This window comes from Chaetodon auriga, chromosome 14 (assembly GCF_051107435.1).
Source record: "Chaetodon auriga isolate fChaAug3 chromosome 14, fChaAug3.hap1, whole genome shotgun sequence".
NCBI lineage: Eukaryota > Metazoa > Chordata > Actinopteri > Chaetodontiformes > Chaetodontidae > Chaetodon > Chaetodon auriga.
This window is the reverse complement of record NC_135087.1, coordinates 9,308,746-9,452,924: the sequence shown is the minus strand read 5'-3', so window position 1 is coordinate 9,452,924 and position 144,179 is coordinate 9,308,746. Positions and strand designations below refer to the sequence as shown.

Below are 144,179 nucleotides of genomic sequence, written 5' to 3'. Positions count from 1 at the left end.
TGTCAGACAGGCAGGAAAACAGCCCTGGGGGACAGACCTTGCTCCCTCACTTCCAAACACCAGAACGTCGGGAATTATGTGGCTTTGGAAAGGTAGCTGGGCGCACAGGCGGGAAGGCGGGGGGTCTCACCTTTAGGGCCTGGACTCGATGGTCGAAACTGTGTGTGATGTTGATGGCTGATGAGATTTTAGCTAATTTAGGGAGACTCACAAGGGAGGATCACTGGAATGAAGATGTCATGCTTTGCCAGTGCAGTGCATTGTGGGACCCGGCAGCCAGATTCTCAGGCCATGTGTCTGTGATTAAATTTGCACCGTGCAGCCATTTTTCCTCTTGTCCTTTTTACCACTCCAGGAAAGAAAGGAAAATAAGCTCCATCCAATGGCATTCTTGATGAATAGATTAACTTATAGTTAGAATTAGTAATGAATGGCATGTGTGGAATAATTTCGGTTTAAGAAAGACTATTTCTGTCCTTTTCAGACCTGGCTTTTTGGGGAAAAAAAATCCAAAGTTTTAACTAACAACTTTTTTATATTTACTCACAATTAACTATTAGCATAAACTAGTTATTTAGTGAGTTAATAGTTTGTTATTTAATAAAACATCTTAAGACTTCACAGCAACCAGTTTACAGTAATGTGTAAACTGGTTTCTGTGAAACATCTGTAGCATGATCCAGTCAAAAGCAATCAACTGTAGCATCACAAGCTGTAACAAAGTGTGGAAAAAAGAGTTTGAGGAGGCCTTGCAATATATTAAACTTAACTTTTAATTATTATTATTAATTATTTTGTAAATCTTGATGTGTGCATACGGAGATGTCAGTGTTAGGAGTGTTCGTGCAGTTTGGAGTGAGTGGGAAATATCCAATTAAGCTCTTCAGTCATTCACTCTGACCTTATCAGCATAACATTTTCTGAATTTGAAATATGTTGTCTTATTAAATGTAATTTTAAGTGTCAGCATTGGCAATTTTGGACTCTTTTTATGGGTGCTCAAGCACGCTTAAATTTCATCTCAGGACCCCTGAAATAATAACAATAGGTCTAATTATTATTGTTATTGAATATTATATTCTCTGAAATCACTATTAGCCCTCTCTAATTTTAGACTTTGCGAACTTGTCTGAGGGCTGAAATTGAAAATCAGCACCCCCAGTTTCAAACTGAGCTCTTAGATGTAGCTCAGTAGTGGATTTAGGATTTCATGGCACAGAAAGTAGCCTAAGTTGAAATGTCAGGAAATAAAATTGCTGAACATTCTGATCGAGAACACAGGATCAAATCAATATTTCTCTGCAGTTGATTCAATGTGTTGACCAATTTATCAAGATCACTGCAGCTATCAGATAGCACTCAGAGAAACAATCTGTGCAACCTGTGAAGCAACCTGTGATTGCTCACTCTGAAACCTTATATTAAACAATAATAGGTCACCAACGAATAGGGGTTGAGGTTTGCCAAAGTGAAAGGGGTTGAATACTTTTGCAAACATTTTTCAAGTAAATCAAATATGTATCTATAGAAAAATACTAATTATTGTTATTTGATGAAATTAGTGATTTAGCAGTGGCTTTAAGGCACTGTATGCATGTCACATTCTCATTAGGGGCTGAGCCTCCTAAAGGTCAGATCCTAGAATGTGTCAGGTCAGATATGTTCACCATTATTCATACTGCTTCTTTCACTTTTCAGTCTAAACAGGTCATTCATTAGCAAGCTAGTGATGGTTTTGTCAGTTGGTCTCTGGTTGGATATAAGTATTTACTAACTATGTGAAACCCGTTTCTGTGTAGTAAACTTGTGTTGCTTGGCCATGTGTGAATTTACAAAGAGTTATTTCCATCAGAACTGCTCAGAGTACAGTTTGTACCAGATGAATCTTCCCTTCTTCTTGTTTGTCCTTGCTCCCTTTTATATTCACATAAATGTTAGATGGCTAAATTTGCCTGTAAGGAACAAAACTCAGCAATGCCAAGTTCACATCAGCTATCTTTCCCCTGGAATTGCTCCGTCCGTGCTAAGTGTTACAGAGCCTTGTGGGATGGAAAGAATTACAGCCCTATAGTAGAGCCTATAAGCCAATCAGACATTGGGGGGTTGTTACAGGGGTACGGGGAAACAGCCAAGCTCTGACAAGCACCAATCTAGTCCTGCTGGTGAGATGATGAGGCCAAGGAGTAAGATAAAGATTATGTCAAACCTGTGGTAGAATCTCCCCCCACATAAAAAAAAAGAAAAAAATTTGATCCAGGCAAATTTCTTCCTCAGTGGGAGGAAATGGCAACCGACAGATTAGACATCTTCTACTGTAATCTGTATAAAGCTTTGAAATATATGTCAGCTGCAGGCCAGATTTTTTTTCTTTCTTTCTCTCTGTCTCTCTCTGTCATCCCACCACACACACACACACACACACACACACACACACACACACACAAGCACAGGCATGCACACACACACACACACACATACAAATGACCAGAGGAGTTAGCATAACTGCAGATAGCGAGAAGCCTGAAACTAACTGGACTCTTGTCCGGCAAACATCTGTAGCCATAGCACACGTGTGTGCATGCGTGCACGTGTGCGCGCGAGTGTGTGTGTGTGTGTGTGTGTGTTCGCCCTCTCCTCTACATTGGCCGTCATTATAGCAACCTGTCAGGACCCAGTCTAATGGTGTCTCACCTGACAGCCTCACAACCTTGCACCAAACAAGCAGCGTACTGTAGGAACAGGAGGTGGAGGAGGGGGAGAGCAGGGGAAGAATACAAGGATCCCCTGTTGGAAAACAGGAAAGGAGAGGAAAACACAATCAATAGAAAACCCTGTTCTGTTTTTCAATGAAGTGACAAAGTATCAAATTCATTGTCGAGATGCTACTTACAGAGAGAAATGTCGTCAGTAGCTGACATGCCAGTGCAATTGCTGTGTTATACGGTGCATATGCAGCAGCCATGTCTTAAGGAATAGCCATTATGGTAAGCAGGTCATTTTGCTGTCTGAATTTTGGAGCAATTTGCTTTATTCATCCAGCTCTGTGGCTATAACTCTTGGACTCCCTCAAGACTAAAAAGTAGGAACAGAAGATTCTTTGATGAGAGACAAATAGGAATAGTGCTGCACTGTCTGCATAGGGTGCAATTCCCCTGGGTTTCCATTGTCCCTGTACCATACTGTATCTGTCCAGCCTGTACCTTCCCTGCTCCTCTGCTGCTGCTCAGAGACCGATAAGTAGAGGAATGTGCAGGTGTGTTACATTTTTTTTTTTTTTTTGCCTCATCATCTATTTTTCTAGTTTCAGAAAAACGAGCATGTTGAGAAATATGAAATTTGTTTCGCTGGCAGAGCCATCCACAATGGTAATCAGCGTAGTCACATTCGTTGCGTCATGGCTTTATTTTAACAAGGTGTGCTGTGTGTGTGTTAGCAGCAGAAATGGATCTAATTTAGCCTTCCCTCTTTGCCATCATTAGTGGAGGACAGAGGGTTTTTTTTTCCTTTCCTGGAGTGTGTACATGTCTGGTTATGTCTTTGAGTTGACATTCCACGCTGTCTGTATGTCCCTGGGCTGTGATGACCCCATGCTGGGGCTCCAGGGCCCCGCCAGAAGGGCCTGAGGTGCTTCACCAGGGTGACTTATGGCTGCTCTGATGACAGACACATTCATACACACAGGCACACTCATGGACTGTCATGTAGATACACAAAAAACTCACATAAGAGCATCAGGCCCATGTACACAGACACAAACATACATGTGTCCACTGTGTTAAGTCTTTTTTTTTTAACAAGCTGGATGCATGGTGTGAACCACATACAGAAATGCTAACATTAGTTTTTACACTGTGCTATAAACTATTTTGTGTCTTTTTTCCCAAATGGAGAGAGACTTAGGCTTTAAAATGCCATCATCACAACCTGAAACAACAGGAGGGACGTAAAATGGCAAACTCCAGCACTACTCGTGCTAATAAATCACTCTCCACACAATAGCAAGTGCAAACACACACACACTCGAGTGTGTAGATACACCTGGCCACCCCTTTACTCACTCTATTCTTGCTGCTCCATAGCCCCACCCAGTGTAGAACAAGAAGTGCATGACGGTGCTCTCTTGGACATGAGGATTTAATAGGTGACCCTGGGCTGCATGCTGGGTCCCCCGCTGCCTGGGCTCATCCAGCCGTAAAATGAGGCACAGGCAGGACCCGGCTGGTAATGAGAACTGGCATTTTGCTCAGGATAACCTCGGGAAAATCGCTTCTATAAATACCTTCTATAAATAAAAGTGTACCTTGGCCCAAGACTGCGTAAGGGGCTTTCTCTGAAAAGGTCATCTATTGCCCCGACTCCGCCACGACTCACCATGTTCTTGTTTTCCTCCTCTCCCATACCTCCTTGTCTGTATCCTTTGCCGCTCCCTCTCTTTTCTTTCTTCTTCTTATTTTATAAGGTCTTTGTGTTTTAACTGCACAGAACATGGTACGTTATCATTCATGTCATGTGACCCTTGGAGGGCTCATTCGTCCTTCTTGTGTGTATCCTCTGTTCTAACGATTCTGTGTATCCTTGACCTTGGTCAGACGTCAGGACATACATCCTGGAGTGAGAGAAAAGGAGATAGATAAAGGGCGAAGGAGGAAGGCAAAGATTCAGCACATGAAAGAAGAAGTTGAATCGAAAAGTAATGCATAAACTCAGCAAATTTGCAAAAACATGTCAGGAGAGGAACAGGCTTTGGGGTTAGACACACTCGCCCGGTGTTAATTACCCCCCAAAGGCTTGTGTATGAGTGTGTCTCTGTGTGTGTTGACGCTGTGTCTCATTCATCAGAGCCATGTGTAATCTGTCAGATTTAACAGTCGCCACCATATTCTCTCTTACCCACATAAGACTTTAAATTTGTCTCACATTCTTCCAAATATAAAAGGTCAGGATGGATGGATGGATGGATGGATGGATGGGGTCAACAAAACGTTGACTTTAAAAAGAGAGACTGGTGTTTTGACTCATGTTTCCACTGCGAGTCAACGTTGGTCTCTTTAAATAATGACTTATGATCATTATCTTAGTTTAACCACATGTTTATCATTGTAACAACGATGAGAAAAGTCCCTTAACCTTAACAAAGTCATAATCTAATCTTAACTCAGTCGTTTTTGTGCCTAAACCTAATCAAAACCAAACCAGAGCCTTGTCAGATCATCAAACAAACTTACTTTTCAACAATGATTTGGAACACTTATGGCAGCTCATAGGGGAGTCTGTTCAGAAAGACTTCTATGTGTTGTTCTTAAGGTCTTGTTGGCCAAATAATATGTTTTCCGATTCAATTTAAAGTTCATACTGTCACTGTCAAGTAAATTATTTATCTCCAACTTTGGTGATTTTGCATTTTTCAGGAAGGGTTAACTGAGGGAGTAAGTGTTACTCCATGGGTTTAGGAAATGTTCTGATATCTTTAAGCTCAATAAATCAGAGAGAGCCCATTGAAAAATATCTGAGAAAATACCTGAAAAGCGCATTTCCAGAAAGCTGAAAAGCAGCCCTGTTTTTCTTAGCTCACCAAAAGTTGATGTTGATGCAACAGTCTGTTTTAGCGCAGGTGAGACCGAAAATGAAACTGCAGCATGACAGTCACTGCTACTGTTTCATAAATCCGTTCAACGATCTGACATGTTAAATAAAAGTTTGCTTTTTTTTAGTCCTCTCTCTTTCTCTGTGGGAGCTTTCAGGACACAGAAGGAGCCAATGACTCTCTCTGCAGGCCAGGTCACTTCTTAAACTTCGCTTAGCCCTCATTTGACTGCCTGCGGGCAGCTTAAACTGATTAGCCTCGACCCTACTAGGACTGGCTGACCTCCCTGCACATCCAATACCACTTATTGATCAATATTCATATTGATCTGAGCCCCCCATGCCGGATCAAGGGCGAATATTTCTATTGATTTGACCAGATTAGAGAAGACAAAAGGTTGCCAAATCAGTTTAGATGCAACCTGCCAACGGGATATGACAGCGAGCTGCATGGGGATTTCCAGCCAAGATTAGATTTGATGAGTGTTAACTGTGGAATTGATATAGCTGTAGGTCTGTACCGATCGGTAGCTAATCAAGTAACACACTATGTTAATGCAGTCATGTTTGCCCTTTAAATGCATAAGGTTAGACCAATCGATTTACCTGGCTAAACCCAGCGTTAGATCAAACGCAGATGGAGTCGTTCGTAAGTTATGGCTGGATTTTGATGATGTTGAAAAAGGAGGTCGCCAGTGCAGTGAAATACATATTTTGACCCGTTTCAAAAACGTGACCACAGTGATAGATCTTGAGCAGCTGTGGGTGAGGTCATCCACAAAACTTAGGTTTGGCGCTTCACAATCACAGTTAATTTGCTAATGTGTGAAATGCTGCATGGAATGACAACTGAAATGGCTAATTTGTGTAAAATTTGTATTAGTTACTGCAGAAGTGGCGTGTTTCCCTTGTGCTGTTCGACTCTGAGGACACTGTTTGTTCTTCACCACAGGAAGAGACGGCAGAGAATACAAGCTGTTATAACGCTGCAGACAACACACTCACATATGCATCCGCATACTGTGCGTGTGTGTGTTGTGCATGCACACCATATCCTTGTTGAAGCCCTGGGAAAACAGACTTCCACCCCTATTAAATATTGATGCCCTTAGTGGGCTTAAATGTGTGAATAAGTCATGAAACACTGACAACACAACACTCAAAGAAACAGAGAGCATGCGGGCATTTGCAATGTGTGATGTTTGAATGTTACCACAGAGAGTGAGAGTGCAAGGGAGAGAGATACAATGAATAAGAGAGAAGCATTTCATGGCAACATCAGCGGTGGTCTTTCAATGGAAAATCATATTTAAGAAGCGGGACACCAGAAGATGTGGCCATTCCATTTACGGCTTTCAGGTTCATCGACAGTGAATAGACCTCACTTTGTTCCTTTAAAGTGGTTTATGAGTGCTATATGCTAATGGAATAGCTACTTTTGCTAGAATAGAGATGGTTTATCCATACCTTTGTTTTGGCTCGCCTTATGTATGAATTGGCAGCTTCACATTGGACATATAATCCCAAGTGGACCTCTTCTCTTTGAGAGCTAAACGACCGTAATTGAAAGATCGAGGTTCACTGGTTGACATTGGCTCTAACAGCTGAAGAAATGGCTGCCTCTCTTCCGCTGTCCCCGGTGGTCTCATTTTGCGGACATCACTTTTTTGGGTCAGCGAGTTAATCCCAAAAATATGTCCTGCCAGAACCTTGCCATTTATCTGGGTGGGTATTCTGTGTCAAGCTCAGCATGGCTAATTCTCTCTGGGACTCCCCTCTGCTATGGAAGACAGACCTGACTGGCAAACTCACACATTATCGCCACAGTCATCTGATCCGCCTCTCCTCTTCTGCTCCCCTCATTCTTCTACTGGAGAGATCTCCAGAGATCCAGAGTGCCAAAAAACAGCAGGTCAGGCATAAATGACAATGAAGATTTCATGTGTTGCAGGACTACAAATATAGCTTTAATGTAATTAGGGAAACCATTACGCAAACCTTATTGTTGCCTTTGGCCAGACATTTGATCTTCAAGGACTTTTATATGGTATCGCCACTGAAAACGTTCCAGTCTTAATCGCTTGGATTAATCATACAGTCTGCCATAATGTTTTGGCAACTTCTGAGTTGCCCACCACCAGTTCCAATTTAACCTTTTTTCAACTCTCTTTGACATCCAAAACAGAACTTACCATCAAGCTGAAAACCATTTAAGTTGTTCATACAAAGTCTAAACGCACTTACAGACTGCCCTCCCACTGCACCCTAACGCAATGTGTGTTTTTTTCACATCAGGCCTTTCAGGAAGAAGAATCCATCGGCCTGTCAAGTGCCATACAGGGGTTGAATGTGGTCATTTATAAGAAGCCGACTGGAGCACAAAAAAAGCAAGAGAAGCCATTTTGGTCCTGTCAGAGGGTTTTGTGGCTCTAAAAGGCTGTGGTGATGTGCTCTGACACTTGGGGTCTTGTATGGTGCTTTTAAGAGCTCTGCGTGGGCACTCTCTGCATCACACACTGCCGAGCAAGACAAAAACATACCTGTCACCAGCAAACACTACGGCTGCACTTAAAGAGATTCCTAGCTGATTTCATGCCGACAGAGGTCTTGAGGTGACTTTGTGACGTTTTTGTTATACAGTAAAGCTTTTATTTGTTGCTGCAGGACATCGCAGCCGCAGTTCTTCGTGTGCCGAGAAGTTTGTTTTATAGATCCTCTGAAGAAAGAGTAAGTTTGCTGAGTTGAGGAGTCTTGCGGTTGAGCAGTCTTTCGATTAGCACGACCATGATTCCAACAGTACAAAGACAGTATATTTCAGGGCCAAGAAAAGACTGGGAAAGATGTGGAATGTTCCAGAAACACGTGTTTGGAACATTCCACATGTAAACAGGTTCACTGGTGTCATGGTTGGGTATGAAAGGGGCATCCCTTTGTTTTTGTTTATTGTGCCCCAACTTCTTTGTATTCAGGCTTGTAAACGCACTTAAAAAATCATCTATTTCTCATCTTTTTGCACGTAATGTTATTGTTCCTCCAGCGTGAACGCTGATTGGTCAACGGGAAAACAAAGTACACATTATTGCCCCTGAAAAATAAGCACTGCAATATCAAATTTTTAGCGAAGTTCACCTTCTTTCTGCTGAAATGAACTGTCCTTCATTTAAATCCATTGCCTCACAGGAAGGTCACAGTGTGCAAAACAAACAACAGAGAGGACAAAGGAGAGACGATCCTCCATTTTGCCCCCCTCACTTCCTTCCCTCCCTTGCTTTCTCTCTCCCTTCATCCCCTGCTACCTTTATTTGCTGCCCTATTAACAACTGTTACTGCAGCTTTAATTACGCCCCTGTGATCTCCAAGAGTGGCGGGCACGTGTCATCTCCTTCCCAGGGGAGCCTGGGTAATTACCAGCATCCATCCAAGGGCCGTTGCTCCTGTTCCTCAGTCGCCGTGGCGATAATCACACTGCCGCCGCTAACATCTGTTCCTTGGGCGAGAAGTCCAAGTGGCCTAAGCCTGTCACACCATGCCTTCCTGTGTCAGGCTTGACCTCTGACCCCACCCATGGCTTCACAGGGCTAATTTGTTTACTCTCAGAGACAGGAGGGGACAAACCCAAATCCCACCAGAATGCAAAATCTTTGAGGTTTAAATATGCTCATTCTGCACGTGTTAATGCGCTGTGCTGTATGTGCCATTGTTCTGATCAATGCTCTCGTTTCTCTTCCTGTTCAGACATGCAGCCTTTTTGTTTTTTTATTGGAATTGTGCAATTTTGATCAGCATTTTGGTCTTAAATCCTGACTCACCTTCAGATTAATTGTCTTCTCCTAAACACCCACACCTTATGTCAAATACAGAGTGGAAATGTTATGATCACCATCAGTTGCAGGGGTTTTGGTTCATGTGCATTCAAAAACCTTGGCAAAATGTATTCAGATGAAATCACCGCTGAGCTGATTATTTAGTTTATAGCAGATCTTTGAGGTTTCCGTTGCAACATGAAGTCATTCCAAACTGCAGCGATAAAATCAGACACTTTAGAAATGGAACAATATTTGATCCTGCTAACAAAAGAGAGATTTTTAGTGCAGATTATGAGCGATGATGAGCACCGAAAAACCTGTCAGCTTTCTCAAGATAGAAAATATGTTTCACGCTTTTCATGTCATAGCCATCTACACTTAAGTCAGAGTTGTCAGTCTTAAGGTGAAATATTCAATCTCTACCCTGAGCTCTTGTGACCTTTTCTCCTGTTTGCAGCAGACAGCATCAGCACGGTCAATAAGATAAATGCAACCCGTCCAACACTGTGCAGTACTCTCAGTCAGTAACAACACAGTTTCGACTACAGCACATCCAAACCGAGCTACTAAATTCAATCTGAAATTTAACTTACGCTCCGTTGCTCATCCAGGCTTGTGTTAGAGCCCAACAGATAGAGGCTGGACTTATAGAAAATCTCTCTGATGGGACTATTTGCCCAAACCAGAACTGAGATTTTGCAGCAGAGTCGGAACTTGTCCACTTCCATACACGTCTCTTCAAAACTCTGCCTCTCATGTGCAGCAATCTGCGATTCTTGGCCAAGTTTTCATGGGAAAAGAAAGACGCAGTTACAGAGCGGGAGTCAGAATTAGGGAGCAATCAGCATACAAATCCTCAGAGACTATAAAGCCATTTCCCTCTTTCTCACTGATGAGACCCAGCAGCAAGTTTTGCCCTGCTCGCAAACTTTTCCCATAATGAGAGCACTTAGATGTGTCTGACCACACTTACACATAAGAAAAAGAGGGAGGATTGAGCGTAAGTACGGCAGATGAAGGGATAGGTAGCTACTCTAAATAAAGATATATTGCATATTTGCAGCAGATGAGGTGGCAGAATATAAAGAAGCGTGGAGGCTTGAATAATGAAAAGCTTTCTGATCAAAGGGACAGGAAAAGCGATGTATTTAAGCAGGTCAGAATCTTTAAAAGCTGTTTTATTTATGCGCTTTTTAAAAGAAAGTCATAGTCAATATTTGGCAGCTGTGACATTAACGAGCAACGTATTATAAGGGAGGGGGATTCATAAATATGCATAAAGATATTAGTGGGGTGTTAACAGTAAGCACCTGTCTACTTAACCGTGACAGGAACTCTGTGAGTGACTTTACAGAGACCCCCCCTCCTCACAGAGCCACATGTGTCCTTCTTTACTTAGCGTCGCCTCTCCCTGCCAGTGACAGTACCGCTGACAACCCACACTCGGAAAAAAAAGAACATGTTTTCAGAGATGTCAACCAGCGATGGTGAAAGCTCAAGGTTAGAGTTGCTCGTTGGCTGGCACATCCGCCAGCCTGCCTGCCTCCCTGCCTGCCTGTTCTTCTTTTGCACTCTATGAATATTGGCTATCCACATTGTGAAATTAATAATGCATTTTCATATTTTTTCCCATCTCAAGATGTGGGGAGTAGCATAGCATCTGTCAAGGCGGCTTCTACATCCGAACCGTCGAAAGTCAAAGGGTTATGTATCCTCTTTTTTTTATTTTTTTTTCTGTTTTGTCAACGAGAAGTGAGAAGCTGTCAGGGGTATTAACTCTGACAGGGGGTGCTTCTTCGCAGTTGGCATGTGCATAATTATGTTAGAAGTTTTATTAGAGGAGGTTAATCATCATTCTTTGTCCCCTCTGATATGAAATGTGCAGGTTGTTAAGTATCATTTCTCTCAGTCAGATAGAAAGCAGTATAACAGTTCTAATGCAGTATCTTCCGTTACTGCAATAACACAAATTCGCGTATCTCTACATCACTGCGTCAGTAACAAAAAGAAAAATTACAACTAAATTCCTTAAATAAAGTGAAATATCTGCATCTTGCATATTACATTACATCAGAAGATATTTTAAATTCTTCATTAGATACTGTGTAAACTGAGTTTCAGCACATCCCAGTGCTGTTTTTATGCTTATTATGCTTTGCAGCTTATGTGCTGTGTATCAATGTGCCTGAACTGATTCAGATTTGAATCTAAGCTCTTAATTACTTAAAACATCATCATTACACTTCTGTGATCATCATTATATTTACACTGATTGAATTTATATGAAGAGTTAAGAGGCAAAATATCTAATAAGATGAATGAATTTGTACACCAGTCGCTCTGTAGTTAATCCAGTCATTCGTTCCCGTTCCTCAAAGTCACACCAGAGTGGCTCTCTGTCAGTGATGAGAGGCAAACCTCTGCTCCGGGTCACGTATCCCCTGGGCAGCCCCCGAAAAAGTTGTGTAACGGGTTAAATATATATTTACATAAATTAAGGGCATGGGTAAAAATGAGCTAAATGCAGACAGTGGATAAGAGCAAAAATATACTAAAAGTACCAAACCAGATAATATTATTAAAATTGATCAGCCACCACAACCTTTGACCTTTAAATTCTCATCTATCTAAGTAGTGGAACTTCATTGAAATGTAGGTTAGCTGCAAGAGAGTTGATCAAAATGGACCACATAAAGGCAACACAGCCACTGATGAATACCAAAATGTGGATGATGCATTGTCCAAGGCCAAGTCTGACATTCGGGAGAAAATTGGTGACCAGAATAACATTGTCAGTAGCTTTGCTGCTTGTAAAAAGTGCCAAAATGCATTCGCTTTTTATAGCTGCGAGCTAGGCACATTGTGTCTGAGGAAACCTGTCGACAGCTGCAGGAGCACAGGTGCTGCACGGGACACTTTCACAAGAACAGGACTCTCAAAGCGCCAAAACAAGAGGACAAGAAATGGTAAAATATATGTGCTGAGCCATCAGATCATTTGAAACTGTGTGTGGTAAACTGAGCTGTCACAGGGTTTGATTGATGTAAGTGAGTAGCAACATAGCTGGTGATTGATTCTGCCAAATAGGCAACACATAATTATGATTTGAATTCATGTTTCCACATGTGCTAATTGCACAAGCAAAAATAAAGCACTTTAAAGTGAGTGACTGCGTAGTCTGTGTGTTTAATCACAACAGAGGTCATGGGACTTACATCAGCCGGTCAGGGTGGGATGATTGCGGGTAATGGTTCGGTTCCGGTACTGAGCTTTGTGAGTACGGGCTAACAAAACTGGACATGCAGGATGGGAGGTGGTGAAAGCAATGGAGAGATCAAGAAAGAGACAAGGAGAGGTAAAAGTGACGGCCATCTGGGATGACTCAACATCCATGTCGAGGATTGCTGAATGTACCACATGCATCTCTAACTGTCACACGCCGTAGGATGCCAGGCTCAGACAGATGCAGGACAAAAGGTGCTGTTGTTTACCGCTATGCTCCTTCTCTCCTGCCCTCCCTTCATCCTCCCATCCTCTGCTTGCCTCTACGGGAGACGGCCCCCTTCCTGCTTCACTCGAGCAGGCGCTGTGTGGCTGATCTGAATGTGATCGCAGAGGAAAAGAAGGGCGGGAGGGTTTGTGGAGATTGAGGGCCGTGGTGGGTCAGACCCGGACAAGCTGTGCTGAGAGGCTGTGCTCTCTCTGCTCTCTGTTCTCCTTTTTCTCCTGCCACCAGGTGGTGTGTTACCTGCTTCCACCTGCTCACCTGATATGCAGCTCTGGCTCTCCTGGATAGTCAGCACGTGTCATGCAGATTACTTACCAACACAAAGCAAAGAGGCGGACAAGGACAAGGAGGGCGGTAAACAGGCGTCTTTAACTGCTGTCCGCTCATGTCACCGTTGACGTCTGCTCCCTCTGTGCCTTTAAGATAACTTTCAGGACTTAAAATGCAAATACAGATGTAAGCCATATGAGCTACCTTTGATTTGTACAATATTCTGCTGTTTATTTCGTAATTTCATCATTTATTTATTGAAACAGTTGTAAAACCCATTGAGTTGCCTTTTCAAACGATGACTCTTGACCATGTATTCATCAAAACACACATCCTCAGCCTCACTGCCAGTGTGCTACACTTGTTCTTCCCTTCCTCTCACCCATCCGCTGTGTTTGTTCTTTCCTGTGTTTTGTGCTCTTAAAGACAGAGAGAGAGAGAGTCGGGCCTCTCGACGCCACGTGGGACCGCTGAGAGCCAACCTTCTCAGACTTCTGGCTAACCTTCATGTTCGATCAATAGCTCTCCATAGAGGCTCCATCCTTGGAGTTTGTTTGTTGCTGTTCTCCTGCTCACTGTGCTACTTACATCACAGCTAAGATGATGAAATTGATCACACTTGATGCTTTTAACCCCAGTATGAACTGGGGCACTTTAGAAAGGGGAGCAGAGGAGACTGTTTGTAAAAAAAAAATTAAAAAAAGAAGAAGAATAGAATCTTAACTTGGCTGCTAACTGTGGTTTGTGTGTTTTTATCTCAACAAACTACACAAATGCAACCATTTCCCCTGATTCCCCAACTAATCTCTCTTCAGTTGTGTAGCCTCGAGTTCCAATTAACTCTTTATGCATGTAGGAAGGTTTCCCTCCTCACAACCAGCTATTTGATACCCAACAAAAAATACCTTGGGCCTGGAAGATGGATGGACGCTGGCTGCTCCGACAGAGGTCAATTATTTCCCTTCCCATGTCAGCTGAGAAGTAAACACTAGGACACAGGCGGCTATTTCAGCTCAACGTCTGGACCCACGAGCTCTGCTGTGAGGCTCAAGATCCCTATCTCTGAGAAAAGAAAGCGCCCCTGCCCTCCTCCCGCTCTCCTTGCCCACTTCTCTCCCCTCCCCGCCACACACCGCCCCGTCCTCTGTCCCCTTACCTTCATTACGCATTTTTTGTTTATGCTTGGGCGCAACTGTGGCTGCTCCTGATGGTTTGAGGTCAGGCGTGACTGGCCACGGGTTACTCTAAATAAATACACACGGACTAGGCAGGAAGGAGCGGGTAGACTGCGCTTGCCGCCGAATCACCCTTGATTAATCAGCTGGCAGATCCAGGGTGACTTTTTGTGTACGTTCCACACCACCACCACCACCACCACCACCATTCCTTCCCCCAATTGACCGCCCGCTCACACCACCTCTCAAACCCATGGAAGGTGATGAAATCAGGGCGGCACGGACAGGACGAGGCAGGCAGATGGAGCATTACCACGCAGTCCTACCTGCATATCTAACAAACACGCACATATATACGCAGAAAGACATGCGCAAATACGATTACACGCAGCACCTCGCCACAGTTCCTCTGACCAACTACTCAAGCTTGTGGTCTCTTACTAAAGTGACAGAGTCCTGTTTTCAAGACTGCGGTGGAGGCAGAACACATGGCCTGTTGTCACACACTGTGGAGCCAGTGAATAAAAGCAGCGTGTGTTAATGGTGAAAAGTGGAAGGATGTGAACTACATGACATCCAACATTCATCCTGCAAATACAAATTTTGTGTATCAGTTGCATTTCTGTGAAGCTGAATTTGAGCTGGATCATTATATGGTGGTTCCGCCACAGCACGATGGCCGCGCTGCAGACACAGCCAAGGCGAGACCACCAATTGATCTTTGATTTGAAACATCAGTATAAACAAAAGCTTTACACACAGCAGGCTGTAACAGTTGATTCCATCACTCTCCACAGCTCTGTGTCCACCTCTCGCTTCTTCCCCTCCGTTCTACTCACCCCTCTACCACCCCATCAAACGGTGCAAGAGCGCATGGCAACGAGCACCAGCATCTCCCCCAACCCCTACCCTGGCTGCCATCATTAGGGGTGGTGCTGTTCTCTCACCTGTCAGCTCCACTCGACCATGGCTCAGTAGAGCCTCAGCTGGACCATGCAGACCCCTGTCACTAACCCTGACCCTTCCCTCTCTTCCTGGCTCCACATCTCTGCCCCTCACCCCTCTCTACGCCCCCATCCGCCTGCCCTGGCCTTCAGGCTCATGCAGCTGCTGTCCCAGCATCCAGCCCGTTACCCCCTGTGCTCCTGCTTCAGTTCAAGCTTCCAGCCCCGACTCTAGACCTAGCCCCCGGCCTTAGCCCCCTGGCCCCAGTGCCTCTGTTGCCCCCAGCATGGATGGACCTATCCTCGGGCAAGGTGTGGCCCCATGTGGCACGCCTGTCCAGAATACAGGTTATCAGCTCTGATCGCCGCAATAGACTTCTACCCGAACCTGCTGCCCTGAGGGGACGGAGAGACGGAGAAACAGAGGGAAGAAGAGAGACAGTGAGAGTAGTTTGAGCAAAAGAGGGAGCTGATGAGTAGATAGAATAGATAGAAAAAGAGAAAAAGAGAGGAGGTAGGGATGGGGATGGAGTTTTGCCCGGAGGCAGGGATGAGGCAATGAGTACCCCTCAAAAACAAGCTGGCAGTTGGAGACCACCACAAGCACTTCTACAGAAAGAGAACATGGGGGCTTTCAGGTGTGTGTCAAACACTAAGCAGCATGCTCTCTGTTCTCTGGTTCCATCTCCACAGCGACATGCTTTAGCCACCCCACGGACATCCTGTGGAAAACTCAAACCAGACAGCTGAACTGCTGTTTTGATGACTGTTTGATTTTGTAAGCTCCTCTTTTTGTTTTTTTCTTTTTGTTTTTCTTTGTCTTTCAATTTCTGCTCTTTTAATTTAATTTCTTTGATTTTTCAAATCACTTTTCTAATTGATTTTTTTGTTTAGTTTCATTTTTGTTCATCCACTCTAAATGAACTTGATTGGATCTGTTTATGTTTGCCATATCACTCCCAGTCCAACAGATTTCATATCTGTTGCTGGACATCAAGTGTAAAACCAAACCATATGCCACCAATTGCTGCAAATTACCCTGGATCCACATTATCAGCACTAAAAAACCTGTCCGAGTTTGAAGCGTCATTAATTCTCCAGCCGTTTTGTTTTGCAATGGGATTGCCAAGCACTCAATGAGGGTTGGTTTGTTATCGTGGTCGTAGACATTGTAATCAGGCCCCAATAATCACACTTCCAGAAGCGGAATGCGCCTGGGGCCCACGCCAACAGGCCTTAATGTGGGGCGCCGCGGGCCGCTAGCCTGCAGACACACAGGGCTGGCAGATGGAGGCTGCCATTAAACACGGACAATCAGAGAACACAATCACTGAGCAATATGTTGTGCACAGAGAGGAAGAAAGAAGAAAATGAACAGTCTTACTGTAGATTTAGTGTCATTACAGGAATCTGTGTGATCCTTGGCCGTATTTGATGGCGTATATAAGATCCAACACATGCAGGTTAATAATCAATAATAAGAGTTTAATCAAATATGTTTCAGGAAATGTTTGAAAAGATGACAGTGATCATGACCAGGGGCGTCTAGATGGGGCACAATTAGAGCCGTGGGCATGGGCTCCTTCCCCAGGAAAAGAAAAAGAAAATAATGACACGATTTCCTGTAATTTGAAATATATATTCAAAAACTTAAGGGGGATTATCTCAAAACTTCACTGAATCAGTTTTTGGGACTCAGTAATCTCCCACGAAATATTCGGGTAAATGCTATATATTTATTTTGGGATCTTCATGTCAATTACTTTGCTGTTTTGGTTACTGATACTGATGCTTCTACACTGGCTTCTACACTGCAGCCACTTTTCTTTAAAAAGACCTAACCTTGTCTGCTCCACCCAAAAGTATTAAAAATTCACACAAAAAGGCTATCCACAATGCAAATTAATTTAGAGGACATGGATAATAAAGCCACAGAGGAAAGGAGCCTGCCAACATTCAGCAGCAATAGCTTGTCGAATTATTCAATAATTTAGTGTTTTGCTAACTATAACCTGTGATAGTGGTGGTTGAAACAGCTCATTGCCATTCACACAGCGCTCCTCCTATCAATCGATGAATAGGATGCCATGCTATCACAAGTCGTGACTAACTAGCGAGCCTAAACATCTGGATTGAGGCACGGCTACTTTTCATTTTCACATGTTTGAAAAAGGGACTTATGCTCTACTAACCGCTTCAGCAACATACCGTTGTAGCTGTATTTTGCTTCTCCTCCAGCACTGATGCGCAGCAGAGTGAGTGCTCTGTGCATAGATTACCTGATTTCATCCTGCAACTTTCGGAAGAAACCAATACAATAAAGAAAGGGGGTTTGTGCCTTTCTGAGGTATGATTTATCACTCTATTAGATATATACTTGACTGCTAATATGAAGTGATCACAAATAAAAAGAACAGTTATAAAATAATGCATGAAATAAAGTAGAAATATAAGAAATCTGGATATCAAAAGTCTGGTGGGGCATGTGCCCACACCCAGCTTCAATGAGCATGATGTGTCTGAGCATGAGTCTGGCCTCCTTGTGCAGCGAATCAGATTCAAGCGTTCAGGGTTTGGCAGTAAGATCTTCACCACAGACTTTACCACAGACTTAACTGAGGATCACAGGCCCTACAAGTTAGTGGTGTTTAAGTAAGATAATGATTTTGCATGCTGCAGGTTGGCATAATGCACGTCGTGAGGTCCTTTTGTGAGTTCAACATCACAGAGCAGAGCAACATTTCATTAAGCAGTAATATATCACGTTGCTGTGAACCAAGATAAAAATGAAGACATGGTTTAAATTTTGCTATAATTTAGCTTCATCCTCTAAAGGAGTCCCGGTCTGAACTGGGATCTGAAATGTTTTAAATACAGTCATGATGTTATCTACCAAAAGACAAACATACTGTAGACTTTATCTTGAATCTGCTCGAGTGGAATGAGTTTAACCACAAAAAGCGGACCTGCATATCATCTAAATGTCACTGTAATTCTGTATGTGACACCAGTATTGTTGAGTTTCAGTGACAGATACAGCTGTGTGTTATATGCAGAGCAACAGGAGGCACAGATGGGGTGGCCCCTTCACTGCATTTATGGTGACAATTAGTACATATAATAATTGAAGAGATTTGTCTGATAAAATGTCTCCACACAATTTCTTTCTCTTTTTGAGTCTCCTTTCATTTTCTCTCCCTCTTTTTTTTCCCCTTCACCTCAGTCTCTCTCTATCATGCAGTATTATATCCTTTCTTTGTGTTACAGGACTCCAGGTTCCTGGAGTCTCGGAACATGACTACAAGTGTTTCCTGTTTCACTTCCTGAGTGGAGATGTGTTGCTCTAAATCTAAGACACTCTGTACTGAGCAAACTCTGTCATCATGGCATGTATCTCATTGTGACTCATTTACAACATCGTCCCATGTTAATGTCAGAAACACATCGGTGAACAAACAAAGAAGACATGTCCGTCACAGCACAGGACCAAGGACCCTGAGAGGATGTAATGAGGCCACCGGTTAAAGTGACACTTAAATGAACCTGACATTGTGCGTGTGACAGAGTCCTCTACTGGATCAGACCATCAGCACTTTCTAATCAGACTTTCAATTTCAAAAATAGCACCTGTGCAAACCGTAAATCTTTCTCTGGAGAGCTACGAGGCTTTTGTGTTTCCCTTTCTCTAATTGTCCTGTGTCTCTGCATCGTAAATCTCTCAGGGAAGAGCCATTAGCAAAAATGGCTGGTCGGGACTCTGCCACAGGGACATGGCTGGTCTATTCACACTGGCAGGATGTCCAGATATTGACTCAAGACCCAAGTGTATGCAGTTGCAGTCCATTCACCGGGGTCAGATGACAGCACGTCTGGCTTGGCAGCTCTGCTTTTCATGTCAGCAACTAGCCAGCTGGTATTTGGGATTTCTGTGGTTAGAATGGTTTCCTTCCCAACTCTCAGAAGAATTGAATTTTCGCATAAAACGCTCCCTGAATGCTATTGTGTTTGGTGCTGTATCCTAACTGCTGCAAATAGTTTACAATGTGATCTGTTTCCTGAGCTCATTTGCTTGATGCAGTGTTTCTCAACACGAGTAGGTATAACACATGACTGACTTAGTACATTGGAGACAAAAACAATGGCATCAAACAAAGTCTGACCAGATCAGTGCTGTGGAACACGGCAACCCAAGTCTCTAATGACTCGCAGGTCTTTAATATATTTTTTTGTACAATGTAAGCAGTGCTGTGAGCTGTGTGTTTCATGTGTTTATAGCTTAACCCAGGGTGACGGCCAGCTCTGGGAAAACAACATGGAAAAGACTACTCACAATCAAATATCCTGTCTTAAGTGTTTTGGGGGAGTTTGTGTAAATAGTACCCAGTCAGTGCAGCAGTAGAATGATTTCCTGTTACAAGCGCAGTGGTTTGCTGATGAACATCAAGAGGGACACAGCAGGAATTGGCATCACGTAACACAGACACGGAAGCGACATGGAAGAAATGGTCGGGCATTTTCGCACGCGCCACATGTGATAAATATGCATGATTTCCATGTGGCGGCAATTATCTTTTCTGTGGTGCTTTTCAGCATTTGTCATTTTCTGAAGAGGAACAGATCATCTTTTTTTTTTTTTTTTGAAAGAAATGTCCTTTTCCAAATTTTCCCATGCCTTTAAATAGATATAAGTAATTTCATACCATCTCTGAAGTGGACAGTAATATTATCTTTAATATGGTAATCATTGCAGAAAAACCGTCTTTGTGCCTTGACTTTAAGACTGTTGAACAAGTGTGGGAAATTTATGACTAATCTATATAAGCGTACCTTATTATTACTATAAATCATCTAAGAGCCGAGGAACAGAGGTATAAATGACCTTAACCATTTCATTAAATCTAATTAAATTGAATTGACATTAAAAGTCATCATTTCTGCTCTTTTTTCATAAGTGCAGATTAGATATGAGCCATGCTGGATCTCCTCAGTGTTAAACACATACTGCGTACAGTATTACAGAGTTAATGGGACAGATAATTGACAGTGAACCATAGGAGGTTAATAATAGATGCTTAATTGACTCCTATCAATTTGTTACACTGAACATCACTGTCTAAAGATGGCATTCATACAGGGAGCAGGCGTATTCCCAGCAATGACCATATTTCTTTTTTATGATCCGCACTTTTGGGATACACAAAGACAATGAAGTGCTGCACGAACCAGTGCAGTGCAAGACAGAACGAGTCAAAACAGATAAAACTGACAAAGAAATACGTGCGCATTATCCGAAGTACATAGCGGCATAGTATCTGCAAAGTGTACAAAAAGTGTGTATACTTATTATTATACATGTGGCCATGCACAATTTAGAAAATTTGCCTTTAATCCATGTAATTTATGTGATGTGTTTCTTTTTACCCGTCTCACATGACCCTTCAACTATCATACAACATTGTACTATACAGTATATTATGTACACTCTAGTTTAGCAGCTCACACCAGAGACACTCACTATAGTATCCTGTTCTAAACCTGCATGTGCAAAGTGTAGAATACAAGTCTTTTTCTTAGTCATTTTATACATGTTGTTTGGCCCCAAAGAGTACAAAAAGCCTTTGTCTTGTATATTACTTTTATTTAATTTGGACTGGCAACAGTTCATGCAGTGAAGACACAGTAATCTATTGTATACTCTACTGTATTATCTGTTCTGTCACTGTAAACGTACTCTGGACTGCCTGACTTGGTCAAGAGAGAGTGTTTCCCACTGGAATATAAATTTGTCCATCAACACTGAGGAAGCAAGAGTTTATTTTTTCTGACGCCACTAGACAGAATATGGCAGCCCCGACTCCTCAGTGTGCACGGTGAATATGACGGGTCAGCTACTGTCCCAGGCCCTCTACGCCTCTCCAGACTTTTCTGGAAGACCTCCGCTGTTTATACATATCTGTTTCACCTTTTTCCTCCCAAACAATTAGAGTGCAGGCCGAGAGGAAACCCGTCCTGTGAGAGCTCGACGCACATTCCAGCAACATTTACCCTGTGTGTGTCCACTGACATGTACATGGAGAGGGTAAATGTGCCTTTTATGTTCACATTAATTCACTTAATAATTGGTAGTGAATGCTGAAAAGAAGACAGAGTAAGTTCTGATGTCATCATTCCACCTGACACACAGAGAAAATTCCCCTTTGTTGCACAATGAAGTTGAAACAATTAAATAGTAAATACTCTGGTCCTCTCCCCTCTTTCTACCTCTTTAACTCATGGTAATTTTATGCACCGGAGGCTCATCGACTCATGATTTGAATGAATGTAAATAGTTTGCGTTGGAACACAGGGTTGGCAGTGTGCCATGCATCACTCGGAGGACTTAAACAGTTTGAGAGCAGACTGATAGATGAACCTCGCCGGAGATATGTGGCTGGATGGAGAAGGGAAAGTGTTGGAAGGTTGAGAATATTAATCATAGCAATTATTGAAAGTGTTTTTCGCTGACATCATCGTGCAGACCCATATATCAGCCAGGAGCAGCATGCTTATGACTTAGTGACACGGGCTGAGTGGAGGACATTGAGCAGTAAAAATTAGCAAGTTATACCGAGTGAAAAATGAAGCCATCAGAGAGCCATAAGCAGCCAGCATTTGTTATTCCAAAAAAAAATCCATTCTAGGAAGAAGGCTTTGTGGGTGTTACATGTATTGTTTGTATCGTGGTTGTCTTTCTTAAATACATTCCTTTACAGAGTTACGTCCATTGTGTTGGTACACTGTGCAACCACGGCTGCTCTGGAAATAAGTCTGCTAGAAGAAGGAACAACAGCTGAATGGTATTTCATATCCGCAGGAAGCAAAAGCACAGACATAAATTGATCACGTCAAAGATTCACACGCAGGTCATCTAAAAATGCTGGAGGTTTGTTCTGCAGCAGGAAGCAGCAGATACCAGGCTCTTGAATCAGTGCTCTCAAGGCCGGAAGAGACTTCCTTAAGTAGAAATGAGCAGCAGTGGAGCATTCACAGTCCCCCGTGGAACAAGCTTAACACTCCAATTCACAGAGAGAAGTGTACCCTAATTCAGATGCTTTCTGTAAAATACATAATGTCACAACTGGTTCTTATTTCTCTTCTTTATGCTGTCTCTTCTTTCTCTCGTCTTATTTTTGTCTTTTTTTTCTTCCTTTTGATAACTGGCCGGTAATCTTAAAGAGAAGTCGCATCAGTGTCCTTCATTGTGTCTTCATCTTCAGGTGTTAAGAACTTAAGAAAGAACATGACATTGAAATGAAAGACCGTGTGTGCGCACTTTTAAAAAAAAAAATGGGGTTTGAGCCCTGACCTACATCAAAGAAGGCATTAACACATATGTCACACTTTTATCTGTCTTCGTTCAGCTGTGTGACTGCAGTGAAAGAATCACATACTTCTTTTTGCGTGACACTTATTTATACACTGCGCTGCTCTTTCGTCATGCTCTGTGTAAGCCTGTGCGTCGCTCCTTCCCTCCCTAAATTAAAGATGTTGTAAACACACCGCAGCCTCTCCCTCTTTGGAAACTCTCGGGAACATCAGAGGGGTCCCTGGGTCTCTTACGTCTCTCCTGCATCAGCTCCTCTGGGCAACCGCCCAATTGGCTGGGAGTCTGCTGCCCTGACCCTGAACCTTGAATACGAGGGGTTAGCCAAGGGCCAGCAGAGAGGCTGAGGGTGGGTGTGGTGGCGGAGGTCAGGATGGGGGAGTTGGGGGGGTGGGACAGCTATTAAACACAACAGAGGAAGGGCCATCAGGATGTGTCTTTTATAGCTGGCTGGTACTTGAAGGCATCAAACCCCACTCCCACAGATGAGAGGCAGGCAGTCCAGCCAGCAGATGAATCCTGTAAGGGTGGAAATGATGGGGTCAGGGTTTTTACAAGGTCAGGACGAGGTTAGTGGAGGGTCAGGGACTCAGTAATCCCTCCTTTTCAGGACATCGTATGTCTGTTAACTCCTTCACACCAATACCCTCACACAGTAGTTCTTAACGTTTTAAGGACTTGATGCCTTAAAACAAAGATTTTGGTAAGTATTTATATTTGTTTTGGGTTTTTTTGCCAAGAGTTAGAAAAAAATGATCAATACCACTCTCATGTCTGTACAGTAAATATGTAGGATATGCTGGAACCAGCTAGCGGCTGGTTAGCTTAGCTTAGCACAAAGACTGGAAACAGGAGAAGCAGATAGCCTTAATCTGTCCAAATGGAAAAAAAAAAATCCATTGTGTAAAAATGACAATTCACCATTTATGGATGGTTATGTGCCAGACCATTTCTTGGCTGCAGGAGCAGTTGCCAGAAAGCCAGCGGAGACTCCAGGAAGTTCCTGATCCCAGCCAAGAAATAGTCCACCACATGACAGCCACTGTGAAATGGAGAATAGTTGTTTTTGCATGTATTAAAAAGGCAAGACATAACTATAAGTGTCACCTTATTTACTTGCAGTTCACATTCCAAAGCACAACATACAATTTTACAATGATTTCTTTCTAGGTAATCTATCATAGTGAAACTTGTAACTGTGTCACATTTAAGCAGTGTCAATAAGGGACCATTTTGAAAAGCTTTCTTTGGTGCATTTCATGTGCGATACTCCGCTGCCAAGTATTTACTGGATTCATGAGCTGTGTAGCCAGAAAATGAAACCCAGAAGACAAAAAATAAGCAAACATGGATGTTTTGAAAAGAAATTTGGTCGTTTATTACTAAAAGCATTGCTGTTTGGCAGTCAGTGTTGTCACACCATCTGGGAATATCTTCAAAACGGGCCATGTTGTACGATGACGCTATCTGACATTGTTGGTTTATACAACAGGGAAATGAATGGATCTCAACGGCTGATGACAAGTCAGGAAAACCATTTCAAACCGGATGGCGTGTTTTGGATTACTTGTGTCATCTCTGCAGCATTTTTAGTTAATGGACTAAAAGATAATGTTTATCTACATCCTTAGATATTCATACTCACACAGCTAAAAATCTGAATCCATGCATCACTATCATCATCATCACCACCCTCCAGATGACCCCATCCCACTCGCACCCTCCACCACCCTTTGACCCTCCAGCCCTCCAACCTCTCCTTCCTAACACCGTCTCCTTCCTTGTTTCATTTTCATTACAACCCTCCTGCAGGGACTTGAACTTGTTGCCCCGCCTGAACTGGGGTGACAGCTCACTAAATCACTGCCTTTTAGTGGTGCTGCCCCCTTTTTTATACACTTTAATCACCAGACTCCAGTAACCAGGAATATTGGGCCCAGTGTATGGAATTCGCCTCATAAAAGAAAAGGCAGAGGCCACTGATGTGCTTCTCATGGCAGAATCGCTGCTAGAATCCATCTTGTTCTTGCTGAGACAGTGGTGGGGGATTGATGGAGGCGGGGGCTCTCTGTTACGGGTGACAATCAATTGCTCAGGATCAACAGGTTTTAGGCTGTAAACTTGAGGTCATCTCCTATCTAGCCGACAGTTTCTCATCTGGCGGTGCCGGTGTTAATGCTGGTGGGAGGCCTTGGATTTTGTTTGTTATTTATGGTTAGTCACAGGTTTAGAAATGGTTCTGAATGATCGGGGGCTATCTTTCACACAGGGCCCGTCACAGCTCTAAAATGGTTAACCCCCTGTGCACATGCTGTGGTAGCGTAGAAAAACAGAAGGAATGCAAGCTGCTAACAGGGAAAAGGTTTGTTTTAAGAAACTTTTTTGCATATAGATTTTGTATATGGGAATGTTTTTCTTTTACGTTTTTTTTTTAACATACAAATAAATCCCTTTTGAATAAGATAACGTCACAAATCCAATGCTGAATGCTTCTTCATCCTCTGCTTGTCATCAGCATACACAGTGCCTGCCTTGATCGATCCCTTTTCTCAGTGCTTATCCCTCCTCTGTCCTCCTCCTCCTCCTCTCCCTCTATTTCATCTCCAACCCAGCATTAATCCTTATCCTCCCTAAGGAAGCCCACTTCGTGCAGCAGCGGGGGTATTTAGAGCCAGTGTTGACATTGGACAGCACGTTAGACAAATATCTCCAACTCAAAAACCACAAGACAAATGGCAGGCCCGAGCTCGCTGTGTTCTGGCAGGGAGTTTGCTGGTCTGGCTTAGCTGCGGCCAGCCATTCAGCACAGGTGACGTCTTACTGCAGGAAAAAAACTGACCGCTAAGGAGGGTAGGTGGACGGATGAAAGAAAATGTGGAGGCAGGGTAAAAAAAAGAGGGGGAGATGGCTAGAAAATGAAAAGAAAGAAGGTTAAAAAGAAAGGAAACAAAACCATAAGCAAAACCAGAATGTTTTAGGATGCTCTATCAAGAAAAAAAAAGGAGTTAAATATAGTGCATTAATACCTTTTCTGTGGCACAAAGGTTGTGGTGATGATGATCTTTGATCTTCCGATGGGAGGAAAAACAACATTACTGAATCATTTGTCTCCAGAGACTACTCTCTGCTGAGGGTTTTGGCAAACCAGCAACTCCCACAGACAGCCAGGTGGTGGCTTTGATTATGGGTGCACGTTACATCATTCCAAGGTAGAAACAAACACATATACCCACACGCAGACAGCACTGACACGCAGACAGGGCTGTGACGAGCTATCTACACACACTCAACACATTACTGCACACAGCAACGCAGACACCACACACACACACACTCTTCAGAGATATGGGGCCCGTTTTTGACAACCGCCAAGTTGACTTGGCATTGGTCAGACTGGAGTGATCCAAGAAAAGCAAAGCGGACCCACGAGAGGGCTGGGGCTTTTGTGTTTGTGGAGTGTCACACTTCATCACGAGGGAAACCCATAACAGGCCCAGGAAGACCTTTGAAGCTATGGGAGGGGTGTGTGGGAATCGCCTCTGTGGCTACCTCTGATGTCAACTCCAATATTCTGATTGCAGGCAATTTCCTGGATTAGGATTGTGTTTGTCGTCTGAGAGGGAAACTGTCCGAGGATTGTATATCAGAGAGCAGATGAGCTAATTACAGCATCCCACCAGACAATAATTTTCGCCAGCGTTGGCCATTGTCATACTTAGTCAGCTCAGTTACATTATTTATTTACTGAGCAGGAGCCAAAATGGCTCCTTTTAATGTCCTCTGATGAGCAAAGATGTATGGAAAGAAAAAATAATAAGCATCTCTACAGCTTGTCTTATCTAGAAAATATTATTTTAACATAAAAGCATGTTAATACATATATCATTCTGAGGATTTTATTTAAGAAATGCATTTGCAAGACGTACTACTAGGGCTTATAATAATGGTTTGACCATAGAGACAGGTATATATGAGGTTTCTATTCAAGTATATAGTTTTTATTATAGGGTCTGCTTGGCTAAATGTCCAGTGGTTTGGATTACTGAGAGGAGAGTGTCTCTGTAAACCATTAGAGTACAGATCCTGTATGTAGAAGAGCAGGGCCAGGTGATAGCAGTGCGTGCAGTTTGCTTTGGCTGCCTCATAATTAGTGGAATGGTGGCGTACTTTAATGGACCACATCCTTTTGGCTGGAGCTTCACAGGGCTCAACCACTGAAACCATAATTTGATTCTAGGATGCTAGAAACAGGGCAAGACAATTTCAAATCAAGGAGAAATATTCAGGAAATGACATTTGTTCTGAAGGATGTTTGGCTGGTTTGCGCCTTGGAAAGTTTCTTTTCCTGCAGTGTTGAATAGGTCAGAGAGTGATATTTTTTACTCGTTTTAGAAATTCCTCATTCTTTGAGACCCTTTCTTACAATAGTTATGTTGTGTATTTTGTGTCTTCAGATTAAAGATCAGAGGTTTTCCAGTACAGTCAGTTTAGTATGATACATAATGCAACATTATGATATGATTTAATTTAAAAAACATTCAACGCTTTGAAGCCATCAAATGTGCAAAAGTCGTGTTTTCAAGGTTCGTCACTGCTTAGCTTTTAGTCGTGCTCGCAGCTCTATGGATAACAATGTGTGACACAATCTTGGTCAGTCAGTTGGTTCACACTTTGGTTCATGCAGAAAAATCTCAGCAGATGTATTGCCAGGAAATCTTGTAAAGACATTCCTGGTCCCCAGAGGATGAATGATCCCATGACTTTTCCTCCAGTTCCACCAGCAGGTTGATGTCTCTTACTTTTCGTGAACAACTATTGGATGGATACTGTTGAAATCTCAAGTGCACATTCTTGTCCCTCTCATGATGACTTTGGTAATAGCCCAACTTTCCATGTAGTGTCAAAATGAAGTAAAGAAATCAATTTGTCCACTATTTCAGTTTATGACCGAATGCCTGTAAAACCACTGACATTCCCATCAGCCTCAGCAGTATAGTTTGTGTTTACTGCCAATAAGCAATTTGCTAAACTAAGATGGTGCACATTGAAAGCATTATACCTGCATGTATACTTGTCATTGTCAGCATGTTAGCATGCTGATATTGGCTTTTAGCTCAAAGCTCTGCTGTAGCCTGAGTACAGTCTGACAGAGTCATCGGCATGGCTGTTAGTTTGTAGTAAGAAGAAGGAAATGTCCAAATATTAAGATCAAATTTCTGACCTTGGTTGGCCTTTCCCCGAGTTTGCTACAAAACTCAATTTGTTGCTATTAAATTATTCTCAGCAAAAACAATGCAGACCCTTCAGAGGCATGATTGATTGTTTGATGTAGTTGATATTATAGTATGGTCCTTTTTTTCATTTTAATCTATTTTTCACCATCATCATACATTAGAGATGTGGAATATTGTGAAACCCTTAATTAAATGGCTGCCAGATCAATTCAGGTTGGATCAAAATGTGAGATATAAATACAAGTAGCACTTCATCAGCACCACTTTGAAACGGCTCTGAAAGGCACTTTTCTAAGCAAAGATATTTATTATTTTGAAGACCAAATAATAGTTATCAACAGAATGATCTCAGGGCTTTCACAAAAGAGCAGCAGCTTATGAGGCAAAACATTTTTCATCCATTTTAATGCTTTATGTAGTCTCAAAGCCAAATGGTACGAGGGTAAAAGCCTGATTTTCTTTGGGGGATTCAGTAGAAAAAAAACCCCTCAATTACTGCTTGCAGACTGGGGCTGTTGTTAAAGACGGTGCCATGATCAAACACAATTTGGATCAAACCACGACTTTATTTCACATTCTCTCACATTTCCAATCAAGGACCGATTAGCCTCAGACATTAATGAGCCTACTAATCCATTTGGGCCCCTCGTGATAACAGTTAATTGTCTGTAAAAATGTGTACAGATCCCCGTTTGGGTTGTTTACTAACTGATTTGGATGTGGTTAGGCCCTAAAGAGGTATCATTATGTTGATAGTTCTTTGGAAAATGAGCCCCTGATGAAGGCAACACCAGAGTGGAATAGAGTTAAGAATACACAGGACTGCTTTCAACCGTTGCTCACTTGAGTTGCTCACTTGAGTGCAAATTTATCACTATTCTAAGATAACATTTGGCTGTCATGAGCCCTCATTGAACTTCATCTGTAATTAGCATGAGTTCTCTGTTTGCTCATTACACTGTAGTGAAAGTTAACGTTTTTTACATAAACCTCTGACATTTGGTTAGATGTTGATACACAGCGTAAGGTCCAGGAAAAAGAACCGGACTGCCAGATGTTCCAGGCAAACGGCTTAATTTGGCACCGCATCCTCTTTATCCTCTGCTTCATGTTTGTGGCTTTGTTGCAACTTAAATCCAAATTACAGTAAAAAATTCAAATCCAATTTGCGTTCTGCATAAAGTCAGAATAAGAATTGTGCATTGGCTTGAGTTGAAGCAGAAAGTTCTGTTTGACATCAGTTACTAATGCTCAATTAAATGAAAGGAAATTGGGATTACTGTGACCAAGTTTGCTCCTCACATTCCTTTCATGTCATAGAAAAAAGGTCTCACAGAATGAAAACTTCTAATTTTTGCTACTTGTTTGGAGTTCAGCAGTGCATATTTGTCCAAATCATGCCTTTGATAGAAAATCAAGTTTATTCATACGGGATTGTCGTAATTTGAGCAAGACTGCAAGTGTTTAATGTAAGATTTTGAGCAATTTAAAATTTGGCCAAATACAAAACGGAGCCCATTTGTGGTGCTAATATATCAATATGGAGGGTAAGCTATGGAATCTGTGCAATCCAATACAGTCGATCTAATTTGTAGATACTTTTTAATGTTCACATATAAATGCATGAAATAATTGTAAATTATAGTACATATATAAAATCAAATTGATGTATATCAAGCTTATATCAAGCATTACTTGATTGAAATTGTGAGAGAACTATAATATGTTACCTTTACTGTTTTGCTGACAGTATTAATATTGCTGTCATTAAATGTAACATTTATCTCGGAGATTTTTTCATCATCTTTAGCATTATATACTCAAACATCACTGCATTTTAAAACATGAAGTTTTCTTTAAATTGTGCCTGCATACTGTTGCATGTTTAACCAATGAGAATAAAGAGTTTTATTATCATGAAACTTTGAGCTTTTTTCTAGACACATTACCAGCAAATGTTTTGCAAATACCCACAATCAACCACTCCTATTCAGGGAGAAGCATGCATGATGTGCTATGCAGCATGTAGCATATGTACTTGCTTTGTCATGTTGTTGACGGGGCCACAAGTGTGTATGTGTGTTTGTATTCTGGCCACTCAACGTGCAACCTTGACTGGCCTGTTCTGACACTCAATTTATTGCCTTGTGATTTGAGGCTTTACTTTCTCATTACACCCAAAGTTTTTGTGTCCTTGTGCGACAAAAATTAGTTTGTGTGTCTGTGTAAATCACCTGTCATATGCACATGCTCCTTTAAGAAAAGGCCAAGGGTGTCATTTGATTCCTGCTGCCTTGCTTTCATATTTATGCGTCTCATATTCACGTCCATTGGCTGTGTCTCAGTTGGGCTATCCATCAACACTTTTTATCCCCATCGCACCAACAATACGGACATAAAACGCTCTTTTACGTCAGCAAAATGCTGCCACGAATAAAACCGGAACAACACACCTCTTTATTTGTCTGGGTAATAAACTACATAAATTTAAACTGATAAGTGACACAATTTGCATTGGTCATATCCTATCGGCTTGGGCTTTAATGGAAATTACCAGAGGCAGTGAAGCTGTGTTATAAAGTATTACCCACAAAATTGGAAAACATAGGTGATATATTAATGAGTTTACAAAACTGAAGGACAGCCAGACCCAGGGGATGTGTCCTGCTCTCTCCAAGACAAGGCCATTTTTCAAACCAACATGTCAAAGAAACATTTGGAAAACTATATCACTCATGCTGTCAAATGAAATTTCCCACACTCTGTAAAATATTCATTTTACAAATTTATTTGTATTTGTTGTTGGTTGTCGTTGTGCATGGATTGTATTCTGGTTCACCCACCCTGAGACTGAAGATGAGTACCTGGCCAGCACGGTGTCCCGTCAGACCTGATGGAAGTTTAGATTTTTACTGTAGCCAGATGAAATAATAAAAGAATAATGGTGTGTTATATAAACCAGAACAAATAAATATTGTAAGTGAAGAAAGAAAAAAAACAATCAAAGGAACAAGGAATGAGGGAAAATATGCTAAACTCAAAGCCTTACATATTTTATTGTTATTTACTCACCTTTTCATAAAAAGTTATCATATGAAATCACAGATGTGCAGTAAATAAAGAGCAGATTCATCTGTTATGAAAGGGATCCCTGCTCTTGGTCTGTACTGCCTGTACCCCAGTGCAAATGGTGCTCATCTGCAGGTTGTAGATTTTTCCATATATTCAGGATGAATAAAACAAAAAACAAACAAAAACAAAAAAGGGAACCTAGTTAAAAGCAATGGGATGAAGAGACGTCTCTCTCAATTTTGTACACTCAAACAAAATCAGTTGCCTTTAGCCTGCTTAGGGGTAGAAGGTGAGGGAAGCACACAAAAGCAGTGCAATTATTCTGCTCTGGCACAACAACAGAGAGCAAAAAGAGCATCAAAGGCTTTCCTCTGAGCAAAATAGGGCTCCCTCAGAGGAAAAGTGCAACCTGTCTGTGAATACCAGTGCACGGACTTTTGGTCCTCTTTTGAGACACATGAGGCAAAGGATGTGTGTCAGTGTTAGTATTAGAGTTACAGGGCATTGCCACTTTGATTATAATGCAGTGTGCATCACCAGTACTCAAAATGGCACTTTTTAATATCAGCTGTAAAAATGGTCTATGAGAGCTCAAATTCATGTTTTCCCATGCAAAATATGATGTTTCACATATGAAATGTCTAGAAATCACATCTGACCTTTTTTTTTTGATTCATCAAAAATTTCATGTGTGCTATCTTAGATCAAATGTAATGGGCACATGTGCACATTGGGTCACATAGTTGTTTTTGTGCTGTTATGTTGGTGAATAAAAAAAAAGAAAGGTATATTTTATTTATTATATATATTTTTATTTACTTTTATACATTGATTCTTTCTTTAGTAATTATTTATTACTATTATATATTACTATAGTACTATTATCTATTATCATTTATTTACTTATTTTCAATTTTGAATGTTTTTAAATGATTTCTTGTCATAGGTTTAGGCCTTTCATTATCGTATAACTATTCTGAACTATTTTAAAAATTTAATTAAACTAAAATGAAACTAAAACAAAAATTCTGAATTATTTGAATGGCCTGTCAATACTGAACTTATTTATGGACCTGCCTGTTGGGCAAAAATTACATCTATATTCTGATACAAAGAGATAAAATGCCAGACACTGATTTTCTATCAGGCATATTTGAGGGCGACTTGTCAAATGGAAGGGTCCTTTAACAACCCGGAAGTCTAGCTCTCACATGTTGTTGTGTACATGCACCGGTTGCCAGGCACTGCTATCACATTGTGTACCATTACAGCAAACTCTTGCTGTCATTAGACTCTTGGGCCAGAAAAAAGAAGATGAAAGTGGTCGCGTTAATAAGGTAAATGCGCTTCTTTGTTGTTGTAACTGTCTCGCAGTTCTGTTACTGATGTGTTTTGCTAACATGGCAGTGACAAGATCTCAGATGGTTTGCTGTGAATAAACGCGAGTTAACTTGTTACTGTGAGGTATAAGCTGTTTTATTTCGTCTGTGGCTTTGTTCAAAACCACATTATACATTGTCTGTTGTAGCAGTTCAAAGCTATCGACTATAAAGTTGTTTAAAAAAAAAACTGTGAAAGACCAGCACACAGCAGCTAACTTATGTTACTGGTAAGAATAGAGCATCCTCAGTATATTAAGTAACCCAACAGGCTCTTCATCACAGAATATTAATAAGCTTTACCAGATCGCTAACCGTGCACCCCCGATAATGCATAGCTCTGCATCTTAATGATTCAAGCACAGCTTTACATCTCTGCTATTTCTCATGCTGTTTTCCAGTGGGGGCAAAGACAGCTGCTACAACATGATGCAGTGTGTTGCTGCTGGGCACCGGATCGTAGCTCTGGCCAACCTCCGTCCTGCAAACACAGGTGAGGAAGATGTGCTGCTTGAGTTTATTTGATCTACAAGGGCAAGCTGTGCAATATGGGCCAGCCAGCTGCACTTTTAAGGACCAACAAACTAAAGGTCTGTACACAGTCATGGTACTGCAGAGCTTTATGTTCTGTAAACCCCACAGCAGTGTTTGCAGCATGCTAGCTGAAATGCTGTGGTTTAGGCTGCAGTGATTAGTCGATTAATTCAATAGTTTCTACATGTTTTTATCCTGAAATTAGCTTCCGGATGTTTGTTCAGCTATTTCCATAAAATTGCAACACCGCATACTCGTTACAGTTTATCAGACACATGATAAGTAGCTTATCACCTGACACTGGCCTAAACCTCTTTTCCTCCATGCCATAGATGAGTTGGACAGCTACATGTACCAGACAGTGGGCCACCAGGCCATAGAACTGTATGCTGAAGCTCTGGATCTGCCCCTGTACAGACGCACCATCCAGGGCTCCAGCCTGGACACCAGCAGAAACTACAGTAAGACAGAAGGGGATGAGGTGGAGGACCTGTACGAGCTGCTGCACCTCGTGAAGGTATGCCGAAGGATTTTCTTATCCAAGCGCTGTGAGTGGATGCTGCCTGACATTTGGGTGTCAAACGGGATTCTCTGGCTAAAAGGCTTTGATACTTGAGTTACACATCCCTCTTATTTTACACACACACACACACACACACACACAGAGTTACGAATGCATCAAAATAACTTAGTGATACTGCATATATTTACACATCATTACATCATTCCAAGTACAAACAAGTACAAACAGCCGTATATGGCTCCTCAGAAAATATGTGGGTTTGTTTTCTGTCCACTTTATTCACCCTCTTCTTTTTCCATGTACAGTACAATACAGTATGGTCTAAACCTGATACAGTACAGTCAGGTTGAATAATCCCATTCTGAGGTATGTGTCACAAAAAATTCTGCTCTTTAAAGTGCCTTTTGATTTCAGTTTTCATTTGTAATGACGAGTTTGGATGTAAGTAAAACCTTTCAATCAGTCATTTCACATAAATTATCAGTACTTTTCTGCTATCATTAAATTCAGCAGCACACAACTGCCTACACATTACATCTTAAGAGGTACATTTAGATCGGCCAATTTTTTATACTATATATTTATATTTTTTTTCTTGTTTTATTTATGTCAAAAAGTAGAGCAATCTGAACAATAGAATGTACTGTGCACAAATCTACACATGCACAAATGTATCATGCACCTAAAAACAACTGTACAGGAGTGACTGTACACGACTTCATTGATAAACTCAAAGCAAAATGAACAAATTGAATTAATTAATGAAGCCATCAGACCATAAATGTAGAGTGAAATGCAAATTTTATTTCCACACATAATGTCAGAGACTTCACGCATTAATGAAATAGAGGGTGAATGGTATTCAGGGTAGTATTACAATACACCATAATTATGTGAAGTCACTGTTGAAATGCTTCATTGAGCGTATACAAAAGCAGTCATCGTTTTGACTCCTTGCCACCACTGACATATGCTTGACTGCTTTTTAGTGAACAAGCTCTCAGAGCACTACTAAACTTCTCATCTCGGCTAAGGTTCATGACATATGTCACACTGTGGAGATGTTTTACAAGTCATTCTCTGTGGATTCAGAGTCACTTAGTAACCCATCAGCACTGTCTTGAAGAGACCCTGCTTGTCTGGCTTCATCTGGCCTGCTGTACACTAACAGTCCTTAGCACCTATTGTAAAGTGCAACAGAGCTACTCGGGAGATTAAAAAGCCATGTTGGTGCTTTTAGTCTGTCTTATTTAGTATGTCTTGATTTCACTTTCAAAGTGGAGTAAGTTTTCCTTTTATCTTACTCTGGGAAAATAGTGTGCCTGTTGTATCAGTTAATGAAAGTTTTATGTGTGAAGTTGGAGTGAGGTGCCCTTCAACAACTGGCTTCACAGGACAAATTCCATTCTTTTTTTTATCTCACTTGACAGAAGATCAGATGCAAAAATTAATCACCAAATTAATATTTCATCAAATACCACTTTTGCCTGGACGTTGAGAAAATATTCATTTGATGCCAAATTATGTATGAGACCTCGGTGGTCTGACGTGGTGCAGGGTGGCTGACTGACAGGCTGGAGACAACTGGGTGTGCGTTTAATACACCACTGGCACTGCCTGCCTACCTGACCGCCTGCAGCCATGAGTAGACTACCTGGACGCACACTTCATAAGCAGCAACAGCTCTCCCTGCTGTCAGCGCAAACAGGGTGTGGGATTGATCCTGTGTAACACTTTTTCCCCTCTGCACCCCAACACAACCTCTCATTTTAGCTTGCAGCATCAAAATTTAAGAGCCTCTTATGGGATGATGGATAGGAGTTTGTTGTTGAGATGGGAGCTGGCTTGACGTGGTGAAAATGGGGGGGCAGGGGGACTCTGTGGAGACATGTGCTTCCGGAGCTGAGGGCTGCTCCAGGGCCCCTGCGTGTCCGCACACCGCCTGGGTGGCAAGGGCCAGTCAGCCTGCCTCGGGGCATTTCGCGCCCTCTGCCTGACTTTCTTTGTCGTCTTCTGTATAAATCGCAGGCTTTACACACGCGGCTACATGAGAAAGCTCTTGTTTGTGTGTTTTCTTGTGAGTACTCGCACATTCACGCTGTCCAGATTCTGTTTTTTGGGCTCTCATGAGTATTCACTGTTAAACAGTGGACATCTCTCTGGTACATGATGCAATATACCATCTCTGCCCACGGTCAGGGCTCTAATTGCAAAGGGCTGCTAATTTCCCATTTCCAGGGCTTCTCTGGTCTGACCTCACCGGTCAGACGGGCCATAGATCAGCGCAGTTGGCCTCCCATGGGGCCCTCACGGGCTAGCAGACCTCCAGTTGTCTCCCCATTTACCCCTCTCACCGTCATCAACAGACCTGCACCATAAACAACAGGCTTCCTCTCTCTCTCATTGAGTGACGCCAACCATAAGAACACAACTTTCTTATCTCAGATTTCAAGTTACCGCTGTCTGAAATTGCTTTTGTTTTGACATTCTTGCTAATCTTTACCATTTTTACCACACTGTGAAGAGTAGTAAAGTCATTGCATCCTCTGTATTTAGAGCACAATTCTGTCAGAGCATCTCAAATCTCCTCTTAAAAAGTCACGTATTATGGTCACACGCATTTATTTCAAACACATATGCCTGGTTTAGTAGGGAAAAAAAGATGTTTTTTCACCATAAAGTTTGTGGTGTTGTTGATTGGTGAAGGAAATAATAGAAGGGGGAGAAAGAGAGAGAGGAAAAAAACACTTCTTTTGATAATGAGCTGTTAAATCACCCTTACTGGAAAAGAACAGTTTTAGCATGAAAAAAAAAATGTGTTCTGTTTGGAAAGTGTGATATTTTGAAAGATTTCTTTCTTGCAGTTTGAATTAATTAGAAGTTACAAGATTATATTTGGCAAATGACACTTGAGCATAGATGAAAGATTTTTTTTTTTTTTTCTCAGATCCGGAGTTGATGAGTTTTAAGTGGATATTTTTCTCTCCTCCTCCTCCTTTGCACTGCTGGCTACACACCCTAGCGTGAGCCAACAGTGCCATCTACGGATCAGTCCCAGAAGCTGACAAACCAAACAGGCTCTCTACACTTTGGCCTCTCGGAAAATGTTTGGAGCCTTTGAAAAGATTCAAAGGAAGAGATCATATTCTTCAGAACCATTGTTGATAGAGGGGGGGGGTGGGAGCCCAATTATTATAGAAAAAAATGAGCCGTCCATCCCCTGGCAGTCGTGATAATGGCAGAATGACAATGTGGCCCTATCGTTGGCTCCTTTGCTCTCATCGCTGGCTGTCTATGGCAGTGTGTCTTTGAAGTTTGTAACCTGATAGACATGCAAGCCACTGCGTACCCCGTCCCATCCTGCTAGGTGCTGATCTTTGAACCCGCTCTTTGAGGGGGAGAAATAACAGTTTTGTCAACGGCGGGGGGGGGGGGGGGATTCTGCACTTTTGGACACGTATGGCTGTAAGGATATATTTTCAGAAAACAGATGACGTCCTTGCGTCCTCTGCCAGGCTTCAAAGGCAAGCTCGAATACAAACATTGTGTAAAAGATAAGTCTGTAATATAAAGCATTTTGATTTGTAGCTCGGAATTTAAACACTCTCCCTTTGTTCACATCAAAGTATCCTTGTTTGTGTGGATCCTGAAATTGGATTTCGTTGTTTGTGTGTCCATACTTCATGTGTGGTTGGTCTGCTCTCCTCTGCTGTGATCTGCTCTGATGTGTGATACAGATCAACAGTGTCAGTCACCCCTGGCTGTAACGCCAGTCCCCCCGAAGGCCTGCAAAACCCCTCATATTAGTCATATCACATCCCTCAAGTCCTTTATCCTTCTCTCTGTGCTCTGTGACCTGACACAGTGGCTCTTTATGCCCCGTGACCCTGCTTGTGTGTGTGTGTGTGTGTGTGCCCGTGCACGCTCGTGTGTTCAAGGTCAGGTCAAATCGGCCCTCTGTTACATGATAACAGGTCTATCTCTGTTCTCCTTACACACCTCTGCCTCTCTCTTTTTTGCCCCAGTTGCCTTCTTTCAACACTCTCCGGTAGAGAGAAGCGCTCTCACTGCTCTCATGCACACACACTCTTTTTCTCTCTGCCGAACCCAACAGCAAATCACTTAATGCTACACACAAACGGATGCTTTTATGTATTTTTATGTTTTCTTTTTTTTTTGCAAGATATTTTGTATTTTTAAGTTGTTTTTTGGCAGATAGGGCATTTTGCAGCACAGAGACACTGGGCCTTGCAAGCAGCACAGCCTATAGGGCACGAATGGCAGGGAGTTTGGGGAAGATGCAGCTAGTGCTTCAATCACTTGACACAGCAATAGATAATGTATAAAAAGATAGTGACTCCGTTGCAGCAACTCTGCAGCCTTTGAGCTGATGAATAAAGACAAAGACATTTAAGCTCATTAGAGTGATGAGGAACAATAGATGATATCTATGCACACGTTCCCTTCTGCCAGCTCTAATTAGCTGCACTGTGACATCTCTGTCGTACTGAGACCCGGCTTTGAGAACGATGGAAATGTTACTTTCAAATCTAATTTCCCATCCTGTAATGCATTCAACTTTTCAGAAACACAACTTTTTTTTTTTTTTTTTTCAGACTTCTTTTATTTTTTCGGATAGCTGATATCACAGGTCAGTTAACGCTCAACTTCCTCCCTCCCCTCTTTTTATCAAGGCAGTATTTTTTTTTTTTTGTTCCTGGAGACGTCTGTGAAAAGTCTTGGAGAGGTGCGCTGAGACCTTTAGGGCTTTGTAGATGAAACATTCCTTTCCGTTGGTGTGTGTTAAAACACCCTGTTTTTAGTGAGATAATCCTCTTCTTAAACTTGCACACCCACTTCCCCCCCATCCCCTGTTTCTCCTGACCTTTATTACACACACACACACACACACACACACACACACACATACACACACTCCCCCCTCATCCTCAGTCTCTACCGCCGCTCCATTATCGACATCAGCAGACAAGATTGGGGCCCTCTGAGATCGCAGAGGCAGTCTGTCCACAAGTCCAAACATTCTTTTTCATTCCTCCCTCTCCCTCGCTCCTTCTTTCTTTCTTCTGCTGGCATCTTTGTCTCCATTGTGTTGTCGTCGCACTTTCATCCGGACCCTTCAGAAGCCTGGCACTGCGTTGTTGCGAGTGCCCTGATGGAGGTGTATCCTGCTGCGAGGAAAGGAGGAAGAGGAGAAAGAAAGGAGCAGAGAGGAGGAGGAGGAGGAGGGGGGAAGAGGCTGGCTGGCTGGCTGGCTGGCTGGCAGGCAGGCGGACAAATCTCCAGTTGAACCAGGAGCTCTGCAATATTGATCAGGGAGCTGAGGTGTTGGGAGACGAGTCGTCGAGGAGGGGTGTGAACTATGAAGGAAGGGGAGGGGTGGTCAAAATCAAACACGCAGCCTTTCTCTGATTACCGGCATGGTGCAGCATTAGACGTACATTGGGGGCCCAACAGGAAAATGGATTTCTTTAAAAAGCTGCTTAATACATAAATCATGACCTCTGGGGTCACAGCGAGGGTTTAGGAGATCAGATCAATAACAAAGCTAATGCGAGCTTGTTGTAGCTGGTTTGTGGTGCAGAGAGACCTCTAAATGGTGTTACTGGGTGTAGCTTACAAGCAGTCTAAAACCGATGGATAATCACTTGGTTGAGAGTTTTGTTTTCTTACATTTTCAGGACAAACGTCCTTATATGTGAGCACGAGCCAGTATAGATTCCTTCAAACAGCTGTCTCTCTGCGTCACCTCTCCATGTGATGGCCATTGTTATCTTTTCCTTTGGTCTGAGACTGCATGTATTTATGTTGGTCGCCACAGTGGCAGTGGGGTTGAGATTGCAGGCTTGTTTTGCACATGAGGAAGGATAGCATTAGCGCTGAGATAATGGCACTGTGTATTGTTCGCTGGCCGTGTGGAAGTGGTGGGACAGGATCTATTAGATGCAGGCCCATTTCCCTCCAACTGACGCTAACAGTCCCCACAAACATTAGATAAAGAGCCTAGCCTCAAGCCTTTGTAATTTGTTTGTATTTTTCTGCTTAATGTACTTTGCTCAATCTTGTTTAGCGATGATGGAAGCTGATAGCCTTATCTCGCCTTGCCAAGGGCATGAGCCACTACCACTGCTTGGTTGAACATTGTTCCGATGAAGAACATGTGTGTGTGTGTGTGTGCGTGTGTGTGTGTGTGTCTGTGTGTGTGTGTGTTATGGTCTTTTCTCCCCCCTCATTTTATTTTGATGCACGATGAATTGTAGATGCATCTCGAGGTTATTTGCATTTGAGATATTGGCTAATATGTTCTTATATGCACTGATGTAAATGCACCATTATGGAAAGTGCGTTACTCTAATTTCTCTTTTGTTTGATTGCTCATATTAAAACTTGATCTGTGATCATTTTCTAAGTCTGGCCAACCAAATTTGATTTCAGCGTGTGTTCTGTCATTTTTTCTTCAAAATGCCTTTGGATGTCCTTCCTTTCAAAACAACTGCTACTTTTGATCATCAGACGTCTATTGTTACATCTTCACTGTCACCCTGAATATAAATATTTTTTCACTTGCTGCTTTCTCCTCTTTTCCAAAAGTCGGATTTCAAGTTTTGCACGGCTTCCACCGGCTCCATCTGATTCGAGCCAGTTGTTTTGACTGTGCGGCCCCGTTTGAGAGTGTGAAGGATAATCCAGCCATTTAAGAAAAACAGTAGTCACTGAGGAGGTTGGACGTGTAATAAAACCTTGAACTCACCAGTATCAACAGCTAGTCAGGCCCAATACTTCCTGTCTCAGAGCAGACAGCTGAGCAATAGTGCTAAGTCTTTCAACTCCCTGCCATTTATCTACTCCAAAATTAAGAGGGCTTTTATGTCTTGTTTTGTGAACCGTTCCCCTCAAGAAATATTTGTGGCAGGCCCCATCACCTCCCGCAGCTAAAGTCATAACCAGCCGTAGAAAAACACTGTCTGGAGTCTGGAGAGTGGGTTAAACCAGCATCGCTGCTATATTTTCCCCCAGTCTCTCTCTGGGGAGGGAAGGGCGGGGAGGGATCGGGGTTGGGGGGGGCTTCATGATGTCGGTTGGCGCTATGCAGGATAGAGGACAGGAGAGCCAAGATGCCAAGAGCCTGGAACCTGACCTCACCAGAAAAACATTTGCATTTTGGGGAGTGTGTGTGTTTGTCGGCCAGTGCGTGACTGTGTGTGTACATACATGGATGTCGGTGCATGCGCGTGCGTACGCCCTGTGGACGAGGTGGTTGTTACGGACCATGAAAAGCAACTGACATAGTTTACCTCTCTGTGGCATGAGACTCCTTCTTTGATTCTATCCCACTTGCTTTCTGGAAGCGGCTTCCTGTCTCAAACACTTTTGCCTCTGTCAAGTGGGAATGCTGCTATGACAGAGCTGGGATTAAGACTTTGTTTTATGCCCCACAGAAAACTGTTGCCGATGCTTATTTATTGGAATACCTTATCCTTTTAATGGTGAGGGCCGAGACCTTGAGTCTTTTGGAGGAAGTCACGTGATTTCCTGTGATCTTAAAAAAAAACTCCCGGTTGATCGTCTGAGAGCAGCGGCACAGAATGACAGTTTATTTAATGCAGAAACAGCCATTAAAATATTGCATTTTTTAAAAGCCAGTAATAACTAAACTTGTCTGCTTGAATTGCAAGTATTCATGGACATCGATAAACGACCTTATGTCTCCCCGCTGCTTCTCAACATTTAGTTTTCCATGCATGTAGATATGGAAAGCCTCCTTGTCCTTGGCCTGCTGAAACTAGGGCTTTGTGCTTGCTTTGGCCAAGGCCCTCTCCCTCCCTGCCTGACGACTGGCTGGGCCTGTGTTTACGTAACCATATATATCTGAGAGGAAACTCGTGAAACGTTAATCTCTCTACTTTTTAACCCTGATGAATTTCTACATTTTCCAGCTGTGCGGCATGGCATATTTATGCTCAGGCTCTATCACTGAAAACAGCTCTGTCATTGTAAATGAATCACTATGCAAGACTAAAGAGTGTGTGTGTGTGTGTGTGCGCGCACTTCAGGCTAGGAAACTGTACAAATACAAACTCAGCCATGAAAAGCTGCAGTAGTACTATACCTTCATGGATAGAAATGTTCAAGCTTCTTTTTCTCTGGAAGCAAATGAGCGCATGTCGGCCTGTCACTTGTCACATTGCTGTGGGCTAAGCGTCCCTCACTCATCACGTTGATGAGACAATGTCTCATGTCATATCCTCTGTTGACTGGTCACACCTGCACCGTGGCCTCAGCGGAGGATAATACTTTCCCCTATTCTGCTTCCTCTCTCCCCTTCTTGTAACTCTGACCTGCATCGTCGCAGGAACCGCTCGGGGTATTCAGGTTTATGAGCAGCTGGCTTTGTGAGCAGTTTGTTTTTCTTATTCTACCACTCTGTATGGTTGAGGACTGACACGTGGTGAGTCATCTCGCCAGCCCATCCACGAGCACAAAGGAAGAGCCCGTCTTTCAACGGCTCCTTCAAACAGACAGCCCCACCAATTTACCAAAGGGAATGTCTCTGAAAGCCTTTGAGAACAAGGTTTTGGCTCATGTTTGTTTTACAAAGACATTTGCTAAGCTTGCATGTCCATTTGTTGCTTTATTTTGATGGCTTAGACATTGTACATGGTCTTTTAGCCTCAGTATATATAAGAAGCATATAATCTTGTAAGCATTGGGTGTAACTTAAAACATTATAATTGGTCCAAACTATATCCTGTACCTTGTGCGCACCTCGTCCACATCCTATCCTTCCTTCTCCGACTCTGGGAGTCACCTTGGTGTACAACTGTCCGTACAGAATGGTAATGAGGAAGCTGATTTAAAACAAATAACCAGTGTCTCCTCCTACTAAGCTCACGCTAAGCTTCCTGTCAGTTTGGCATGTCTGAGTTGTCAGGACAGCCCAACACGCCCCGGGACTATGTCCGCATTACATTAAACACAATCGCTTGACCCTAGCTGGCCCTACCCCCTGTACCACATCTACTTGAGCTGCTACATCAGGGTCCGACCCCCTCTCCGTGTTCCCACCGTGTAGGGGAACAGGGGAGAACAATCCCATTACATTACAACAGGCCCAGAGCTGATCTAATGGAGAGAACATTAAAACCATGTCGCGTCCAGTCACTTACTTGATGGATCCTGGGAGAGAGGGACGAAGAGGAGGAGAGATGGCGAGGAGAAGGAATGTCGGGGAGAAGGGGGGAAGGGATAGGAGGGTGTGGGGTTAGAGGTGGTGTCAATATGACAGTGCGGATGCGGCAACTGGAAAGCTTGTGATGGTACCCCGGTGCCCTTGAGCAAACTGTCATTCAAACCACTTTAATTAATTTCTCCACGTTATCTTCCTCCCCGCCTCCCTGCCATCACCCACAAGCATGCTACATGCAGGAGGCTGGGATATAATAGAAAGTACGCGTCAACAACTTTGGACTCGATAAAAAGAGGATTTTGTGATGGAAATTTGTGGCCTTAGGTCTGTAATAGCCAAGATCTGCCAACGCTGGCTTCCGAGTTGTCAGAACAGGCTGAAGCAGGCATGTTGGAAACCCACCATTTTGCAAAATGGGGCTTTGCATTGTTAGGGTGTATAATTAAGACCTCATTGTGACAGCCATTGAGAAAGCGCTAATGAGGGTTCTGATGTATTCCATATGAATATGAATATTGAATTTTTAATATTTTATGGCTTTCTAATTGCCTTGGTTGCTGTTAATGGCTTTGACTGTTGAATATTACCCAGACTGAGTGTGTGGCGTGCGTAAGTACCTTTAAGCTGAGCGCTGATGAAATAGCCACAGTCTCAAGCCAGACTCTTCGCCCTTTGATTGTCTTGTATGTATCTTTGGGCCAGATACATATCGTGACTGAAGGCATGTCTGTGACTGTGAATACATTCGAACCACTCTTTTATTCCCTTACCAAGATGAATGTATATATAATTACAAAGTATATCACACACACTACCTTGATATAGAGTTTAATGGCCGTATCGTTTCTTTGTGGAGCATGTCTGCTGGCCTTAATCTTCCCCACAGCTGACATCTTAATAACTCAGCCCTCGCCATCTATTTCCACGGGAGACATCCGGATGTTGGGGAAGGATTAGTTTAATGAATTTGACAATTAGTAACAGAAGTTAATGACTGCATGGGGCTAAGTACCCTGATGGACATGGCTGGGGGGACTGAGGGCTTCCATTGCTCTGGGCAATAGATCCTCATTAATAGCTTTTCTGCCTGCTGGAGAGGACAGGGGAAGCCAGGCCAGGCCTTTGTTTAGTCTGCCTCTGAAGGGGCTGCTAGGGGGTTGCGCTGTTGCACAACGCCACGCCAGAATTAGTCCCGCTCTGGGCGTGAGTTAATGCAGGGCCTCAGGTCCTGGATCAGGTGAAGCTTCCTTTAATGAGCTAGGGTCATTAAACGTTGAAAAAAGAAAAGTGACATGGAATTGGGGCGGGCAGGGAGCTCTTTCTTTGGTTCCTGTGCCAACAGTCATGAGGAAAGAAAAGTGGCTCGCGGGTCACAAGAGTCCTGATGACCTCTGCCTTGATTTATCGTTCTGTTAGCTTCTTACCCGGATTCCACCTTTAATGCAGTCAAAACATCGTTTAGCCAGATAGCTCTCATAAAGATTTTATTATTATTTATTATTACACTGTGCTTCATGAGCTACCTTGTCGGTTTGTCAGGTATTCCCACTATAAACCATTTTGATAAATTTTTCAGCTACCATAAAATCAAAGTTTGTATTTTTTATGGCGTCATGAATACACATGAAACAATTCCCATAAAGTCCATCAATTCAGATTTATACATACATATACCACTTCTTCACAATAATTCATCCTACCTTTCCCACAGCAGATGAGAAAGTATGTCTAGAATTTGTAAAATTGCATCCAGAGCAGCATTAGCTGCCCCCTCATTCCTGCCTGTCTCCTGGTGATAGCTATAATAGCGACAAAAACATAACTGCATCCAAAAATAATCATTTTCCAAGGCTGTTCGCCAAAAGGTCTACTAGCTGGAGTCTCCATTGAAAACAAGGAGATGTGTGAGAAATTTGTCTTGTGTTATCATTAGTGGCGAGTATGCCCGGACTGCATGATGTAATGTAATGAGAGCCAGTGAAAAGAGAAGCCATTTAAGTGGCCGAGGCTGAGTCGAGTACCTACAGCAGTGAGAGGGGGGTGAGACAGAGAGACAGAAACACAAGACGACCATGTTGCTTGCTGTTGCTCTGATGCTCTTTTGCTCTGCGAGGCCGAGTCCGGTCCTGCCAAATTTAAAGCCAAGGGACCAAATTGGTGTTGATGTAGTGCCCTCCTTCAACAGTCTCATCTCTTTTCCACTTTCCCTCTGTCTCTGCTTATCCCACTCTTTACCTCCTAATGTGCCTCTTTAGGAAATGACAGTTGTATTTAGGGAAAAGGTTATCATTGTATTAGAATAGAGTGCTGGCCCTGAGGCTTACCTAGAATTACATGACACTGCCTGCAGCCCCCTTCGCTCTGTGCTGGGCTGAAATGTTATCAGTCTGACTTAATTACTGTCACTGGGCAGTGGAATTGACTGTAATGTATATTCCAGTGTTGGACACGCTGGAGAGATATTAAAACTTGAGTACTGAATCCCAAGTTAAGATCTTTTGGTGTTTAACTTCAGGTCAAAGAGTTAAATTCTAGCTCTGTATACAGTGTTTAGCTTCAGCTTTGTACCTCACATCCTCCACCATAAGCGCACACACACACACACGCACACACAGAGCACATCCTTTATCTGATTAGCTGGCACGCCTACTTGGAGCTGTGTGTGTGTGTGTGTGTGTGTGTGTGTGTGTGTGTGTGTGTGTGTGTGTGTGTGTGTGTGTGTGTGTGTGTGTGTATGTGTGTGTGTGAGGCACAGTGCGTCGCAGCGTCAGGCCCCAGGCAGGGCATGGATTTCATTTAGGAAAGTATCAAAGGTTTACACGCTGTTCGCTTTAATCAGCATGTTTATCAGGCAGAGAAAAATTGCAGGAAGGGACCACAGGGAGAAGGAGGGGTGGGGGGTTATCTTAAGGACCAGTAGCCAGGGAAATTGATAATGGCTACAAGGTAATTTACTGGAGACTTGTGCATCCCTCCACTGCTTCTACCCTTGCCTCTCATTCTAATTACAGCCCATGTAATGTTCTAATGAATCTGCAGGTGTGTGTCTGTAAGGGAGGGGCATGAAGGCAGGGAAGGGGGGTTGTGCAGGCATGCCTGTGTGTGTGAGCATGCACCGCTGTTTGTTTGTGTGTGTGCCACTCCGGATCAAGCCTGGTTTTTTTTTTCTTTCGCGAGACTGAGACTGTACGCATCTCAAGGCTGTGTCAGTATCTCTCGAGTGCATAGTTGTCTCACTGTTTCTGAAATATGAATATGATATGAAAAGCAATTAGATTAGCCCTTAGCAATATTAAAGATACATGCCACTCACAGACACAATGCTCCACGATACTTCAAGTTGTCACTGCGCTTCCGTCTTCCAGCCGGGTGTGCAGGGGGTGGAAGCTGCGACCAGACGCGCTCATCTCCCGCTCACGCCAGACTGCTGATAAAGTCCAGGAACCGCCTGGAGTTGTGCCTCCAGTCACACACTCACATGCACACAAGCCTCCGGGGGATATAGGCTGGACCATAAAGGCCTTGATAGAACCAGAGTGTAAACATCCCACAGGACTGCGGTCCAATGAAAGGAAAGAGCCGTCAGGAATGTGCTTTCTTTGTCTGTTTTAGTCTCTGTGTGTGTATGTTTACATGTGTTTGTGTGGTTTTGTTCAGATAACACTTTGGGATACCATTGTAAGTTGAGCAAGGAGTATTTGGCCCCATGGGACGGTGACATCATCTTGCTGTTGCACTGCACGTTGCACATGCTGTATAATGGAAAAGGCAAGAAATCTTTGCGGTTTCCTCCATCTTCTCCTCCCCACAGGAAAAGGAGGGTGTCGAGGCAGTGTCTGTAGGGGCCATTCTCTCCGATTACCAGAGGGTCCGCGTGGAAAACGTGTAAGTCAAACACACGCGCACACTCATGACGGAGAACACACTTTCTGACTAAAGTGCGCACACACACGTTCACTGCATGTAGGCCTCTGAGCTGGAATGACGCACACTCTGTGGTCCGCTGAAGGAAAAGAGTGCATCCTCTGTAGTCTTTACCTCACTGTGTGTTCCAAACTTGGACTCGGTTTTGTTTAAACACACACACATACACACACCGAGTTTTGTTTATGCCACTTTATTTAGACTAGCTTTGATTTTATGGGACGGCTCTGTTTTTATGGAGCATGATTTCAAGAAAAGGAATGAAACTGATAGTTTCATAATTGTCATGTGATTTTTTTGTTCATATAAAAAAAAAAAAGGCACTCTCCCGTTCTGGGTGAAACACAACAGTGTTACTCGCAGAGAGACGCGACGGTTCCCTGTGACACAGATACCCATATGTCTTTCTTATTCCCGTTCTTGTTTTATTCTTTCTCTCTTTGTTTTTCTTCGCCTTCCGTGCTCTCTCTTTGTTCTCTCTCGTTCTAAACTTACACAGACTGGACACGTCGCAGCACAAAAGCTGTCTTCTTATTAACAAAACCTGCCGCCAGTCAACTATTGTTTCCCCTCGCTCCCACTAGATGCATACACATAAACATCTCAGACATTTCTCGAGCAGTAGACGTTTGTGTGCAGACGTTTCGGCTCCGGTTACCTGCTGTGGATGTGTGTGTTTCACACGAGTTTATGCAACAGCCAGGCCACAGCTTAAGATGGAGTTTTCGTGTTTGTCTCGTCTTTAAATAAAGCCACTGGCGGTGGTAGCAGGTGGGAGCATGCCGTGCGGGCCTATCAGGGTGGCAGCCTCCCCACAAACGGAGAAGGTGCCCATCCCGGTTGGCTTTGAAGTTGTTCTGAAGCTGGCAAATATTCAATATTAACCGCTTTGCATCTCCTTCCCTTTCTACAACCTACTGCTCTCCCTCTTGCCTTTCACCTGTTCCCCAGATGTTCGCGGCTAGGTTTGCAGCCTCTGGCCTACCTGTGGCGCCAAGAACAGGAGTCCCTGCTCTCTAAGATGATATCATCTGACCTCCATGCTGTCCTCATCAAAGTTGCCGCCTTCGGTGAGTTTGTGTCTCAGTCTTTTGTGTCTCAGGCAGCTGGTGAACAGTCTGATGTCCCCTCCCTCCTGGTCTCCCTTCTTACTCTTTTCACTTTTTCCGGAGGTGCCATGTTGGTTAAGTGGTGTTTGGCATGGGGATGGAAGGGACAGAATTTGGATAAGTGAGGGATAGGAGGAGGAGAAAGGCAGGTGTAACCAGAGAGAAAAAGAGAGACAAGCAGAGTAATGCCCTAATCATCAATCTGTGGCTTAGCTGCGGTGTTGAGACTTGTGCCAGCGGCGAAGGTATTGAAGCAGAGAACAATATGAAAAGATAAGAAGCACAGAGGGAGGAGGTGTGAGGGAAGTGCGCGGTGGTATTGGGTGCAGGGAGGAGGGGAGGAGGGAGGGTTGGCAGTTGAGAAATAATCACAGGTGATTGCCCCGCACATTAATGCAACCTGTCAATAAGCGGCACATGTCCCCATTGTGTGAGAGCAACGCTGCATTCTCTGCTTATGCATAGCTCAGAATCCACGGTCCGTGAAGCGAAGATTAAAATCTCTCATTTACGGTTTTCAACTGCTTCAGCACTGAGGGAAGAGGTTAATGTAGTGTCACCTGCTCTCTACCTGCCTGTTTTGGAGCCCGAGGACAAGAAGATCAGATTACTGAATAACAGGAGAGAGTTAAAAAAAAAAAAAAAAGTTTTCTTTTTCTTTTCTCGGGTACATGACGTTTAGATCCCTACCTGTATCTACTTGACAGTGCAGCTGGATCCCTTTGACGGTGCCAGTGATAAATGATAATTACAGCTACAAATGGTTCTTTTTACTCTCAAACTACTCACGGCGATAGATCATCACGTAGACACAGTTTACGTGCTGTTAAGTGCTTGTTGTCACCTTTGGTAGCGATCAGTCGAAAAGGGGTCCGCGGCTGACTGATGACCCGCAGAGCCGAGCGCCGCGTTCGAGATATTCTGCATATCTTTCAGCGCCGCTTAAATAACCTCTCATGGAATGCAGTTGTCAAGTCATTTATCTTTGGTACTTTATTTTCTAGACCCATTTCTCATTTTTAATGGTCTCATGATAAAGGACTTTTTGGTAATAAATAAAGTAACTTGTCAGATGCCTGTCAGAGGAGACATGATGTCAGAATCCATGTCTTTTTTTTTTCCTTTTATTTTTATTTCCATTACACGTGTAATCGAATAAGATCTACATTTAATTGATCAGTCATAATTCTAAAAGTTACCTTTCTGGAAAAACACACAAAGAGAAGAGCCACGCCTTTAAAGTCCTCAGTCATCTCTTCGCTTTCTACTCCAAACTCAACTTTGTCTAAAAGCAAATTCTCAACATTTTTTGCAAGATTATAATTAGAAAGGAAAATCACCTCCGGGTGCGTTTTGAGTGTGCGCCTTGGCCTCCCTCTGTAGGTGTTTGTGTGGGTGTGTGTGTGTGTGCATGTGTGTTTTGGCTACAGGTAAAAAAAGAAAGATCTTATCAGCCCTGACTCCTCACCTGTCCCGAGGCAGTGGTAATTAGAAAGGAGAGAATTGAATAGGGGTGCAAGCACCCAAGGCGTTTTAGGCAGCACTCATATAATTGCAGCTTTGGCGGGAGCAGGTCTGAGCAGCGAGGTGTGCTGTTTAGGGGAGATTGGGTGACAGAAGGGCGTACCTGGTGGCCTTTGGTGTTTGCGTGTGTGTGTGTGTGTGTGTGTGTGAGGGAGTGAGAGATTTAGAGGGATTTACTCAGACCTCATGAGTGGAAAAAAAAAAGCAACTCTCGCAGGGCAAAGGTTAGGTCTGCGTACGAACTGACAGCCAAAACGGCTTATGATATCCAGTGGTAGTACGAAATGGGTTTTGGTGGGCTCTGAATAGTGAGGAGTCATTCAAGATTAATATTCCTTCATTAGGCACTCAGAAAGACAGGTGGAAATTAGCAGTGAATGGATAAAGGGGGAAAAAAAAGACTTTCTTTCTTAAGGGAGGATATATTCCTTGATGACAAATCCCTGTAGTGAAAAGACAGCTGTCCAAATGCAGGATGATCCTCTAAGTGAATTCTCCAGAAGTGTTCATTTGTGCGCTGATGGCAGCCTATAACCACAAAAGAGAGAAAGAGGATTTCAGTCTTTGAAGATGCCAAATTGCATGTAGTGAAGTAAGTTTGGCTATCAGAGTCTAAGCCTGTGAGTGTCACAAAATGCTCCCAATTAGCAAAAAAAAAAAGAGGGGAAATGCAGATTTTTGTTGGGAAACCGTCTCTTTGCAATGCAATGTCTCTTGAGCTAAGCATAGTAATTGGCAATTCCAAAAAGCTATTAAATATTCATGTAATTAGTTAATTGATTGATTAGCGCAGGTGTGTGTGAGGCCACAGGTTCGGCAGTTAATTGGTCCTCAGCTCCAGAGATAATTGGCATGTGTGAAATCAAGGTCTATCCGCGGGAAAACCTTTTATCACTGCATGATCTTTTACCCTTCACACGAGCGCAGCCTTTGTGCTACGAAGAAGGGAATTTATGTCACAAATTTGCTTTCACTGATCACCTCACCCACTTGAGGACATTGGATGTAATTTAATATATGCTTAAAGGACAATTAATGTTCAAAGACATTAAAGAAAATCGACTGAATTTCCACGAGGAAGTCAGTGAACTGCACTTTAAGTCGCATTCTCCTGCAGCCTGTTTTTGTCAGTTATCTGCCATACATCAAGGCATATTTGAACTCTGCCAGGCAGAGGATGTTTTCACTGGATTGGAGGATGATGATCAAGATTCAGATACTGTCAGACACTATATCAGCACTCCCAGCAAAACGACAAGATGCAGTTTGCTCCTGGAATTAATTGCGCCGTCGTCTAAAACCATGCCAGATGATTTCAGTCAAAGCATTCATGCAATCATTTTCTGTACCACCGTAAAGCTCTGAGGCACTACTTCAACATTTGAGGAGGTTTTGAGGCAGTCGATTCGTCGTTTCTGATTTTAGGGTATCAGTTTGACTAGGGTCACACGTTTAGTTTACTGCTTATGGTTGCTTTTGGGTGAGTAGTTCAGAAACCTGTGAAAGACAATCAAAATTAGAGACCTGGTCATTCAAATTTTAAAAAATCTGAATTCAATTCTTGAGTCGCGTTCAATGTTTGCTTTGTAAAACGTTCAAAAACATCACAATTTTCTAAAACCCGAGGCGACGTCTTTGAAGTCATTTGTTTTATCCCGTTAAAAGTTTAAATACATTCATTTATTGTCACATTAGATAAAGAAATTTGTGATTATTGGGCTGTCCTCACAATGGAGAAATACTTGGTATTTTGGCTTCTACGTGACAAAAATATTCGTCGACAATCAAAATAATGCCGATTATTTTGATTTATTGACTAATCATTTCAGCTCTAATGTCAATAAATCTGTTAATTCAAGGTTGATTTGTTTGTCATGCTATAAAAATCTACTTAGCCTCTGATTTTACTTACTTTTTCCTGTGCTCACTCTTTTGTGTCTCAGGCAGCAACTAGGCTACGATTACATGCTGAGCACCTTGAACCCCTCCCTCCTTTTCCCCTTCCATTTTAATAAAAGTCAATAACATCCAAATTGCTCAAAATTTGCTAACTCACAACAAGTATAATTGAACTTAGACAGCAGTTGTACCTTTTCCTACCAATTCAATCCAATTGATGTTTTTGAACAGTTAGTATAGGGGTCAAAGTTCAGCTGAAGCAGCCTTAAACAGCATCTTCTTAAGCCACCTGCCACACATTGCACCTTCACGTGAATTCCCTAAAACAAAACCGAAAGCGTAGATTTATTAATTTGCACTGGCTCATTTTTCCTGGTTAAGTGCTGTGCGGTTGTAAGTCCTCCCAGTTTCTCCGTTTTGATTTGTTGGACTGAAAAGATTTCATCTTGATGGGATTGCTACACAATTCATGCTGCCTATTATTCTGTTCACAGACGCTGAATTTCAGATAAGAGCCTGACAAATTTCACATATAACCTTAATCTTATCATCCTTTGTACGGTGCTGCCTCCCTCCCCTGCTTTTTTCTTTTCCGTTCTGTATTTCTCCCTCCCACTCTCTCTCTCTCTCTCTCTCTCTCTCTCTCTCTCTCTCTCTCTCTCTCTCTCTCCCTCTCTCTCTCTCTCTTACAAAGATTAGGTGATAGTGAACAGCTATTGTTTTGGCGCGGGGTCTTTGAGAGCGTTGTTTAAAGGCTGATGCAGCTCACCTACTAGGGAGGAGATGCTCATTTCATCCATTTAAAGGCTAAAATGTTACACATCATGAATCCAATTTTCTCTGCCTTTTCTCTCTGAAGGCAGGGATTAAAGCCGAGCTGTCAGCTGGCACGCCAGATCTTAAGACAACCCGCGGATGTCTGCGATACTGCGCTCAGCTCAGCTCAGACAGTATCTAGAATCTCCCGGCTTTTAATTTAGCATTAGGCTCAGTAAGCAAAATCACAAGCGGTTTCAATTTAATAGGTAACTGACTGCTGAGGGTTTAAATTAATCAACTTCTTTGAGGTGGGAAAAGGCCAATCATGATCATTAAAAAGAATTAGCTCAAAAGTGTGTTCTGGAAATAATTGCCATTGACTTCTATAAGGGGAGAAGTGAGAGCTGCATTTTCTGTAGAGGTCAGAAGGAGACGATGTTTTTTTTTTTATCTGCCTTTTGGTTCAAGAAGAGACTTGAAAAAGTGAATTTTTTAAGCAGAATCAAAGGCGGTTTAACTTGTGAGAGTTCAGCTATACGGTTAACTTGTATTGTGTCTTCTAAGCTTCTGAAGAATGAAGTTTTTACAGTTTTTTTTTCATATCTCAATATAAAAACTAACTTTCATGTCCAAATGGCTCTCGGCTTCCTGGTAAACTTTTTATTCTTGGCTAATTTCGTCCCACTAAATGTCAACAAGGTTTTTTAGAAAGAATGCTCTCCCTCATTACTGGACTCCCTGGTTTTAAAGTTCACTGAATTTAATTGGAGTTTTATAGGATAATACGAGGTAAAAAGCCCTTTTAAAGGAGAGCCATTCCTCTCAGTCTCTCTTAGGGAAGCTCCTCTCTCTCCAAAGTGCGGTCTTACTGTCTCTGGCGGCAGACTAATGGCAGCTTCTAGTGGGCTTATTTGGGTTTAATGTGGCATAATGAGGTTAGGTAATTGGGTTTAGGTCAAGTTGTAAAACAGGTTCAGAGGAGACAGAGATGTGAAGATCATGTAAATGAGTGGTGTTAGATTGCTGAAGGCTCACACCGGTGGCCACTCGAAGACTTCTCAAAGCATGCATCGCACGAGTGTGAGCTCGTTCCACCGATCCTCATTTCCAAATGGTTTCGGTAACCTTAAGTCAGTCAGGAGCATCAATTAAGAAAACACTCATACAAGTGCTAAGTGGTCTTGGGAGGAATGTCTCCACATTAATGCCATCTTTGTATCATTTTATCACTCACTCCTGTCTGCCCAGATCTCCATCGTCCTCTTCCCTCCTTGTAAATATCAAATCATGTATCATATATTATTTAAGAGCAGGGAAGTTAATGAACATATTAAAAAACGCGGCATCCCCTCAGCAATTTGGAGCCAATTATTAAAATTTGTTAAAAGGCATGACTAATTAAAGAGGATATTTAAATGGGATTGAATTTTAATGCTTTTTTTTTTTCCTCCCTCCCTATTACCTTTGTGGCAGGGTTAAGATGAGAGGATGTTGAGATTAGATATTCTCACACTAATTAAGACCACAGATCCCCTGGGAAGAGAATAAGGGCCTGCTCATTCTCTCCCTCCACACTCTCTCCCTCCCTCCCTCCCTCCCTCCGCCGAGGCCCCTCCGTCTCTCCCCCGTAGTGCTGGACCACCGGGGCCCTGGAGGAGAGACACAGCTGGGATTAAGATGAACCCGGGATGGGATGCGATGTCCCTCCGCCACATCTCCTCTCCCTCTCCTCGTGCCTCCCATCCATTGCTCCCCATGGGGCCTGCAGATGACACGTTAACCTTTGAGGTTGTCAGGCCATGAGAGAGGAGAGATTCTCACATTGCGATTAACTTTGTTCCTTTAATTAAACACATGAATGTGCCGGTGAACAGGACCACGTGACACCTCAGAACGGAGGAGCTATATTGGATTTTTCTGAGAAATTATTATGGACAATTCAGCAACTTTTTTTTATTGCGACGCCGATACTGTCACAACTGCGCGTCAGTCTGTATAGGTTACTTGTTAATGATTATGTGAGTCAGTTAATAGGCAGCGACAGAAAAGGGAAATAGAAAGACGTAATGTAATTGCGTGGTTCGACTAACTTTGCGCTCATAGTTTTAGGTAACGACCAGGTGTTTTATGCTAAACACGAGCATATGACCACATGTTTTGGAATTTCCTAAAATTTAGCATTTTGCAATCACGTCCTGTTATGTTCTCGCCGTTCCATTCTTTGTAGAAAGCACCTGGCACTCCGGGCTTTTGTCTTTTGCCGGAACGGTGAAGAATGTGCAGTATAAAAGCACTGGCTGCACTTTCTGTGTGAAAGGAGTTGTTTACTGGGTGAGGTGGAGTTCAGCACGGTGCCATCAGGGACAGGCGTATGAAAGACAAAATCGGGACTTAGCGTCACAAAGGGGTAAAACGCTTTGACGCTCCGCAAGCTGAGCTAAGTGTTCACTGTTCAAGTGCACCTTTTATTCCTGCTAACATGGACATAAACCCAAAATAGGACAGATCAAAGTTCTAATCTTTGGGTGAAGCTGCGCTCTAGATTTGGATATCTTATTAAACGGGCAGGAGGTTATGACAATGGGCTGTTTTTCTAGAAGTCTACTTGGTTGGTTGGTTTTACTTGTTTTCGTCTGGGGAGCGCGCGGCAGCGAGCTTGTATTTTAGGAGTGTGGCACCGCTGGGTATTCATACAAAGCTCTCCTCCAAACCTTCTTTCCCCTCCTTCTTTTCTCTCCCATGCCTGTGAGTCACTTCCATGCACCATTTCAGGGGAAGGGGAGGGAAAAGGCAAATAAACAAGATCTCTTTCCAGAGTTTATATTCTCAAAGGGAACAAGATGAGGGGGCGGCGGGCGAGGGGGCGTGGGGGGTCTGCGGCCAGCAATTGAAAACTGTTGCCCTTACCCGGAGAGATCTGTGTACACTACTTGCAAAGTCAAACAAATAGATCCAGGGTGCAGGTTTACGTGTGTGTTTGTGCGACTGCCCGTAAACCTCCCTGCCTGTCATCTTCAATCACTGTTCCCTGGTCCTGATCAGACCTCTCTCCCTCTCTCTCTCTTTCCATACATGTGTCTGTGTGAAACGGTGTTTTGTGTGTGTGTGTGTGTGTGTGTGTGTGTGTATTTCTGCCTTTGTTTGTCGCTGTGTGTACGTTCGCATGTCCCTGTGTGTGTTTCCCACGTGGGTGCCAGGCCTGGATCCAGAGAAGCACTTAGGAAAACCTCTGGCTGACATGGAGCCCTATCTGAAACAGGTCACCGACTGGTAGATACTCTGCCACCTCGTTTACTCTCTTCACTGCAGTATTTCTGTGTATTTCTACATGTGCATCATTTGGTCCCAGTCGTGTTACGTGCCGTTGAGTTTTAATACATCTGAAGTCAAAGCTTAATACTGCGGAGAAATCTATTTTTCTTTCACTTTCACTTTTAGTTTTAGAGTGGTTGTGTTCTCAGTGCTCTTCAATCAAATTCTTGTACAATTGTTTTTCATCACAGTGTCTTTTAAACTGATGTCAAAAATAATACACCTGAACACATCAAAGCTGAACATGGAGACACTCTAGTAATGGATGAATTATTTCTACACAATCAAGTGAAATTTTAGGTGAAATTATGGAAATTGAGTGGAAAAAATCCACATAAAATAAAGGAATTTCAGAGTATTTAAATAAGGTGTTTTGTTTTCATTGATTAGCTCTCCCAGAAGTATGGCGTTCATGTTTGTGGCGAAGGAGGTGAATATGAAACCTTCACCCTTGATTGCCCCCTCTTCAAAAAGAAGATAGTTGTGTGAGTAAAGCAAGATAAACTTTCAAGGATTTGTTACTACTACAACAGTGTTTTCTGAAAGTTATTTTGTTGTGTTTGTGCAGAGACGCAGCGGAGACAGTGATCCACTCAGCAGATGCCTTCGCTCCAGTTGGCTACCTGCGCTTCACCGAGATGCACACCGAGAGCAAAGACAGCGTGAGTCAAACTTCTGGAGGAATCCACCGGTGTAACTTGTTTTACAAATAAGATCAGTGCTGTTCGATGCCGAATCAATCATTTCTGCAGCCGAAGTCGGAGTCGCCATGAGGTTGATTACTTTAAAACCGCTCTGAGGGCAAAACAAATACAAGAACAAAACCTTTTGGTGTCTGATAACTTTGTCGAGCAGAGGAGAAACACGGCACTGCGGGGCAAGGTTCAGATCGACCTCCAGAGGGCCTCCCTTTCTCTCTCTCTCTCACTCTCGCACACTCTTGCTTTCGGTCTCTCCCTTCATCCCTCGCTCTCTCCTCTAGCCCCACATGGCCTACTTTGACGTCTGCAATATTCACTGCAGCCTGAAACTAGGCCCAGCTTAATAAACATGTCTGCTCACATTAAGGCGCTTTGCATTCAGGTAGCTGGCTAAGCGGACACAGTCGGGGGTTGCGGGGAGGCAGTTGGAGTTGGCTTTTGGTGTGTTAGAGGGAGCTGAATGGGGCTTTGCAGACAAGAAGGGTGACACTTTGAAACTTTGTAATCCTTGAATTATTGTCAAAAATTCTATGACGGAGACATTGACCTCTTTTTATGTGGGCTTTTAATTACTCCGGTTCAAATTGTCTGGTTCAATAAGACACCTACTGGCTGATGAGTGTTCCTGGCGACAGGAAGTGCTGCTTGCATGCCGTTATATGTGTTGCAGCGAGTGCAGAGTATAAGGGTCACACCGAGGGATGCTACTCGCCTGTAGCTCGACATGTCTCTGGGGGAAAGTAGGTGTGTTTCTTTGCACATCACACAATAATGTGTACATTTAATTTAGTACTTGTTTGTGTGCAGGAGTGCGTGTTCGTGTTTGTAACATTGTGTGTATGTGGGTGTATCTGCATGTTGGGTGGGGGCTGGGACTGTTATGGACAGAAAACATACCCCCATCCCACAACCTCTGTGACCCTGCAGCCTCACTCCCTACAGCTATATATTTTTTCACTCCCCACACTGCCGCTTCCACCCCCATCACACAAACACACGCGCGCAGACACGCTCCCACAGCCCCTATAGCCCCCCCTAGGTTGCTGGGGAAGAGCAGGGAGATCCAGGGCCTGCGAGGGGAGGGGAAGGGGGAGGCAACCAGGGGAGAACCTGCCCTGGTTCAGCCTTCTGAAGCTCTTCTCGTCAGGGTGACAGATCTGCAGTGACACCAGCACTAGAGGAAACTGCACCGAGCTCAGGGGGTGGGGATGGACCACCATCATTTGCCCTCCGTTAATGCTAGTCAAGCTATTTTTCATGCTGGCCAGGAGAGAGGGGCTGAAGTATAATTAATTTGATTATCATATGGCCTAATGCAGTTGACAGCAGATGAGGGGGGTGAATGAGTGTTGGGTAGGGTGAGGGTTGGTGGGGGGGGTGGGGGGGGGGGGGGGCGTTGGGGAAATATGAAAAATGCATTCAAATGTGTGACGCCCCTGCAGAATTTGGCAGGTAATATGTATGCCTTAGAGAATGGTAATGGTTTGTTATTTAAAGAAGTAACAAAGAGTGTAGAGGCGAAGTGTAAGTGAACAGAAGAGAAAAAATGAAATCCAAAACATGTCTCACCCACCCAGTCATGAGTTTTGACTGACAGCCGGCGTGATTGAATCTACAGTATCAGAAAACACCACTCACTGTTCGCCTGAACCACGAATATGTTAGCATGTTGTTTAATATTCATTCACCTTGAAGTTATGTGTGTCTGGGCCCTTGTCATGAAAGACTGACACACACACACACAGCCCGCTTAGTGGGGTATTTGAAAAGGCCGGCTAATTATACAGCATTTTGTCTGTCTTTGCAAAAGGCTCAGTGCTCTTTGGTGGGCGTTTGGCCTGATGTATTCCCTGTGGTGCTTTATTGCAGGATGTGGTGGCGAGAGCTTTGCCCCATGGTAGTTGTCCTTGCCAGAGCGCCATTGACAAGATGACTGAGGAGGTGGAATATGCTGATCAAGCCGAAGACAACCAGCAAGAATTTACATCAAATTGTGACCTTAGTTGTCAGCGGGGCCACGGTGAGATTCATTTATGGTGAAACATGCACGTGCAGACATGCATGCCTGAGTGTGTGTTTGTGTGTGTCTGTGCGTGTCAGACGATATCTGTGTGTTGTGTGTGCTCCCCAAATCTGTGTCATGCGGCCAGCATCATGATGCTAGTATTTTTGAGTGATTGTTTGACAAGAGCTGTCGTTTCAGCAGTGTGTTTGTGACAGTCTGCGAATTCATTTCTCCTTTGACATAAACCACCTATGCATGAATTATCTCTCGTACAGCATGTGCCCTGGTTATAAATGAAGCAAAATAAAGGCCTATTTCATATGTTCTAGAAGTCTTGATCAAGCAAACATTTGTAACGCTGACTGCACAAAGTCATCCAAAGCTCATAACCCTCTTCCTCTTCATGTCACTGTATCAAAGATCTCCCTCCATCCTGCTCACCGAGAAGCTCCAAAGGCTATCAGTGGATCTCCGGCATCAACGGCCTCCAGAGCCAAGAACCCGGGATCCGGGGCCAGACACAGGCAGCTTTCATACAGCTGCAAAGTAAGGCCAAGTGTGATGTAGAGAAAGTGTCGAGCAAAAGAGTGAACGCTGTAGAGGAGCTTGGTGCCAGAGCTGCGGACATGCTTTTAAATATCTCTCCGCTCAGGAAGAACACAAGGGTCTACTAGAAAATTCTTTTTTTCCTCTCCGAGATTGCCGAACCAAAAGGCACCCAGTACGACACTCACAAGTAAACTAACCTTTAATAAGTCATGTTTTCTTCTATCAAGTAAAGATCGCATCTTTGATATGATCAAGGGGAGATGATACAGAATTCCTTTGTCCAGGGGTGATTTCAGCAGCGCAGTGAAACACGTTCTGTGGGGCGTGCGCTGCTGTACTCCCCATCGAAGCCCCAAAACTTCAATGGGGAGAAACATATGGGGAAAACTTCTTTGTCCCTTGGGTGTCTTTCTTTCTCCTTGCTGTGTTTGCTGAAGACACACAAGGAGGTGTGGCAGAGCTGGAGAAGTTGTTCCTTATGCAGAAGTGCTTGTCAACCCAGCAGGCAAAACCCTGTGTGACAGAGACTCTGCCCGTCACAAGAATGCTATAGCGAGCTGGCCACCAAACAAGGACAAGCACTTCAAATTAACCAAGCCTCTTTTAAAACGCACACATACACGCACACACACACACAGAGCAGGCATGTTGGGTGGGTTATCGTTTTTGCCCTGCAGAAGTTTAAAAGTGCACGCTTTTACAGTGCATCTGAGTCTTTTTTCTCCCTCTTTCTCTTTTTTGATGGAGAAAGAGGAGCGAAAGATGAAAAGCATATTTAATGTTTATCGTGGTGCTCGGCTGAACAGCCTTCACAGTGCAGAGACAATATTAAACAAGTTAATATTTAATGAACAACCTCTTTGTATGAGGGCGAAGTAGTCTGAGACGCTAGTGTTGGCAAAGGAAAAACAAACTTGAAGCTCTTTCAAATGATTGTAGGGAGAGAGGCTTTGCTTTGAGCCCTTGTGCCTGCGTTTGCATCCAAAGTCTGCGATGTGCACACATGCCGCGCTAGACCACACTTTATAGGAGGGGACAAACACCATTACCACTTTAAAGTAGTTTCAGTAGATTTCAATGTCACAAAAATCTTTGAAACTATCCACCTCTTAACTACAATGACAAAAGCATTCAAGTGACTGTTTGAACAGACTGACTATTGTTAGTTAAAGCACAGCTGTAAGCCTGACGCTTTGACACGAGGAAATGCCTGTACGCTGACTTCGACACCATGAGTATTCGTTCACTGGCAAGCTCGCCTGCTGCAGTGGTAGGAGATACAACTCGTAATTTCCTCAAAATAAGAGAAAAACATACGAAAAACATGCAGAATGAGAACAAGTTTATAGAAGTAATCTGAAAAAATCTGTCTCAAAGGGGCCAAATGTAGCACTTCTTTCTGGTCACAAACCTACAATTTTGCTCGTGTAAACGGGGCAAATTTGGATTTTATTTGAGGCATATTGCTTTTTCTTATTTGGATTGTACTGTGGAACATAACAAATATGCATAAGTTAGCTTAGCCAAGTTGCAGTAAAGTCATGGTGGGTTACATTATGTTACTGTAACTTAGAATACGCTGCTACGCTGCAGTGATGTACAGTATAATGTGTTGCTTGTGTCCAGGTGAGTTGGACAACAGAGGCTGGAAGATGAAGGACATTATCCTGGTTCACCTGTATGTGAGGTCCATGGAAGACTTTGTCCCACTCAACACAGTCTATAAAAAGCACTTTGGCATGAACCCTCCAGCCAGGTAAAGGTGCAAACATACATGCAGACTTTTTTTTTCTTTTCTCACAGGAAACATCTTTACATTGTTCCTCTTTTCCTTATAGGGTGTGTGTCCAGGCTCCTCTGCCTGCCGGTCAGCTGCTGCAGATGGACTGCCTGCTCCATGACTGGATCGAGCCCCTCGAGGAGGGCTGCTTCCACCAGAGGGAAGCCCTGCATGTCCAGAGCCTGTCCCACTGGGCTCCAGCTAACATCGGGCCCTACAGCCAGGCCCTCAGGGTAAGACTCCGAAATAAGAGAAGCTCGTTTACAGTTTATGGTAAGGTTTAAGGTAAGTATATTGTTCTTTTAATAGACTAATCAAGCATTCAGCAGTTTTTCATTATAGATCATTTTCGACTCATTAGCTGCTCGTCTCAACCTTGTTCTTTGTCTAACTTGTTTGGCTACTGATTGCAAATGATAGTGAAACATCTCCCACTGAATCCCTTGATCCTTGTCTGAGGGGCTCATCCAAAAACAAGGAACATCATGTTCCACTGTGCCATTGTTGGCAAAGCAATTCGTAGTATCACTTTCTCACCGTAAGTAACGGATTAATGGAGGAATAGCGCGGATTTGTTTGATGAATGATGAATCTCGCTGGTGATTTGTCGCGACGCTTTGTTGTGCTCGACTCTCACAAAGCAGTTGAAGTGTCTCAGATTACGTGATTACTTTCAGTGTGTCTCCGTTGTCTCTGTTTACGTATAGATGCATGCGTACAGATGATTGTGATTGTTGCTTTGTGTGATAGTTTGTTCTCATTACTACTTTTATGTATACACGTAAATATGTATCCCTGTTATAGTGGGCAGTGTGTATCCATTTTTGCACTTGTTTGTAAAGCTCCGAATTGAACTTCTTTCATATTGTTTCAAACCCAGAAAGAATGTCGAATTCAAAGGCACAGCAGAGGAAGTGTGGGCCGTGGTTGCACGGTTGGCTTGGTGTTTTGTTTATCCAGTGTGTATTATACGGGATTACACTTGTCAAAGTACTGTCAACAAGGATAGTGTCCATCTCCTCCACACTGTCCTTGATCCTGCAGCCAAATCCGTCTATGAGTGAGAACATGTGTGGATTAGCCATTCGTTTAGGGCTTGACGGCATATCTCACCAGTGTGTCACTGAAGCTCAGAGGATCTTGTGCAGTTTTGGATTCCTGAGATGTAACCTACAGAGTCAGGTTTGCTTTTAACATGCCAGCGGTGTTTGATTTCCTCAATGGAGTCTCATTGAGACATGAAATTGAAGTCAGCTGTGGGCATGTGCTATTGCCTCTGGAAAACCATCTAATCTCTCATTCCTCTAATGATCATTCATATCCAAAGCAATTTGAGAAAACAATGAGAGGAGTGCGCTCGCTCAGAGCTTTGCACGGCGCTTCACGCGACCCCTGCGTCGTCTCTCAGTGTGTCTGCTCCTCCTCCGAGCTACAGTGACTTAATTTGATCAAAAATGTATTAACAACTCTTCAGTACAGCTAAGGATTTTTACATATTGATACAATTACCCCCTCGCTGTGAGCAAGCACGCCGTGCCACCCCTCCTCTCCCCGGCACCACGTTTGACTCCCATCTTAATGACAATTTTCCTTGGTGACTGTTGCAGTGTGACACCATGGCGACATGGCTCTGGCAACAACAGAGACAAGAGAAGCTGCCGTGTGAGACCAAATAACCTGGAGCCCTCCACATTTACTGCGGAGAAGAATTAGTAATTAAAAGAAGGATCCAGCGATACAAGGGGGTTGGGGGGGGGGGGCGGGGTTGAGCTTGAAATGATTAAAGGGTGAATTTGGGATCTTAATTATGTCCAGAGAATAATCAGGTCTGTGCCGCAGAGGTGTTTTTGTGATGAGTTCTTTGAGGGAACAATGAGTTACAACCCTGATTTAAAAGAAAAACTGGGATGCTGAGCCAAAAACGAGGAGTAATCTCCTTCATTCAATCACGTGTTTCACAAAGTGGTGAACCTCGCTCCATCCCCGCTTGTGAGCCTTTCCAGGATGCCCTGTTGCCAATGAAGCTGTTTACCTGTGGAGTGTTCCAAACAGGTGTTTTTGGAGCATCCCACATCGTTCCCAGTCTTTAGCTGCTCCTGTCCTGATTTGTTTTAAAGCTTTAGCTTTTTTGGAATCGGGTTGTATGAAGTTAATGTTGATTGCACAGCGTAATGGCTGTCGAATAATGACACCATCAATTTTTAGATTGGTTCTCTATAAGCCTTGTTACAATGGGCTCGTTTAGAGCACAAAGGAAGTCAGGCCAACTGAATCGATCCTCTTGTTCATATGAAAATCAACTTTTTCTAATGTTTTAACTCTTATTTAATGACTTATTGGTGTGAAGCATCACACAAACTGTGTAATTACTCCATATAAAATTCTGACAATTTCACTGTACCCCTTCCGTGAGCGGGCCTCTTTCTTAGTTTTTTGATTGTCTCTTCATGCAAATTTGTAAACACATGCAGAAAACGGCAGCAGCGGTGGTCGCAGTAATACTTCTTATTATAATACCATAATATTATCGCAATGGCAAATGACAGTGGCCTTTGGTGAACCATTCTGGTTTGCTTTCTGGTTTGTTAATAATGCTAACCATCCGAATGAGCTGCAGTCACACACGGCTATAAACTGACCAATGTCTAGCTCTGTTGGGACCAGTGTATTCTTTTGACAAGCGTCCAGTGCTTTGAGAGACAGCACATGGCCACTGACAGAACATGGCACTCTGGCCCTGCAGGATTTGACTGCACTCGGCCTCCACGAGCGAAGGGTGGCACTGGTGGAGGTAGAGAGGAGCAGCATTAGGGATTGGCATGTGATGGATGCTGGACCTTCAAGCTCCATCCATCTCTTCATCTATCTGCCTGGCTTGTCATGTCTCTCAGCTTCAGCTCTCAGGAACGGCGATGTCGACTTGGCCTGGCAAGCTGACAGATTCAGATCTGACTTGATTTAAAGAATTAGTTAACCTTTATGATGTCAAAGCTGGGGGCCTCTTGGTGTATTGTATGTAAATGTATGATATGCTGGTAGTTTAGATAAAAGCCGCAAGCTATAAAGAAAAAAATTGAGATTTAATTTAGGTTTTGTATTTACTTTGTTGCATTTTGGGCTGGAGCTGATTGACATGTGTTTAGACTTACAGATAATATATTACATTTGCAGTGTAATAAATCATTTGTCGGTGCGGCGGTGTCAGAGTTCTTGCCACTAATTGTTTTGTTTTGCTGTCTTTTTTTTTTTTATCAGAGATCTAATGCAAATTCTGCTGTCATTTGTTTTAGACGTAATTTGCATAATCTAATTAAGATATAAGACGTTTCATTCTTTTATTACATCAATCAGTTCATTAAAAACAAAAGATGCTCTCAGACGTCCAGTTTTGGTCGCGAAATATCAAAACAAATTCTCTCATTGCAACAAAAGCCAAGTAATGGCACGCTTTTAAAAGAAATGAAAGTTATTACTGCGATTTCGGTCAGCTGTCTCTTCGAAGGAGCTTTTAAACAATTCTGTTGCATTAAGATAATAGCAGGAACAACAAGCTTGTTTCTTTAGCCAGCATTGTCCCACATTTTTACACAGAAATCCATTTGTACTAATAACAGGCGATTGCGCTTCTGAGTTGCCAGATGGAAAAAATTGACCTATCATTTACTTAAGTCAGAGTTAACAACAGGAGTCTCAAACTGCACCGTTTTTTTCTCTATCTATTTAGATTAATGCAGCCTGCTCCGTCACGTTCCCTTTGGAGCTACATTTACAGAGACAAACACAATAGCCAAAACAGGTCTGAATAGAAAGACTATCGGCTGAATGGTTGTTAAACATCTCCTCTTTCCTGTTAAGGTAAGTGGCTCACCCCTGGGATATTTGCGGGGAAATTATACTCACTGATCAGATTCTGCGGGGTGTGTTTTGGGAGCTGACTGCGCTTGCCTCAGGTTGCTGGTGAACGCTAACCCCTTGCCTCATTCCCCTAATTGTGAGTGACAGTCAATATTGTGGAAGACCGTCTAGCACGAGCCCACGACAGGATTTGCATTGGATTTTGAAAATTGTCAAAGTGGACTGTGAGGCATCAGGAGGGAAGTGCATCTGACGTTGCCAATTAGCGTCAAATAGGAGGCGTGTACGGTGGCGGGTAATAGAATTTGAATAATCTTCCTACAGGAGCCTTAATGTCTAAAAACAATGGGCTGAACTTTGTCTGACCCTCTTGATGATAAGTTCAAAGGTCAGTCATAGTCAGGCTGGGCCACCCATGTAGGGCCAGAAAGAGGGAACTTGGGTAGACGTTTCCTCTGCTTGTTGGAAGCCTCATTTTGATTTTGTTTGTTAAGATAATTGGCAGTAGGAAGTGACAAGAAGATGGGAATCAAATGCGATAAAGAAGCCAAAACTAAGCTGAACATGGACTTTGTGGTTACGTGGCATGCATGCTGAGACTGCTGGGTCACGAGACCACCATGTAAGATATCCATGTTTTGGCATCATTCTCCATCCGTGTTTTAAAAGGAACTTACAAATATGTCGCAGTGTTTTCCATAATGTAGCACATGGTGCGTTTGTGGAGATAGCAGCTCTGCTTTATGGTGAACCATCAGAGGGTTGACAGCTAAATATAAGGTAGTGTGGTGAGTGAGAAAGCAAAAATTTCAGTGATGAATTGCAGAAATTAAGCTAAGTGCTTTGGTTTTATGGCGTGTTGTTCTCACCCAGAATGTTTCACTATTGTAAAAGAGCCAACGTACACAATTCAGCAGCCCCCCCCCCCTCCTTTATATCAAACATCCCCCACCACCCCAAACTTCCTCAACCTACATCTAGAGAATACATCTACCTCAATTACCACAGAAGAGTAATTAGCCAAAAAACAGTGTGTGTGCGTGCATCCGCGTTGGGGGATCTATTCATGCAGCACGAACAGATTAATTAGGACATTTAACTTCATTTCTAATATAACAAAATTAATCCCATAAAATCTGAGGGATCTCGAAGGAGGTGCCTGTCAGCATCTGACGCCTCTCCCCTGTTTGCCATAATCTATTAAAACCTTGCTTTTATCTCACCTCTCCCCTGTCATACTTTATGGATTTTTTCATAAACACGGCCCATACTTCATAAACGTCTCAATTTTCTAGTCTATTAACATTACTTCAAAAGCGCTTGATAAAAGAGGAGGGCATGCGTGAAATAATGCACCAATAATACGAAGCGCTGGAGGCTAGAACAGTAGGGGCGGCTCTCTGGCGTGCACGCTCAGACAATGCAAGGGATGTTATCAACTTTAATAAAAGAACAAATGATCACTTTCACCCACGGAGGAGGGGAGATGAGGCAGGGAGGAAGGGGTGAGGCCAGTTGTCGAGTAATTGAGTCGATGAAAAATGAGGTCTTGAAGGCTCAGCGGTTTTGAGCAGCCTAGTCAAAGCTGCGGTGTTCTTCAGTACGTGTACTTACTTGCTCCTACTTGCTGTGCAGGATGTTAACACAGATTTGTTTTTTCTTTTCATTTCACTCAAGGCGCACTTGAACAGGCTGCCTGTTTCCTCTCCGGAATGCCCGAATTGTGTGCAATGAGTTGAACCTTTTGTCTAGAGAGTCAGAAGGGTTTTGACTGACAGTCGGGCTTCACCTCACAGCCTTTCCCCAGCGAGCGTCGATTCACTTCCTGTCTCTGTACATCACCCGAGTCCGTCTCTGTAGGCTTTGCTCATCCTACCCCAAACACTGGGGTCAACTGTCTTCACTTGAACTGGACACACACGAAACACGCTGATCAAACCCACTAAGACCTGTGTGCAGTGGCATGTTGGGCTGTATGCCCCGAGGCCAGGTCTTTCAAAGACACACACACACACACACATACACACCTGCATGCTCTTTGTGATAGGCCCTGCCTGTATGACAAGGTAAACTGGTGCAGTCATTAAAATGAGTCATGGGTGACTTCCTGTAACACTCATGACTGACAGGACAGGTATGCAACATGCAAACCGCATTCAGCGACATGCAAATAGATAAAGACGTATGTAAAGACAAACAAAATGGGCGATTGAACATACGCACATTATCTGCACCTAAACATTTGCAGACAAATGTTTGCTCTTGTGCGGGTCTGTTTACACACAACACGTATGCATACTCATCAACACTGCCTTGTGTGCAAAAATGGGGACCTCTTTCCCCCTCCTCTAATACAGCTCTGTCCTGGGACAGTGCTAGAGCCACTGGATGTGGGTTAATTACTTGTGCCCGTAAGTGTGTACACATATATGTGAGACGTCAAACCAGGCCACCTTTTTAATCTGGCGAGGGGGCAGTTTTATGGGAAGTGGTAGACGGCAGAGGAGGTAATTATGTTCCTCCCATCCCCATCCCACATGCCCCACATCCCCCTTCTCTCTCCTTTTGTTACTGCGTAGAGGCTGACCTGCCATGGCAGTGGTCATTTTCAGGAGTCAGTGCGTTCTGTGCTACATTATCCTGCGCATGCTGCTGCAGCACCACGTGGGAACAGGCTGGTATCAGCTTGTACCAGGCGAGGACAGGGGAAGGACTGGATCTGTCAGAGTGCATCGACTCTCAGGCGGCCACGTACGCCGGCGCTGTGCCTCTGCCCCGGCCCCTGCCACACTCCCACTCATTAATGGGCCCGGTCCTGACAACTGATCCTAATTGCCTTTGAACAGCTCTTCATGTATTATTGGTGCCTGACTGCCTTGGTTCATGTCAACAAGCCATGGGAAGCAGGGACAGGAGAGCCACCGCCATCATCCCCCTTCTTCTTTTACATACTGAGTGATGCAGAGATGCACATATACTGAATGTGCATATACTGTAAATATATATGTACGTCATGTGCGCATATGTACATATAGGTGGACATGTACTACTTAGCCATCCTTAGTCACTGTAGGAGCCTGAAGAGACACGGGTCTCTGGTGTCTCCAGTGAATAGTCAGCACCCTAATTGTAAAGGAGTCGTTCACCTTGCAGATTTGCAAATGTAAAAAGCATTATTTTTGTGGCTACAGTATATTGGTAGACTGTACTACAACATTTAATGGAATGTACATGAATGCAATCAGCTTTGATGCATGAATACGATTTTATTTGATGAATAGACTTTTTAATTCGAGAGAATCACACGCTACACGAGCGTGGACTGTGTGTGTGTGTGTGTGTGTGTGTGTGTGTGTGTGTGTGTGTGTGTGTGTGTGTGTGTGTGTGTGTGTGCGCGCGCGCCCTTGTTTGCCTCTCACTTTGTCACTGCTGATGAGCAGCAGAGGGGTGAACGGTTCAGAGACATCAAGGAGGCATCTGAAAAGCGTCATGTAAAGATCCCACCACCGCCGATATCTGCCAAGACACTCACGCTATTACAATTGCAATCACAAACACTCAGTCAAAACACATCATTATTTGTAGTCCCATGTGTGAATTATTACCCCATATCCAACTATTTACTTCCCATTTTGCCCTTCTATTTGAATACGGAAAGAGGAGAGGTGGGGTGGCGTGGCTTTTTATTTGTGGGATGAAATAACTGAATACCAAATGCATAGATAAAAAGCATAGCGGCGTGTCCTGTCCACTCCCATCACTGTCTGAGAGAGGAGAGACGTATGACCATCCCATTACTATGGTAACTAGCCACTATATTCAGAGCTGCCCGGGTGTGTTTCTTCCCCCTGCAGTGACGAGAGGGCATAGCTGACAGGGCCTACACACACGCACACACACACACACAGATAAGGAGAGTCTGGAAGATGCTCCTTGTGAAACATACACATGTGTGGCAAATGCAGACAGAACAATACAGGGCCCAGTTCCCACACATGCTAATATGGTGACGTACAGAAACTAATAGGAAACAGTGTCAGGGAGAAATGCACCTTTTCCAAAAGGCCGAAATCCTGAATCCAAAGCAATACACACAGAACCATTAGAGCAATGTAGCAGTAAGGGAATTTTAGTAAACTGCGCTGAAAAACTGCCTCACGCTGTCACCTTTTTGATGTATGGCTATCAGCCAAACATAGTTGAATGTAGTTGCCTCGCATTTTATTCATAGTTTTTTGTGACCATGCAACAAATGTGGTAACAAAGAGAAGCCATGATTGATGTGTTACGAGCAAACACTAATTGTCACCAACCCAGAGTGAGTGGCTTTTAAAGACGGCTTGTTACCGCAGCAGATTCACCTGCTGACTGCAGCGCAACACTGTGTTATAGTGCCTGTGTTTTAGGGAAACTGCTGTTATGCATGATTCCTGTCATTATTAGAAATGATAGTTAGAAGTGACGATTGCATCCACATGCAACAGTGTGCTAGCATTGCCATTATGTCCTCATTCATTAAGGCATTTTTTTTAACAGTGCTACAGATGAATCAGGAAAGAGTTAGCGTTTACATTCCATTTACTTTTGGCCACTCGCTTCATCATAAATTTCCCATGGAGCAATTCTTCTGAGTAGTAACTTTTAACCTGGGCCATTCATTTTTCAAATGCCATTGTCATCAAAGCATGCTTTACTGAGGTAAAACCTGCAGCAGATGAATAATATAGAGTTTTTTTGCACGGACATATCAGCATGTTCACGTTTAATATATATTTATTATTGATACTGTGAATTTATTATGTAAGGGAATGTCAGGCCGCAGTAATGTAATGAAGTAGAGATGCTCAGGGTAAGAGTTCATTCAATATAATGTAGAGTACACAATATTTCCACATGTCAAAAATTATTGAGTTGAATTTGATGCTATGACACAAATGTTAATATTTTCAGTTGGGATTCAGCACATTTTCAGCACGTTGTATTTTATCAGTTTGCCATAGTGAGAATATTATTTACACATTTACAGTGAAAAACCTTTTTTTCAAATTAAGGATAAACACGTATTTCTTTGATGGAAAGTCTTTCTTTTTAGATTTTAGTTGTTGTATTTCGTTTTTCTTTACTAATCATCTTTTTTTTTTTTTTTTAACACCTTTCAGCTACAGTGGATTTTCAGTATTTGCAATAAAAATAAATGCAGAACAACACTTAAATATGGCAGTGAAACCCTAATCAGTTTTAGCATTTTTCCCAAATTTTCCTTCATCCATATTCCTGCTTTTCAGTGGGGGAATTTGTGGCTTATTTTCGACTTTGCCAGACAAAAAAAAAAAAAACAAAACAGAAAAGAGAAGAAAATCCAAGAGGACTTGGATGCTGTCTAGCCAGCCTGTCCATGGGTTGAGTGGACTTTGTATGAACGGTAATGTTGAGACTCCAGCTGCCTTTTTAATGCAGCCATACTGCCATCTGTTGAGACGAGATGGAACTACGTCTATTTTTGCTCTCCTCTGCGTTTTCTGCACCGTCTCGTTCACTCTGTCCTTCATTTTCTGTTTGTCTGTTATTCATCTTGCATTTGTGAACTGCACATTGTGTCCTTTACAAGCAGTAGAGGTTTGTGTGTGTTTTCACTAGCTGTTTTAGGTGTATAGGGCTTTCCTCTCTGGACCAGCAGCTTCACGTCAATGGGCCGCACACTGATTTGTTTTTGACGTTCACACTGTCTTATGCAGAACAGACCTCTCACACTGTGGTCTTATCCTTCATATCGCGCACAGTTGCACACACAGACGGACTTAGCTTCACCACTGCTGACAGTTAGTCTTTAAAAGTTGTGCCACGGCACTTTGTGTTGACATAATTCTTTTGTGCCCAGGTTAAGATAGAGCTCCCATTACCAGCCAGACCAAGAGAGGCAGTTTCAAGAAGAGGAAAAATATGAAAAGACAGAAGAGACGAGGTGGTCACAGCTGGGAAGGGAGAAAGAACGGGGGATGAGGGTTGCAGTTTCAGCATCATTCAATCAGACAACATGCCCCTCAGCTGAAACAGCGAGACCCTCCCCGACTCTCTCGAATTAGGGAGATTAGCAGGAAAGCGCATAATGCAGGATGATGGAATTTGTCATAATTTGCATTGTCCTGGAAAGATTCGGTTTGATAGAGCGATGCGTGGAGGGGCTTGTCATGTCCCACGGGCAGGTCATAGAGGAAGCTTGGCAGAAATGATTTTTGCGATATGTGCATCAGTCGTAAAAGCCTCACAACCAATTTGTCAAAAAATGTGAGGTCGGGACAGTTGAAGGCAGCAGGGCATTTTGCCTAACGCAATGAAAAAGCATGCCCTTCCATCACTCTTCATCCAGAGCCCGGCTCTGGTGTGGCACAGTGCTCCAGAGCAGCAGACAATTTCATTACATCAGCTTTGATTGCTATGTTTTATTTGATGTTGTTTCCCATTTTAACATCATTATAGCAACAGTAAATTTATAGAACAAAACAGCAAAACTGAGCAAAATAGTATCAAAACCATGGTTATTTTGGCATAAAAAACAATCTTTTATAATGGTGAGAAAGATTTGTTTATTTGTTTGTTTATTCACGCCCGTTGGCATTCAGATGTGTCTCCCTGAGCATCCAGCAGTCAGGCTCTCCTGACCTTGGTTATTGTACTGAGCGGCAGCTCCTGACCACCATAAAGTTGACCAGAGCTGACATGACAGTGTTACTCTTCCACACGGTTCAGTGTCTATGGAGTGGGCATGTCGAGGGCAGACATCCAGGCACAACAGAAAAATACACATAAGCTTGGAGAAGGTGGGGGTTGGGGAAAGGCCAGCGTCCCCGGCTCAGACTGACCACACGTTGCCTCAACAATGGCTCGTTATAGTTGTGTAATTTTTAGCATTCCTCTAAATTCGTCTTCATAAAAACCTTGTGTTTTGAACATATGCTTATGGTTTGTTTTCTGAATAAATGTGCAGCTTTAGACCTGAGAGAATGCATTAAGATTTGCCCTATACTTGCCTTTCTTTGTGCACTTCATACGGCTATTTATGTCGCCGTTTAAGTAACACTGATTTTGTGTGACAGTTGAGCATACAGGGGTTATGCTCAAACTGGAGCACAAACAGGAAGCAAAAAATAGAGATAGTGGAAAAAAGAGGAGGGAATAAAAAAGGCAAATATCTCCCTCCCCCTTCCTGTGAAGCCTTAAATGAGAAGCCTAACATGGGGAGAAATTCTGTAGAGGGAAGAACGGTTGTGGTTCTCCTGAAAGGTTTGTATTTGTAGAAATGAGGTGTCAGAAGAGGCAGGATTTCCTCGGGGCGCAGCACAACATGAGCCCATCTCTTATCATTTCCACTCCCAGACGTGATCTGCTTTGAATGCACTAATGCTGAAAGAGCCCCACAGACTTGAAGCCAGTTCAAGATGAAATCACAGCACACATCCCTGACAAACTGCCATCCACCACACAAGGATTAAACAGTCGCTGCATATCAAATCCCCGCCAAAAAGCAGAAATAATATATGCACTTAAATACATTCAACAAAACTTCAACCTCAGTTTTTTGATCCCCACATTTTGAACTATTTTGAGCTATTTGCCAACCTTAAAATATTCAAGAAAAGAAGAAAATTACTAAAGTGAAAAAAGAATCAAGACAGAAATTTAGAAATTTGTCACATATATTAGGAATGCTCCATGAGGGATTAAAAGTGAACTAAAGAGTGTCCCATTTCAAGTAAATCATAGTTTATATATGTTTTAGATGGAACGCACCATGTAAATGCAGCATCCTGGGTTTGAATCTGGCCTTGTGCTACTCACACATGCTGTAGTCCTGCAGCATTTTGTCTATACTTACTATAAACTGAATAAACAACTTTCAAAAATATTCTCTAGAAAGTTTTATCTCTGAGCTGGAAAGCCTTGAGCTGATGCTCTGAGGATGCACTCAGTTACCCCCGCTCCATGGCGAGGCTGTAGACAGCACTCAAAAGATGTGGTAGCATCTCCATGAAAGGACATATCACAAATATTAATTACATTTTGCGTTTAATTACCCACCCTGTAGCTTATACTGTACTGCCATTACCCTTTTAGCTTGGTTACATGTGTCCTTGCATAAGGGAAAAGTTACACCATATTAATCTAACCTATTTTACACATTTTGTATTATCATTTTCCTGCTTAAATTATGCATGAGGTCTCAATGGGGAGAAATGTGACCATTAGCATATCTGATAGGAGCGGTGGAGCAGTTTTCCACCTCTCTCTGTCCTTGGAACCAGGCAGAAAAACCTGACTGTTCGTCAATACCGGGTCATTTTATCCAGGCCAGCCCAGTTCATCTGTACCGTTCCAAAGCTCTGCTAATGACACTTGGAGACGTCTTCAACACAATGGGGGCCCAGAGGGCTCCAACACCAATGTGAATATAGTCTAGCACTGTCTGGTCATCTCTGGAAGCTCTTTGACAAAAACTACAATTAGAAACACCTCAGACACACCAGCCCGAAACCAGACACCATTAAGGGTTGGAAGCGGACACAGCCAGGCGCTTTCTGAGCACATTTACATATATGTTACTGTCTGCAGCTCACAGGGGTTGAGAGGGAGAATGTCTTTGGGGATAGTGACCTTTTGACATGTCATTGGGTTTATTAGAAAAGTGATGGTGTTATAACCATGAAATAAAGGTCGATAAAGCATGAGCAGAATTGCAGCCTAGTTCATCCCAAGCAGGGAAGAGCGTGTTGTGACCGCTGGAGCTGCTGACCTCTTTGGAAGCTTCTATGTCCAGTTTATGTAGTGACAAAATCCTCCCAAATTGTGATATTGTTTGCAATTTGTATGTATGAATTGATTATAGAGTTAACTGTGAAACATGAAAAACGAAGATAAAAACAACATTCGGCCAATTGACTAAATGGGACGAGCGTGAGTTTAATCATCTCAAATTCAAACACCTTCAAATAGTGAAAATTAAATATGGCTTTTATATTTATTGTGATATAAATGTCCAAATTGCCCACCCGTGCGTTTTCTCTGATTGAAAAACTGATGTAAGATAACAATAAATATTGCTCATATTAGCTCCAAAAGGCAGCTACTAAAACCTGACATTTCTAAAAAGCTGTTGTGTTATGACAGCAGCTATCAAATATAATTAAGAAGCAGTAGAAGAGAAGTAAACCAATGTGAACATATAGTATTGATTCAGCAGCCCTTTTCTCTGTGGGCCATTTAGACTTCTAAGGCTAGCGTTTGAAAAATACTTACCTTGTTATAGAAAGTTTAATGTCATATGCAATTGTTTGACCCTTATGAATATTAAAGGATCCCATCTCTGCCCTATTAAAAATGCATGTGGCATTGTGGTTGTTGATCACGTTTAGAACGCCCATGCAAATTGGACTGTCTTCCCTGTCAAGGCCTAAGATGAATAATGTAGTTGTGTTGTATATTCAGGGACACACCATTGACAGTCAATTAACAAGTTTGATTGGTGTGTGAACTCTTTCTTTTGAACTGTTAATTTTATGTAAATAGTATTCCCTCTCCCCTCTCCACTGTCTCGTCCCCATCCAGGTTCACCACAGAAAGATGTGCCCGCGCCACCACAAACCCCCCCCCAAATCCCCAATTCCACCTCCCACTAAGAGTAACCAGAGCGGGATCCTTAATAATTGATCATCACACACCTGCTTGGTAGAAGCTATGGGAGTCTGCCTTTAACAGTCAAGGGGCCCCGCGCTATCCCCCTTTTGATATTCAAATACCAAAATAGCAACCAGCCTTTTTGAATTCAAAATGGTGCGAGCCCCCTTCATTGGGACGAACTTGTTAAGAAATTCCAGCCACCCGTCCAACCTGATGGAGCCCTTCTTTGTTGGAGTGGATATGATGGCATTTGATGGCTCATAAATGGAATGCCAATGACAATTTGTTGTTGATGTGTGGGAATCTGGCTTTTATGTGAGGCAGACATAGTAATGCAGGTGCTCGGGCAGATTGTGCTCGCAGGTAAATGATCCGGTGATTGATCCAACTGGTTGAAAGCAGTGAGGGCCTTATCGCCTCCCTTTCCTCCCCCTCGCTCACTCGCGCCCCTCTTCCCATCTTCCCTCCATCTCCCGTCTCCCGCGCTGTCCCAGTAATTTGGAGCAGCAGAGATGGAAGCTGAAGATTCATCAGAGTTGACAAGTGAACCCAGGAGCTGGGGATCATGGCAAACCCATCTGATTATGGAAATAGCCATGACCACATGTGCCCTCTAGCTAAACAGTTGTGTGGCGCCCATCTTGTTCTGCTAGTGTCCCATAAAAGACATACATGTCAGCAAGGGGAAAAAATTCCATTTTCAGTTTTCCTCCTTTGAACAAGGTGTGTCACGGCCATGTAAATAAAACAAAGGGCTTGTTTGAAATGAGTTTGGCTGAGAGGGCGCTAAGTCTTAAGTAATACCTCTGGTCCAGGCTAACCCTGGTAATCTCGCTGTAAAACACGATACCCCCGGCTGTGTCTTTGTCTTGGGCCTTGCATCAATTGATTCCGACCTTTCTGATCCTCCCTGGAGATCCACATGTGCTCCAGGGTCCCTGTATAGGCCAGCAATTATCAACATGTCACCAACAGCTATTTGCATTGACCAGCAGCTAGTGTCCAGCACTAATGCCATCCAAGCTCAAACAGCGTTGAACTACAGGGTCTCTAAAGACCTGACCTCTTTAAGGCCACTCCTCATCCCTACTCATCTCTCTGCATTAAGCAGATAGATTTTTTTCAGCTTTCATTATACTCGAAGCTTAATTCTAACAGAAGCATTTAGCAGGGAATTGAGCTTATTATCACATGGTTAATTGAGCTTATAAATAACATGGGTGCCACAGAGGTACATCGGCACACTTCTCACAGAATACCTGCTCGTGAAATGAGGATTGTTAGTGAAAAGATGCTGAAAAATGGCAGAGGTGGAACCTGTTAATTAATGCAGTGTGACTCAAACACGGGCTTATAATTAATGTTAATTTGATCATAGCACCTCACTGATGAATATTGTACTTGTTTTTTTGACAAAACTCATTTTAGAGTTTGATTACTTTTTTTTTTTACACCCAGTTTTCTGGTTCGATGGAAACCACACGCTCAAATCCGTAGTTGTCTGATTAAATATTCTTTTTTCCTTCATAATTGAACTCGCATTGCAGTGCAGACAGGCGTTTTGGAGTTTGTGGAAACTGAATGAGTGCATGATTTGACTTAGATTCACACACTTCGGTCGTTAGGGTGCATTTTCCCCTCAGCAGTAAGTTTGTATTCCTTTTGTTAAGACGTTTTGATCACTACCAAACACTACCCTACCGGAACAGTTCTCTAAGAGGCTGTAATTAAGCGTCAAGCATGTGGTAGTAGAGAGATGTAAGGCTTTGGCTTGTGTGTCAATGTGTGATCTGAATAAGATCGAGCACTGGGCTGTAGTGAGGAAGTACTTTACCAAAACTGCAGGCTTTACTTGTTTTCTGGATGCGATCTTGGTCTGTTGGTCAGTTGATCCGACTTAAGACTGCAGCCTCGTCCAGACATTTTTCAACTCTTGGCTTTTTCTTTGAGTTTTGGCCTTTTGTCCACACACACAGTTTCAGGTCAGTGAATACAAGCCTTTCAGAAAACTCCTTCCAGAGTGAAGATATTTAGAAACTCCATTTGCAGTGTTCACTTGTATACAGGGATTACAGAGTTTTTGTCAGAGTGTGCGCCTTGTTTACATGAGGTGATTTTGTGCAATGGCAGACGTGGCCAAAATAATGCTGGTGCTAACCTTGCTAACAGGACTTTTTACGTACATATTCACTGTGTATGTGTGGACAAGGCCTGAATTACCTCAACAACTTTTGGATGGATTGATAAACCCCAAGAGCTGTGATGATCCTCCCTGACCTTTCAGTGGGTAAAAGTGTCAATTTGTCCTTTGAAATATCTCTAAATCTGCTGGCTGGATTGTCACAACATTCATGGTCTCCAGACAATATGTGTCCTACTGCTATATATATAAATATCAAAATTGCAATTTGTCCAGTAATTTGGTTAATGGATAAATATCTACAAAATTAAAGACACTGTCATGAGCCTAAGATGAATTTAGAAAATTTTAACATGCTAATACACTAAACTTAGATAGCAAACATGTTTTTAATATTGTACCTGCTAAACATCACCACGTCAACATTGTGAGCATGTCAGCATCCTGTATGTTTGCATTAAGCTCAAAGTAGCCTCACAGAGCTGCTAGCTTGGCTGTAGGTTCTTAACCTTGCAGGTTTTACCATAATAAAGCCAACATTTCCGTGTTTTTCTTGTTTGCTCTTTTCTCCAGGTCGATCAGTCAGTTTTCTGTGCAGGCCAAATCGCTTTGGTCCCCTGCACCATGCAGCTGGTAAAGGCTGGCACCAGGACGCAGGCCCATTTGTCCTTCGGCTACGTGAAGAAGGTTCTGGAGGCGGTGATCGGCAGCCTGACTCTAGCTCATGTTGTCCAGGCCCACTGCTACGCCACAAGACACCAAGACATCCCCATCATCAGGGCCGTGTGGGAGAGCATGCTGAGGGCTGCAGAGGAAGAGGAGGTCAGGCGCTGTGGAGTGAGATTTTTGTTTATGAAATATATGCAAGTGGTTAAGATGAAGAGCAATGACTGGCTGTTTTATTATAGATGGAGAGGAGCTACTCCCACATTGAATGAACACATATTTAATGGATTAAAAGGCGGCGGGATCCATGTGTTGATGAATAAGTAAAAAAAAAGAGAAACTTGATATCTTATCCAAGTTTTTCAGAGAGGCCTTTCAGAATTATATTTTATAGTTGTGAAATAAGGGAAAGTTCCTCGCCCCTCTCTGCCCCCTTGAGACCCAAGCCGCTGCGACTGATATTTACCAGTGAGTGCGCTCATGAAAAGTTGATGATGTGGGAAACGCTGGTGTCTTTGATAATGTGGAGCTTGGCACAGAAGCAGATGTCTTCCTCAGAGCTTCCCTAATCCTTTGCCCCCACACACCATTTTGGAGCTCCGTTCAACTCTCAGAGCAGCTTATCCCCCTTCTCCACCCCTCTTTCCTGCCACCTCCCTCCAGCCCTCCCTCCATCCCGCCGCCCCAGCTTACAACCCCTGCTCCATACGTCTAATAGGGGCACCAGTCTCCCCTGGCAGCCCTTCTCCTCCCACAATAATCTGTCTAGCCATGGGAATAAGGCCTAAGGGAGAGGGGCAGGAGCCCACCTCCAACATGTGGTTCTGCTTAGTGGCGAATGGTGTTAAAGACTAGAGAGAGGATGTCAACTTTGTGTCAAAGTATAGCAGTAAAATAGTAAATGTTGTTATTTAAGACCAGCAATCATTTACTTAAAACTTTCAAATGCTAATTTCTCAAATGGTTCATCTTATCTCAGCCAGGAGCTGGTGTCTGTTTGTGAACGTATTTGACATTTCGTGCCTTATTGTAACTCACGGTGGAATAGAAATCTTGACCGCGTTGACAGTGTGTACCTTCAATTTAGCATGCAGACTGGGTAGTTTGGATAACAAGGCTAACCAAGGGCAAAGCTTTGGGACGTGACAAGACTAGGCTCATGTCAGAGGTCACTGAAGATGGACAACACCATCCATCTGTTGTGCTTCCGAGCGGGACGTCAGAACAATCAAAAATATTCGTTCAGCTGACCCAGGATTGCCACCAGGAGATCATGTTTTATTTTCAACCGATTCCCAGATTAAGCAGCTCTAATTGACAGCTCCATCTGTAAACAGGTGAGTTCTCCCCTTAAGGATAGAGCTAACTTAGGGGGTGGGTTACAAACCTGACCCCGTGCTCCTTCTTTGCCTGTAGAGGCAGATCATCTTGGTGTGACTTCCCAGCTTGGGCCTCTCACTTTCCCCTTCACTTCCACTTCAAATGTGGGGGCTTCTGTTTCATCCCAAACTTGGTGAAATGCTCCCTGGGGTGGGGATTACACAAAGCACCGGTGCTCATTTGAACTGATAGTAATTAGAATGTTTAACTGAGGTCAAACACTGAAGACACAACTCCCACAGACAGGAAGAACTCCACCAGCTGGCATTAGCAGGAAGAGTCTTGCTTCGGTTATGGGCTTCATCAGGTGATGTCTTCAGACATGCAGGCAACTCAAATCTAGGTAACTCTATAAGTTAGTAATTAAATACACTTAATATACAACCCTTTTCAAAATAGAAGTTGTGAAGTGTTTTAGAGAAAGAGGTAAAAAGAGGCAAAAAAAAAAAGGGGGTGATACCAACTAAACAATAAAATGATGCCACACAATAATGGGTAATGCCATATTTTGCAGCACAAAAACATATTATGCATAATCTAATGTACTCAAATGTTTATTTTATTAAACTGAACTAAAACCTCTTGTAAATTTGATATTAAGAATAAACCTAAATTGGGAAAGTTATACCAAATACAAAAACATAAATAATCAAATAATACTGCTAATAGTAGTTAAATACATCATATTGTAGTGTATTTAGAGTCAGTTAGAATAGGTTGTGTTATTAATACTGGAGATTTAAGCAATTAAATTGCCACATCCCTTCTTTTTTCCCAAAATGCATCTGTTCTCTGTAATGTGTACTCATTACAATGAGCACAGCAAGTAATATGTGGTAAAGGTATGGGTGGTGATTTAACTACAGTTGTCAACTGATAGATAATGTAGCCTTACAGTTTTATTTATAAAGATCAGTGTGTTTTCAGACAGCAGACCTGTGAAGTGAAATGATAGAAGCTCCATTGCCTAGCATGTCTCTGAAGCCACAGGGCCGTGTTGTTGTTGTGCGTTGATAATTTCTCTAATCAGGTGGATGAAGAAGCTTGCAGGGTTAATTGGGAGCATACTGGAGTCGCTACAAGTGTGAAATTGTATTTACGGTGCATTAAACCACAGTGAGCCTGTTTGTCTGTGTGTGTGTGCAAAGGCTTTGATGAGCAGGGAGATTCTGATGTGATAAGTCAATAAATGTTTAACAAATGTCTCTTTGTGTCGCAATAACAGGTTCTGAAAACAAGGCAGAAAGTAAAAATAATTATTAGGTTATTTTGGAAATGAGGAGAAGATTTTTGAAAGAAATTAGCGGTTTTGTTGAAATTTTAAGGGGTGATAAATGAAATTTGATTGTACTGAATTTACAGCGTTCTTTTCTGCATACAGCAAAAACCCCATTTACATGATGTCTCTTCTGCTTACTTGGGACTTTTGAAGTAACTCTGGCCTCTGGCATGGTTTTATAATGGCCTCATACCCTTAAACCTTTCCTCACCCCACTGACATGGCCCTGTGTGTTTCATTTACACAAACAGTCCGACGAGCATCAGAGCAGACTCTAAAGAAAGGAGAGTGAATGGGAAGGGATATTATAACAGACTGACAGCACTACAGTAAGTGCTGAGACATAGAGCCACATGCTGAAGGCGTCCCGCTGGGCAGGAAATGTAGGGGAACTGGCTAAGCAGCGCAGTCCCATCAGCTCCCCGCTGTTCCCCGCCTTTACACCACTTCCTTATTACCGTGTTTACCGTTCGGCTTTCACGCCTCTCGGCCCTCCAGCCCGCCGCACGCTCCAGGCGCACGGACGTGAGTTAGAGGGGGGAAAAGTGGGGAGAAAGAAAACAAACATAAGGGGAGGCAGGTCACAAACCATCCGTGTAGACCGCTGAGCGCAGCAGATCCAGACTTCATGCGTTTACCTGCTGCCTACGGAGTGAGAGAGCACTGGGGGAATGGCTGCATGCCCTGGAACTGAAGTGGGATGAAGTAATGAGATGGATTGTGTTAAGTGGCTGGTGTAGAGCGGAACAGAGCCCTCACACACTCTGCCACCCGCCTGCCCTCCCAACTTGCCACTCCAGCACTCACTGCCACTGTATATCAAAGTTTGTGTTTTATTGGATTAATTTAATAAATGATCTCTGGTCAGGTAAGGATATCAGCCGCTGTTCCCCCTCTCACTCCTCTGGCAGGCAAGCACACAGCGATGGAGCTCTCCTCACAGTCAAGTCTCAAACACACACACACACACACACACACACACACACACACACACACACACACACACACACACACACACACACACAGGGGCACGTACAGAAACACACACAGTAATGCACCATTCGCACATTCCCACAGAACTGCTGAACAAACTTCCTACCTCATGTAACATTTTGGTGGGCACATTAATAAAGAAACAAGTAGGGACTGACTGTAACATCGTCCGACAGCTCCGACGAAAAAGTCAGCAATCATGTCGTGACAGTAAAGTCCTGCCAGAGGCTGGAGCTGCAGCGCTGAAGTCCCCTGATCTCCTTGTGGACGGTCGGTTGGGTATAGTACCTCGGCACCCAAGGCCTGCAGGGTGGCCTTTAAGCCTGGCTGAGCAGGACCCCCTGTCCTGTCACTTCTCTCCCCAGTTCCCACTCTCTATTCCATGTTCAATCACTATTGACAAGTGCAGGAGCAGTCCCCCCTGGGAGAATACCTAGCCTGCGCCAGAAGTGCTAATATAACATTTATCAAAGCATAGGACACGTATGTGTGCTGTCACTTTGTCTGACATGCTAAGAGCTCCGGCGCTGACACGGCTATTGTTCTCCGCTCTCGTGATTGTTATTGTTGATCACCGCAAGCTGGGCTCTCTTCAGAATGAGCAGAGTAAAGAAATCTTCACCTAACCCCAGCAGACACACTCATTCAGGACACTCTCCAAGGCAAGAGGTTAGCTGTTGATACACAATTAAGCGTTTGCTAAAGTTTAATCTGAAGGTAAGTGCTGCTTCAGTGAATCTGGCTGATTGGGTCATGACGGGCTCGTCTGTTGCAGGGACAAAGAGGCCGTCGTCTGCTCTTGTCAATGATTTCTCTCTTTTTTTGCGAGTGAATATCAAAATAAAATGTAAGTAACCTGTTATTATTCTGCACTTACGAAGTGGGGTGTAAGTGGATGAAAATTGATCCAGCAAATTGAAAAGGGGGTTAAGTGTTTTTGCCCTATCGACTCCAACTGAAATGACTGTTATATAAAACACTCATTTCTCTCCCATTAGCAGATGAAGCCACAGCCAAGTATTATTAGAGGGCCACATTGTAGCACTGCTCCAAGACATTTTGTTCCTGCTAATGGCCCTCAGTCCAGAGGAGAAAAAAAAACATGGAGAGATTTTGACTCTGTAGATAAAATTGAGGCAGTTTTCCTCTAAATGTGTGTGGTGAAGCTGCCACAATGTGCTGTGAGTGATCTTCTGAGAAAGGTGAGAAGTCATCTTGGATAGGACCTGTCATGTTAGCAAATGCGGCTCAAAGTGAAAGCATTTGTGCGTGTTTTGTTTACGGTGGCTGCAAGCAGTATGGATTCTCTCTGAATTGTTTGTACGCTATCATTACCAAGGGTCACCTCACAATCTCATGTTAATTGATAGCCTGTCAGTCTGTCAAGTAAAAAGCCTGTCTTAGTGCTGTGTGGTGGAGTTTTATGATGCGCTTTACAATAATGTTCAGTGTTGATGGTTTTGGTGCTTGTGGTCAGAAAGCGCAGCATGCGTCTCAGCAGGAGGGCCATGCATTTGATTGTAGTGTGTGGCACAGCAGAGTATAATTTGCCAGCCAGTTCATTTGAATATCATCTGTTGTCTGCATTGCAGGACTTGTCATGGGAGCCTGAGAGCAAACCTGCGCCATTATTGGTCGCAGTAGTCCCTGCCTTACCCAAGGCTGCAGCTGTTGAGCTTCATGTTACTGCAGTTCAGGACGACCCCACCGAAAGAGCTTCCTGTCACGTGACAACAAAGGTGGCGTGCGGATCCATAGAGTGCCACACGGTGATGTCTGCTGACAAGTGCAGTGCTTCACTCTCACTCTCCCTGACTGTGCCCGGCGGTAACTTGGAGGTCACCGGCGTCACAGATGTAACAGAAGCAGTTGGCGCTGCCTTCAAGGAAGCCGTGAAGAAGATGGATGCTGAGCTGGTGCCACTGTGTGCCAGGGTGTTCTACAAGTGCACCCACTTAGTGGCTCGGCGGATTGTTGAAGGTATGTCACTGGACATGCATCTCACTCCAGACACTGCATGTAAGCTTTCATTGATCTAATATTTACAGCCATTAAGAGGATTTATCCTAAATACGCTCCTCTGTTGAAGGCAACACTTCTGAGATACACTGCTCTTGCAAGTTAAGCTCTACATCAGCGTATTAATGGAAACAAAGTGACAGCTCGTCTCTCTCTGCACTCTGTTTTCAAAGAAAGTTTGAGCTGACATTGGTTAAGTAAACTCCATAAGGTATTCCAGGAAGCAGTCTCTCCAGAGGATCTCCTCTTCTTCCTGTGTTTAATTATTGTAAGTCATTTGTTGTGTCTGCACTGTGTACAGTAACCCAAGCAGCTGGCACAGTCTTTTGTCATCATTACACTTTCATACGCCACCATCTCCTGCTCCCAGGATCCGAGGTTCCTGTCAAGGCAAATGTGGAATGGTATTTGTTTTATCCTGAGAGATGTTCTCTCGGAGGGAAAAGGGCGACGAGCACATCGATCACACGGGCTCAGTTGTCAAGTCATCGCTGAAGCAGTCAATTAACATTTTTGAATCCGTGCCAAACCAGCCATCTTACTGTCATTTATAGCTTTGACATAACTCATCTTTTTGAGGACGTGAAATTATGGTTACCAGTGATGAATGGGAAATAGGTTGATCTGTTTCGAATATGTGTTGATATGCATGACAGACGAACAGCGCTATTTGTTTTGTTACCTAATTATATAATTGTTATTCAACAGTGTTTCATGATGTATGATGCAAGTCATCTATTTCTTCTGTCATTATCCACCATCGAGGAGTAAGATGATTTCGCAATGAGGAGGAAAATATCTCAAATTTTAGATGCAAAATTCCATTGCTGATAATGAAATAGATGTAGATATGGCAATAATAGATAGATTAGATGAAAGCTTATATTTGAGTTGGAACTGGAATCAAAGTGCACTATTTAAATGTCTCTTTAGAAAACACTCCCAAATGTTTTTTTTATAGAAACCATTAACTGTGTTACTGGGTCATTGGTTTACTGGAGCAAAATCAACCTCAATCTTCGCCCTTGACATGTACGTTTCTTTGATTATGGACTGCACAGACTGCTTCCCTAAAACCATTTCCTGACTCATCATTGAGCTGGAATCTGTTACCTTACCCTGCACGCACAGCCCAGCCCTGGAAGCTCACCCACGGGCGTTTTTATGGGTCACAGCCTCTGCTCATTGGGTGATGAATCCAAAAAGTCAAAGGAGGAAAAGTAACACCTCTGGCGCTAGCAGTCACAACCTCACAACTGCTGCTGTCAGCGAGCAGACAGGCAACAACACTGGAGCGAAATGTGACTGCACAACCCCCCCCCCCCCCCCCTTCGGTTACTTGCGTCAGGATTCACAGCTGATAGACGTGACATATGCTCCAAATGAAACCTTTAAACATCTTGTCTCAACTTGTTACTTCCGATCGAAAGGTTCTTGCAAAGATAGGCCCCAACCGCTCGAATAACCTCAACTTTCAGAACAAGAGATGTTATTATAGAAAAAAAAAATGATTTGATGAATGTAAGTTGACTCCTTTTAGCTCAGTTTTGGTCTCCACCTGCTCCTGAGGGAAAATATGTGTCTCGTTAGCAGCTAAATGCTCCAGTATGTTCATTTGCCGCTCACCAGAACAATAAAGTCGTAATAAGACGCTATAAAGCTCCATAGAGCTGCGGGGAACTGCTGAGTCGGGTGATACTTCTCTGTGAGTTCATCCCTATGGGCGACCACTTTCCCCTACAAGTAGGCATGTGATTTGTTGTTAACATAAAATTATTGATTATAGCTGCTTTATAGGAAGGTGAGGAAGTTTTCCGTCTATGTGGCTCCATTACACACGCCCGTTCCCTCAGTCTCTTTGTTCAGTCTCTTTGCACAAAAAGGACGATTTTCATGAGCCAACACTTGTTAATTACCACCTCGTTTGCTGGATAATTTGACCAGTTTGGAAGTCAGTGTAGCACAACTAAAAACCACTGGCTCTGGGCCTTGGCCACTGCTTAAAAGCCCCACAAGCCCAGCAGGCATCAAGCACTCCGCACAGGAACCCCCTTTTTCTCCCCTTTTCACCGCTGCCTTCACTGACACCCCTCCTTCTATTCACTTAGGCTTACAATATTTATATATTAATCAGTTCAAACTAAAATGGCTGTGGATGTTTAGCATAAAAGGGTGTTGTGGGCATTAGTAATGGTTTGGTTTTGAAAACACAGAGATTTAACAGCGGCCCTTTGAGCTCCCTGTGTGTTCGCCGTGAAGCAGAATAATGGCTGGTCCTCTTGGGTAGATGGTTTAGTTCCATCCCATTGCTAATGTGATGGCTTTTTGAATCTTACAGCCTCTGTCCACTGGGCCTCTCAATGAGGCTCCCCATGCAGCCCAAAGGGGGGCTGAGATACCAGGGGATGGGGGATTGGGTGCGCGATGGGAAGAGTTCACAGGATTTTGTGATTTTGCAGAAGCATTTATAATAATTGGAAAGTAATCTGTGTCTTTACTCGCCTTTCACTCACAAAGACAAAAAAAACACAAAATTGCATGGTCACTCAAGTCACCTTCACCCCCCTCATGGCTCCCGCTCATAAGAGACTCTCAAAGAGAGAGCGCAATTATTATCTGTTAGTACAAAGATTAAAACATCCTGACATAAAACAGGCTTAGCATGCAAGGTGTGATGAAGGGTGCGTTTCTTCTCTTAATGAAACCATCCCCTGTCTGTGATCTCCCCAGCTCGTTCAGTTGTCAGCTAGCCATCTCCAGAGGATCCTGCTTCCCAGGGTGCACCACATGCTCTGATAACACATATTTAGGCTTTTAATGCCCTCCAAAAAAGGCCTGTGTTCAGTGGGGGTATTTTAAGCTGTAGTGCATATTAGCTAATTAGGGTGTGCGGGCTCTTTGTGAGGATGTTTGGCATGCTGCGTGCACTTCAAATGAAAGAGAACGAGGCTTATTAAATAGCGCTGAACTGCTCGCGTAACCTCTCTGTCCTGATTTCTCTCTCTAAAAGTTCACATAAATGTCACACAGTGGTACTGCAGTAACTAGTGGATGTTATTAAAAGAACTTAAGCTGGTGCTTGTCCACTGAGGCTCAATGTAGCTGGTCAGGAATTACATTTTGACATCACATTAGACAGATGTTGCCCTGAGTGGAAGAAAGATTGACACTTGCAGTAGTGATGGTACAAAAGTGGCACAGCATACTTTCCCAGATGTATAACTCCATTACAGCCACGCCAGATCACAGTGACCACACCCAGATCCCCCACAACACGCCGTTCAATCAGAAGAAATAAGCTCGGACAGTCAACCATGAGACAGGAACACTTGTGACCAATTAGTGCACGGAGCAGAGGAGGGAAGGGCCAGCATCCCAGCGGGCCGCTGCTAAATAGACAGGCTGTCATCAAGACCGGGCTCTGAGACGCTCAATGAATTCTCACATGTCCGCTGCCCGTCTGTAGTCCTGCCTCACACACACACACACACACACACACATACACTAACGTCATCTCTCAGCTCCAGTAAAACTGAGAGGTTGTCCCAACACAGCTTCCTGACATCCCAGCACAACGGGAGCAGGGGATCCATTCCACTAGGTCCCCCCCAATAAGCTGCTCAATTGTCCAAAAGGGTATTGCGAGGGTGTTCCCGCCCCCTTCTGTGTGCATGTGTTTGATTGTGTGTGTGTTTGGGAGGGGTAGCTTAGAGTTCAGTCCTTGTTGACCATATGTCTGCACTGCAGGGAGTCGAATGGGGGGGCTGCAATCTGCCAAGGATTTTAAGAATGCCAATAATTTATAAATAGGCCCGTGTTCCCTGGTTGAAGGGTTAAGTGCAGCCCCTGTCCTGGGACGGCCCCAGTGGGGTGGCTGCATGAGAGCCTACAGCCAAAGTTCTCATGAAACTAACACTTCCTTTGCTCTCACCCTGTTGTCTCCCTCCTCACCTTTCACCTGCCAGGACTCGAGGAAAGTTTGAGAAGCTCTCTGGGAGACTCCTGTCCGTCCTTGGCCCTGGTTCCAGTCCTGGACTTGCCTGATTCCCAGATCCTCCACCTGTCCTGCTGGCTCAATTTATAGAAACAACAGCCAGACCCCGGTCAAGCACAGCACTGGAATTCAGAGGGGCTTTTCTGGAGGCGCGACTCTCACAGCGCCAACACCTAATGACTTACAACATGTCAGTGAGTGTGGAAAAGAAAAACTGCGTGACTACTGGTGACTGCTCATCACTGCTGATTGTTTAAATGCAAAGCTGCGTCTGACTCCGAGTGGTTTTGATGATGTGCGGTCGTCAGGATGTGTTTATTCCACGTCATGTCCCAGAACTTAGGCCAATAATTCACTTTGCCCTCCACTGGAGTTGTATACTGCAGCAGCTGTTATTCTGCCCCGGAGATGACTCTTATGGAACTTCTGTGAGCTAAAGCTGCATACCAGAGGACCGGAGACCATAGTCTACAAAAGGAGACACCAGCAGCATCTCATCCCATGAGGCAATAAACTGTATCCCCTGATATCCCACTGTTTCTGCTGGAATTTCTCTCAGCACGCAAGCTAACACCCCTCATAAAGGCCTAGCGCCACCGCTGACACCATCTGTTCAGTTGTAAACCTATAGATTTACCGTGTGACCGCTTCGTGGCGGTGTGTAATGTGCGCGGATGAGGTGACTGTGTCTCTGCCTCTCATGCTCCATGGGATTCAAGGTGTGTTATTATTGTGTAATAGGCAATCAGCGCAGAGCACCTGAAAAGATTAAGCCTCTTTATGTTTTCTATTGATTCTAAGGCAACCTGGTTAATAGGAGAGGGACACTACAACACACAGCTGCAGGGCAGGTGTGTTCTGTGTGTGTGTGTGTGTGTGTGTGTGTGTGCGTGTGTGTTGGGGGTGTCAATGGACACAGTGTGACGATGTGGGAAGAAAATAACACTATTAACCATTGCTCCTGGAACATTTCTTTTCTCAAAGATCATGAACCGTATTGATGATCTGAGTTGGAATGCATCTTCACTCCGGCTATTCTCTTCATCACGCTTGCGTGATGGCGGACGAGTGGAGTGGGCTATTGATCTTCACCCACCGCGATGTTGTTTTGATTGTTGTTATCAAAAATTGAACAATAGAGGCGGCCAATAGAGCCTGAAGATTTTTATTGAGGGTTGAAAAACACAAACAAGCAATTATTTATGAGAGCAAGCGAACCCGTGCCCCATAAATATACAGTGTGTGATAATGTTCACCTCTTTGGTTTCATAGGGGCCTGTGAGGGCGACGTTCAGAATTTTTCAATGGTGCAGCTGTCCTATAAGCACTCAGATAAGGGTACTTTTTAAAAAAGCACTTTCATTATGTGCTTCTACACCTCCGTCATGTAAACAGCCATAAGTTTCATGCTCAAATGTTTGATTATTTTTCACTTTTTTCAGCAAATGTAGCTGTTAAACGATTTGGCAGTGGAACAAATAGTCAAATTTTTGAAGAAGAGATCCCTCCGAGAGTGTTTTCTTTGTCAAATTAGTTGTTTTGTTTTTATTTCTGAATGTGTCTGAATGCCAACCAGTGCATTGCCGAGCGAGACTTTGCTGAACAAGCATCTATATTCAGCAGTCTTACCTGATAAATGGTTTACAAAGAAGATTGAAAAAACGGTTTTCTTCAAACTGAGCAATGAAAATGAAGTAATGACACATATTAACCAAAGGAAGTGTATTAGATTATTAAAATTTCACATTTGCAAGCCATTTCTTTGTTGAGTTTTTGAATCCATGTGCCTTTTCCCTTTGTGGAACAACAGTTAAATCACAATGAATTCATATGCAGCAAATACCGTTCACCATTCAAATACAAGAGTCAGCATTTGAGCAAACACAGAGGAGCCCTGCCACTAACACTCAGGCAGTGACAAACACTTGTCGATCAGCACTGTGAACATAACATTGTGTCTTTCAGCTTGCATGTTTTCATAGAGGCGCAGGCATAGCCACAAATATATCGTCACACCCTCATCATAGCCAACGTGATGGCTTATGGCAGGCACATTTCTTTGTGTCTCATCCGCTGCGTTTCCTCACACAATGAATAAAGACAGGGTGACATTTACTTTTCTCATGTGTTTTGTCAAATGTACATTTTCTACCAAGCTGAACCACTCTGCAAACAAACTGTCTGTTGTGGCTAACATTGTCCTTTGTGCGCAGTGTACCAGCCTGCGGCCCTTGTCATTGTGGCCTTGCACATGGACTTTAACTGTGTGTTTCTTCCTCCAGGCTAACCAGGCTGATGTGTGCGACTCTCCCTCCCCATAGCAGTGGGCTACAGTAGGGGAGCTCAGCTCAGGAGCGGCCTCGATGCACGAGACGCCTCCTGACATTGTGGTCTGTTTGCCTCGGTGACTGCGGTTTTGTTTGGTTTCATGTTTGAATCCTTTTTGTCTCATAATGCATTGTTTTCTTCCCCTGACGTATTGTGAAAGGATGTCTTTATGGTCACAGCGCTGACTTAATGAAACTTGTTCTATCTGTTGAGCTGGCAAGCTGTCACATGCTATTGAGTGGTGTGTGCTGCCCTCTTGTGGCCGTTCTAAAAAGTGCAATTGAAAAGCAAAAGAGCTTTCAATTGCATTTGTACGGTATCTAATCCTATATACTGAGTGCCACACTTTATAAATTAAGTCAAGAAGAATTAAAACCAGAGACATTTTACATTTATCTCTCTGCTATAATACATCCGTGAAAAAACCGCTTCAGTATTCAGTGTTTTGGGTTACGACATTAAAATCCTGACTTCCCTTCTAAACATTTCTTAATATTGACATTTTCACAATTTTCATTTTTTTCATATTTTGAATTAATGGAGGTATGTGCCTCTTGTCTGTGTGACATATAGTCCTTATTGTCAAATAATTCAACTATATATCTTATTGTAAATTATCTTGAATTTAAAAAAATGTAAACATGATTTGATATTTTGCCATGCATATTACATCTTTCCTTTCCTTTCCTTTCCTTTCCTTTCCTTTCCTTTCCTTTCTGTGCAGTGCAGTTATTTGTGTATAATGCTCTGATGTAGGCCCTCTCCACAGAAGACATTTCTTCATGTCACAGCTTTGGTGTAAATAATAAAAGTAATGATGGTTTTGGCTCACTATCACACTGGATTAATGGAAAAACACAGCCATTGCATTGTAAATGTTATTACTTAACAAGTAAGCAGAATTTTGATCAATTCTTGATCATCCAACTCAGTCAAATTTTCAGGTGAGACTAAAATATTTTGGCTTGTCATGGCAGGAGGAGCAGAGGTGTAACTGATGGCCGCACTCCAGGTAGCTGTGACAGTGTAGTGCCCTGGCACTGTAACACCTGAATGCAATGCACCTATGAACAATGTTACCTGTGTTTGATAAGGCTATCCTGGGCTGTGCAGTGCCCCTGTAAGAAGGGGGTAGCCAAGGTAAAAAAAAAACCCACCCCCACATATACTTTTAATTCTGTCACCCACATTCCTAGAAAATAGATATCATCAAACACTGAGGCTAAAATCACAGAAAAAGAAGTACATCCAACAGGGTTTGAAAACCTGTGGTTACCCCGCCTTGGTCTTGCTAGACTAAACAGAGCTGACAGACCAAACCTCAGACCAAAAACCTAAATCTGCACACAACACAAAGTGGAATTATATTGTCATCTCTCTGTTATCCCTGAAAAGCATCGTAGAATTTGTACAAAATGTAACCTTCTTATATTTTTGGAACCTGCCAAACGGCTGAGGCATAGATATGTAGATAACTCAGGATTGCTAATCCGTTTACAGAACTAGAGATAAAGATTTGAGGAGCAAAATGAACATATAGCAAATTAGGAGCACGCAAGGCCATAAAAAGAAACCCTCAGTTAACATGAGAGGGGGGTCTGCGAACCCACCTGTCTGCTGCTTACAACATCTGGGTCAGGTCAGTGTATACATTGTATGTATAATTAGTCTACTTTTTACACAGCACACACTGTATGCTGCATATTTTATTCATGCAGTGATGTGAGGATGTGAAATATATTGTCTTTGATGAAAATCACTTGAGAGATGAATGTGATGAGGAACTATATACATCTATTCCTCATTAACAGAAGGGAATGGGTCAGGGGTATCAACTTGAACACTTAAATCTAATGTGATTGAATTATATTGCTCTATAATGAATACTATCTTATGACAATGGCTGCGTGAGAGGCCAAAATCCTTTGATGTTTTATCCTCACAGCACACACAAACAGAAAAGTTTTTATTTTGCTTATTGATTCAACTTGTGTGTTGATCCTGTTGTGACCAACAAATGAAATTGGCTGTTTTATAGTCGATGCTCATTGGTTGCAAGGGTATTAATGATAGTACGCTATGGGTATGCTTAGCATCATCATCGTTTAATTGTGTAATTTCACATAAAAATCACGAAAATAACACCCACGGCATTAGGTGGCACATCTGCAGCTATGTCACGGATAGGAACCGAAAGTCTTTGTTTCCCGCCGTACATTTTATTTTGAGGGACGTACATGCCTGTTGCCAGGATGACGTCAGAAATTGTTTCGTCGTTAGCAAGAAAGCTAACAGATAGCGCAGATATTGACTTCTTAAAATGAGTACATTAGCTGTAATAGGACTTCAAACGTCTATAGTAAGTACTTTCGACTCATATTACTGCAAAGCGACGGTTGTTTGCCGGTTTTTACGTTTGCTGGAAATTCAGGCTACATTGCTAACGTTTTTTAATCAAATTCCTATATTAATAGGGGATAATATCAGTTATATGAATGGAAATGTTTGCACTGTTTTGGCAGTAATATGTTGTAGATATTATACAGTCAGGAAGATAATAAGACACATTAATTTAATGTTATTCATAGCGGGATTTGTGGCTTTATCATTGTGAAATCACTTGTTTATTGTTGTTGTTGTGATGTCATATGCTTTTCCTCTAGGTCTAGTGAGAGGATCACCAATTTGGGAGAAAAAAATCGCTAAGGTGGCGAATTGAAAATGCATCAGTGCCCTGCTTGTCCAAAAGCTTTCACTTCGCCATATAAACTTCAGAGACATTATGTCATCCATACCGGCCAGAAGCCTTTCATCTGCAGAGTGTGTGGGAAAGCCTTCACACAGTCTGAGCATTTAAAAACACACTTACAGAAGGTCCATCATTCAAGGCTTCCAACAGACCGTCTGTGGGATGGCAGTTTAACTCATAATCACCAGCCGAGTTGTGATAAACCAGCTGCAGGGACGAACACGTGTGTCAGTAATAACTGCACTTCAGTGCAATCGACTGCGACGTCCTCTGTGGCCTCTCAGTCAGAGTGGAAATGGGAATATGGGACTCAGAAAAAGTTTCTTCCTTCCTCTGAGATCAAAAATCCAAAAATTATGCCACATACAAGTGCTGGCTCAGTGACTCAGATCAGTATCTCAGATGTTGTTGATCCGATACCTCAGAAGCAAGTTGATTCTGCAAATGTAGACGCATCTGTATGCAATGCCCACGATGGATACACCTGCAAAGTTTGCTTGAAGTCATTTACTTCATTTCTTCAGCTTTTGATTCACTCACCAACTCATAACAAACCAAAACCATTCGAGAGGGGCCGAGACTTAGGTCAGACTTTCTCTAAAAAGGCCCGTTTGAAGGTGCACCTGCAGCCACAAGAACTCAGCTCGAGCAAAATCACTGTGCAACACCAGTGTCCAAAATGTCTCAAAACCTTCTGTTCACCATCCAAGTTGCAGCGGCATTTTCTTATTCACACGGGGCAGAAACCCTACTTGTGTATGATCTGCTGCAAAGCCTTTAGGCAGAAGGTACACTTGAAATCCCATTTAAGTACCGCAAATAAATGTTCACTTGCTGCAGGCACTGAAAGGAAAAAAACGAGGTTTTGTGAGAGCAGAAAAACCTCAGGTCTGCAGCCTCCGCCATCACTTCAGCAACGACCCACCTGCCATCGCACTCCTGTGGATTCCTCAGTGGAACTGGAGCTCCACTGTAAAATAAGCGTGAATGCTGTGCAAGACCTGAGCAAGACAGAAATCAAAGGTGTAAAACCGGAGCAGCTATTAAATACAAGCAATCAGTGTCAGAGTATTTGCCATAAGTCAGAAGAACAAGGGCAGCGAAACTTAACATGTCAAGACTTGAAACCGTTCCAGTGTGTGAACTGCAACAGATCATTTCGGTTCGAAAGTCATTTAATGCGTCATCGTGAAATTCATAGGAACCAAATAGAATTGGGAAGTCCTACCACTGTGCAACACAGTAATAATGTGAAAATGCCTGATTCTGAAGCAATGAAACATTCACCTGCTGAACCCATTCATGCAGATCCCATTGACTTCATTGTTAAAGCGGACACATGGAGTGAAAATTGCTGTAATCACAATGACGCTCTTCCCCCAGAGTCTGACTTAATTACATCAGCAGAACAGCAGAGGGAAACCTGCCATTCCACCTGCAAGCGGCAGAGAATTAACGCTTTGCATCAGTGCCAGACGTGTTTAAAATGTTTTCCATCTGTATCCAAACTCCAGAGGCACACGATGACTCATACTGGACAAAGGCCCTTTCGCTGTGAGGTGTGTGGGAAGAGGTTTCGTCAGGAAACGCACCTGAGGGTCCATTGTCGCACTCACCTGTGGTCTAGATATCACAAGCAACGATCGCTGTATATCAGCCGGCCACCTTCTTGCTTAGGTGGGTTTAACACAAAGACGGCAGCAGACGCATCAGTACAGGAAGCATGTGAGAAGGACTTTGAGACACACCCTGGCAGTGATGTAGTCTCTGTGAAACACCTGGATCCGACCCCAGCGTCAGTGTTTATTCAGCATGACAACAGAGAATCGGATAGATTGTTGCCACATGCCTCAAAGAAAAACAAAGTGCACTTCAGAAAGGTTTCCAGAGTGACTGTGAAAAGAACACAGGCTGCGAAATTCATGCAAAATCCCGGCAGCTTACAACACAAGTGCTCCCAGTGTTTAAAGTGTTTTCCGAGTGCCTCGAAACTACAAAGGCATGAGATGGTACACACAGGCCTGAAACCATTTCAGTGTCCTGTGTGTGGGAAAGCATTCAGGCAAGCTCCACATCTCAAAACCCATGAAAGAACTCACCGTGAGAGGAAACCGCCCAAGCCAGGCAATCAGCAATCAACAGCAAACCCTAAAAGTAACATAACTTGTCAAAAAAGGAAACCTCACACATGCCGAATATGCTTCAAGAACTTTGTTTTTCCATATAAGCTCTCGAGGCACATGGTCACTCACTCTGGGACGAGGCCATACAAATGCAGCTCGTGCAGCAAAAGCTTCACACAGTGTAGTCATCTCAACCTTCACGAGCACAGATGCAGACAGGATAACAGGGGTTCACATTATCTTCAAGGAGAAATGATAAATACCAACTATGTCCAGGATAAATGCATTGAAAACCTTGATTGTACAGATTTGAATGTGGACGCAAGAAGAGAACAGCCGGAGCCACATTATACCAGTGTTGGTCATTACTCATTCACTGATGGAGATTTATCTTTCTGCTCAGGGGCAATAGGCGCTGAATGGCTGACAGTGCCAGAGGTAAGCTCACAAGAGGAGAATAATGAATGGGAAAGCAGTTATTCATTTCCTTCTGAACTTGCCTTTGAAATAAATAAGCTTGTCCGAGATCAAAACTTGGCAGCTCCACCTTTGTCACATCAGTATGAGGGCGATGCACATAATGTGGAAGTACCATGTCAGCCTGAGGGAGTTTCAGCCATGTCAGAAAGCAGCAGCCTGCTCGGTGATGAGCCTGTGAGTTCTGTGGTTGGGAATCAAATGATACCAGATAATAACTGGTGTGAGCCACTCACTGTGTTTGATTGTGACAAGTGTACCTCGAGTTTTAAGAGCAAAATTGATCTTAAGCGACATGTTTGTTCAACTGAAGTCCAAACAAAAAGGACCCAGAAGAATCGTTGTAACATTTGTTTCAAATATTTTGTGTCTCCTTCCAAACTTAAGAGGCATTATCTTATCCACACAGGTCAGAGGCCGTTTAGGTGTGATATTTGTGGCAAAACGTTCACTCAGTCAGCACATGTCAGAACACACCGACTGACTCATTGATCATTGAAATGTATTGTTTGTTTTTTTTGTGTGTTAATGATCATTTGTCATTATGATGTATTTGTATACTGTATGTATGTAAAGTACTGTATGTAATATCTTTCATGTTTTCGGTATTTCATAAATAAACGTTTTTCATGTCATTTCATAGTGTCTCTTATTAAATTTGCCCAGGCTGTATGATTCATATGAACATTTGCTATAAATAAATATTTAACAACGATTTTTATACTTTGGGTAAAACTTCTTTTCGTACTTCTTGATAAATAGGAAGTCTTTCGCAGTAGGAACCGTAAACATACGTTTGTTCTCGGGAACGATTTCAGGGACGTACCCATTCAGGAAGTCAGTCGCATACAGCGCGTTTTGGTTGTGTACATGCGTAAGTAACCGTCCAACCAGCGGTGGTTGCACTAATGGTGAAATACATTTTAAAGGTATGTGAGTTTACTTAATTTGCGACGGCTTTGGACTAACAGTAACTTTACCATCAGGAATTATATCTGAGTCAGCTTCTAACTGTTAAGTGCTGCTAATTAGCTTAGCCAATCACCTGATATAGTGAAACAGCTAACGTTAACTCGTACTAATGTTAACATGTACTTAATGGCACAGTGTAAATAAAAACTCGTTGAATGAACTTGTAACACTGATATGACGATTGCCAAAGTATCGGGCAGGCATTTGGGTAGTTATAACGTTCAGAATTGCTCCCAATTCATCAGTTGACCTAACCTGCTGAAGTTTTTAGCCTAGCTAGCTAACTTTCTCAGCGCTGTTCACGCGTAGAGTAGCCTCATGTTTTTCAGGCATGAACTCGGTACAAATAGCTGAATTTAAACCCTGTTTGCGTTAATGAGATGCGACGATTGCTTTCATTCAGTGTCTTATTTTCGCTCTTTTTCTGACAGTCATCAGCGTAGCTTCTTGAGATGGCCACCACGGAGAAAGAAACCCCCGCTAAAAAGGCTGCAGCGCCTTCTGTGTCTCAGATCAACGCAGAATATGTCACACAGGTAATCAATATACATGTACGGTTTGTTGCACTGCACATGTGGTCCAGCATTGTGTGTTGAAATACGTTTTCCCTTCCCTTTGAGTGTCTCACCAATACACCACCCAGTAATGCAACATCTCCACCAGCTTCTGTGTTGCTTAATGAACTTTTGTATGTGCCATCTTTACGACTGTTTCTTATTTCTTGTTTCAGTTGGCAAATAAATATTGGGCTCCTCATGCAAAGAATAAACTACCCTTTGACCCAAAGGTGAGTTACATGCATTGCTGCATCGTGGAGGTGTCGATTGAAAGAACATGAATCCCCAACTTTTTTGACAATCGAATAATCGTTTGTCATTTTTCAAGCAGAAATGTAAAACATTTGCCCCAACTTCTTAATTGTAAGGATTTGCTGCTTTTCATGAACGTATTTCACAAGTTTTTGCCATTTAATAGACTAAACAGTTGATTCATTGTGAAAATAATCAACAGATTAATCAGTAATATAAATAAATATTAGTTGCAGCCCTACTGTCAGTATTTCTAATTTTTGTTGTTGTTGCAAACGCACATTCAGTACATCTGTGTTTTTCACAGTGGTAGTTGTTTAGTTTGATGCAACAAAAGGGTAAAGAGGTTTTGAGTGTTGCTTTCACTAATCACTGAACTCCCCCTAAATGCAAACACACATCATGTTTTTATTGGTGCCCTCTGTGTTCACCTTAACCCCTCAGAATTTTAACAGTCTTTGCTGTTTGTTTAGGTGATGGAAGATATTTATGAAAAAGAGATTCTCAAGTCCAAGTAAGTAAATGTATAAATGCATAGCACATGTGAGTTAAGCTGCCTTGTCTGTTAATCTAATGAACACATTTTCTAGAGATGTATTTTATTTTTTATCTTGATATTTTATCTTCTTTCCTGTATGTTTTCAGATTTGCCATCAGAAAAATTATGCTGCTTGAGTTCAGGTGGGATATTTCACCTTATTCCCTCTTTTAAGTATTAATGAGTAAAAAGTGGTGGTGCAGCTTGTTTAATATTCATACATTATTGTCTCATCTTTCAGTCAGTATCTTGAGAACTACCTGTGGGTGAACTACACTGCCGAGGTGTCCAGCAATGCGTACCTCATGTCAATTTGTTGCATCGTCAATGAGAAATTCAGAGAGAATGTCCCAGCTTGGGAGGTAAGAAATGTGGAACCTCGTCAAAGACTAAATGTCATTGTGAGCCCAGCTTTTGAGTCGTATTTATCCAAGATACTTTCAGACTGTACTTTCATCATCTCTGCTTTTACCAATCAAACTGGTGGCCTTCTGTGACACCGTTGTATCGTCTGACATGTATCAGGTGTTCAAGAAGGAGCCCGGCCATTTCCCGTTCTTCTTCAAATGTGTGATGGAAGCTGTTTTGGCCGGCGATGAAGCAGGCCTCACTCTGAAGGAACAGACCGTGCTGCTGGTCTTCCTGGACCACTGTTTCAACAGTCTGGTGCGTACCACTACACTGATATCCATATGCCACTTTTGGGATGTAATGAGTGTTATGCTGCTGCATGCAGGGTCAGTGAGGATGTTCAGTTTGATGTCAGTGCCCACATTACTGGAAGTAATCATCTTGTATTTTGATGACAATATTTACAAGATTTAAAGTCAGATGATTTCTCTAGTTAACAGATTTATGTCAAAAGTTCTGTATTGCATTTCGCTGAGCTAACAAATACAGTTAAATATGAGAACACTGTGATTACTCAGGTCACTGTGGTATCTCCATTTGCTGTTCAGGGACAGATAACAACAGTTTGTTCATCCCGATCGACACATCAACACATTTTTAATGCAACGATCCCTCAAATGTGGTTCTCAAACACTCGTGACAAAGACCTGTAATGGAGGCAGGATATTTAACAGTTTCAAAATAAACTTTTATTGTCCAAAACGACGCCAGGGCACTGAAACAGTAAACATAACTGAGAATTTAATCAAGTTTTAAGTATTGCAGTTATTTGTAACATCCACTGGGTGGCAGTAATAGACTGGGCAGTACAGCTTGGGTCAGCTCCCACCTATCTGTATCCTCCACAGCCGCATAAACCACAGGGAAGCACTGCAGATGTCTCACTTTAAAAATCTGCTGTGATAGTCCTGCTGCACTTTGATTGTATCCTATAAAGGCCTCTAAATATTTCAGTTGCAGACTTTTATTATGGGCTGATGTGTAATAAAAATCTGTCATAGTACAATTTGACAACTCTCTCTCTCTCTCTCTCTCTCTCTCTCTCTCTCTCTCTCTCTCTCTCTCTCTCTCTCTTTCTTTCTTTCTCTCTCTCTCTCTCTCTCCCTCCCTCTCTCTCTCTCTCTCTCAGGAGGTAGATTTGATCAGAGAGCAGGTGCAGCAGCTCATCTCTCTGCCTATGTGGATGTGCCTCCTACCAGTAAGACGTCCCCCTATTACCCTAATTGAGTTTTTCTGGAGGTTATTGGCACACACCAATGATGACGTTGTTTGATAATTTCGTAGGAAAGAATTGCGCCCTTGCTGTGACACTAATCCTGAGGTGAAATTGGCTGTTGACTGATTTGTTTCTGTCACGCTTGCAGTCCAGACTCCAACACGAGCTGAAGAAAGTTCCAAAGCTGCAGAAGTTTTGGAATCTAATCAAGAAGAAATTTGAGAAGATGGATGCTGACGCAGCTGAGCAGTAATGTTATTTTCTTTGCTTGCGTGCTCAGATCTGTACAGACGAGGAAATGATATTTTGTGTCCTCTGAGCTTCTAAGCTTTTTTTTTTTTTTTGTTGATTTATTTTCTTTGTGTCTTCCCCAGGGCAAAAAAAGAGAGGACGTTCCTCTCAGCTCTCATTAAAAAGTTTCTTGGAGTTCTGATGTCAATTCCTCCATCAGGTAAACAAGAAAACATACACTTATTTCCCCTGGGATCTCATAGTGGTGGTGTGTACACCTGCTGCCACATGGAATTCCCTCACCAAGAAGAATGCTCATTAGATATTGGTCATATTTCAGTAAAAAAAAAAAAAAGGTGCATCCCTGGTGTAGATTTCTACCTTCAAGTATTGAGTAAAATTAATCATCTGAATGACTCTCCCTGTGACTTTGGCCCCAAAGCAGGTCTTTGCATGTGCTCTCTCTGCTTTTCTCAGCATGATTAATGTGCTTCAGCTTTTCTGGAGCTTGCACAGTGTCAGTGGGCACATCTCTTCAGTCCAGGGCCATGTTACCAGTGTGAAACACAATATTACCCCATCTCATGACTGTTTCAGTCGCACTATTGCCTCCTTTCTTTCTGAGCCGTGCAGCCGCTGAAGGAGCATGTGCTCCAGCTGCCACACAGCCACCGGCGCTGACTACTATGTTGTAATGCAGACCGACACAGAGGCCCCCCACCTGAATGCTAAAAACAGAACATGTGTATTTGTGTGTTTAGGTAGAATTCAAAGCTGACAGAGTAGATTACAGTCTAAAGCCCAGCAGGATCCACATCACTCTAATGCTTGCTGCATGCCTCAACTTTAAGTGTGCGCACACACATACACACCAACATGCTTAATGAGGGCTGAGGTCCCAGCATGCTACAGTGCTGGCGACGCAGTATCACATAGTGAGGCTCACACACTCAGCATGGCACCTCGGTGTTGTCTATATGCGTTTGCTGTCCTCATATCCTTAGTGATACGTGCACAACCTCCTATTCACTGCTACATCTCGTTCCCTGTCTTTTTTCTTTTGGCCTTGTATGTTCATGTCTGCTTGTCTGTCAGATTGCGTTTGTCATTGACAACACGCAGTCTCTCATCTGAAGTGAAGCGCTAACTTCCATGATTTTCCTTTTCCGTAGCTCCTGTCTCCATGGACAGAGTACATTACTGCGAAAGATTCATTGAACTCATGATTGATTTGGAGGTAAGACACACCATTTGCCATTTTCGCTCCCTGGATTGGATTGCTTTGTTTAAAGTTTACAGTGCAAGATGATGCACTCAGTCATAACACAGACTAGGTGGACCCTCATTTCCACTGTGTATGCACATTAGAAGAGCATAGGGCTACAGTATATTTGCTTAATCATGGTGTCCTGATAGACTTCTGTTTCTGAAGGGCTCTTTTGCCTTTTGTTCTTCACATTTGTAGTTAACTCAGGTCGACAGACAGTGGATAGATGTTGAGTCTCAGCTCCACCCAGTGTGTCTCTGTCATTGTCTGCAGAGCTGTGCACTATTTGAAACAGTGGTCTTTGATTAGAGTAGAAGAAAGATTATATTCAGCTTGATGGTTTTTGACATCTAGTATAAGGTGTACAGTAAAGTGCAGAGTCTGCTGCACATAAGGCTTGTGACCAGAGACACATTCCCCTTTCCCATGCTAGGAATAGCCTGTTTGCTTTGTATTATTATTCATCTTTTAAAATGAACAGCATCCTGTTGAGAATTAATTTTGAAATATCTCACCTTCAGTTCTTAATTTATCAGCTGTGTGCTATTACCTGCACATTTTAGATAAATGATTTGTAGGTGAAATACACAGTACCAGAGGGCATATCAGAGCAGTTTACAAAAACACGAGCCAACAATCCAACACTCTGGATGAAAATCAGATCGTACTATTTGTCTCGTCTAGTTGCTGCTGAGCCTTGCTAATGAGCTGCTCGAATGTGGGAACGATCCTCTTGTGTGTTGAGATCGACAATGTCTGTTTAACCCACGTCACTGTCTTCAAAGGGTGTCTCCTACAGAGAGCTATAGTCTTCATCTCTGCAGTTGTCGTGCAGTGGAATATGTTTTTACAGTCACCTCAGTTACAGAGTAAGACTTTTTCAGGGCAAAGAAACAACTCATAAAGATGAGGAACCTTTATGAACTCTCAGTATATGGGTTCATTTAAAAGACTTCATTTAAGAAGATAGAATTTGATACCTTTTCAGGGAGGCAGCCTTGCTATTGCTGTTGTCTCCCTGTAGTGAAGACACAATGTCACATAAGATTGTTGCTCTCGCTGCCTGTGCACATCTCCTGTTACTAGCCAGCGAACTCAATAGATTTCATCTGGCTGCCTGCTGACAGGCTGGCCTTGCTGTTCCTGGCAGCGGCTAGTGGCCGGCCAGCTGACGGTCTCTCGGGACGTCTTCTGTCCTTCGGTGCTATCCTCTTACAAAGCCTCAGTTGCTTGAAATCCATACTTCCCCTCTCTGATGACGACCTGAAAATGAATGCAGGGAAAAAAGATCCCCGTTTTCAGGCCTGTTTCATGCCGTCTGTCAGGACTGTGTTGAGATCAAAGATGGCTGTTGGATATAAAGGTATCTATCCTCAGTGATAAGGTATCACTTGCTGCACCTGCCACCTTTGAAGAGCAGTTTTCTATGAATAAAATAGCAGAGGTTTCATTTTGTTGGTGTTTTGCAGTTTCGTATCCATTTCATATTAAATCTCAACAAAACAGTTTTTTCAAACTTTGTAATGTGATAGATCGAGCTCCTTTTTGCCGTCACTCTCCCACTCAGACTGTCAGATCATCAACATGCTCAGTATCTCTTTCTTACATTCCCACCAAAGCCGCTCTGTTATCTGACTTTGACAGGTTTCCTCTCCTCTTGCCTTCATGTCATGTTTGTGTGCCACAAAAAAGCAAATAAATAATGACTATAGAAGTAGCTGAGCTAGTTTTTTTTTCCCCGTCTTCTTTGCATCGCAGGTTTCCTTATTGTTCGGCACTCTGTCATATGTTTCAAAATAGCCTCAAGACAAGAAAAGACCATGGATCAATAAGATGCATGGATAATCATGGTCCAGATGCTGGGAAATGTGACTGTTGAGTCAATCGATTATTGTGACCTCTGAGGGGTGTCTGTTCATACAATACCTAATTCATTTTTTCTGTGACAGAGAGGCGTCAGACTCAGTGTGTGTGGCTATTTTTTTCCTGCAAATCTACCATATTGGTCTTATCTGTCTTGAGTTGTTTTGGTCCACTCAAACAGAATTTCTCTCTACATGTTTTTTTTAACCAAATGTGTTCCAGTTACATACAGTTGTTGTGAGAAAGTCAGGTATTTTAGCCACAACTGTAAGCATGTAGTGACATGGTGTCCTGTGTGTCCAGGCCCTGCTGCCCACCAGGCGTTGGTTCAACACTGTGTTGGATGACTCTCACTTGGTGGTCAGGTGTCACCTGTCCAGCCTCACCCAGAGAGAGAAGGAGGGACACCTCTTCTGCCAGGTACGACACACATGTGGAAATCATTGTATGCATGAACACTGAGCTCCAGATCTCCTCTGCTGCTGTTTTGATTGGTAGGAGTAACTTGTGTTGTCTCACCTGTGTAGCTGCTGGACATGCTGAAGTTCTACACAGGTTTTGAGATCAATGACCAGACGGGAAACGCTCTGATAGAGAAAGAGATGACCACTCTGCACTACGACAGGATCACCTCCCTGCAGGTGAGTGCTATTCATAAAGAGGGACAGGCAGACATGCAGTGGCAGATCTCAGCAGCGTGTGATGTGGTGGGAAAGCAACATGAATACAAAAATGATGCCACCAACTGTCCAATCTGATTGTCATAGCTGTGATAATAAATCTAAGGATCTTCCCTTAGTCGTATATGCAATGATGAGGTCTATGTTTTCACAGCGAAGGTGTGAATTTGAACATTGGTCTGAGTGTTTTGTTCTGTGCTTTCTGTTTTGCAGAGGGCAGCTTTTGCTCATTTCCCGGAGTTGCAAGACTTTGCTCTGTCCACCGTAGCAGCGGTCGACACTCGAGAGTCCTTGACCAAACACTTTGGGCATCTCAGGTAATTCAAAACATCCGGAATGAATCACGAACAACGCAGCTTGTCAGTGCACAGATGGAGGGATGAGGTGGGAGGGTATGCATGGTTGGACAGGGAACTGTTAATACCAAAGTCCTGTAGCACCAGAGTGTTATTTTAGCTGACAGAACTGATTCCTGATGTGTAAATGTGCTGCATATCTACCTGCTGGTGGCTCACCCCGTTTGAGTACTTACTGTATTTACTTTATGTCCTTATGAAAACATACCATAATTTATCAAAGTGCTGTCAGTGGCAAACAGTCACATAGGCACAAATACAGATCAGCCATTTTTATTGAGGTTCTTCTGCTCAAACATACAAGACCCCAATTAGAGCACAGGAACACATGCAGACTGCCTATCTTAGCCCTGTGCTGCAGCGTAGCATCAACGCCACCGTTGCTGCCTGACTTCCCTGCTAAATGGCAGCTAGTGAGCCCTTGAACAGGCAGCTGGTACCAGCCAGAGAGCGCGGCACGCCTCATTAATTTAATCGATTTGCAGTGGCTTGAGAATAAACTCTTTGAACAGCTGTGTTTGTCAGATCATATTAGCTTGCCAAAGAGCCAAAAAGCACCCTCGCTTTGATGAACTGGCCTGTGTGTGGTTTTTTTTTTTAACTTGCCCACATGCGTGAAGGGGAGTGAAAAGACAATGATTTCTTGGTAATTTGTAATTACTTCAGGGTTTCTAACCTTTGATATCTTTATAACATGCAAATGTTTTACTCTTTAAACCATCATGTTTTTCTATACGACAGACTCATAACAAGTAACTGATGACTTATTTGTTTATACAGTATGTGATGTCTTTATTTGTCACGATTGCTCTGGGGTGCCGTGTTGGAACAACACAAATTTGCTCTTTGCAGTCAATATTTGTCTATCCGTCACCTCTTTTTAACTTCTGTAGGGGATTAGAAATGCTTAAACCCCACACTGAGTTTCTTTGAGTCAGGCAGAGGGTTATGAGCCGAGCTGAGCTGAATCAGGTAAAGACTTAGCTGAACCATTTCATGTATTTCTAGAAGCTCTGCTCCTTTTCCCAGAATTAGGGTTTTGAATATAGCAGGAACCGCATTGTTCCCTGCTCCACAACTGTCACCAAAGCAGCTCCTGGGTAACTCCAAATATGCCGATCAGATTTAACGAGGCACTTTTCATCCAAACGACTCACGCTAATGCCAGTTTATTCCAGCTGCACTACCCACGGGCTAAGCTCCCAGTCACCCGCCGCTCTGAATTTATCCGCTAAGTCCCCCAAACACACAAACGCAGCATTATTGCCCAGCCTGCCCACACATGTACACACCCATTCTCTCGCACACACTCGCACACACTTCTTTCAGTTACATAAAACGTGTTGAGTGTCATTTCAGGCCAGAAAAATTGACTACAAGATCAAAGAGTATGCCTCACTTTGAAATGCTCGCAAAAATTGAAGAGTCATGACTACTGGAAATGTCAGAATAATTGGTGTAATTAGGTCTGTGGATTAGCTCTTCAGCTTGGGCCTGTCATTGGAAAGGGTGTTTAGATTTTATTGATTCCACTTCTCATTGAATGCTGGTTGAATACATAAAAGCCGTTTGTTGTAGTTTTTTGCTTTTCTTTTTGTTCAATTGAAAAAAAAAATCTTGATGATGTTGCCTCATGTTGTGGTTGTGTGTACTCAAGCCTGCTGAATGACAGCGCCCTTAACTGACCAGCTGATGTCTTCGGCAGTTCGCTCGTTGCCCAAGTGATGAAATGATGTGTCAGCTTAATAAAGTTGTGTGTGTAAAGGCCCAAAATCTGAACAAGGGTCAGCCTTCATGCTGTAGAGTAAACTTACTGCAGACCACTCTCTGTTATGTCCCCCATCCTTACCTTACCCTGCCAGTAGCTCAGCTGTCAGTCATGACCTGGTCCAGTCATCTCCATTACTCATAGTGACTTGTTGTGCTGCTGTTATTTTGTTGCTAAGGGAAGGAATGTCCACATGACCTATGCCAGGTCATCCACTGGGCCATCAGACTGCAGAATTGGCAGAATTGCCACCCCACTGCCCAAGCGTGGCATCACAAGTAGCAGAATATATGCACATACACGGATACAGTCGCTCAGTGCCACGTGTGGCTGTCAAGAGCTGTCACAGTGTGTCCAGGCCATGTCCTTCGTTGTGTACCAGGCCCTGCCTGTGTCACCGTGTGTCAGCCTGATTAAAACAGGTCTGTATGCAGAGAGCCACGCCTCGGCTTTCCGAGACGGAGATGAGCTTTGATTTTCATAATCCTGTCGCATCAGTGCGCCCCGGCCCCTTAACACACACATGCTGACAGAGCAGGGGTGCAGTGTCAGAGCAAACAGAGGTATTGCTTTGTGCTGCATTGCTAACAAGCACAAAGCATTTGATAAGGTGGTGTATCTTCACGCATATGGTGGTGTCGCCGTTTGAAAAGTCTTTCTCAGATGTGAGGTTATGTGTCAAAAAGAGGTCAGACCTACACATGATTTTTTTTTTGTTATATATGTACATATGATACCCCAAAGTAATGATATAGAGTCAGAATGATTTTTTTTCTTATCATTGTAATATGACATTAGATTGTCCCTGTTATAATCTTAATCTTCACAAAATTACCAAATCATTGTCTTTGGACAGCAGTGAGTTAGCTTATTGTCATCCTGCTCTGGATAAGAGTGTCGACTAAATCTGTTATTTGCAAATGCAAATTTTCCTGCTGACTAACTGCTTGTTTATCTCATCTTTCTCCGCAGTCCCAATGTGCTCCACCAGGTGGCCTCGTATCTGTGTCTGCTGCCAGAGCTGCCTGAAGGGCAAGACACCACCTATGAGAAGGAGTTTCTCCTTGAGCTGCTGGTGAGTGCGGTCTTAGCTTTGATGAAATTGTCCATGTGGGCATTTGAGTTTTAAATGTCTGCGGCAGAAACCTGTTGTTTGGGGTTGCGGCCGTTGCATTTAGAATTATCAAGCAAATACCGCGTTCAGTCCAAGGAAGGTTGAATCAAGGGCAGCTGGAGTTGGTTGAAGAAACTTGAAAAGGTTTTGCCTCTCATCCAAGGGGCCTCCTCAGTTCAGGTATTTACCTCCTTTGGGGGGTCATAACCATGGGTGTCAGATGTGGCTGGCCGTGTGACTTAAGGTTGTGACATGAGGCCAACTGTGAGGAGTTGTTAACTTTCCTGGGAAGGGATGAAAGGACAGCATTGTTCAAGCCTCATGGATGAGAGGCAAAACGTCCAGCTGCTCATGATTCAGCCCTCCTTGGATAACCATGACCCAGATGACTGAGAGTGTTCACAGACACCCTGTTAAGCGTAGATAAGATATAGATAATAGACGATAAAGAATAACCATCTGGTTCAGTGTAATCTTGGATGGAAATGCACACAGGTACCAGTGACACGTGGCCTGTGAGCTGCTCAGTATGATGCTGTTGCTTTTCTATACATCAGATATTAAAACGTGTGTCCCAGATAGCATTTAATGCTTCAGGCATTTGAATTAATTAGATGGAAATTGTTTAGTTGTACGAGGGAATGAAGTAATTCTTCATGTGCTTGTCAACCGGCAGCATTAAAGAGGCATAAGTGGTGTTTGTGCACCTCTACAGACCGTGCTGGTGAGCGGTTATTTTCCAGAACAATAACTGGCCAGTCAGCGCGAAGGCATAATAGGTTTTGTGTTTCTCATTTTAAAGTCATTAATTTAAGCTCTTGACCTTGGAATACATATTGTATCCTCTCTCCACTGCCCGTCCCTGTTGAATTTGCCTTCTAATCCAATTACTGCTTTATGTGAGCATTTGTGTGGCATGGGGTGAAGTGAAGGCAGTGCTGATGAGATAGAGACTTTTTTTTTTTTTTTTTGAAGTAGTCTGATTGTGCTCTCTCTGGTTCCCCTTCCCGTGCTCTCCCAATTTTCATTTTTAAAACCCCTCTAGGAAACCGCTGGACCCTTGTCCCACTAGTCTCCCCCATACACATACATGCAAGTGCTGCAGACCTCTTCATCAAAGTGGGTGTTTCAAGGCTGTCCGGCAGTTATTCATAATTACCCACTCAGACCCTCCCCAGGTCCTCTCCGAGAAGCGATGGAGAAGAGCTGTTTCATAATTATCTGATTAGATTGTAGCAGGAGACAATGTCAGGGGACTCATTTGTGTGCGCCTTAGGTTGCCCCCAACAACCAACATCTCTGACCGTGTCGGTTTAATAGGGAAGGGGCCACAGGACTAGAACTCTGCCACGCACTAGCAAAACAATCATAGTTGCTGCAGAGGACATACTCATGAATATGCTCAGGGAGCAGGAACCATTCTGTAGGTTGCACCGCTGCTACACCCGTGCCATGCAGCTGTTTACGTCCTCTGGTGGAGCAGATGAGCTGGTTTGTATTCTAAAGCAGATATCGCTCCCCTTGACATAGCAAATAATTTGTTTTTCTCTAGAAGAGTAAAAATACAATAGCAAAGTGATTGTGTATGCAAAGCCTCAGTGGGACAGATGGTGGGTTCAAAGATTTGTGAAACAATAAAACGGAGACACACACCAGACTAGAGGCAAGTAATGTTTGACAATATATTTCTTCTTTAAGCAAATACCTACCTAAAGGTAATGAGTGGTGGATGTCAGAGGTGAAATGATTTGTTGATGAATTAGTTGATTAACAGATTAAGTGGCAACTATTTTGAGAATTAATTAATAGTTTCAGTCATTTTTCAAGTAAAAATGCCAAACGTTATCTGCTTTCAGCTTCTCAGATGGGTTAATTATAAGTTAACTGAATATGTTTGGATTTTGGACTGTTGGTTGAACAAATAAGACATTTGACTATGTCAGCTTTGGCTCTAGGTAAGTATAATGGGCATTTTTCAGGTATCAATAAATGTAAAATAATCAAATAATCCCAAGATGAACTGATGAAAGAAAGTAATCGTTAGTTGCAGCCCTACCTACTGTATTCATAAGAAAATAACCATTGATGACATACAGTAACTGCTCAAAAACATTCCTATGTGTTAAACGTCTTTGTCTAAAGTTAAAATAATCCAGTCATAATGCCTGAAGGCATCCTGTTGCTTTTGAATTATGTATCCTATGACCTGGTTGCCAACCCCTCTAGACATCAACACATAAATATGATATCCTGGTTTGATAGTGTAAAATATGTATGAATGTTTAGCCCTTAACGCATCCTTTGCGTGTACTCATTTTCAAGCACACACGATAAAACACACTGACCAGCTGATGTCTAGCACCAGGACGACACTGAGGATGATGAAAGGCTTCAGTTAAACCAGACGTTTACCGTGCCGTGATGTAACAGATTTGTCGAGTGACCTGATTTTGTGGAAATGTTTTTTCTTCATTTCCCGCTCTGTTTTCTAGTAAGAGAGAAGATAAAGATCGTAGACAATGAGCCAAAGGGGCAGGGGGGGGGGGGGGCATTTGTTCATTAACCCACTTTCTCTCCGTCTGTGTCCTCTCTGCGTCGTCCTCGGTTTGCCTCGCACACAGGTGTCCCGTCATGAGCGCAGAATCTCTCAGATTGAGCAACTTAACCAGATGCCCCTTTATCCAACAGAGAAGATAATCTGGGATGAGAACATCGTCCCGACGGAGTACTACTCAGGCGAAGGTGTGTGATTGTGTTAGTCTGTGTGAGTGTGTGTTTGTGTGAGTGTGAGTAGCATGCTGCTTTCAGCGTCTCATACATACAAGTATGCAGCCTTGCCTTATCCCTTATCTTAAGGGCACTCATCTGGCACTGAACTGGCACCTCTCTCTTGGGGAATCCTCTTTAGTTGGCAAGGACACCTTCAACAACGCGTAAACCACTGATCGTTCAAGCAGCATCCCTTAAGCATATTACTCTTTGGCTGTGGCAGCAGTCTCATGTAGAAGCTACAATTTGCACCGTTGATATTGTAGACAGAGCTACATGTGAATTTGGCCATTCAACCTTGTTTTTTTTAGTAATTGTAGAGAGACAATATGCTATATGACCTTATATTGATTTAGGAGTGTGCATGTGCAGTTACTCACACATTTAGATTATTATTCACTCTGTCTCTGTTTGACTCAGGCTGTTTGGCACTGCCCAAGCTGAATCTCCAGTTCCTGACACTCCACGATTACCTGCTGAGGAACTTTAACCTCTTTCGTCTGGAGTCCACCTATGAGATCAGACAGGACATAGAGGACGTGGTGTGGCGTATGAAACCATGGTGAGACGTCCTCAATTCTGTGAAGCTAAGGGAAACTTGATCCAGAATCTCTCGTTTTCTTTCTCCAAAAAATGAAATTTCTCACATCTAAGGTGGTCTTTGAACGTCACATAGCCGTACTCTTTGAAACGCCAAAGATCTGAAGAAATTATTGTTAGTAATCAGGAATAAAAAGTTCTTCCTTAGCTTAAGAAGTGGTAAATGACTCATGTGCGATAATAAATGTTATAATAAGATAAAAAACATCATCCTGCAGAACAGAGTTTGAAATAGGACTCTTGTACACTCACTGATAAGCATCTTTGCTTTCTTTGTCTGCCTAAGTAGAACAAATTTCTCCCATTAACTCCGCTACAGCACACTTTCTTTACTTCAATGAATGATGATTCTCATCTTCTGTCTGCCTCTCACATGGTGGCATGGAACAATGATAATATTTTATTAAAACACTGTGACATTTGGTACACCACATTTGGAAACCCATTGCTTAACATAATAAGTGCTCCCATTATGTCAAGCGATGTAGCAACTTGCTTGTTGTTCCTGCGAAAGTAAATAAGTAAGCAGTGGTGCCATGTGCTGCCCTAAATCCAACTGATTTCAATCTTGACAACAGCCCAGAGCGCTTGTCTGACTTCTTGTTGCGTCTGTCCCTTGACACAGGCAATCAGAGTACGGTGGTGTGGTGTTCGGGGGCTGGGCCAGGATGGCTCAGACCATCACGTCTTTCTCTATCGTCGAGGTTGCCAAGCCCAACATTGGCGAGAGCTGGCCTGCCCGTGTGCGAGCTGATGTCACCGTCAACCTCAATGTACAAGATCATATCAAGCACGAATGGGAAGGTAATAGTTTGTGTGTGTCTGTCCATAATTTCAAGTATTAATCCAACAAGAAACGCATCCTCATACATATTTCATCTGTTACACAGCACCACCCTCCCCTTTCGTTTTCTTGCGACACCTTTTCCTCTTTTTGTCTCTTATTGTGTCTTCTAAGAGTCCTCATAGTAAACAGTTTATAACCTCCATAAAGTCTTCCCTCACCACTCTATTCCATCCCAGTGGGCCTTGACTCATGACCCTTACCGGCATGTCTCTGTGAAGACATGCTGTTTCTGTGTAGCCTCGACACCGAGCCTCTTTGTTTTATCTTCTGATCGTTTTCCTCTCTATCCATCTGTGTGGCCGATAAGGGCACTGTAGATAATGTTAACAGGTGCTTGTCAGCCTTGAAAGACATTGATTCACTGGTAGCATAGAAAGCGCAATGGAGCCCACTGCTATCGCTCTCCAGAGAAAGATGTAGAATATATTCACACGGTGTATGCCAATGGTGTATTGCACTAATTAATATAGAAAATAAATGGGTTCTTTCAGTGGGCCTGTGTTGTAGAAGTAATAGAGTGATAGCTGGATTAAAAAAAAAAAAAAAGTTGGCCTAATGGATCCCAAATTGATGTCTTCACTTTCTTTATACCGACTTTTATGGTTTTACTTTCTTTTTTGTAATTCAGTGGAGGCATGAAGTATTACTTCCTTCCATCCACGAGCCATTTCCCTATCGTATAATTAGAGCTTCATGTTTTAAAGATTAGGCAAATGCTGACAGGGCGGTTTCTCTTGCATCTCTAAACTCCCCCTCACGACTACTCTGGCTCACTCCCCCATCACCTCTTTCTTTCTCCCTCTGCACTTTTCTCTCTCTGACTCTTGCTGTGCCTCTAAAGCTCTTTCTTTCCCTCTTTCTCTCTCACTAACCTGTCTCTCCGTCCTCACTCCCCGTAGGGCTGCGGAAGCATGACGTTTGCTTTCTGATCACGGTGCGGCCCAACCTGCCCTACGGCACACGCTTTGACCGGCGCCAGCCCTTCGTGGAGCAGACCGGCCTGGTGTACGTGAGAGGCTGCGAGGTGCAGGGTATGCTGGATGACAAGGGACGTGTCATTGAAGAAGGTACGCTCACATGTGCGCCTGCCTGTCTACATACACACTAAAGACATCCATCCACCCATCAGACCTCCTGTACACAATCACCTCCACCGACAGATTCTCCGTACAGAGTCAGACTGCTGTTGTCATGGCGGCTGTCACACTGAGACCTGACCTGGTCACATTAACATTCCATTAACCTGAGGTCAGCATCAACACCTGAGAGCTCTGGGCCCTGCCCCCTGCTTTATTTATTGGATTTAACTGAAGAGCTGCATTGGCTGTATGGAGATAGATGTGCTTCTGTAAGAGAACACCAAATGTGCTTGTCCTACAGGAAAAGGTAATGGGTCATATAGGAAGCGCTCACCTTTATCTCTGAAGCAAGCAGCAAGCCAGCAACAATGCGTTCTAGCATTAGAAAGCAGATTTTAGCACGGCGTAAAATTTTATGTCAGAGTCACCGCATTTTGCTCATGAAAGGCTTAAAATTTGCTGTCATCATAGAGTGGAGGAATCCCCTCAGACCACATTCGAATCTCCGGTATTTCCTGGAAAGTAAAATATGTTTATACGGTAACATGATCCACTCTGTTTACGGTGTCGTGTTCTTCCCCACAGCCCAAAGCGGTCCCTCTGAGGGGCTGATTCACCTAAGTTACTCTACATCCCTGCTATTCTAAGTGTTTCCCCAGTGGGAACATGTGTCCATTCCATGCACTGAAGCACCCTTTCCCCTATCCTCCCTCATCTGTTTAGATTAAATATGCAGAGGGCAGGGCTTTCTAAAAAGACATGCTGCCAGGGAACATGCCCCACCAATGTCGGCTTGGTTAAACTTTCAGATCCCCAACAGGGCTAAGTGGTACTCTGACTAACTGAGTGGTGGGGTGATGTCACATAAATCACTGGGCACCTGGTGAAGGTGTGGGGAGACACGAGCTGAGGGGTGCATTGTGAGACACTGATAATCTCACATAATGTCTTATAAAACTGGATTGCTCAAATGCAGAATATTTGTGTGGAATATAATGTTGTACACGTACTAATTCTACGTGAGCAAATGCAACACAACACGTTTAAACCCTGTATTGATTTAATCCTACCTTTTAATAACTGATCGTTTCATGCGATGGCACATACTCGTTGAACTACTCACACACCTTGGCCCAGCTGTCCACATTATTATCCCGAGGTGTTGAGGGTGCAACTTCCACTCTTAAGGCATTGCCACCCTCATTTTTAGTAAGGGGCATTTGATGATCCCCACATAGCTGAATACATGTGCACACAGACAGATGTACGCATTGATGGGCACACACACACCAGAAGCCAACAGGGTTGGGTTTCACTCTCCTGCTCTGTGCCATGCAGCTCCATACTAAAATCTATTTAGATATCAGTGAAAGCTGCACTCGCTGCAACCACTCATGCACCCTGTGGGAGTACGCCTAACGCCCAGGGCCTGTCAGTCAAGCATCTACATCTAATTCCTCTTCCTAAAGGGTCATAGTACTGTAACAAATCAGGCCAGGGTGAGCTCTTTTTAAAGGCTTTCATTTTGTAATCTAAGGATATGATGGAGATGATTATTGAAATCGTTGTTTTTGAATTGGCTGATAAAGTGTTTGTGTTTCGAACATTTTATGTTAGATTTCTGTTTTCTGTTTAGCTTGGAGCTGCTGACATTGCTATCTTAAAATCATCAGCATATATAGTAAATATATTACAGCTCACCATTAAGGCTACCACGTCTTATTTAATTGTGTTATTGTCTTGGGACATTTAGGCGTACACTCTGTAACAGTGACTTGGAAAATGGCATATAAATTTAGATTTATTGCTTCTATATTTATCGAATCATCCCCACCACTCTGGTCTAGGACCTGATCCAAAGCCGAAGCTGCGAGGAGACGCCAGAACGTTCCGCGTTTGGCTGGACCCGAACCAGTATCAACAGGACATGACCAGCAGTATTCAGAGCTCCACCGAAGACCCGTACGAGACTTTCAACATCATCATGAGACGCAAACCCAAGGAGAACAATTTCAAGGTTTGGACTCCACGCTGTCGCTCACAGCTCAGCGCTCTGTGTACATTGTATTTGAGTGCTTCATCTTCAGACCTTGAGCTCTGGTCCTACCAACACCACCCCAGAGTGATGTATCGCACATATTATACTCTCTTGGGTGTTGTAGCTCTAAGGTTGGGGCCAGGGCAGCTCTGAGATTGCCACCACCTCAAGGCCCTCCCAGTGATCCCAGTGAGAGGATATTGGATATTCATGTATTGGATACCCACCTCTCTCTCACCTTTAAGAACCCCCCTGTGGCAGCATGCCAGCATTGCACTGTTATGCTTTCTGTAGCAAATATACATTTCCATGGATATGAAAGTTTTCTGCAGGTCTTAGTAAAGTTATCCATGTGGGTGTTTGAAACTTTTGTTAAAAATTTCATCTTTTTTAAAAAATGTTAATCATACACAAAACCATTATACTTTTTTTTATCACTCTTTTATTTGAGAGCTTCTAATTGCGGCTTTGTCAAATCTGCTATTTCCAGTTCCGCCCACTCATTTCTGTCTTTCACAGCCAAAGCAATGACAGACGATTCTGTTTTTTCTTTTCTTTTTTTTTTAAAATAAATTTAAACACAGGAACTAATGGGTATGCAAAAAACATTCTTCTCCATCTTTGATGTGTGGCAGAGATAAAAGTAAACATGTTTCCCTTCGCAATGTTTGATGCTTAGGGTATTAGACAGGTTGCAGCTCATTAAAATCTAATTGACAGACATACAAATTACCTGCTGTCCCATCAGCCCACCACAAAGCTATTATTATCCAGCTTAACCATCTCTTGTGGGATGGCTGTCTTTTGTCTGATGTGCCTCAGTTATATTTTCCCCTTCAGATCCTTATTTTGCAATCCATTGATTTGATATCTGTCACATATTTGCCTGTCTCTGTTTTAGGCAGTGCTAGAGACCATCAGAAACCTGATGAACACCGAGTGTGTTGTCCCAGACTGGCTTCACGACATCATCCTAGGCTATGGTGACCCAGGCAGTGCCCATTACTCCAAAATGCCAAACCAGATCTCCACGCTGGACTTCAATGACACCTTTCTGTCCCTGGACCATTTGCGTTCATGTTTCCCTGGTTACACCATCAAAGTGACGGAGGAGAACCCCGAACTGCAAGTCTTCCCTTTCAGGTAAAAGGCGACGATCCAGTAATCAAATGATAAAGGCACAGTCTGAAGCATATTTACCTTCATCAAAATACATTTATAGACATTAGTATTTTATTTTCTTGCTGTTGGATAATTTGCACACTGGACACACTTGTTGTCACGTTGTATTATATTATGGCCATAATAATCCCTGTTATCCCTTTTTCCTCCTTCTTGCTTTATTAGAATCACGTTTCCCCTCTCAAACAAAACAGACAAAGGGAGGAAGAGAAAGGCTGATGATGAAGAAGAGGAGGACAAAGAGGGAGACATGACCTTGATCGTTGAGCCTTATGTCACCCCCAACCGTGGACCGTATCCCTACAACCAGCCCAAACGGTGAGAGGTCAAGGCCGTTATTCAGGCCTTGACGAGATTCGGGGTCAAAAAGTTGTTCAGTGTTTGGATAAACTTTGACTTGTCTCTGAAGTCAGTGTGCTGACCTCTTTAAAAGTAGTTACACCTTAACTAGCATACAAAAAGTTCGTATTATATTGGAGCGTACTTTAAGTCCTTAACCTCTGTCCAAAACATCTTTACAGTATAAAACAGCACAGAGGCCCCAGTCAGATGCTAGTCTCCGTGGTGTCTCCTCCGACTTGTTCGCCGTGTAATGTTGTCGTCCTATTTTGGTTGTTGTTACGCCTACACTTGTAAATTTTTATGCAATTAAAGGTGAACAGAAAAGGCTTTAATATTCCCGAACTAATTATAATGCCGCAAAATAATTGCCCTTCATGAAAATTTAAGATTGGTCTGGTGGTGTTTTAGCATTTGCGTTTTGCACTTTGATATTTAAATCTTGATAGAAACAACACGTCCACGGGGAAGACCTGGCTTAACAATCCTTTTAGATGGTCTCAAAAAACATCAGAACAAAACCTAAAAAATAATAATGAAAGCGGTTGATTAAAAATGTGTTTATGCTGTCAAGGCTGTTCAGTATCTCCAACTAATTACTTGATTTATTAATATCAGTGATGTACATTTCTCACAGGAATACAATTCAGTTCACTCCGACTCAGATTGAAGCCATTCGAGCCGGGATGCAGCCAGGACTCACCATGGTAAGGACGGTTCTTTCATGTTTTTATTCCATATGTATGTATATCTATACTGAACGCAGGCCACCAAAACTTAGAAACATAGTAAACGACATAGAAAATGGCAACATTAACTTAAACTGAAATACCCCACACTACCTAATGTTTGATTTTATTGTTCCTTTCTAACTTTATTCTATGAACAGAAAAAGTTACAAACGTTTTCGACGTAATTAGAAGGACAAGCTTTGTTTTAAAGTCATCAGGCGTATCCTTGGCTGTGCTGCTGCCTGGGCAAAGCCTCGAGTCAGTCCAGTGAGTGCTGATCCTGCAGCTGCATACTGTTTCAGCTCACTGTTCCAAAGCCAAAGATTTGCAAACATTAATCTCAGTGATGTACACCTGGGGAATTCCTTCACCAGTAAATATGCAGCTCTTTGGTGTCCCTATCTCCATCACTCATGTAGAGGGATGACAAATTTCCCTGAACCATCGCTGTAATGTTGGCAATGCAAATGAAATAGTCAACCACGCATAAAGTGACATAGGATTACAGCTTTGGATGCACCCAGTCCATACACACATCCAAAACTAAGTCATTCCAGCATACTGTTGTTTGCGCACTGTTATGACAAAATTGCCGTTCAGATGTGGTGATTGGAAGTTGGCGGTGGGGTCTGAGTTATTTATTGTGCAGCTAGCCGAGGTAAATACGGCAAGTTGGCTGTCAGCAGAGTCATAAAACAACTCTGCATGCATGCCTTTCTCTGCTCCTCTCCACACCCCCTCTAACCTTCCTTCTTGGCATATGTCACAGTCGTTTGGAGCCATAACACACACGCACTACCTCGCATTCTACTCCGCTTTCATGTAGGGAAACCAAGGGCTGATTATGTACTGATTTATGCAGGAATATCTAATTGTGCTTACTGTTTTAGCCAAAATTACTCACCTGAGATGCCCATACTAAGACTAACCTGTTTCATGAATATTTATTTAGTAAATTAGATGTGCTATTCCCTCCAGTTCAGTAAATATGAGGCTAATTAGCATTGTAACTTCTACACAGAGATGAAGTGCTATTAGCATTCAGATGAGTACTAGAGGGAGGCTTGAGAGATGCAGTGCTTATGCCTCCGATAAATTTTCCGCATTTTCAGTAGCTCTTTGTGTCTGCGCCCATCTGTGCAGTCACTGGGTTTCGGCGTGCCAGGCAGCACCACAGCCTTGTTGCATTGGATATGTCTGAGCAGTGCTAACGATGGGGCACCAGCCTAGCATGTTCTGACATGCCCATGGCCTAGCTGTCACAACCACTAGGGTATCTCCAAGGCAAGCGCCTTTGTACTGTGACCTAACTTCTGATTGTGCTTATCTTCTCCTCTGCTTCTTTCTGTTAACATTTTCCATTTCCTTCCTCACTTCCTGCTCTTTCTCTAGGTCGTTGGACCACCAGGCACTGGAAAGACAGATGTTGCCGTTCAGATCATCTCAAACCTCTATCACAACTTTCCTGAGCAGAGGACCCTCATAGTCACACACTCGAATCAGGTGAACGCACGACACAGTCTACACACAAACCAAATCAGCACATCTCTGATCTCAGAAAAGTTTCTCAAACACAGTGAAGCTGCCTGGAGAATTTCGAGCTTGTACTTGTACTCAGAGCAGCCTATTAATCAGGCATTAGTCATATTCAAACCATGGAGGGAAAATTAACATCTAAGCTCCCTTGTGCCCCAGTCTTCCCTTAGAATTTAATCATAAAGTAATCTACTGTTATTCTGCACCAGTGGACGCCTGCCAAAAGGAACCTTGGCCACAAAAAACATAGCTGGGTATAATGATGAAAAATCTCATAGTCAAGTAATAGTTTCCCCTTGCATTTATATTCCTTATTATGGGAATAGACGCTTGCTCTATAGCATGCTAAACACCTCAGGTATTACACACCAACAGCACTCGCTCAAGAACTGGAACACGTTGATAGACACTGAAAGCAAGACTCCCACATCTGATCGTGTTTACTTTGACACCACCAGGCTCTGAACCAGCTGTTTGAAAAGATCATGGCCCTCGACATCGACGAGCGCCACCTCCTGCGTCTGGGCCACGGAGAAGAGGAGCTGGAGACTGAGAAAGACTTCAGCAGGTGAGGACAGCGGGGAACAGGTGGAGAGAGAACACACACACACACACACACACACACACACACACACACAGATAGACAAACAGGAACGCTCGTGTGAAAATTGAGACAACTTGAATTCACACATGTGGGGAAGTGCATTCAACGCATGGTTACAGAGTTATAGTGCATATATGCTGCAATTTGATCAAAGAAGACAACTCACATGCACACGCACACACAAATACGTATGTACGAAGAAGCAGCCCAGCTGTCCACATACATAGTTAGTATGAGTCAACACAGTGAGGGGGCCACTCGATACTCCCGTATGCCCAGCCACGGACTTGGTTTATCTTCATTAGGCATCATTGGCCTCTCAGGCCTCTGGGCCAGTGAAAGGGATCTCTCCCTGCAGCCCTGCACTCACAGGCAAGTCCTGTCTGTTTAACCCCATCATCACTGCTCTGCACCACAAGAACTGACCTCATACCCATTCGTAGTAGCCACCAGAAACTAGTAGGTTTACGGCAGACATGAGATATCTGAAAATGTCTTGATTTTAGAAAGTTTTTTTTAGGGCTGATTAAAAGTCACACATAATTCTACATTTCCTAAACAATGTAGGAATGAAAGTCTCTGTGGATTTTGGGATGAAAACAATTTTAAGAGCAATATTTTTCAATAATTTTAGCATTAATGTTATGTGTCTTTATCAGTTATGTTACAGTTATGACTGACCCATAAAAAGAAATCATAATCTTCAGTAGTTTCAGTAATGTAGTCCAAACACATTAGGCCTTTTAATAATTAATTCATTTACAACAACATGCCTAAATAATTGAATGAATGCATGAATGAATAAATAATCACATGAACAAACACGCTTCATTTCAGGTTTTTAATACCTTTAAGTTGAGGTCAGGAAGGTGCCCTCTTATATCTGTAGTGGGTGACATCACCTAACTGTGATTTAATAAAACTAGCAAAGTTTTAACACTAGTTGTTTTAGAACTTTCTTTGTCCACACACTAATGGACACTTAAAACACACAGTGCTGCTCGTCTTCAGACTGTACAGCACTGGTGGCGGGCCGCAGAACAAATGGCCTCAGACAGGAACCACTAGAGTCTTGTTAAGGAAGCCCCAGTAGTTCCCAGCTCTCTCACCCATGTCTTTGTGTAAACGCCAGGGTGTGTGTGTGTGTCTTTGTGAGATGCCTTGAAGGATTGTGACTCACATCTTGCCACTGAGATATAGTGGGATGGGAAAAGAGAGGAGCGCACTTTCAGCACTCATGACAGACTTAAGAAAGAGAGATTACCTCAAGATACCCGAAACATTTACAGCTCTACATGACTGCTGCTATATTTAACACCGTTATTAGATGAATCAGCCACAATCTTCTTTTTTTTTGATGGGGGGAGTAGGCTAGCAAAGCTTTTTGGCCTGAATATAAATAGCTCAGTGTTACTGAATATCAAGTTTTCATGCTGTTACTATTTATACTTTCCTTATAGCCTACATTGTTAATTACCACCTTATTCATTTGTGGCACTGAGCAAATTGCACCCCATGGTTCTTAGCAATCCTTCCAGAGGAGGAAGGGTGGGGTGATGCATGTCGCTCATTTGCAGTACTCTGTGTATGACTACTGTGCAGTGTGTACGAATAGCAGCGTATGGGAACTGGGGTCTGCACATGGAAGCAGTCTGTTACCTTCTTAAATTATGCAGCAACACAGACATAAAAGAAAGAGCTTTAGCTTGCAGCATTTAATATGTTCCCGCCTGCCTCCTAACAACATGCAGACTCCACACTCCTTCCACCCCACTGACACCAGCAAGAGAGGAGAGCCAGCAAGTTTTAATTAACACCGTATACGAGATGACAAAGTAGAAGGCAGTGCTCCTTCGAATGCCTAACAAAGAGGAAGCTGCAGCACCATCAATTAACAGTGCCTCCCTGTATTTCATGATGAATTTTGTGCTGTTTTAATGAGATTGTCAGAGTGCACATTGATTGCGGTATAGGAGAGGTCTTCTAAAATGTCCAAGTTGTATGTTAAGTTGTTTGTGTGCGCGAGGTTCTGGGTAAAAAGTAATCTTTGTTGAGAAAATGTCACTTTTGCTGATGGGGGAAATTAAATGCAGCATCCTCATTCAGGTTCATGCGCAGTGGTTGCAGTGTGTGCAAGCTTTATATATACTGGATTTTATTTTATTTTTTAGATACCAATCTACCTGATAAATGCTGATTTTCACATCTGTGTGTCTATTCTGGGGTTTCTTTCTCAGCAGCCTCACAGGTCTGTCAGCCTGGGAGGCAAGGTCACTACCCATTTTTATTTAATTTTATTCAGGCCAAACAGGCAGAGCACTGTGATTGTCTTTGAGTCATCTGCTGACTGAGGATCTTTGCAGAGGCTCTAAAAATAGAGTTCACCTCCAGTATTACCCTGTGACCCCTCCCACTTCCTGTCTTCCTGTACATGCTGCTTGTCTCATTGCCACCTGATAATTGCTTTTAAGCAGTATTGTTTAGCTGCACAATAGGATGCATGATAGAACTTAAACAAACCTCGTGTACAGTCAAGGACAGCCATGGCCCTCTTAAAACCTCTGTTCTCCACTGGATCATGTTCACAATATAGTTTACTCTGTTAAATACTGCACTGTACTGACGACCAGGCTTTTCGTCACCTGCTTGCTGTCAGCGAAGGGCGCAATTCAGTGATCATTAGATCGTGATTAACTGTGTTCTGCTTATCCGTTCATGGACATTTAGCAATCTGATGCTACAGCGGAAATCAAATCACAGGTTTAATCCGCACCAGCCGTGTTTCCATCAACGGATCGTATTGTGCATTTTGCGGTATCGCATTAGAAAAGGTTGATGTGAATGGAAAGACTTGCAAAAATGTTTTTTTTTTTCTTTTGCTAATGGGAGATGGAGTTCTGATGAACATTTATCTGACATGTGGAGATGTGTCTGCACATCAAAATGTCTCCACAGAGATCTGATTTAATCTTCCTCACATTTATATGTGAAACAGATAGAAAGGTCATTTTTTTCCATTATGTTTTCTACATTTTTTTTCCCACCCTTTGTTGGTTGGACTGGCGCTCCTCTTCTGGAATGGTATAATGGTTTTACGACCGGAGAATTGGCGCCACCTAATGCTTATCTCAATGCAATCAAGAACTCTCAATAATTGTATTACAGAAGTGGATGGAAACAAGCATCCATTCATGATTTCTTCTGCCAGTTTTCTCCAAATCTCCCAGTTACAGGCAGCAGTTTGTTGAAGGCCGATGAACCTGGGTCATGACACCAGTTGTTTCGTTTTAACTCCCTTTACAAGACGGTAAACTGTTTAGATTGTCAACTAACTGTGCTGTCTGTCTGTCTGTCTGCAGATATGGCAGGGTAAACTATGTCCTGGCCAGAAGACTGGAGCTCCTCAGAGAGGTGGGGAGGTTACAAGAGAGCTTGGATGTCCCGGGAGATGTCTCTTACACCTGTGAGACTGCTGGACACTTCTACCTGTACCAGGTAAGATCAGTTGGTGTCTATCAGGGGTGTCTGGTATGACGGTATGTACCGTGCAACGGTGGAAATGTTTCAACCTGTACAGCTTTTATAACAATCCAGCTGCCTCACAAGGTCATGTGATTTGGACTGCAGGACTGCGTACCATGTTCTCATGTAATGTGAGAGCGACAGTTGATGGCGATAATGTTCCTCTATTGCATCTCTGTTGTTCTCATTTGGAAACTTAAAGCCTCCACTTTGAAAGGAAGTTAGGTCTACTGTTTTTAGTCTTTTGTGTTTAACTCAGGTGCTGTTTTTGTTCGTATGGAAGCTCCAAATAAAACAATAAAATAGTCAGATGTGATGATTATGTCATGTTATTACTTAATCACGATATGCACTGTGACTGTGAGATAAAGTTACGTATATGTGATGGTATAAATGTGGTAGATTTTGGCCATATCGTCCACCCCTAGTGTGTATGTCTACAGAGAAACAAAAAGTCAGAAAATGTGATTGTCAGCCAGTGGTGCACAGGCTGTGCTTTGGGTTTTGCACATAATATTGATTCATTTTGTGCATCATATTTCATCAAGATAAAGTGAGTCTAATGTCCAGTACAGTTCCTATGAGCATACAGATTTAGCACAACAAACCAAAAGTCCAGACAGTCAGTCGCTTCCTTGAACAAACATCCTTGAAATGTGCGTTTAGATATTAATATTGACTTAGACAGACAGACAGACAGACAGAGAGAGAGAGACGGAGAGGGAGAGAGAATGAGTTGAGTGTATCCAGGAGAAATTTTGCTGAATTAATTAGAATAGATTTCTGTACTGTGTGTTCTGTTGCTCAGACAGATTCATGCCAGTCAAATCCAGGCAGTATTAAAGTTTCCTTTCCCCAGACTCACTGCTCTTTTTGCCTAGACTGCAAATACCTAGAACCACTCTCAACCCTGTTTATTCCTGTCACCTAATTATCGCTGTCCTCTCAGGCTGCAGGAGAAATGCCACTGCAGACAATTACTTACTTGCACTCTCATGCTTTGCTAGAAGGCTTCTAAAATAGACATTTGTAACATAGCGAAGTGCAGGATGGAGCTGTCTGTCTTCAGTGTTAAAGGGAAGCTCAAGTTTATATCCCACCTTTTCCTCTTCTGTCACTTAAGTGTCACATCACAACAATGATACGAGACGTAGAAAAACAGTGTAAAGATGCCAGTGACATAGTTTTTAGTTCTGGTCATAACTGTGTCCTATAGCAGATAGTTGTCTGGTGAGTCAAAGCCATAGTTAATACTTCATACCATGGCCGTAACCGGAGCTCTAGGGCTACAATTCATGCCTGATGATGTTCACGCTGCCATTTTTGCACCTTGCCAGAAGTCTGTCAGTTGTCTCACTCACACACACACACACACACACACCATATTGTACACCTTCCTTATTTAATGTTGCATAGAGATTCTCAACCCACGCTTCATTTTAGCTGAGTTCTTGAGTTATTTTAGCTCTGAAGAATTGCCAGCAGTGTAGTGCTGTGACATTTGAAGTTTTAATGTCAAGAAGTTCTCAGTGTGGCGAATCTCTGACCGTGAGCTGAATACTCTGTCATCGATCAGTGGTAACAGTGCACATGTGGAGAAGGTTTCGATAGGGTTCTTAATAGTCCATGCAGACAGATACTTAACACACAATTAAGCTGAGTCCTCTAGCAGATTCATTAATGCTATCCTTCAAGTTGTTTATCACAGGGGTGCAGTATTTTTAGAACTAGGCTGCCCTGCTGTTTGGTTGAAGCTGGTTTATTAGGTGCTCAGCAGGGGTACCTTTATACAAGTGATGCTTTCTGTTCAGTTTTTTTTTTGTTTTTTTGTTTTTTGCTATGGTTGAATTATTTTAGTTAAAATCCAGCATGCACCATTTAGGCTGGGCAGAGCCATGCAGAACACCCACTGTGCACTCGTGCAGCATAAACACATAAACCCCAAATTCATAGAAGCCACAAGGATGTGTGAGATTCTCCAGTATGCACTAAACACATACTATATCACTCAGCCGCTTAGCATTCAGAGGACTGACTGTCTGCTCTCTCCACCCACTACAGGTGATATCTCGCTGGGAAGAGTACATGAGTAAAGTCAGGCCTAAACAGGGCAAGAAAGTGGAGGTGCAGGCTGTGGCTGCACACTTTCCCTTCCACAAGTACTTCTCCAACGCCCCCCAGCCTGTGTTCAAGGGCCGGTCATATGAGGAGGACATGGACATCGCAGAGGGTTGCTACCGCCACATCAAGAAAATATTCACCCAGCTGGAGGTAAGAACGACACGCGCGCGCAGACACACACACACACACACACACACACACACACACACACACACACACACACAGTGTACTAGTTCCCTCACTGCTGAGCAGCACCCAGTGGGATGTAAGGAGGTTACTTGAGTGCAGTAAGGCAAGGCAATTTTATTTATAGACCACATGTCATCACAGTTAAATTCAATGTACTTAACATTAAAATTCATACAGAGACCAAGCACATGTGCAGAAGCACACATCACACACACACACACACACACACACACACACACACACACACACCATCTCCATCTTATCTGAGGTGAACGTAAAGAGCCTTTTCCCTTCTTTTACTTCTTTTACTACACACACACAGACACACACACAGAGGCTATGTCAGTTGTATTTGATGGTCGACCAGCTGTGTGTCCAGGTGTTGCACAATCTCACATGCACAACTAACTGTGCCTTCCTGGCCACCATAGTGACACATTGTTGTGGATTAACAGTCAGTGGTCTCTTCTGCCACTTGTGCATCTCTCTTGTAAGTTGCTTCACAGTACGTGTGCTGTTTATTTGTAGATATAATGGCTGACTCTTTAGAAAAGATAAGCGGTACAACAAAGTGATGAAGGCTATTACTACTTATCTTTTTTACTCTCTCTGTCACTCTTTTTCACGCTCTTTTGCACTCCCAAATACACACACACACACAGCTCATCGAGCATTTCTGTAGGGATAACAATAACATTTCAGATTTATGGGAATACCAAGAAGGTCTCAGAAAAGCAATAAAGAAGTTATTGGCCGGAGGTAATATCCCAACATGTGTGGTGACCTTGATTTATCTGGCTGGCCTCTGTATCACTGCATCGCAGCACCTCTCCCTCCTCCCTCAGCCTCACCCTTGCTGCAGTGAAATCTGTACACCCATTAAGAGGTATTGCTGTCTGTGGTGTGCAGGGTAGACAAAGCAACATTCTGCTGAATTTGCTTATCTGTCTGCCTTTTCAAATGTAAAAGCAGTTTGGAATAAGCTGTCAGAGGAATATCCGGAGAATTTATTGCTCGACAGACAGATGCACAGTGTGCCTCCTGGGTTCCTCCTGTACAGACATCTCCCGTTTCCTCTGCAGTCCCACCACATCCTTACCGCTGTTTACTCCTTTTTGTTTTTTCCTCTCTTCCATCTCTTCTCAGTGTCCGTGAATCATACCGTCTTGATTTCACCCTTCATCCGCTCTGGAGCCACGGGGGTTAAAAATAGATCTCATCAATATTGCATGTTTTGATCGGTTTAATATTAATGCTAAAATAGTAACACATCAAATATTTATAGCCCAGCGCTGTCCGAGTCTACTTCTCCCCTCTCCCTTCCCTCTCTCCCTTCCTTACATATACACAGCTAGTGTGGCAACCTGAAAATAGCATGCCTGTTTACCCATATACCCCCCCCAGCGTGCTTTTCATAGTGCCATGATATCGGCTCTCTGAAGTGAACTGATTAATATTTTGTGTTAAGACTGGCCACTACATTTTCCATTCCAGTATAAACCATCTGACAAAATCTGTGCTCTTCAAGCTGCAGTTATTGAACAGCAAACTACACTCAGTATACTCCCTGCAGAGCAGCCCCGTGGTTGGCTGTCCTGTGTGTCACTGCATCATGGGAAAAAGGGACAATAATATGTTTAATTAAAAGGCGGGTAGAATGTCTCGTATGCTGGAGTGATGAGACGTCTCCAGGGAATCAAAAGTGGAGACGGTTGGAGCTGTCAGAGGGTTAAAGTTTTTCAAACATCGCGTTTTGAAATGTGGGTAGACACAAAGATGTATTGGTTGTGTCTGTAATTATTGAACTCTGACTCTTTCCTTTTGGAGGTGTGATTATTTCAACCTAGATGAGCATCTTATCCATCATCTTTGACAGTAATCATCCATCATTTTGCCAGTGTGCCATTTAAGTTTCCCCTCATAACCCCATGTATAAAACATGATAGCAAAACTTAACTTCAGTCACAAATACATGAAAGTTTTTTCCAGAGGTCATCTTTAATTGCCTATGGGGGGGTTGCTGTTTCCTGATTTCGTTTTACTATTTGTGTTCCCGGTCATGTTTATTGATAAAACATTTCTGCTGACCCTCACCTTCTCTCTCGTCCACCCTGGAAGGAGTTTCGGGCGTTTGAGCTGCTGAGGAGTGGACTGGACCGCTCCAAGTATCTGCTGGTGAAAGAAGCCAAAATCATCGCCATGACCTGTACGCATGCTGCTCTCAAACGCCATGACCTGGTGGAGCTGGGATTTAAGGTAGACTCCTCACAGTTGACATAAAGATAGCAGCCATGGTTAAGCTTGTATACAAGGACCTGGTTTAAATTGTTTATTCTCTTCATCAGTATGACAACATCCTGATGGAAGAAGCTGCTCAGATTCTGGAGATCGAGACCTTCATCCCCCTCCTGTTACAGGTAACCCCATCCTGACTAAGTGTTAAAACTTATGATGTGCAAGCTTTTCAACTAAAACTGGTCATTTTTGCTGTTAATCTTGATTATTGAAAAGCCACAGCCGTGCCTTGCCTGAAAACTCACTGCCAGGCCTAAGTTCTGACATCAAGACTCGTTTAATCCTTAACTCGGGACTCTGACTTTCTATCTGTTAAGGTCTGACTGATGGGCTCCAAACACAGTAATGGTGCTTGTCTTTGGTAGTTGTGCCTAATTGTCCGAGATAGTGCTAATGTCTGTTTACAGATGAGCTCATTAAGCACATCAGCCCATCTACAAACCTCGCCAGAGCTCCTCTCTTATCTCTCTTTCCTAGTGAGCCACAGTCAGAGTGTTCTGCCAGGTATACGTCACAGTGAAAATGTTTATTCCTCCTGCCCTTCCCGTTCATTATCCAGCCATTCAACCCTTATCAGTAATTTCAGTGATTAAATCAGATCTTGATTTGCAGTGGTTGGTATATCAGATTTGTCTGGGGTCGAGACCCAAATAAACCACATCTAATTATCAAAATCTGGCAGTGACGCACACATGAGTAAAACGTGAACCGGCCCTTCATGCTCCACTACCCTCCTGGACTTAAATTTTATTCTCTGCTGAAAATCTGATTTCATGTACACTATGTAATATTGTCAAGTCATTAGATGAGACAAAATGAAATAAAGTTAGACAACATGGAGAAGTCGTCGTGCACAGGGATTACACGTGGACAGAGGTTAGACTGTGCAGGCTATATTTTAATTCATGCAGAGTTATTTACAGCTCAACAGTGTTGGACCTATATAGTTTAAAATGGAAAAGACAATATTTTACTGAGTCTAGTATGGACCCCTGTATTTCATTTCTCCATAACATGCATTCTTACCAATCATTTTTCCTGTCGTCGTCTGTCCATAGAACCCAGAGGATGGCTACAGCAGGCTGAAGCGTTGGATCATGATTGGAGACCACCACCAGCTGCCTCCTGTTATCAAGAACATGGCTTTCCAGAAGTACTCCAACATGGAGCAGTCTCTGTTCACCCGCTTTGTGCGCCTGGGAGTGCCCACCATAGACCTGGACGCACAGGGCCGTGCACGTGCAAGGTGGGTCAGCCTGGCAGAGCATGAAGCTAGAGTCAGTTTTTGACCAAGTTTCACAAAGGATACAGTGTCCTAGTGATTGGCACTATCTCCTCACATTAAAGGACATAAGAACAGTGTGACTTCATGTGTTTCTGTCTTCCTGTCCCGCAGCTTGTGTAACCTGTACAACTGGCGCTACAAACACCTTGGAAACCTGCCTCATGTCCAGCAACTGCCTGAGTTCCAGGTGCCCAACCCCGGCCTGACCTTTGACTTCCAGCTAGTTAACGTGGAGGACTTCAACGGGGTGGGAGAATCTGAGCCCAACCCGTACTTCTACCAGGTCAGTAGCAGTACACACCACAGTACACAAATACACACAGCACACTGTTTGTACAGTACATGCAAAACTGTGTTTGCCTACCAGGTATGTTACACATTCAAACTCCTCATTCTGCTTTAGAAATCCACTACAAAAATAAACCTGACTAAAGACTAAATGACATGAAATTCAACTAAAATGTTTCCAGAAAATAAAAACTGTAAATGTGTTGTGAAAACTAAAACAAAACTGGAAACGAATACTAACAGACGACATGCTTTCAACTGTAAGTACCCTGCTGCCGACAGCATGAACCCACACAGACCCATTACTTCCATTTGGAGAACAGTGAACACCCAGGATATTTACTTTTTTCAGCGTATCTGCAGCACAGGTACATGCACAATGTTGGAACACTGTGTGGCAGTTTCCAAGCACAATTCATACACTCATTTACACAGATACACACTCATGCACACTTAGTTCCACCAGAACAGATAACAGTATTCCTCCCCAGCCTCCATTTCCTCTGAAATGGTTGTTGTACAGCACTTCATTCATTTTTAAATTTTAATGGTTTAGCTACCAGTCCATATGATATATTCATAACCCTGCTTAGTCTGCAGCTAACACTGGCTGCCCAGCACAGACCAGTGGGTTTGTCCTTCACACCAGGAGCCAGATTGTGTTTCATCATGACATTGCTGAGACACTCAAGACTGTGTGTGGGCGGGGGTTGGTTGATAGGGGAGTGCAGGGGGGGGTGTTTACTTTGGCACCACACCAGCACAGGAGCCCAAATGTTACTGCCAAATAAAACAACAAGACCAGCTAGTCTAAAAGTAACATTTTAAATACTAAAACATTTTGGAAATATAACATGATTATTTTGTGTTTCTGTCTTCTTTTAGCTTATAGCTCCTTCTATTCGTTATTACCAGAATAGTTGTTTGAGATTCATTTTACCATTAGCACAATTGCTAGGACACATCAGAGCTTCATCAAAAAGTCAGCAGCACTTGATTTCAGCTAAAAGTGGGTTTCTGTGACAATTACACTGCACTGATTGATTTAGAAGCTGCATGGCCAATGAACACACCTCAGTGCTTCGTGAATGTTACTGCAGCAGTCGACACTGTGCGTGCTCATGTCCCTGAAGCTTCTTATTGTTCTTAAATCCAGACCATGTGTGCTTCACGAGGCACCAGGTCACATGAACCTCAACTCCATTTGCCTGTTGCCATTTTCAGGCTCCTCAAGGGAATTGCCAGTATCATTCACCATGTCTGACACACACACACACACACACACACTTTCCCAGGAACCAGAACGGATAAATTGGACACTAGAGAAGCAATTGTATCCAGTGCATGCTGAATGCCTGTCACAGCTGAACAAACACAACTCTGCTTCACACTTCCACAAACACATGTGCACGCACTCAAACACTCCACGGTCCAAAGGTCTGTTTCTGCTGCTCTGCCTCATTTGTTAAAGCACTTTCCATATTGAGTCTCGGCCCGTTGATAGAGCTTCCCAAGTTGCCAAGTGGCTCATAAAGAGTGAGATGCTTAACTAAATCCACATCTTCTGTTGTCAGAAAATGGCTTTTCTCAGCCACTAGGCTTGTTAGTGTCGACTTTTCTGCTTCACAAGCTACATTTTAAATTACATAAGAGCAAAAAGCATTGTGGGCTCCACTCACAGGTAGTCTAGATTTATGCCTCTTATGTGTTTGTATCTACACCACAATATGCAAGCCTCTCTAACCTTCTGTCTTGTCTCTGCATCCCGGTTTCATCCCTCCATCCTCTCAGTCCTCATGTAGCCTCGGGCCATTGGCTCAAACTCCAATGGGCCTTTACGGCGTCAGGGCATTAGATCACATTTATGTTAAATATGCATATGAGGTAGGCTGGAAATGCCAGCCACATGACTATTTAGATATTACTCCGTGTGTGTGTGTGTGTGTGTATGCCTGCATGTGTGGCTCTTGCATATGTTTATGGCCACCTCGTTAATATTTTTTTTATGTATTCTACTGAAATTAGGGGGTTTACAGGAACAATTTTGTTCCTAAATATCAAATGAGGTGGGGGTTTTACTTCCATAACATGATGTATGTAGTTCCTTATGAAACATTATGTTGGGACAGGATTTAACAGGAAGTGCGCAGCCAGAATTAATTTCAACATTTTGTAGGTGATTTTGAATAATTACCCTTTAAAAACGCCAGCTCATACCGCATTCACTGCCAAACTTGAATATTCAGTTTCTTTCAGTGCAAACCTGGTGTCGTCATTAAAGCTATGAATATGTGCCTGTTGGAGACAGGTAACAAGGGAAGAAGAACAAAGACTGTCACTCTGTTTGATGTGTTGACTCCAGTGCAGCTGGATCAGGAACTGTTGATGAAGCTGCATAAATTATTATCAAAGATGTGAGGCTGCAGTCCAGGCTTAATTGAAACTGGATGAATAATGCATAATGCTGGCTTTTTTTCTTGTTTGTTTTTTTCTTTTTTTGGTCACATTTGAAGGGCACAGTGAAGCCTTGGAGCCAGGATGCACATGCTCATGCTTAGGAATTTGTTGATTGTAAAGTGGGTGAATGATGCATGCAATGTTGGCCTTTACATTTAGTCCCATTTGAAGGACAAGCTCTTATGATGTTGTCCTGGGGGACATGGACATATGGCATTGGAGATGAGAGCTCAACAGTGATAGCAAATGGGTGTGTTTAAATATACTAAACAAACAATCATACAGAGACAGTGTTGCGTTTTCTGTCTGTTTGCTTATGCGTGAGTGTGTGAGTACTAAGAGCTCCTGTAACAGTCGCATTCATATAGAATCTGAAAACAACAAGCCACAGCTGTTTTGAGAAAATCTTGTCTTTGTTAGTTTAAATGTAAATTTTGTCACTCTTCTAAAAATCAGCTAACAGTCAGCTATTCCCCACTTAATGAATATTGCGGGCACAGTAGAAATATGCCGTGCTCCCTGCTGTAGGGGATCCTAGATTGGGACATTTTGTCCTGGCCTGGCTAGTAGCTGCGTTGAGCTTCGTCTGAGGCAATTAATTCCAACCCAAATCAGATGGCTACTCATGCGTGAATGAGTGGGCTTTTATCTGGCTGAAAAGTTAAACACTTGACAGGCGAGAAAGGGCTAAAGCAAGATGTTGAAGTACAAGAGAAAGAGAACAGCTAGGTGTCAAACACAGCGGAGAGCCCTGGGTGTGCTGATAGGAAGAGGCACCTGTGTATTTGGGTAATCCATCTTAGTGCTTTTGTTCACTACTAAATTCCTGTGTTGATAGACAATAGGTTTTATTGAGGTCAGTTTCCCAAACATCATTGTCCTTCTCTCCCTACTTGTGTCCAACATTATATATTTAAAATATTCTTACCCCTTCCTTTTCTCTCTCTTCCTGTGAAGAACCTGGGAGAGGCAGAGTATGCGGTGGCTTTGTACATGTACATGCGTCTGTTGGGGTACCCCTCTGACCGCATCAGCATCCTCACCACCTACAATGGACAAAAACACCTGATCAGAGATGTCATCAACCAGCGTTGTGCTGGCAACCCCTTTTTTGGTCAACCTAACAAGGTAAGGATGCACACGTGTGGATGTGAGGCTGCAAGCTGAAATGTGCTAACGTATCAGCACTCATCGTTGTTTTCCCCCAGTATTACTGTACATTATTAAACAGCTTCCGCTTGGAAGTCTGAGCTGCACGTATACAGCCCTGCTTTGTTAAATCTCTATACAGTGCTTTCTTTGACTGTTCTTTTACAACCTTGATTAAAAAAAGTATATACATGAAGTGTTGACATTTACACATTTCATGAAGCACTCTAACACTGACACACACCCGACTCCACATACATGAACTGTACACGCCCCCAACATCACTCGAAGACGACACATTTTTTCTCTGTGTGTCAGGAAGGAATCCACAGTCCCAGCAGACATGTTTTCACCTCCTATATATGTGTAGGTCTCAGACTAGGTTCAGTAGGAACGTGCTTAACACACATAACATGCACACGAACGCAGTTTCTTCACACCTTCAGTCAATGCACCATCTTTCTACCCTCTGTTGCACGGAGAGAGAAATTCACAGCTCTGAATTCTCACAAGGCCTTTGCTGTTTCTGCCTCCCATTACCACACACAGTCCTCTCTCTGTTTCCCAAGTTTTCCCAGCAGTCCTTATCCTTGTAGTGTGACATACAGTGTCTACTGCTGTTGTAGGCAAAGCAAAAGAGTATTTTTATTTTGTTATCCTGGCCTTCAGTGTTCCGCTCCATCAAATCATGAGACCGCCAATACTGCTGCAGGTCATAAGACCCAAATAGAGCCGGACGCTCTGTGTCCTCTGTCCCCAACAGTCTACATACCAGCCAGCTGCATACCTCTGTAAATCAAAGTGACTGAGGTGTGTGTGAGGATTTGAATGTGCATACTTTGAGAATGGGTGTAATCTCAGTGCTGCGTTCATCCCTGAAGGATACTGTTGGATTGTCTTCATCAAGTCTACAGTATTTTCCCCCAACTCCTCTTGTCTCTTTTCTCTTTCGTTCCTTTACACTGTGTTAAGTCGGCACCTAGTTGGCACAGTTTCCTACCCATTTTCTGTCTGTTCTGCTAAATGCTTTTACCCGCTAGCCTGGGGTTATGCTTTTCTGTCTCCGTTCTTTTTCCCTACCCAGATTCTCTCACCTTTCTTTGGTCTCTGTTCTTTAGGCTTTTCACACACTTTACAGCGTCACAGACTATTTAGGCATGCCAGAGAAAGTTGCAACATTGGAGTGAAAATGGCACATCACCTGTCACTGGGAGTGTCGTTGTTCCATAGTGGCAGAGGGTCAGCATGCCACCAATTATGTTGCATACTTTTTCAGTTGTTTGTGTAGTGTGTGTCGTAAGCAAGGTGATTATCTGCACTGGCCAATGAAATTTCAATAGTATATGTCAATATGGAGGTCTATGGCACTAATAAATAGGCTGTATCTGACCATTTTATTCCTGGTTTTGGTCTTTTCGTGGGGCTTGCTGACAAGAAAAATATAACACGTGAATGCACAAACACTAATTAATTTCAGCTTGTTGCTGTTTATACATTGTCTAACAAGCAGACAGGAAGTGAATCCCTCTCGTGTCTTTGTGTGCATGGTGCGTTCTACCATCTGCCAGGCTGGTTTGTTGTTGTGTCTGTATTTTGTGCCGTGCAAGGCTACCTTGTTGCTTTGTCGTCAAGTATATGTCATGTTCTGACAGCTCGCCAGAAATTGTGCTTGGTCATGTTAAATGTCCCACGATATGAAGACATAGAGCGTCACTCGTGCTCGTGGCTTTAGTCAGTATGCATGCCTGGTAACAAAGTGACTGGGGTGACAGGCTGTTAGATTTGCTGAGAAGAAAGATAGCCAGAGAGGGAGAGAGATGGAAGAGAAAGTGGGGCTCTTGTGGGAAAATGCTGAGCAGCTGAAAGGTCATGGCGCTGAGCATTGGGTCCGCAGTGTGTCTGACAGTATGTCACAATGGCTAAAACCAAGCAGATGTCAACAGTCAGCCCATTTTACTGTGATTACTTTAATTAGACAGAAAAGGAGAGGAGGGCCAGTTAGCACCAGTCACAGTCAGAATAAACACATCAGCTTAAGCTGTCTGCTGAATCTCAAGCACAGTGGTTGGTATACACATGCATACACTTATGCACTTGTGTATCTTTAATATTTGTTTTTTTAATTTACTCTGTAAATTCAAGTTAATTTAAATTCCTCCTCTGCTGGTGCTGTATTTAGGATAGTATTAATTCATCCAAGTCAGTGAGATGATTGGGAAGGGAAAGCCGTGGCTGTTTGAGCTTCCTCTGCATCCCTCGGCAGCTCTTCCACCTGTTACAAACACGCTTTCTCCATCCCCTTTGAGAGCTTCCCTCATTTTCTGAGAGCAGGAGCCTCTTTATCAACAGAACGGCTTGCTGTGTGACCAGAATCAAGATGTCTCATGCCAGATATGTTATATCTGGGAAATGTCTTCTTAGCATGTCACCTCATGCCTTTTGTAGACAGGTATGAAATCCTGAGACACGTGGATATGAAGGCACAGGAAATGAGACGTTACACTGTTAATGTCTCAGATAGTTTCTTGTGGAAAAACAGAATAATCCGGCAGTCTTGACCTCAGCACATACCAGAGTTTAATTGCTGTGAATAAGACATAAGAGGGTGGACAGATTGATGAGCAAAGAAAGAAAGAGAGGAGAGATCCATGCTTGACCATCAGCTGACAGTCGATGTGTCATTATCTTCATGACAATTAGGAGAAGAAGGAGGGCGAGATGGAAGCCAATGATTCTCAGTCAAATAGCCTCCATTAGCAACAAACTGTGTGTGTGCGCACAAATGCAGCTCACAGCGTATCCTGTGTGTGTTTGTGTGCTTCCCTGTATCCACAGACATGCATGTGCCACAATGACACGACCTCTGTAATTCACTCCCTGGAAGATTTCTCATAAATAACTAAACACCATGCAAAATGCTACGCCTGGGGGAGATTCGCTATCTGGGCTTCATTGTCGCTGTCTGTGTGCTAAGAATAACCCCCTGTCTTAAGCACCCCTTCTCTGCTGAGCAAGTTGCACCGTTTGGGTCAAAACCAACAACAAAGGATGTGCTGGAGTATGTCTGTGTTTGCCGCATTTGTGTGAACATGCATGTGCGTGACCGTGGTCGACTTGAAACATTTGACTTGAACATAGAGCCCGAGTCGCCTCATGCTATTGCGAGACCGACATATTGTTGCCTCAGGTGCTGCACCTGTTCTACATAGCAACAGGGAGACATAAATAAATATTGGTCTGCTCTCATCATTTGCCCCATCTCTGCCTCTTTTCCATGTTCACACACACTTTTCCTGCTACTGGGGTTTGGCAAAGGTTGTTCCAGGATTACTGAAAGTTGCTTTTACTAACAGGAGGTAACCGCGACCACAGGATGATTTATTTAGCATGGCGGGTTCGTAGGTTGGCTGCTGTAGTCCTTGGTCTGTGTGGTTTCTTGATGGTAACTGATGTCCTATTGATCCACTGCAGAGAATAGATCTGAAGAGGAAAGGCCAACCTCTTTCTGCTTTTTTTTTTTTTTTTAATGTAACCTCTATTTACGTGCAGTCTTACTTTAAGTCAGTTTAGACAGTATTCCCAAGAAACGAATGTGTTTTTTGTGTTTTGGTAGTGGCGGCATGGCAGGTAATAGTACGACTACTACTGAAGACTGAATAGTTACTGAATACACCCAAAACTGACCCACAATCCATATATGAATTGATTTAAGCTGCTGATTGTATTGTGAGTTTTCTTCTTTTCGCCATAAGCGGTGAAACAAAACTTTAAGCTCAGTGATTATTTCTCGCTCCCTGGGCGTTGTAGTCAAGTTGGGAATCAAATCTTTTGAGTCCATCCTCAACAGACTCTTCATGGGTTGTGCACAGACTTTGATAACATGTGTAGAGGCAGCCCGTGATGCGGACCAGTCCAGCTCGTGCTGTTTAGTTTTTACAGGGTTGCATCTCATCAGTTTTCCTCTCTTTGTATCAAGTTCCAAGTGTAAGTGCAGTTTGTTGTCTTTATTATGTAAGGTGTCAAAACACAGCTCTGTTCTTCCATGTACGGGAATGAGTACGCTTCTCAGCAAGACAGGATTACCAGGGTATGAAAGCAAATTGGCTGACACGAGTTTTCCTTTTGCTTTGGGGAAAAAAAAAAAAAGAAAAAAAAATGCCACAGAGAGCCACTTCTCCATTCTCCGTCTCCGTGAAATAATCTCTGATCCAGTCGAGCAGCGTGGCCCCCAGCACCTTGGCCCCGAGTCTCAGGGGCCCAGGTAAGAGGCTAGTGGTAGCAAATGCCCTCTAAGCCGTATTAGCCCCACTGGCTGCCCATGTGGCCCACAGCGATAACAGCAATAACAAGAAAACACAAGCGCCATCATTCATCCCCCCCCCCCGAAAAATAAATAAATATAAAAGAAAGAAAAAGAATTTAAGACGGAGAGCAGATGCGCTCATGTTTCTAAACATTTCAGCTAAATCCCTCCACCTACCTAAAATGCATACACTCATTTACTTTGCAGAATACATCAGCTGCCATAGCTTAGTTAGCATATCTTTGATATTTCTGTGTATGTTTGTGTGGTTTTCCCATTCAGTACTGAATATGCTTCTGTGTCTGTGCAGGTGACGACGGTGGACAGGTTCCAGGGTCAGCAGAATGACTACATCATCCTCTCACTGGTCCGCACCAAAGCTGTGGGACACCTGAGGTAATTACTTCAGCGCACACCAAGCAGAAAAGCTTTTCCTCACCCAGAACGGACACCTTCAGCTGCTATTCTTCTACAGAAATGCTTGTGTATTAGGAGCTAAACCTTAGATGCACATCCTCCAGGGAAACAACACAGCAGAAAAATGTAGGCACTTAACTCTCTTGAGACAGCTGCTCTCGGGAGGCTTTCTCATTTTGTCATGTGTAACTACTGAATGAAGTTTGCTCAAGGAAGAGATGACAGTAGCGCTGTGGCTGCCTTTAAGTATGTATGAGCTTAATTTGAGGCAGGGACGATAAAGGGTGCTTCAGGACAGGAGTCTGTGGAGCCGGCGATGCTTTTTGTCCTGGTTAAGAGAAGCCATTGTGCTCTGATGATTGGGTTGAGACTATTAAACAAAGAGCTATGTTCTGATCAAAGTCATACCATATAACAGTCATTAAGAGGCGTGATGGTTAACCAAACTGCAGAGGTAGGTTTTATGTCTTTTCATTCGGTGTCCCATTGCTGTCTGCTCAACTATGCTTCCTGGCCCCTCTTCTCAGTCCTCAGCTCCATCTCCTTATCTCTCTGCTCCCTCTTCTCCTCACTCCCGCCCCCTTCCTCATTTCAATGAATTGATTTGTAGCGAAATGGCCTTTCACTCCTTGGCTGCTGTGAGATCCTGATGAGCTCTTCACGCTTAATACGCTGCATGTTTTAATACCAGACAATTGAGGCCGAGCTCTTCGGCAGTACTTAAGCTTGCCGTGCTGGCCTCTGGCTGTGACGAACAGTAGCTGCTGTTGGAATTGCACTGCTCACAGCTTTACTGTCAGTGCGGTCACCCACCCTCACACTGGACAGTCTGCAGACTGGAACGCTAGTGCCAATAAGTCCTTGCTTTTGTAGCTAAATAGATGCTCCCACCCTTCAGCGTGGTCTTTTTACTCGGCAGAGTAAATGCTTAAAAACTCTATTTTGTTCTTTCCTCATCTTCCCGATAAAGCAATGAACTGAGGTATCTGGGAATGAGAAGTGCAGCGGGCCACCGACAGTGGTAGTTTATCTTGCTGGCAGCGCCTGCTCGCCTCTCGGTATCGCTCATTTGATCTTGTCTTACACTGGATATTGCACACCACCTTCCACACCAGCCAATTCAGAGTGGGAGGGTTGTCCCCGTAGCAATGTGCTACCACTACAGTGAAGTACAATAGTAGTGGAGTTTCTGTTCTCCTGGATTATCACAAAGAAATGGAGCTGAAAGGCCCCAAACCTAGTTTTTCAATCAGATTCTTACTATGATTATATCAAAATCGTTGCAGCAGAAGCTAAAATAGTCTTTTTCATTCCACGCATTCTTCTTTCCCAAAACCTGGTGCCTACACTACCCACAATGCAAGTCAGCCACCAACAGTTTGGTCTGCAATTTGGGTGCGTTCTCTCTCAAACAGAGATGAGCAGCAGGCTACAGTTACAGTTTTGCTGATATTGAGCTTCATGTGATTGTCGTTGCAGCATGTGATGCAGCTCTCTATCAGCCTACTGTACTCCTCTGTAAAACAGTCTCTAAGTGAAGACAGCATGTTTCTCACTGGAAATCATCCACTGGAATCACACGTCAATACAGTGACAACGTCCATTACGACAGACAATACACTGAATACCTTTAATTCAGATTCATGCAACTGCAAGGTGCTAAATATTACTTTTTTCACGATCTGTAAACAGACTGATGTGTCAAATCGTCACATTTTTCTTAAAAGATGCGTCATTAATCCCATTTTTCTTAGTTGTGCTTTGACTGAACATTCATTCATTCATATCTTGCTGTCCCTGACTTCTGAATGTTGGCTGAGTGGGTGAAAGGACAGTGGTTCATGGGAAATTCCTGTGCTGTCCATTCTGCTTTTCCCATACTGGGATCACTGAGGTATCCCACTGAGTCCTACCTCACAATCCCCCTCCTCTTCCTGCATCTGTCCTCATGGCAATCTGCTGCCGTGACAACCACGGGGGACGCAGCTGACCATATGACGAGCTGACCCTTGCTTTGACAGGAGAAGCATTCCTGCTGATACACACAGGCACGGTCACATGCAGGAGCACACTCTTTGACAGGGAAGCGCAGATCCAGACACACTCTGACATGTACACACACACACACGTACACACACACACACACACACACACACACACAAACGGTATTTGTCTACTTTGCCCTGCCGTGTCACAGCACAGCCCAGGTGGGCGTCCCTCAGTAGTGCCATGTCCACAGGCTATCATGCTTCGCGATTGGTTCATCTCTTCTCCAGCTCTGTGCTCATTGGCTGTAGGCTGCTGTAGTTTGTCTCTGTGGAAATGTTGTGCTTTCAAGTTTGTATCATGCCTGAAATTTGCAGTCATTTTATCATATAAAACCCACACAACGGTTTCCCTAAGCCTTTTCTTCCCTCTACACATTCATGGCAGTCATCATGCATATTGCGAGGATTAATCCTCTTAATCTCATGAAGTGTTCAGGTGGACATATTCCACATTTATTGGCGGCCTTTCAACATGTGTTGAGAAGTGCGTGCGTACAAACACGGGCTTGTGCCAAATTCTTGCACATCAAAACCAAAGACTTGTTTTCAGTATAAGCAGAGCTGCTTGAATAAGCCAAACACTTCTTCCCCCTCATATGCTCTCCCTTCATCTGTAGATTCTGTAAGCCAGAATGCTTTTGTCTCAGAGATTTATTGGCCAGCTAAACGGTCAGATTTCGCACAATTCCATTAGGTTGCCCATCCAAACACCCTAAAACACACAGTATGAAGATTTACTGCATACTAAAATAGGTTGAAGGGTCCCCCCTCTCTCTTTTTATTGGTTCACTTTGTGAAACATCACCTTTTAGAAGCTGTCTGTGAATTTCCGCCTCTCTCTGTGTAACGGATACAGCTTTCACTGTAATGTGGACGTGTACTATGAAAATGTCTTATTACACATTGTATCTTAAGTTTGGGCTCAGTGTGTGTTCAGATGCCGTGTTGAGCACGTTTTTTAGTTGTTTAACTCGGATATAGAGTGGTATTCCTCTAAAATAGGGCAGGTAAACAAACACTGGCTACTACAGCGAGCCAAGCAGGTTTCCTCCGTTCTCTGGGAAATGACTCCTCTGCCTCTAATCTCTTAATTCCACTGGATGGCAAGAAAAAGTAACTTGTCTGCCTTCTCTTGTACTCTCCCACCTCTCCCTCTCTTTGTCTGCCTTGTTTATCACTGCCCCTTGCCTTTCATTCCTTTATTTGTCTCTCAGCTTCTGTATTCCCCCCCCTCACCTATTGCTGCTTCACTAAATCCTTCACTAAACCTCTCTCCTCCTACTCCACGCTGCCTTCCTTCACAATCTTCACTTGATCCTTCTACTTTGATCCCTTTACTTCAGTTTTTGTTTTTGCCCCTACACACAATTTTTCCTCCTCTTACAATTTCACCCTTTCCTCCCCCACCCCTGCCACCTCTCTTTGATTTATTTCTCCCCTCGTGTCAAACCAATTTTCAACTCTTTTTTTTCTGTCGCTCCACAGGGATGTGAGGCGTTTGGTGGTAGCCATGTCCAGAGCCCGGCTGGGTTTGTACATCTTTGCCCGGGTGTCGCTGTTCCAAAACTGCTTCGAGCTGACCCCTGCCTTCAACCAGCTCACTGCCAGACCTCTGCAGCTGCACATCAGACCGCACGAATACTACAGCCAGGAACAGCCTGTACGTACACACACATGCATGCACACTCCAGTCTCTTAAAGCTCAATAATCTTCCACTCCATTAAATTTGGCCGTTAATGAAGCTCTCAAGCTCCAGATCTGCTGATAAGAATCAAGCTTACTTTTCCAAATGTTCCACATCGGTGCCCGTCTCCGTATCACTGTTGCACCCTCCAACATCCCCCCTGACTGTCTAATCCTGCCTCTATATTCTGAATGGCATCTCCATTCCCCGTGGTCCTCACTGGTCCCAAGTCTTATTGCAGCTTTACCCATAGGCCCGGGTCTGTTAACAGCATTCTGCGAGGGCCATCTGCAAGCATGGGAAACACGGGCCTGGCTATAATTAACCCCCAAAGGTCAGGAGGCGAAACCACTCTCCCAAATCCCGCCAGGCCAGCATGAGACGACTGTTGTCTGGTCACTGTGTCTCGCTGACTGGCGTGTGTGGCAACAGGGTTGTCTAAAATACCCCATAGCCTCTGACACTTCCTCCGACTGCGGAGTGTTCCTCCCCATGGGGGACAGCTCGTTTGGGCACACACATGCGGCCCCTGCTTAGCCCGTCTATACTGGAGTCAGTAAACCCCTGCTGCTTACACGCAGATGCAGATTAAAAGTCGGATTTTGTCTGGCAACACTCAACCAGAACTTTCACAGGCTAGTTAACAGTCCTGATTCAGAAGCAGTTGTTAAAATAAAGGATAACACTTCTGCTTCATGCTGCATATGGATATCTACACATCCTGTGCACTGCTGGATAGCACTGGACAGACGGTAAAGCTTGATGTCTAATCACACTCAATCACATTAATGCCCTGATGTTTTAACTGATGCTTTTACAGCAATAAAACCACACACAGTTAAGTTTTACAGTACTGAAGCCGTCAGCGCATTCACTTTGACGTGATACCCAGAGGGCCTCTGTGAGCATCAGCCCTGTATTTAGGAGGTAACAGCCCAGCAGTTTAAATATTCTGCTCGCCTCACTCCTCAGTTTAGGCTTCAAGACTCTGTCTGCATGCTAATATCGCCAAATTACAAACTCTGCATCCTCGACTCCTTTTGATGACAGCCATTGCTGGAGGCAGCAAGTGAGAAATTTGCTTTCAAATAACAAGCAGGTAGAGGGCAGGTGAACTGTAATTTCCCTGCACATTTGCATCAGATCAGTAGTTTACCATGACGGCTAACAAGACGGGGATAATTCTTCATTGTCAGTCCTTTCACACCACATCCTGAATTCAAAACAATCTGCTATTTTTTTTCTCCTTCCCTCAGAGAGATGCTTCTGGACAGCCAGACCAAGTCATCAAGAACATGCCAGAGATGGCCAACCTGGTGTACAATATGTACATGCACATGATCCAGACCTCCCAGAAGTACAGACAGGTAAGAACAAACCTCAAATGAGTACAATAGTGAAGAGTGTCAGGGAGGGATATGCTACTGTATGACTCAAAACAACCAGCAGTGTAGTACTGTTGCTTTGTCATAGTAATATCAAACTCTCTGTGATGCACCTCAGACAAATTGTAACGATACTAAAAGCTGTCACTGTCTCTCCCTGGTCGTCATTGTGGTATTTTCAACGTTTAAACTTCACTGCAGCACAGTAAATAGGTCAGGTGGAAGAGAATTGTTGTAGTTTAGCATGCAGAGAATTAACAGGCCACAAGCCAAGCATATTAAGAGCGGAGCTCAGGTGATTTTTACTCTGCATTCAGTGTCACATTCTCTCTCTGGTGCTAACTTAGATTGTGTTTTTAACAGACTACATCCCAGTAGAATGCATCTAAATTTCATACGTGGTAAAATAATATTAAATTACAGGTGGGAATATTCTTCCTTCACATTTTGAATCTTTTTTCTTTTTTTTTTTCCTCCTGACCAGCAACAGCACAACCTGAGTCTGCCTCCGCAAACCAAGACGGATGCTGTGGCCGAGAAAGCGCCAGCGAGCTCTGGGGAAGCGCAGGAAGAAAGCCCCATGGAGCAGGAAACCCCAGAAGGAGAGGCAAGCTCGGAGCCAAACTCAGAGGACACCAGCGAGATGAAAGAAAATCAAGACACAGCGGAGCACGCTAAGATGCCAGAGCATCCCGGCAGAGACAGCGACAGTGAGGGAGAGGACAGCGGAGGGGAGAAAGGGCAGTAGAACGTCCACACGGGGGACTACTGTCCAATTCAGGGCCTCGGTTATTTAGGGGACCAAGTGGACTGTCCCTTAACATAAGATGAGTAGGGAGTCAGTGATGTTGTATTTGTTCTCTACTGAAAGGAAATCCCAGCGTTAATGTATGTTTCATTTTTCTAGAACATTCGATTTTGTAACCATCAGTACTTTTGTATTAAAAAAAATGGAAATCCTTCATTGTTTGTGACATCTTTTACTATGAGTGCACCTACCAGAGCTTATAATACTCTTTTAGAGGCTCTAATCTATATCCTTCTCACATGCACACATTGACAGACATGTTTAAGCCTCGTATCTCTCTGTCATGATACTTCTATCCATTCATCTGCTTCCCTCCTGTGCTTAAAGCACAACTGAAATCTGATTGGCTCAGCCTATACCAGCTACACAAGCTGCAACTAAGCTGCATTTGTAGGTCAGTCACTTCACCCAAGGGCCAGTGTGCATGCTGGGGGATTTCAACTCGCCCTCTGGATGTACACAGTCACTCAACCAGCAAGCCTTAAAATCCTCTGCCATTCATAACTTTGTGTGGAGTACTAACAGCACAGCGCTCTGCAGATCAGCAGCATCGGGGTTGAGGTTTCACAACCAAATTAAAGCAAATAATTTGAGGCTTAAAATTTGTGTTGACGTCAAAGCAGCCATTCAAAAGCCGAGTTCAGACCCAGGTCTTGGTAATTTCAACATCAACCCACTTAAAATGAAGAGGTTAACACAGTCCACAGCCCTGCAGGCAAAAACACAGACTGGAAATTCATTCATTATCATGCACCAGAGGTTGGTTGTTGTTACATCATACCTCAGGCAGGCCGAGAGAACAGGTCAGCTGCACAGCTGCTCTTGCCTGGGCCGGTCTAAAAGACCTGATGGAGAACCATGTGTTGATAGATGTGCAGAGACATATTTTCTGCATTCAGTCAAGTGTGGAACCATGTTTTGTCTATTTTCCCATCTCAGAGCAAGGCACTCCGGGTGGAAGTGAGTGTTTTGGAGTAGTAGGCTATGCCTTTCTGTCAGCTGAGGAGAGGATTAGAACGGGAGGTTAGATAAGGGAGATAATCTCTGTCGGCTGAGGCTGTACCTACTGAATTACACAGTTTTGGCACAGAGCCCACAAAACAAAGACCAAGATACAGTAGCACATGACGCTGAAATATCTCATGACTTATGTACTATAGGAATGAAAACTCCTGCAATATTCTTTTATGGAGCAGTAACACATGCACGGTGTCCTATCACATATTTTACTAATTATTGCTCTACAAACCCATGACAGCAAGCATACTTTTTCCTGAGTCACATGAATGTCTGCATTGTGCAATGTCCTCCTTCCCCTTAAGCCATCCATTTACTAACTTTCTGTATTCTCCCAGCTGGCCTCTTGAGAATTCAGTTGCCTGTGGTGCCTTGTTGTGGTAAATTAGAGCTAACTGGTGGGAAGTGGCTACTGCTCACACACAACATTTCTCCAGCAGAATCTGGGAGACTGGAAGAAATAGCTGCAAGCAAGAAGGAGATCAGGAGCTCAGTTCCTCCAGAACGTTTCTCTGCTGAAGGTGAACATGTCTTTTATACTCACACGACAGGTATTCATTAGGTTAATAGTTACTTTGCAAAGCTCTCACCTCTAACCTTGGCTACGGGCTGACAGACTAACAGCATGCAGTAAAACTCTTAGTTTGGTCATGAGCACTGAGGGTACGTATGTTGTATTCTGACTTGTTACTCGCTACATAAAAATGCTTTGTTGTGCTGCAAATTATTTTCTTAACTGAGAAGGAAGCATTTTTATAAACAAATTATTTGGTTTTTCAGTTATGTAAAGGGGCTCGCAATCGATGTAACAGTACACAAGCAAGAAATACAAGGTTCAAGAGGAATTTGAGGGAAGCAGAGAGCGAGTTTTTTATGTGAGCTTTGAGGCAGCGACAGAGGTCAGCATCCAGTTGTCCTGGTTGTGCAAAGTTATTCTTCCCTAAGAATAATTTTAGTGGCTGATGTGGTTTTTTTTTTTTCTCTCTCTTTTTAATGTTAAGGCGTTTCCCAAAAGCACGGGATCCACCGTGGGACACGCTCGTGTTGAATGTGTAGTTTATTGCCCAACCCTACGTGACAGTAGTGTCACAACAGGAAATTACACATTACATAGAGTCAAGACAGTGGTGCCTGCAGGGGGAAGGATATGACCATTGTGTCTTAAAGCCAGAACAGACTTATGGAATCAGTCTGACAGCACAACACTTTCACACTCACAAAACCAGTTGTACAATCTCAACTTCAAGGCTGGGCCTCAGGGCAGATTTTTCTGGCGGATTTTAAAACACACACACACACACACAAAAAAAGGCTCCTCCTGCTTAATATTGCATTTCGTGGAAACATAAAATTCCACTGTAGCCAAAGTCTCCACATATGTCTCCCACTATACTTTGCATAAATCATCAGGTAGGAGAGTTCACACATTGCACAGCCTTCCAATTAGCAGTTTTTCATCACGGATAAAACAACCGGCATTTTTATAGCTCGGAATAGCAGCACATCATACTCCTGGCCGCTGTTTGTTATCGGCGCTGACAGATAAAGTAATGCTCATTACCAAAGTTATGCATGATCTCTGCTGATCTGCTATTAGCGGGTGACTAATGTGCCAGCGCCGGTCTTCAACACCGTGTAAGTGGGCGGCCTGTTGACCTCAACGGGCAGACAAGCCTGGCAGCTACTGCTTGAGGTTGCCAGCTTATCATGCTTTGTCAAGGCCACTGCCTAATCCTGACAAGTACATCCAGATCATCAACAGGGCACGTTTCAATCTGATAATCTCCCATCATCACTGAAGAGGCCCGGCCGCTCACAGGAACACACTCTGATGCTATTGTCGAGACTGGCGCACTGTCAGCGACAGTCCTAAAGTGCTCAGTTATTGCTCCGTGTCTGCTTAACTCGAGTGGAAGCGTTTGGCTTTGCAAAGCATGCTAATGTCCACTTTGATTAGCCACTCTCATCTTCCTCTCTTCCTCCCAGACTAGGATGGCCACTTGCGGGTCGTGTTTCTGGTGCCTCATCTGGCTGGTGGTTCTGCTGTGCATCGGCTGGCCCCTCAGCATCACCTTAGGGGGTCTCTACGGCCTCATCAGCCCCCTCACCACCTGCCTCGGCCTGGACCGACTCTCTGATCTGCTGTTGGAGGGGGCCAACCTGGGCCGAACCTGCGCCAATAACATGAGGCACAGCAAGCCTTTGTGCTGAGATCCACCCTGAGTGATCAGGACCAGAGATCGAAGGCCGCAGAGAAAAGCCTTCACTTTGAGGACAAATGGAAAATTCTGTTTTATGTGGAGATATCCCGAGATGATTGGCACTCAGTACAGTGAGAAACTATTCAGCAACTTGCGTAACAAAAAGGTCCGGAAGGTCTGGAAAATGGATTCCACTCATTCTGTTAACACGTAATTAACCATGGAT

General features: G+C 43.3%; 3 protein-coding genes across 3 annotated transcripts; all 3 read left to right on the top strand.

Annotated features, from left to right (window-relative positions):
• The first annotated feature begins 32,185 nt into the window (after positions 1–32,185).
• dph6 (diphthamine biosynthesis 6) lies at positions 32,186–87,912 on the top strand. Its single transcript, XM_076747912.1, has 15 exons — positions 32,186–32,292; positions 32,736–32,827; positions 33,201–33,385; positions 46,408–46,481; positions 47,472–47,590; positions 55,009–55,070; positions 55,514–55,608; positions 55,692–55,785; positions 57,694–57,844; positions 58,250–58,375; positions 60,005–60,134; positions 60,217–60,391; positions 76,399–76,647; positions 81,736–82,123; positions 86,128–87,912. Exons 1-15 carry the CDS (start codon positions 32,270–32,272, stop codon positions 86,244–86,246), a joined length of 2,082 nt encoding a protein of 693 aa, XP_076604027.1. The 5' UTR covers positions 32,186–32,269; the 3' UTR covers positions 86,247–87,912.
• A 2,825-nt stretch (positions 87,913–90,737) lies between these two features.
• On the top strand, positions 90,738–94,452 carry LOC143331288 (uncharacterized). Its single transcript, XM_076748004.1, has 2 exons — positions 90,738–90,843; positions 91,148–94,452. The coding sequence occupies exon 2, from the start codon at positions 91,206–91,208 to the stop codon at positions 94,323–94,325; it is 3,120 nt and encodes a 1,039-aa protein (XP_076604119.1). The 5' UTR covers positions 90,738–90,843; positions 91,148–91,205; the 3' UTR covers positions 94,326–94,452.
• A 203-nt stretch (positions 94,453–94,655) lies between these two features.
• On the top strand, positions 94,656–140,891 carry aqr (aquarius intron-binding spliceosomal factor). The gene is made up of 36 exons (XM_076748814.1): positions 94,656–94,762; positions 95,237–95,341; positions 95,536–95,592; positions 96,088–96,128; positions 96,260–96,295; positions 96,394–96,514; positions 96,678–96,818; positions 97,693–97,761; positions 97,928–98,028; positions 98,154–98,230; positions 99,183–99,247; positions 101,444–101,560; positions 101,668–101,781; positions 102,034–102,137; positions 104,917–105,019; positions 107,680–107,800; positions 108,248–108,389; positions 109,053–109,231; positions 110,174–110,341; positions 112,201–112,370; positions 113,293–113,534; positions 113,739–113,891; positions 114,550–114,619; positions 116,036–116,146; positions 116,638–116,747; positions 120,143–120,278; positions 122,367–122,576; positions 124,734–124,871; positions 124,961–125,032; positions 125,969–126,156; positions 126,307–126,478; positions 129,898–130,068; positions 134,703–134,788; positions 138,343–138,517; positions 139,799–139,909; positions 140,412–140,891. The coding sequence occupies exons 2-36, from the start codon at positions 95,258–95,260 to the stop codon at positions 140,673–140,675; spliced, it is 4,419 nt and encodes a 1,472-aa protein (XP_076604929.1). The 5' UTR covers positions 94,656–94,762; positions 95,237–95,257; the 3' UTR covers positions 140,676–140,891.
• The last annotated feature ends 3,288 nt before the right edge of the window (positions 140,892–144,179 follow it).

Bases quoted from the DNA above. Each gene is read 5' to 3' on its own strand.
- LOC143331288 (XM_076748004.1), top strand. From the start codon at position 91,206: ATGCATCAGTGCCCTGCTTGTCCAAAAGCTTTCACTTCGCCATATAAA.
- aqr (XM_076748814.1), top strand. From the start codon at position 95,258: ATGGCCACCACGGAGAAAGAAACCCCCGCTAAAAAGGCTGCAGCGCCT. The intron at 112,371-113,292 runs GTTTGGACTCCA...TCTCTGTTTTAG, and splicing joins CCAAGGAGAACAATTTCAAG to GCAGTGCTAGAGACCATCAG. The intron at 113,892-114,549 runs GTGAGAGGTCAA...CATTTCTCACAG, and splicing joins CCCTACAACCAGCCCAAACG to GAATACAATTCAGTTCACTC.
- dph6 (XM_076747912.1), top strand. From the start codon at position 32,270: ATGAAAGTGGTCGCGTTAATAAG. The intron at 58,376-60,004 runs GTAAGGCCAAGT...GCTTGTGTCCAG, and splicing joins AGCTTTCATACAGCTGCAAA to GTGAGTTGGACAACAGAGGC. The intron at 76,648-81,735 runs GTCAGGCGCTGT...TCTGCATTGCAG, and splicing joins GGGCTGCAGAGGAAGAGGAG to GACTTGTCATGGGAGCCTGA.